We start from the raw sequence: 144,179 nt of genomic DNA, 5'->3' as shown, positions 1-144,179 counted from the left end.
CACCCATCCCTAAGCAATGACTTTGGAGCTTCAGAGTAGAGGATGCTTCCTACTGCGTGGGCTCTGCTGAGATAGTACTATAAGATAGGATCCAACCTAGGAAATGATCCACTTAGTTTATCTGAAAAGTTAACTCCCAGGACTCTAGGTCTTTGAGTCCAGCCAATAGTGTGAATGCTCCAGTGAAGCTCTGGGATTTTCCCTGTACTTGTGGAACTGATTAGACCACAGGGAGTCGCCAAGAAAAGCCTGCAGTGATACGTATGTCACCACAAGGCAAGGGATGGCTGGAGTCCTAGGTGCTGGATTTCATAAACTGCATTGGCCTTGGAGAGACGGACCCTTGGCATTGCTCTGGTCAGCTAGTGGTAGCAGGGGAAAGGGGTGCTGGGGTAGGGGTGTGAAGTCACTCAGTCTTGTTTGACTCTTTGCAACCCCCTGGACTGTAGCCTACCAGGCTCCTCTGTCCATGGGATTTTTCAGGCAAGAGTACTGGAGTGGGTTGCCATTTCCTTCTCCAGGGAATCTTCCTGACCCAGGGATCGAACCCAGGTCTCCCATATTGTAGGCAGATGCTTTATCATCTGAGCCACCAGGGGTGGGGGTGTATTTATATACAATTTAGGTTTTGTTTGTACAGTATACTGTGTCTTGTTATGACACATCCTTGTCCTGCTTTACTTTTTGAGTTTTTTTACACAACATGCAGAGGCACTGAAGTGGCCACGTCATTTTCACGTGTCAAGAATGTAGACGGTGTTTCAGAACCAAAGTTTAAGAAAAAGCAAATTAAAATTGTGAACTTTTTAAATAGGTGATATATTTGGATTCTCCCCAACTTTGAAACTGTTTAGCACAGTCCCATTGTGTTATGTAAGAAGATGCTTTATCCAACAAGACTGGCTGAGCATTGAAAAGCTTTATGTCCCAGCTGACTTAACCAGCCATATTCAGCCAGAAGGGCTGTGCTCTGGCTCTGGGTATTTGGAGCCCATAACTAACCTTGTGCAGCCACTAGATTTTGTCGTGTTTGTAGAGAGACCTAGAGGGCACCCTGAAATATATTGGTAGGGGTTTTGATGCTTTGTGGTAGAAGACACCCTCCAACCCCAACAGGATGTTTTCTTTGAGTGGGCATCCATTCCCACCCACTGCAAAATTCAGCAGAAACTAAAGTTGGGAGTATAACTGTTGGAACTGACACTGTTCTCTCTACCTATCAGGAAGTGGTTGGCAGTCAAGCCCTTAGGCAGCTTTGTGTAAAGATACACTGTAAACCCTTCATTGTTCTGTGGGGTCAGTGAGAACCTCTTGGTTAAGCCTATTGAAATTAAGCTGAATGATGCGATGGTCTGATTTAGGTATAGTTAAGTTATGGGGGGGCGGGGCGCTAGTCCAGCTGTCCTAATTATTAACTGGAAACTGGAAACTGTTCACATCCTCTCATCAGCATGTGAGGTCTAAGGTGGGAATTCAGGATGAAAAGTACAATTTTAAGCTTCACAGGAAAGCATCTGGATGTGTAAGGTGTTATTTCTGACCAGAGCCCTAATTCTGCAATATGACCAAAACCAAGGAACATAAATAACAATGAGGCTCTGGGGAATAATAGGCAGGCTTTAGACAATCTGTTCATTTCTGCATCAAAACTGGAGTGAATGTATGTATTCTACTTAAAAGTTAATAGAAGTGACTTCTACTTTCTGGGCTATCCCAGAATTGTCTTAAAATTTTTGTTTTCTTTTAATTTGAAACCCCATTTCAAATCATGCCAACCTTAGTTCAAAACCTCCAAAGAGAGCACTCTTAGAATTGATGATTTGCTAAAATGGCAAATCCTTTCATTGGTATTAAAAAGAAAATATCCAAAAAGAGGGAGGGAGCCCTTTTGCCTCGAGAGAAACAGCCTTGGCATTTTCCAGCTACATTATTAATATGGAAATAATGTTCCTATGATGACATATTTTCAAAGAAACACTTTCTTATTTACTGCATGTCAAATGTTGCTAAATGTTTTCTTTCGTTATGATGTCACTGCTGAAAGTTATTTGCACTATAATAAAGGAATTTCCCCCCTCCCAAAAAAAAGATGGGCCATGCAAACAGCTCTCATGGGAACCAGAAACTGGGAAACTGAGAGACTGAGCAATGTAGTCACAGAGCTGAAGGGAAAGGGAGGCTCTGATATCAAACCGATTTTTTAAATCACACTAAAGCTAATATTAAAAGGAGGTAAAGTCTGTGCTCTGTAAAACAGAGGACATGGGAACTGGCTGGTGGAGAGAAGTGGACAGAAAGACACAGAGATGCTCAGAGATACAGAAAAATAAAGTGGAAGGGGCTGAGTGATGGAGCGGGGGGAAGCAGAGATGCTAAGAGAGACCCAGCCTTGGGACTTCCTGGGTTTTCTGAATTTCCCAGGAAACTTTGGTGAGTCTTTATTCCATACAACTACAAGATCCTGTTTGAAAAGCTCTTTCTCATCAGTCTTTAAAAAGGAAATTTTGGGGGCTTCCCTGTTGGCTGAGTGACAAAGAATTTGCCTGCCCGGGCACTGACACAGGTTTGATCCCTGATCTGGGAGGATCCCACGCGCCACAGAGCAACTAAGCCCGTGGGCCACGAATACTGAGCCTGTGCCCTAAAGTCGGCAAGCTGCAACGACTGAGACTGGCATTCCCTAGAGCCCATGCTCCACAACAAGAGAAGCCGTCACAGTGAGAAGCCATGCGCTGCAACCAAGAAAAGCCTCCACTCACTGCAACTGGAGAAAGACCCGCGCAGCAACGAAGACCCAACACAGCCAGAAATACATTTTTTTTTTTAAAGGAAATTTGTGAGAGAATTGGTCCTTCCTCTTTTTGGTTTTAGGGGCTTCCCTGGTAGCTCAGCTGGTAAAGAATCTGCCTGCAGTGCAGGAGACCTGGGTTCAGTCCCTGGGTTGGGAAGATCCCCTGGAGAAGGGAATGGCTACCCACTCCAATATCCCAGCCTGGAGAAATCCATGGACTGTATAGTCCATGGGTCGCTTATCCCGTTCTTCCTCTTGTGACCTAACTAATTCAAAGTCTGGAACCAAGAGAAAAGTGAAATGGGAAGCAAGAAGTCAGGGTATTTCATAGACAGAAGACTCAGAGTTGAATGGTGGAACCTGACTACATTGTGCTGAGACTTGGGTTTTTATAACCACTCTGCTCCCCTCTGTGGATAAAGGCAGAATTGAGAGTATTTTTCATCCTATAAACTGTAAAAGCAGAGGCAAAATGCATTTTTTTTTCCTCCTTCCATTTCAGGACTATGAACCAAACACATCAATCCACTTCGTTACAAAATATCTTTTTTTTTTTTTTTTCTTTCTGATTCAACAACTTGCTCTACTACGTCTAAGGTATTCTAAACACCTGGACCCTTCTAAAACCCTGCCACCCTGCCAGGCAGGTGGTTCTAGTACGAAAAGCCACAGTGGGCAGTCACTTCGCTATACGTTGTATAAGAGACTACCACCTTTCTCCTTCATACTAATTTGCTTCAGACCAAAGCCATGTCAGTTACCAATGCCCGAGGGCCCCCTCCTCCTTTCTGAGCCCACAGTAATTGTCTGCCGGAACAGCCCAGCTGATAGAGGCACTGAGGATAGTTTCATGTTAGACTGTTTGGCCTTCAAACCTGTCAGGCAATCAGAGAAGGGTCTCCCAGGCTCCCCGCCGAGTTCTTTCACCTCCTATGAGCTGTTGTTCTACTTTGCTTGGCAGAGCAGGAGTTAGCAGAGAAGGACCGAGGTGCATTGCTTATTCTCCTGGACTCTAGACTCCAACTACTAGGCCTCCCATCTTGCCTGCACCGCTTAAAAACAGATAGCACTCTCTGAACCTCGGTCTCCTCATCCGCGAGATGTGGACGATGGGATTTGTTTCCACTGTGGGACTAAGGGAGTTAACATCTATGAAAAGTTCAGGATAGTCCCTGATACACGATGTACCACCATGTGTTTGCTAAATCATTAAACAGACACGCTCCAAGGAAAGGAGACGACTCCTCCCTGACACAACAGCCAGGCTAGGGAAAACAGAGCTTGGCTTGAGAAGAACTGAGTTGTGCTTCAGGTTATAAAGTGGTCTTTTTTTCCTCACAGGAAATTTCCATTTGCTAATTCATCTCTATTAGACCACTGAATATTTTTAAAGTAAGACATGAAATTAAAAGACGCTTACTCCTTGGAAGAAAAGTTATGACCAACCTAGATAGCATATTCAAAAGCGGAGACATTACTTTGCCGACTAAGGTCCGTCTGGTCAAGGCTATGGTTTTTCCTGTGGTCATGTATGGATGTGAGAGCTGGACTGTGAAGAAGGCTGAGCACCGAAGAATTGATGCTTTTGAACTGTGGTGTTGGAGAAGACTCTTCAGAGTCCCTTGGACTGCAAGGAGATCCAACCAGTCTATTCTGAAGGAGATCAGCCCTGGGATTTCTTTGGAAGGAATGATGCTAAAGCTGAAACTCCAGTACTTTGGCCACCTCATGTGAAGAGTTGACTCATTGGAAAAGACTCTGATGCTGGGAGGGATAGGGGGCAGGAGGAGAAGGGGACGACAGAGGACGAGATGGCTGGATGGCATCACTGACTCAATGGACGTGAGTCTGAGTGAACTCCGGGAGTTGGTGATGGACAGGGAGGCCTGGCGTGCTGCAATTCATGGGGTCGCAAAGAATTGGACATGACTGAATGACTGAACTGAACCGAACTGAACTGAAGACAGTGTTTCAAATTACAGGCAATATGTTTTTAGGGAAAAAAAGGAAGTTAAACACAGAAATGCACCATTTAAATAGAGGTTAATTAACCGGCAATTTAGAGCATGGAAATCAGCAACAGGGAAAAAGAATGGAGGACTTTGAGGTGGTTCTGCCAAAAGACCTAGGCTGCAAGCTTTTAACTGTTTGACCCTTGGCAAGACCCTCCCCCTTGCTTAACTTCAGTGTCTGCATAATGGGGATACTTATCCCCAGCTGACAGGGTAGTCGTGAGGATGAAGTAAGAAACACAGCACAATGCAGGATATAGTGTGTGGCACATAATGACTGAAGCAGTCCTTGAACTTGAAAATAGTTTCCACTGAGCTCAGACACACAGCCCTTCAATGTTGGGCTCAGGACTTAATGACCTCTCCTTTAGGCAAAATTCAAACCAGGACACCAGACCTACAAAGGAGGAAACTCACTGACAAGTGAGAAGGGACACAGGGCTGAAAGAGATGATAAATACATAAAGAAGGAGAAAATAGAACATTTTATAAAAATAAGACAAAATGCCGAAGTTTAGTAGCCTGAAGTCTTTTACTGTACATAAAAATAGCCCTCCAGACCTAAGTTGCTTCTGACGGATTCACTGTCTCATAGTCCCGTGTAATGATTAACATTGACATGTCTAAAGCCCCTTGGCAACACACAAAGATAAAGAATATCTCTGAAATATCCTGTTAGGACTGCATGTGCCTGAACCCCAAGGGAAAGGGACATGGAGGAGGGAATCACTGTATTGTCTCAGATAATGTGAAAATGAATCGCAAGAATAGGAAAGAGGCTGCCTGAGGTTCCAGCTCCTCATGAAAGGACCTTGAAAGAGTTGAAAAGCCTGGGAGGAAACCCTTTCACTAACAACATAAGGGAAGAATCATCCTGAGCTTGGTTAAGATATGCTCCCATCTCCTGTACAGGAAACAGTCAAAGAGGGAAAGGAGACCCTTGACAGAAAGGGCTGTCTGGGAAGGTGGGAATGGTCCCACCCCAGGGCAGGTCTCCAGTAGAGATGCACAGGACTGAAGGCAGGCCACCCCTGGTCACAGCTCTGTGCTTGGCTGCTGGGGCCAGGTGTCTGGGTTCCATCCCAGGTCACCCTCTTATTGCTTGCATGACCTCCTGCTTAATCTGACTTAAGCTGTTCTTTGTGAAATAAATATCTGACAGCATTGTTGCACTTGACAGACTGCCTGGTACACTGTGATAGTTTAGCCAGTGTTCAGTTCAGTTCAGTTCAGTCGCTCAGTCGTGTCCAATTCTTTGCGACCCCATGAATCGCAGCACGCCAGGCCTCCCTGTCCATCACCAACTCCCGGAGTTCACTCAGACTCACGTCCATCGAGTCAGTGATGCCGTCCAGCCATCTCATCCTCTGTTGTCCCCTTCTCCTCCTGCCCCCTATCCCTCCCAGCATCAGAGTCTTTTCCAATGAGTCAACTCTTCACATGAGGTGGCCAAAGTACTGGAGTTTCAGCTTTAGCATCATTCCTTCCAAAGAAATCCCAGGGCTGATCTCCTTCAGAATAGACTGGTTGGATCTCCTTGCAGTCCAAGGGACTCTGAAGAGTCTTCTCCAACACCACAGTTCAAAAGCATCAATTCTTCAGTGCTCAGCCTTCTTCACAGTCCAGCTCTCACATCCATACATGACCACTGGAAAACCCATAGCCTTGACTAGATGGACCTTTGTTGGCAAAGTAATGTCTCTGCTTTTGAATATGCTATCTAGGTTGGTCGTAACTTTGCTTCCAAGGAGTTAGCGTCTTTTAATTTCATGGCTGCAGTCACCATCTGCAGTGATTTGGGAGCCCCTAAAATAAAGTCTGACACTGTTTCCACTGTTTCCCCATCTATTTCCCATGAAGTGATGGGACCGGATGCCATGATCTTCATTTTCTGAATGTTGAGCTTTAAGCCAACTTTTTCACTCTCCTCTTTCACTTTCATCAAGAGGCTTTTTAGTTCCTCTTCACTTTCTGCCATAAGGGTGGTGTCATAGCCAGTGTTAGCTACTGTCAAATGTAACTTTGGTATATGTTTTACTTTTCTGTACTTCTAATAATGAATGATTGGGTTGCCTCAGCTCCTCTTATCAAAAACAATCTTGTGATGAACACCTTCAGAAGTCTGCTCAATATAAATTTATTGAGTGCCAAAGGTATGATAGGCAATGCTTTTCTTTCATCCTATGCAAACTCAACTCTGGGAAACTAACTCTTCTTACAGCCAGGAATGAGTCACTTACCTAAATTCACTGAACGCTGGTCACCTGCTCACAAGTTCACACGTTTGCTGCCAGCACCTGAGGGCTCTTGTGTTTTCTTTGTCAACATCCAGTGTCATCAGACTTTGAAAATTTTTGCTAATCTGATTGGCAAAATAGTATTTAAATTTTCAATTCTGAAGAGAGTGAGAGTGAGCACATACTTATTAGCTAATCCTATATCTTTTCTGAGAATTGTCTATAGGTACATTTTGACTATTTTTCTATTGGGCATCCTATCTTCTTGAGGTTGATTTGAAGTTGTTTCTTATATATTTTAGAGATGTAGCATTTATTAATGTTGGATATTGGAACTATCTTCCCTCAATTCATCACCTTTTTTTATTCTCTATGTTTAGATTTTCTTTATTGAACAGAAATCCTGTGGTACACTGAGCCTGCTTCCTGATTAGACTGATTAACCCTCCATATCTATTGGCCTATTGACATAAACACTATCTATTCCAGTCTCAACTGCTTTTCTACACACAGTGTCCAGCATCTGATAAAAATTATAGGATATACATCAAACAGAGAAAGACAAATACTGTATGATATCACTGATATATGAAGTCTAACAAGTACAACAAAGCATAAACAAAGCAGACTCATAGAGAACAAACTAGTGATTGGGGTGAGAGGGAACTAGGGGAAGAGGGGCTCGAGATACAGACTATTGAATATAAGGTGGGACCAGGGATGTATTGTTCAACACGGAGAATATATATTTGGTAATATTTTGTAATAACTGTAAATGGAATACAGTTATTCCATTTTATAATAACTGTAAATGGAAAGTAACTTTAAAAAGTTATATTAAAGAACTTTAAGTCATAGAACTAAAAAGAAAAAATTATAGGGCGTACAAAAATTAAGGGGAAAACAACAGTGTCAAGACACAAGCAATCAAAGAATCTGATGCAGATATTCAAGTTATCAGAAAGGGACTTTAAATAACTATGATTCATATGCTAAAGGATCTAATTGAAAAAAAGAGGACAAGAAGCATGAGAGAATTTCAGCAGAGATTCTGAATCTCTGAATCTCTGAATCAGAGACCATAATAATGAGTCCAAAAGTTACATGTCCTATTTTTATTCTCCTGGTTGTTTCACCAAATTATTAAGTCTTTTTTCCTCTTAGTAATATCAAATCAGACATTATTTATGATGTCAATGGTCACTACCCTGAAATATTCAGATTCAGATCAGGTATTTTAATATGTACTGAGCTTCAGTTTTATTGCAATTTTTCCGTAGCTCCTGTTTCCCTTTATTCATTAGCTCACAGTTTTGATATACTAGACTAGCTCTTTTAATATCCTAGCCACAATGTAGGGATTGTGTATGTGTTCCGTCACTCAGTCACGTCTGACTCTTTGTACCCTATGGACTGTAGCCAACCAGGCTCCTCTGTCCTGGGGATTCTCCTGGCAAGAATACTGGAATGGGTTACCGTTTCCTCTTCCAGGGGATTTTCCTGGCCCAGGAACCCTTATCTCTTGCATCTTCTTCTTTGCAGGTGAAGTCTTTACCCCTGAGCCTTTACCACTGGGAAAGGCCACGATATGGATTATTTGGGGTTAAAAAGAGTTTTTCTTTCTGAAAGAAATGGACAGTTTTGCACATCAACCAGTTTTGCCCCATCACATTCCATCATTGGAAATAAAGAAAACTGGACCTGTGGAGATAGGACATTGAGATGCCTTCCTCTGGGCTACTTATCCATCAAGCACTGAAGGCATTCTACCTTCAGCTTCTAAGTTTTTAATGGACTTTCAGAAGTGTTTGAGACCTGAAAAAAAAAATTGTCTCTCAAATACCAAAAGAAAATTGTGTGCTTGATATGCTATGAAGTAGGGTAATGGGGCTCCAGAGGAAAAGTACTTAGAACACACGCAAGTCCTAAGTCAGTCTTGAACCTCTTGGAAATGGACTACCACCTACTTTGGTTTTAGTTTACGGCATGTTGATTGAGACCACTGGCTGATAGGGCACCATGGAGAATAACAGAGAATTAGAATATTTAATTAGACTATCTATTCAGATTTTCAAACTGTGCCTCAGATGCATAAGAAAGGTTGAGAGAGGAGGGCTCTGGTTCACCCTGCTTTTGAACCTCCATCTCCTGCAACTCCCTGCCCTGACTGCTATCAGAGCAGCTCCACTTGGATCTGTCCAGTGTACCAGGATTTGTAAAGTTTTGTTTGGAAAATGAGTTCACAGCTTAGTGTTAGATCTATTCTGACTCCTCCATTTTACAAATGAGTGCCCCGAGGCTCAGAGAATTTAAGTAAGTTTTCCAAGGTCTCCCAATAGCTAAGAAAGGGAAATGTCCAACCTCAACTCAGGGCTTTTTCATTAAGCAGAGATTGAGGTGAGAAATGGAGTATTTCCTGCCATATCAGTAAACAAGGATGCCGTAGTCATCAGTGATTCCAGCCTCCAAATGTGAATTTCTGAGCACTGAGGGCACCTGGGATGGAGAACAGTACCTGCCGTCTGGCAGCCGCAAGGCTGCAGCCACTCCCTATGGTAAACACTGAGGAACTCAGAATGTGAAAAAAATGTGAGATACTGGCCCCAGGCAGCTGAGATGCATATGAAAGGAATGATTACAGTGAGCCCAGACTCTTGCATCTTCCCATACACAGAAACTCAGCAGCTGAAGCTCCAATACTCTGGCCACCTGATGCAAAGAACTGACTCATTGGAAAAGACCTGGATGCTGGCAAAGATTGAAGGCAGGAGGAGAAGGGGACAACAGAATATGAGATGGTTGGGCAGCATCGCCGACTCAATGGACATGAGTCTAAGCATTCTCTGGGAGCTGGTGATGGACAGGGAGTCCTGGAGCGCTGCAGTCCATGGGGATGCCCTTGCGTCAGACTTGACTGAGCCACTGAACTGGATTCATAGAAAAGTGCTAAATTCCTTAACTTGAGACATCTGGTTTTCTTTAACTGACAATAATCTTTTGATGTTCAGATTACTTGCCCTTTGTTGTAAGACTTCTATATAACCTAGCTCCTTTCCTTGGCTCCTTGGAGCAGTTCTCTAAAGGCTACTTGAGATGCTGTCTCCCAGGCTAAGTCCTGAAAATTTCCACTGAATAAAACTTAACTCTCAACTTTCAGATTGCAACTATTTTTTAAGTTGATAGAGGAATCCCAGATATAACAAGTTTATTTCACAGTTTGGTCCTGACCTTGTGCTGAGAAGGTGTTACTGCCATCCTGGGAAGCATGTGGGTTTTGCTAGGGCAGCTGTGATATGGCTCCATCACCATTTCCCGTGTGCGTCTTTCAGACCCAGGTCACATTCTGAGTCTTGCAGGAGATATTTTGAAGGGCTCAGAAAGCATCTGTGAAGCTAACCAGGGAAATAAAAATCATTTTATCTCATATTTACTAGTTTTGAAAGGCACCTCCAGTGAAACCAAACTTAAATAAATATGTATCCAATTAAAGGTTTATTTTAGACAGGACAAAAAAGAAAACTTCCAGAGATTTCTGTTAGGCAAAGTCCTGAGCAACATAGGGTCTATCTTATGGGTTATTCTCCGACTTTCATTAAGAAGTTCTTGATTCCCACTGGGAAAAAAAAGAATTTTTTTTAATCTCTAGAAACAAAGATTTGTTTTTTAAAAGCAAAGGTTTACAGCTAATAAGAAAATCAATAAGTAAAACTACAACAAAATCAGAGATGTATATGAAGGAGTAAAAGAGTGTGTCTTTGATGGCAAAGAGCCACTATTCACTAGTTTTGTTGTTTATTTGCAAAGTTGTGTCTAGCTCTTTGCAACTGTATAGACTGTAACCTGCCAGGCTCCTCTGTCCATGGGATTTTCCAGGCAAGAATACTGGAGTGGGCAGCCATTTCCATCTCCAGGGGAATCTTCCAGACCTAGGGATCAAACTCATGTCTCCTACATTGGTGAAGTGAAGTGAAGTGAAATAAAGTCACTCAGTCATGTCCGACTCTTTGTGACCCCACGGACTGTAGCCTACCAAGTTCCTCCCATGGGATTTTTCAGGCAAGAATACTGGAGTGGGTTGCCATTTCCTTCTCCAGAGGATTTTCCCCACCCGGGGACTGAACCTGGGTCTCCCGCATTGTAGGCAGACGCTTTACCATCTGAGCCACCAGGGAAGCCACCTGCATTGGTAGGTGGATTCTTTAGCAATGAGCCACCTGGGAAACCCAAAGTTTTGTTAGTCATCCAGAAAGATGAACTAACCCACATAGTAGCTGCTGAGCATATTGACTACTGAACACTTGAAATGGGGCTGGTTCAAACTGAGATGCTCCAGAGGTATGAAATATACACCAGAATCAAGGCCTAGCATAAAAAAATGCTAAAAGAATGTAAAATTTTGTAATGATGATTGATTGATTGGTGTTGAAATGATACACCCAGTGGTATATTGGGTTAAGTAAACTGTATCATTAAAATTAATTTCACTTATTCTTTGTGCTGTTTTTAACATAGCTTCTAGAAAAATGTCAACTACATATTTAAATAGAATGTTTGTGTTATATTTCTATTTGGACAGCACTGGGCTAGAAGTAACTAATTCATGTCCATGGCAACTGAGCTGAGACGTATGGGGTTCTTTCTAGGAATAGCTTCCTCCTTACCTGGTCTAGGTCTGAAACTAAAGGTCTCCATCAGAGAGCAGCTCCAGGCTCTGCACGCAGGCTCTCAAATACAGGGAGCTATAATTACAACTATTTCCATCAGAAACTTGACTTAACCGGGGGATATGTGGTTGAACAGGTATTCAGGGTTATGAGATAGCGGCCTAAAGGGCAAATTCCACTTAAGTTGCTTTTTAAGCACCACAACTGTGAAGTTTCAAAACAGAATAGCAAAAATCTCGCTACCATAAATTTCTCCATTTTAAATAGGTGGGACTAGATCTGTTAAGAGCAGAAACATTAAAATCTATGTTGCTCAGGACTTTGCCTCACAGAAATCTCTGAAAGTTCTCTTTTTTTGTCTTGTCTAAAACAAACCTTTAATCAGATAAATATTTATTTAAGTCTGGTTTCACTGGAGGTGCCTTTCAAAAGAAATGCCTGACAGTAAACAAAGCTGAAGTGTTTTGTTGGTTTCGGATATAATTCCTCTTTCTTATAAAAACAAAGTTTTGGTCTATGAGAAATGAAGAAAAGAATAATTATGAAGAGCCTGTTAGAGTTATGAAAATAAAGCAACTCAAACAAATAAAGCACTTGTTTTTTTTAAAGAGATAACATGATAAAAAATTCAAATTTGAAGTGGACCCATGAGAGACTGGGCTTCCCAGCAGGCACTGGTAGTAGACAACCTGCCTGCCAATGCAGGAGATGAGAGACGCAAGTTTGATCCCTGGGTCGGGAAGATCCCCAGGAGGAGGGCATGACAGCCCACTCCAGGATTCTTGCCTGGAGAATCCCATGGACAGAGGAGCCTGGCGGGCTACAGTCCTCAGGGTCACGAAGAGTTGGACACGACTGAAGCGACTGAGCAAAGCACACGTGGTACACTGAGTGATGTCCCTCAGGGATACAAACTTCCTCTTCCCTGGAAGCTGGAAACATGGCCGTCTATTGCAAAAGGGACTTTGCAGGTGTGAGTAAGGCTCCTGAGCTAGGGAGATTATTCTGGATTATTCACACAGCACTTAATGCAGTCACGTGTCCTTGCAAGAGAAAAACAGAGGGAGATTTGATCACAAAAGAGAAAGTAATGTGACCGCAGAAGCAGAGACCAGAGTGATGTCAGCAGGGGACAGATGACCTAGGGATTCAAGGGTAATGGCAGGCATAACTGGTCCCTTTTCTCCTGGTGAACAGCCAGGAAGTATCAGGAGGTAGAAAGCCTCTAGCTAAGAAATATGCCAGTAAGTGAAGCCTTACCAGTAGAGATACATTCCTTTCGGTTTGGAAATTTTATCTAAATATCTTCCATCCTCCAGGAAGCATTTTTAAACCATTATCAATTAATACTTCAGTTGTTTGTTGTTCAGTCGCTAAGTTGTGTCTGAGTCTTTGTGACTCCATAGACTGCATCATGCCAGGCTTCCCGTCCTTCACTATCTCCCAGAGTTCACTCAAATTCATGTCCATTGAGCTGGTAGTGGGGTAAGTTTTCTGGACTCGTTTCTTTCATTTTACATTTACTGCATGCCTTCTTGTGCCAGACAGCTCTGCTTAGTGTGCTACATGTGTGTGGATTAAGGGAGAGGGCCTCTCCCTGCTCTCTTGGAGCACAGTAGTGGTCAAGTGCTGTGAGGGAACATCACAGGGAGCAAACAAGAGTGGTTCATAGGATTCCCCGGAATGATCTGGGCAACAGAAGAAGGCTTTAGCGAGGAGGTGGCACTTAGGCAGGAAACTGAAGGATAAATAGGAGTTGGCCAGTTAGTGTGTATATAGGGAAGAACTGAAAAGGTGTATTCCAGGTCTATCTAGAGTCCTAAGGAATTAGCATGCTAGAGGAACTGAGAGAAGTTCAGTGCACAGAGGTTGAAAATGAGGATTGGGAATTTCCCTGGTGAAGTTCAGTGCACAGAGGTTGAAAATGAGGATTGGGAATTTCCCTGGTGAAGTTCAGTGCACAGAGGTTGAAAATGAGGATTGGGAATTTCCCTGGTAGTCCAGTGGCTGAGACTCTGAGCTCTGAATACAAGGGGCTCAGGTTTGATCCCTGGTCAGGGAACTAGATCCCATAGTGTTATAACAAAGGGTTCATAGGCATAACTAAAGATCCTGTATGCTGCAACTAAGACCTGGGAGCAGCTATATACATACATACATACATACATACATACATACATATATATATATATATATATATATATATATAATATACTTTTTTTTAAAGTGAGGCTAAAGGAGAGAGGACCACATGGGTAGTAATCTTGGAGGCCCTGGTAAATGAATTTGGACTCTACCCTAAAAACAAACAAGCTGTTAATGGGTCATAAGCATAGGAGTCATAGGCTCAAGTTTGCATTTCAAAAAGATCATCCATGTTTTGGTTTAGAGAGTGGGATTGGAAGTAAATATGAGTGAAAATGACAGAACATTCAGTAGGTGATTACTGGCCTTTGCCAACAAAGGTCCATCTAGTCAAGGCTATGGGTTTTCCAGTAGTCATGTATGGATGTGAGAGTCGACTGTGAAGAAGGCTGAGCGCCGAAGAATTGGTGCTTTTGAACTGTGGTGTTGGAGAAGACTCCTGAGAGTCCCTTGGACTGCAAGGAGATCCAACCAGTCCATTCTGAAGGAGATCAGTCCTGGGTGTTCACTGGAAGGACTGATGCTAAAGCTGAAACTCCAATACTTTGGCCACCTCATGCGAAGAGTTGACTCATTGGAAAAGACTCTGATGCTGGGAGGGATAGGGGGCAGGAGGAGAAGGGGACGACAGAGGATGAGATGGCTGAATGGCATCACTGACTCGATGGACCTGAGTTTGGGTGAACTCTGGGAGTTGGTGATGGACAGGGAGGCCTGGTGTGCTGCGATTCATGGGGTCACAAAGAGTCGCACATGACTGAGCGACTGAACTGAACTGAACTGAACTAGCCTTTAGGCAAGAAATGATAGTGGCTTGGATGAGGATGAAAATTTCCTAATTGCAGAGCCTACTTAATCTTTGCATTTACATTTATTTATAATTTACATTAAATATCAAGTCTTTATCAATGAAGTTAGCCAGATACTGAGTATCACTTTTATTCCTTTGGAAAGAAGTAGCGTAATATTTTTATATAAGTAAAGTTAATTTCAGTTTCAAGCTGCATTCTTATAGAATTTGTTAATTTTACTTCAGTGTCTTTAGGGGGTCTTGCCATTTCTTCTTTGGTATGGATCTGAACATGGAGGGGTGGTATGCTGAGATCTTGCACAAGATCTTGCACAGGTGAACAATCTTGTCCCCTTGACGGTGTTCCACTGACACATTCTTGGTCTCATCTGACCTATGGTCAGAGGTTCGCCCAGGCTTCTGCTGCACCCCCATATCCATATTACTTTACAATGTTGTGTTGGTTTCTGCTGTACAACATGAATCAGCCATAAGTATACATGTTTCCCTCCCTCTTGGGCCTCCCTCTCATCTTTGTACCATACTGATATCTCCTTATGCCCACTGATTCTTACACTGTGTCCAGACTGTTCTCCAAGGGAAAATGTTCTGCTTCTTCCCAATCTGGCTGCGGACCAAACTCAGAGGCCTCTTGGCCCTGCTATATCAACATGCCACTCTCTTCTGCTCGAGTCATGCTTAGTGTCCAGGACCACTAGTTTCTTGTTAGGTATTGGGGACAGATTCAAAAGATAACTAGAAGGAAAAATGTTTGTACTTTATGATTTATATATGTTGAGAAAGAAGCTTCAAGAATGACTCCTAGATTTTTTTTTTTTTGCATGAGAAACCAGATGGTGCCTTTCAATGAGGCAGGAACCTTGGAAGAGAAGCAGGTTCAGAACAGTGGACTGGAATCACACGGTCACTTTAGAATATGATATGTTTGAAATATGCAAGATAAGAAGTGATTGGTAGTGGGGAGTCTGGATATCGAGCTTGAAAAAAATTCTGGGGTTGAGAAAATACACAGTTGACTCAGTGGTAAAGAATCCACCTGCCAATGTAGGAGACCTGGGTTCGATCCCTGGGTCAGGAAGATGACCTGAAGAAGGGAATGGCAATTCACTCCAGTATTCTTGCCTGGAGAATCCCATGGACAGAGAAGCCTGGTGGGCTACAGTCTGTGGGGTCACAAAGAGTTGGATATGACTGAGTGACTGAGCCAACTGGTCACTTGCTGGCAGGGCCAGAAGAAAGCTCCAGCACTAAATCCATTCTTACCTTCTATCAGTTCAGTTCAGTTGCTCAGTCGTGTCCGACTCTTTGCAACCCCATGAATCGCAGCACGCCAGGCCTCCCTGTCCATCACCAACTCCCAGAGTTCACTCAGACTCACGTCCATCGAGTCAGTGATGCCATCCAGCCATCTCATCCTCTGTCGTTCCCTTCTCCTCCTGCCCCCAATCCCTCCCAGCATTAGAGTCTTTTCCAGTGATATCTAGCTTCAAATAAAACATACCCATCAGCACATCTTCTCTATGTGCAAATCACTTCATTGAACAGAAAACTCTGCTAAAGTGATGTCTCATTATCAGCTTGTATTTTGATATCCAACAGTCTGGTGCAATAACTTTCCACTATACGTTATTTCAAGAGACACCCGTCTCCTTGCAATACAGTGTGTTTTTATATCACAAACATACACACAGCTGAAAAGAGCAATGATAAAAAATAAAAACTTAGGGACTTCCCTGGCAGTTCAGAGGTTAAGACTCTGCACTTCTAATTCAGGAGGCACAGGTTTGATCCGTGGTCAGGGAACTAAGATCCCATATGCTGCACAACACAGCCAAAAATTAAAAAGCAAAACAACACCCCCCTAAAAAAAACCCAAAAACATAAACACAAAACAACTTAGCTATCTTTTATCAAATATCTTTATTGTCCATTATATTATTTTATACCATAGACATTTTGTTCCTAAAATCTCTTCTTTCACTTACTTTAGTTCATCATTTTATCCTCAACGGACGTAACTCATGTCTCTACCCTGGGAAGAAGATAGTGAGGAAAAGGCAAGCTGGTCACTGGGATGCTGTAAATGGCAATGACACGTCATTAGGAACACAGTCATGTAACAGACCAGGCCGAGAATACATCCTTAAGAACCCAGACAGAAGATCATCATCTTTCATCATCAAGTGAAATTACAAAGTGCCTCCGCAGGAACTGTTCACTGCTTTGTCTGCAAAAAGTGCTCCGAACAGTAAACCAAAGAGACAAAACATCCTTTAGCGGATTGTTAGAGCACTTAAGGAGGTGTAAATTGTAATTAGCCATATGCTAGACTTTCATAGCCCAATAAGAGAGACGCCTGATGGTGTAAGATCTCTGTGGCCCAGTTTTTCAGGTCAAAAGCAAAGTGGCTGTTGAGTAAGGAATAATCCACCTAGGAAAGTTACAGCACTATTCCATTCTCTGGCTTCAAACACAACAGATGAGAACTCCTTTTGCACGTGTTAGAGACTGCAATCACGTTGCTGAGTTATTATCTATGCCCAACGAGAGTGTCTGGCCTCAGAGACAGGGAGGGAGGGCCCTATTCAGTTAAAGCCCCAACCTTAAAATCATGGATCCAGGGACACATTTACTCTGTTTACAAAGGAATCAGAGTGCAAATGTGTTAACAAAGATAATATTGTTCTGTATTAACATTTCCAGGTAAGAAAAAAGTGGTTCTGAGATGGGACCTGTACCAGAGAACGGTTTCTGTGAATAAAAACAAACAAAAATCAAAACCAAAAAAATAACCCACTAACTTTGGAGAATGTTGTTTTATGTCCTGCTGTGCCAACTATGTGACTTTCAGTATGTCCCTGAACCATCTTAAACCTATTATCTAACCTCCCATAGCCTTAATTTAACATTTTTATAATGTGGGGAGTGGGCTCAGTGATTTCTAAAAAATGACATTCAAAATGTGTGTGAGAGTGTACCTTCTCCAGTACTCTCATTTTCCTGAGAAAAACCATTAATTTCACTGGGTTTGCACAAGGCCTTGTGACTAAAAAAAGGTAAAGGGAAAAGAATAAAATAATGCTATTTGCAACAACATGGATTGACTCAGGGATTATCATACTAAATAAAGTAAGTCAGACAGAAAAAGACAAATACCATGTGATATTGCTTATATGTGGAATCTAAATACGACATACTTGAACATATTTACAGAACAGAAACAGACTCACAGACATAGAAAACAAATGTATGGTAACCAAAGTAGAAAAGGTGCTGGGAAGAGATCAACTAGGAATTTGAGATTAATAGATACATACCACTAAATAGAAAACAGATAAACAACAAAGATTACTGTATAGCACAGGGAACTATGTTTACTATAATAACCTATAATGGAAAAGAATCTGAAAAAGAATATATATATATGAGTCATTTTGCGGTACACCTGAAACGAACATAAAGTTGTAAATAAATTATAATTCAATTTTAAAATTTCTTTATTAAAAAAAGAAACGTGAAGGGGGTTTCCTTAGTTGAAGAATGCACCTGCCAGTGCAGAAGGCACAGGTTTGATCCCTGATCCAGGAAGATGCCACAGGCTGCAGAGCAACTAAGCCCATTCACCACAACTACTGAGCCTGTGCGCTACAGCCGATGTGCCACAACCCCAAGCCTGTGTGCCTGGAGACTGCTCTGCAACCAGAGAAGCCAGTGCAATGAGAAACTCACGCACTGCAGCTAGAGTAGCCCCTTCTCTCCACAACTAGGTAAAGCTCGTGCAGCAACAAAGACCCAGCTCAGACAAACAATTTTTTTTTTAAGGTGAAGGAAGACTCCCAGGGCTAGTGAGAGGGGCGAATGAAACTGACAATACTCAAAATCTTGTGCCGGAGCAGATAATTAACAGGAGGATTTGATTTGCTCTGTTTGGCTGAGAATAATATACTCATCTCATTCAAATGAAAACTGATGAAGAGTTGTTTATATAATTTAAGATGCAATATGATCTTCTGGCTCAAATAGCTAGATGCCAGTAGTTTAAGGATTCACTTGGTTCTGAAAAATCATATGAATTTATGCACTAATGTAACTTTCTAAGTGACTTTCACTACTGCAGGGAGATAATAAGATTTGGCTAATTCTTCTGAAGGCAGATAAACATAGGGAGAAGAGCCTTTAGACTGAAGAAGACATAATGAATGCCATCATTCTTTATAGTCTATTTGGTTCACATTGTTATCTTTTGATTTGGAGTCCATCTCATGATCTGATAGTAAAGCAAGGATTCAATTTCCATAGACTACAATTCCTCCTCCTTGCTCTCACCCCACCCATCCCATCCAGTACCGCAGCCAAGAGTAACGTCTTCACTGGAAGGCAAGGGCCACCAGGGAGAGGGAGAGGCTTTGCTGGTTTAACACTGTATTCCTCACACCTTGAACAACATGCTCAATACAGAGTGGTGGTTCAGAACACATTTGTTGAACGAATTCTCACGCTTAACGATTTTCAGAATGGTTTCAGGATTGGTGACTTCTCTCTGAGACTGAGTAGATTCAGTGGATCAAACTTGATTTGCTGAAATCTACTTTGGCTTCCTACTTTTTGAAAACAATGTAAATTTCTGGTTTTAATTTAGAAAGCCCAGTTGGGGGTTCAGACTGTTAATCTGCAGGTTAATATCATGTTTTTGTGATATTCAATCAACTCTAGTGTTTCAGGCAATTTCAATAGCATCCAGATTTCAAGCCTGGGGAACTCTGGGGCAACTGGCAAATTTTTATCACTCCTCCTGAGTCATAGCCTCAACTGATCAATCCCCATGAGTATGGCAAATTCATCATTTCAGTCTGTACTGCCTTGTTGTAGAACTCTCCTATGTAAGTAGCACACCGACAATAACAGCAACAACAACCCTGACATTTTCATTAGAGTTGGGCACTCAGGAATGAATCTGTTGAATTAAATGAATGTCCTATTATCTAAGCTCAGTGCCTCTTGGGACAGCATGTAAAATTGGGACTCTTAGCAAGCAAAACACTCCACAATCTAAATTCAAACATAATTAATGGCTAATTTCCCTCATAGTTCATCTTTCTCTGCTGTAACCTCCTGAATTTTAGTCCTAACTCTATTCATATTCTTTTATTGCTAAGGTCTGAGACATGGAAATGGCCAACTCCTCCATATTAAATTTAGATCTATTTTAGTATACGCTTTCATCCACTTATGGATGGTTTTTGAATGATAGCTGTTGGTTTGGGAGGCCAGATGAGAGAGACATGTCCATCTCACTGTTAATTCCGTTTTCTTTTTGTTTTTCCTCCCTTTGTCTTCATGCTTCTTCCTCCCTCAACTGCCCTCAAAATCTGGACTCCTTGTGATCTGGTCACTCCCATCATATTCACTGTGTTTATACCAACTTAATGTTGACAGAGGTATTTGCCCTTTAGTTATCTTTATTAAGGAATGTTTCTGTGCAATACTAACAGTAATTATCCAGCATGAAGGTTTAAGTAAAAGGAAAAATGTTCCTCAGATTTTTAAAAAAGACTCATTCTGGGTACGTTTAGGCTGGTAAACATTAGGCTGGCAACACTGATTCCAAGGATTTGAAGCAACACTTAACACACTTGAAGTCTACTATCTTGCAAAGCAAATTTTAGTAGTCTTCTGGGACATCAAATTACCAAAGAAGCAAAAGGCATGACCCAGTGGATAAGTGTAACAAAAGAAAGAAGGTAATAATATCTGGATATATTTGCTTCAAGGCTTTCTGCAATTTACCAGATAAGTTACCTTTCTTCCTCACATTCCAACAACTGTATATTTGATAGACACAGTATTTTAAATATTATTTTAATTTTTTATTATTCAAAAAACCCCAGATGTTCATTACTTCTGAGTTATAAAAGGAAATACAGGTACTATATAAAATTATGGTAGAAAAGAACTTGAGAAAAAGAAAAATGAGTAAAGAATGGTCAGATGGGCAAAATATGCTCTTAAAATGGAACTCTTTGCTAAGAGCCACAGATGCAATACCTTGAGCCTCAGGAGAGCCTTAATTAGGCCAGCTCTTCTTTCAGCGCATGCTCAGAAGCTCTGGCACAGACTGTAAATTAGGGCAAGGAAATCCAGCAGGGGCCTTGGTGGGTTAATGCGGGGGAAGGGCAGGATCTTAAAGGGGCAATGGCCATTTAAACGAGCAATGCCTCTTGGCCCCACCATTTGTCTGTGGCCTTTAGACCTATTTAGGCCTCCGTCCTATTCCACCTTCTATTTTGCCTACCTCAGTTAATAATACTACCTCCATTTTCCCAGTTATTGACTTCAAAAACATAAGCATCCTTTCTGATTCCTCTCTTACAAGTCTGCAAAATGAATGACTACCAATTTTTGCAGATTTTACCTAAAATTTGACTTCACTTCTCAATCACTATTATCACTGGGTCCTGCCTGGGCCTTTACTACATGCATGCTAAACGGCTTCAGTCGTGTCCGACTCATTGTGACCCCACGGACTGTAGCCCACCAGGCTCCTCTGTCCATGGGATTCTCCAGGCAAGACTACTGGAGTGGATCTTACCAATCCAGGAATCGAACCCACGTCTCCTGTGTCTCCTGCATTGCAGGAGGATTCTTTACCGCTGAGCCACCAGGGAAGTCCCTGGGCCATTACTACAGCGTCTCCACTGGTGTTCTGTGCATTTTCCACTGCTGCCAAATCATCTTTTAAAAATCACACCACCCAACCTTAAAAAACACTTCAGTGGTGCCCATCACCTGTAGGAAAAAGTTAAAGCTCCTTAGTACTGTATACCTAGTCTCTATCAACCCACAGACCTCATTTCTGATGCTCCCTAGGTTATATCTTCTGTCCTCACAATAACCAATTGCTTTTAGCATATATGTTCCAATATAACGTGAATTAACACTGAATATATAGAAAAGTTTCTGACTCATTTAAAATATATACAATTTAATTAAGATAAAATAACCCAATTTTTACTTAACAATTTAATTTAGCTATGTATCATAAATATTGATTTATAATTTTCATTCTCACACATCATAATCTCAAAGGAAAATTTCAAAAGTTAAAAATATGACTCTTGTACCTATATAGAATGAACCCTTGTCAATGATTTTATTTTAATTGATGAAAGAACAGGTAGGATGGTAAAGCTGGTTCCAACAGCATTTGACAAACTGGTTATTTCTAGGGGAAAAAAAAAGATTGCTAGGTTAGATATAAAACAAGTTAATGTTTTACAGGGCAATGAAATAATAATCATTATCTTTCCTATTAGACATAATTATTTACATCTCTACCAAACAAAAATCTACAAATTTACATGTAACTGCACAGTATCTTGGAGAGGGAAATGGCAACCCACTCCAGTATTCTTGCCTAGTAAATCCCATGGACAGAGGAGCCTGGTGGGCTACAGTCCATGGGGTTACATAGAGTCAAATTCATAGCAAATAGCCAGGTTAAATACAGGTAAATTTTCCTACTGAATTAAATAATTAAATAATTCTGGGGGTGGGCTTGTTGAATACTGCTTCATTACTACATTGAAAGGACGTATAGTCCTCTTCTTGCTTTCTTATTATTTCTAAATATAGGATAATCTTCCTTAACAATAGAAGTTAACACGAACACTTCACATTAGTCTCCTTTATCAGTGTTCTGGCACCACAATAGTCACTTATTGAGTCACCTAACAAAGTTTTCCAAAACGTAACATTTTATGTCTCCCATGTTTTCTCAGATAAAGCATTCTTGGAATCTCGGGTAGTTTAAAAAGAGAATAGATATATTAAATAACTATCAACATGGTAGAACAGTATTTCAGTTCTGTAGATGTTATAATGTTGAGTAACTACTAAAATAATAACAATAACTGTGCAATCTGTAGCTCCCAAAAGTAGCAGAAAGAGAGAAGGATCATATAAAAATGTCTTTAAGACTCCAATAGATGGCCAGGAAGTAAAAAAGAAAGAAGATGGTAAATATAAAACAGGAAATAGTAGAAATGAGTCCAAATCTATCATTCACGATAAATATACATAGATTTAACTTACCTGTTAAAAGACCAAGATTACAAAATTGTATAAACAAACAAATTTAAAAAGCTTTCCTTTCATAAACATGTCTAGAACATAACAAAACTGAAAATATGAAATAAATAAAAGGATTACAAGGAAAATAACAACAACAAAAACCTGACACAGCAATATTAACACTAAACAAAACAAAACTTAAGACAAAAAGCTTTAAAAGTAAAAAGAGGTATTTTATCATGACTTAAGAGGAATGATTCCATTGGTACTTTTATAAACTTTCGCAAATAAAAAGACAACTTGATAAAAACTCAAAAATGATAATCTCTAGGTCACAAGAAAATTCAAACGATTTCCAAGATTTCAGATCTTCATACACAAAGCACTTAAATTAGTAATCAACAGTAAAAAGATGGTTAAAAAAGAGCAACAACCTTTAATTGGAAACTAAAGAAACATGAACGAACAAACAGCTCATCGGTTAGAGAGGACATTACAACGTCATGGAATATTTCAAACTATAGACAATGAAAGCACCGCACGACAAAGTTGTGGGATAGGGCAAAGCAGTACCGAGAGAGAAATGCTTAAGTCTTATATATAATTATTCCTATAAAAGGAAAATTGAAAGCAAAAACCTAAACTTTCAGGTCACATAGGTAGTAAAAGAATTATAGACTAGCAAAAATAAGTAACAAAATTAATTCATATAATCCATGAAACAGAAAACAAAGACATAAATTTTTTTAAAAATCACAAAAACTGGTTCTTCAGAAAATAATAAAGTAGACAAACTTCTAGCAAGACCCATAAGAAAAGGACAATAAAAATGAGTAATAAAAAAACGGGGCATAAATACAGCTAGAGCACAACTAAAAACCCTATGAAAACAAGATGAACAAGTTTATTCCAAAAACAATAGAAAAAGTGGATAAAACAGTAACACTTCTAGAAGAAACTAAAAGTGATTCAAAAGCAAAAGTCCAAAACATATGTGACAAAAATCTCTCTATCCACCTCTGTAAAAAAGAGGCTCCCCCTTCGAAACAAGCCAAGCCTAGATGGCTTGAAGTTTTACCAAACACTTGCAACTCATTTTACTAGGCTACAATAATCTTCCAGCCAAACCTAGACAAGAACAGTAACAAGAAAATTATAGGCCTATCTCACTCTCTTATGTGTAAAATTCTAGATAAAGCATTGGCTAGTCACCTTTTCTGTTCAACATCGTATTGGGTGGCATGGCCTGCAGAGTGGAATACTATGCAGTTGTTAAAACCAACCTAGGGAGGTGGAGAAATGAGGGGACCTAAACCAGGTGACCACTGTCTCTAGGTCCTGTTGCATTTTTCTCCATTGCCAGCCTTTCAAACTGCTGTTTATCCTTCAAACATTTTAGCAGCCATCACGTCCTGTCCCACAAATTAACCTTTCGTATTCTTCACCTCGTGTCTATTTACATAACCAAATGTATCTCAGGCTTTTGCAAGAATTTGATTACCTGTGGCCTGACCACATAGCTAGCAGGGAGCAGGAGGAAAGAAATGTTAAACAGCACTCTTCTCCGAAGGATCTAGAAACCATTTCCACTTCCTGTATTTAACCGATTTGTACAAAAGGACCAATTTTACCACCGGCCACCGGGTCTCCCAACCGTCATTGCGCCCCACAGCCCCCGAAGCGGGCGGCGGGCAGGCCGTGGCTTAGACGAGAAGGCTGCCCTTCACCTTATTTCTCCATCAGAGAGGATGCCTACACCGGAACCCACTTCCTCTTTCCTCTCGTTTCAAGCCGCTTTAAGCTGCGTTTTAACCCACCCTCTCAGAAGGAAATCTTTAACGGAAAGCCCAGAGGCCCGGGGAACCCGGCACCCCGCCCCAGACTCGCGAGCTCGCGCGGCCCCGGGCCCCGCCCGCGCCAACGCGCCGCCCGCGCGCCCCGCCCTGCCCGCGCTCTCACGCCGCTCCTCGCTCCCCGCTGGCTGGGCCCGGCGGGTGCCCAGCGCACCGGGCCGGCCGGGGAAGGCCACGCCGGGCCACGCCGGGGCGGGGGTAGCGGAGGGCGGGCCGGGGCCGGGGCCGCGGCCGGGCTCCAGCTGGGTGCTGGGCGGGGGCCGAACGCTCGGCCCGCCATGGAGGTGGAGGAGGCGTTCCAGGCGGTGGGCGAGATGGGCATCTACCAGATGTACCTGTGCTTCCTGCTGGCCGTGCTGCTGCAGGTGAGTCTCCCGCAGCTCCCACCGCTCCCTCTTCCTGGCCACCCAGCTTGGGGCGAGGCGTACCCCTCTCCCCCCGCCCCGCGATTCCCCAAAGCCCGGCCCGGATGCCAGGGCTCAAACCCCCAGGTGTGGCGAGCCTCCCCCGCCTCCACCTCCACCCCGCGCGAGGGCGGCTGTGGGCTAGGCGCCACGCTTTGGCCTGCGCCCGGGAAAGCCAAGGTCGCTGGCTGGCCTGTCAAGCTTTGTCCCCGCCCAAGCCTCGGATCCTCGCCCCATAGGCGCCCAGCTCCCCTCACCTGGAGCAGGGAAGGAATCTGTGGGGAATGAATACTTAATCTGGCGAGCTGGTTAGTAAGAGATGCAAAATCCCCTTGTTAGCTGGAATACACTGTGACTATGGAAAGGGAATTTCTAACCTGTGGCGCTGTCCCCTTGAAATTTTGAACAGAGAGGGCCCTGATCACCCGCTAACCAAAGGGCCCATCCTTTAGCTCTGGTGTCGACTTACTATCTTTTCCTAGATTTGAGGGGGCTTCCTGTTCCAGGGGCTTTCAGTGCTTCCGGTTTCTTTCTTTCTTTCTGGTTTAAGTTCTGCTGGGTCATTCTGCCCAGAGCCACTTTGGGCTTGACGCTATTTTAAGTCCATAGTACCATCTACAACGGGTGGTGTAAGAGGGAATCAGTTCTTCATGGTATAGAATTCTCCCAGACAGCCTGCACACCACATCCTAGAAATGAGTTCTGTATGCTCAAGGTCACTACAAATACACTTTGCCATGCAAAAGTTACTCTTTCTTTGCTTTTTAAAATGGCCCATTTGACATTAATTACTACTCTTATTCTAGTGGCATTTTATTCTTAGATCCTTTTTAGTATCTACTATGAGTTGGCCATTTTAGTTTTTCCTTCATTCACCATATAGTGAGTGCCTGCTGTATGCTTAGCAGGGGCTGCAATGTTTATAAATCGAAGTCTCTTTCCTGTGAAGTTTGCATTCTTGTGGCCTTGGGGTGAAGCAGTGTGTGCTAAGTTGCTTCAGTCGCGTCCCACTCTTTGCGGCCAGACACCTCTGTCCATGAGATTTTCTTGGCAAGAATACTGGAGTGGGTTCCCATGTCCTCATCCAGGGCATCTTCCCCACCCAGAGATTGAACCCTCTTCTTTCATGTCTCCCACAGAAAGCAGGAAGTTAAATAATTGCAATTAACCTGTGATGGTTGATTGAATAAGTTATTCTGAGCTAAGGACAGGGTGGTCATGGATATAAGTACCAATCCACCAGTTGCTTAAACTTTGTGTAAGTCAACTGCTCAACAGGACGATTGGGAGGGTTAGAGGTGAGGATTGACTAAGTGATTCTCTTTTCCACTAAAATGTTTGAAAGTTCAGTTGATTTCATCATCTGGCAGTAGAACCATCTGAACGATGCTCTCATAGATTAAGTCAGTTCTTTCTCCCGAAAAACAAGTTCTCAGTTCACAAATATGCAATTTTCTGAAGTTCCTTTAAGTGTGTTGTTTTAGCTTTAAATGCAGTTTACTGTGGAGAAAAAGTGTTTGTGCTCAATCATAAAAGAGCATTTAATGCCAACAACAGAATTGTAAGCATGATGCCTGATGGGTGCTTATTGGGTTGGCCAAAAAGCTTGTTCAGGTTTTTCATAACATCTTACAGGAAAACCCAGTATAATATTTTCTCTTTGAGAAAATTCCTATTCTAACCAAGAATTTCAGGAACATGACTCCCTCTCTGAGTAACCTTACGTCCCCATCCCTGCACTCTGCCTCCTGTGTCATTATCTTCTCACCTGACTAGCCAGGTATTCAGTGACCTTGAATAATTTTGTCTTGAGTGGAGCGTGGCACTAAAAAGGCCACTATTCCTGTGTTCAGCACCTGTTAAATTTCCACCACTTACCTTTTTTTTTTTGATTCCCCGGTGGCTCAGACGGTAAAGAGTCTGCCTGCAATGCAGGAGACCTGGATTCGATCCCTGGGTGGAGAAGATCCTCTGGAGAAGGAAATGGCAACCCACTCTAGTATTCTTGCCTGGAAAAACCCATGGACAGAGGAGCCTTGCAGGCCACAGTACATGGGGCTTGCAAGAGTCAGACACGACTGAGCAACTTCACTTTAACCTTTTTTTTAATGGTTGACGCAGGTGGTTAGAGTTTGGTACCAGAGTGATCTAAGCCCATGACCATTCATTGAATCCTACTTGTTGTGTGGTCAGCATTCATCATAGAAGAACTAGCTCTTAGAGCGTTAGGCATAAGTACCTGTTTATCATGTGAGTATGGGCTGGGAAGGTACCCTGTAGCTGTGCTGATCCCAAAAGAGATGCCCATCCAAGCAGAAGTGAATTATTCATAGCTGTTACCTCTTTGTGAGGACTTAACTACTCCATAGAGCTATATCATCCAAATGGTCCTAGGGTCACTCAGAGCTATCCTGGATATGAGAGTGGAGCTCCCCAGAGCCTATTCTACCAAGTCTACTTGGTAGACTTGATGATTTGGGCTAGGGGAGCTGGCCTGCAGAGTGTGAGAACTGGAGAGCCCCTTAACACAGTTGTAATGCGATGCTTTCATCATTCAGGTGGGGGTCGCTTTCTCTACCAAAGGAAAAAGCCATTTTTAGAGTTGATTGGCTTTAATGGAAGGAGCTTGATGGCTTGTCTGCTTTTAAAACTGAAGCCCTTGTCTTCCCAGTGCTCAGTGAGGGTACAGACCAATGGTTTAGCAGCCCTGCCCGAGACGGGGAGTCCTGCACATTAAGACTGCACATTGTGGACTGCCAGGGAGAGGGACTGTGGTGGAGGGTGGGGATAGGGGGACTGCCTCAGCAGGAGCCTTTTCTGTGTCTGTGGTTTGGTGATGACCAGCTTCATCCAAGAAACACCAAGCTAGAGGGACAAAGATGGAAACCTTACAGACCCTTTTGCATTTTCTTCTTTCTAGGATCATTAAAAAAAAACAACACAACTCCCTGTACTTTGAACACATCCAAGTTAAAACTGAGAGGACAAAACCAAATTATAAGCCACATCTAAAGGTCTTTAGGTTAACTGTTTTCTTAGATTGTAGATACCATCATGTAACTCCTCAAACATTTTCTCAATATCCAATTTCTTTTGGCTAGGAGACCTACCTTCACTTGCTTTGGAAACACAATCTTTGGAATCCCCATAATGGTCAACTATCTGATACATAGAGAATAAATGCAGGTTTTGTAGATTTCTTATCATCATGATGGGATCACATGCCCTGATAGTAAGGATGCTTGGTTTTAGTGTCTCCTGCATTGCAGATGGAATCTTTACCCTCTGAGCCATCGGGGAAGCCCACTTTTTCATAAGCAGGAATCTAGAGGACAAAAATTGCCTTCTGTGAAACTAGCCGTGTTGTAAACAAGCAATAAGATTTCTAAGTTTTTAGTTAGAAAAATTCTTACCCACCCCCGAAATATACATACCCTCCTTTGTGTGCGCTCAGTCGTGTCCAGCTCCTTGTGACCCCATAGACTGGAACCCGCCAGGCTCCTCTGTGCATGGGCTTTTCCCGGCAAGGATACTGGAGTGGGTTGCCATTTCCTTCTCCGGGGCGTCTTCCCAGCCCAGGCTCACATCTCTTAATCTCCTGTGCTGGCAGCTGGATTCTTTGCCACTGTGCCATTTAGGGAGCCTCACCCTCCTTTGGGGAGGAGGTAAATATCTGTAATATTGAAATATGAATAATTCTATTTATTACCATTTCTATTTTCTAGTCGTGATTCAAAATCGATGCTGTCATCACTGTTTTGTGTTTGTGTGTGCTTATTTGCCAGACCATTTGGAGGCAAGTTGGAATACACATCTTTGCTTCTTGATCCCTTTGGACATAAAGTGGAAAAGGACCCTACTACTTTGTTCTGAGTCAGAGATTTCAGCTCCCTCATTTTGCTCAGGATTATGAATCATAGGTTGTGGTATAATTTGCACAGAATTTAAAACACCCATTAATTAACAGAAACATGTAACCTGTAATAAGCCTTTATTTCACCTGCAGAATTGAGATGCTGCTGTGAACCTCAGCTTAAGATACAGTACTCTAGTGTTTTGGAGTGCATTATTTTTATATAAACTCAAAAACCTGAACAATACTTTTCAGCTCCTAGAACTGCCAGTATTTTCATATTGTTCATGCAATGAATATCTTTTCATGGTGCTTTAGAAAGTGGAATGACTGAACAGATATTTTGCAGAAGAGGAAACTATAATAGTCAACATATAAAAAGATGTTTACCTTCAGTGGTCATCTGGGACAGGCATATTAAAATAACTATGAAATATGATTTCACACTTATTAGGTTAGCAAACATTTAATAATCTAACAATACAAGTGTGATGAAAATGAGAAGTAGAAAGTATCCCACTTTGGGGATACTTTGGCACTGTCTTTGGACTTCCCTGGTGGCTCAGATGGTAAAGCTTCTGTCTACAATGCGGGAGACCTGGGTTCGATCCCTGGGTCGGGAAGATCCCCTGGAGAAGGAAATGGCAATCCACTCTAGTACTATTGCCTGGAAAATCCCATGGACAGAGGAGCCTGGTAGGCTACAGTCCATACGGTCGCAAAGAGTCGGACACGACTGAGCAACTTCACTTCACTTCAGTAAAATTACAACCAGCGTTGGACTCCTTGGTATATGTGTGATATCTCTTGAGCTTCTGCATAAGCAGATAAGTGTAGGATTTTTACTGCAGCATTGTTTGTCATGATAAAAACTAGTAACCACCTAAATGATTGGTAGCTCAGAGGGTAGAGCATCTGCCTGCAATGCAGGAGACCTGGGTTCAATCCCTCGGTCAGGAAGATCCCCTGGAGAAGGAAGTGGCAACCCACTCCAGTATTCTTGCCTGAAGAATCCCATGGACGGAAGAGCCTGGTAGGCTACAGTCCACGGGGTCCCAAAGAGTTGGACATGACTGAGCGACTTTACTTTCTTTCTTTTCTTTCTAAATGGTTCCCCAAAAGGAACTGGATAATTAAAATGTAATATAAATTTGATAGAATAAAACAGTTAACATGAACACAGTAGGTCTACACAGGACCACATGGATGAATCTTTTAAAGCACAATGTGAAATGAAAAAAAAAAACAGTGTGATATATACAACGTGAAACATAACTCTCATAACAAATTTTTTAAAATTAGGAAACAATACTGTATGTGCCTTATGAATGTATATGAACAGTGTAGAAGCATAAACATGAAGTAGATTGACACACAATTCCTTCCCTCTTGGGAAGGAAGGGAGGGGATGTGAGAAGGGATGGATACAAAGGAGATTTCCTCTGTATCTGTAATATTGTATTATTAGAATCTAAGACAATATGATAAATTGCCACTAGTTAATTGTGGTGGTGGGTTCATGAATCATTTTTATTTGTTCCACTTTTCTGTGTTAAAATTTTTTTTAATTAAAATGGTAAAAGAAGATGTGCATGCCTTGGAGAGGATGCTACAGTATGAGAATAACAATTCACTCTTTTATTGCTCTTCCTTTAACCCATTATGACTGTGAGTTGTGGTCATTTATTACTCAGGAGTGGGGCTTCCCCTGTGGCTCAGTGGTAAAAGAGTCTGCCTGCAGCGCAGGAGACCCGAGTTCGATCCCTGAGTCAGGAAGATCCTTTGAGGGAGGGCATGGCAACCCACTCCACTATTCTTACCTAGAGAATCCCATGGACAGAGGAGCCTGGTGGGCTACAGTCCATAGGGTCACAAAATAGTCTGATGTGACTAAAGCAACTGAGCAAAAAGCAAATACTCAGGAGGAAGAGTGGGTTTTGTTCGGGATGCTTTATTGAACTTTGTGTAGAACACCATCCCATCTCATGGCTCCCACCTGCTAGTATTTATCTTTATGTCCCTTCTCCCCAGGAGATTCATTGGAAGACTGCCTTTCCATGACGTGTCACTGAGGTGGATAGCTTATGGTTCTAACCTCTCAACCATAAGTGAGTGATACAGTCCACATCATAAACCTTAGGGAAGACCTTAATGGACTGCAATCACTAAGACCGTCCCTTAGGCCCCAGGGAATTCCCACCACCCTCTGGCGTTCAGCCATGATGAGAACCTGTGGCATTAGTTAGAGCTTTTGTCAGGACTCCCAAGACGTGGGACCATCTACCAGGGATCTCTGCTAGTCTGAGCCAGTTTTATGCCACACTTACCCTCAAATTTAGTTCTGTCTGCCTTGAGACAATGGCTGAGAGCTTGGGTGATAATCTGGGGAACTTTGCCTTCTGTTCTTCCATCAGTTTCGGGGAATGGGTGCCGGTAGGTCAAGGAGACCATAGTTACTCTTGTCTCCAGTACGATCTCAGGAAAAATGTTGTCTACAAACAGACACTGCCCCCTGGTGTAAAGCAGAGGAAGCTGCGGATTGTCAGACCCTCCTGTTTCCATTTGGGGAGGGTATGGAGATACAAGGAGGCCTCCAGAAGGTGCGAAAGTCGCTCAATCATGTCCGACTCTTGGCTACTTCATGGACTATAAAGCCCATGGAATTCTCCAGGCCAGAATACTGGAGTGGGCAGCCTTCCCTTCTCCAGGCTATCTTCCCAATCCAGGGATTGAACCCAGGTCTCCTGCATTGCAGGCAGATTCTTTACCAGCTGAGACACAAGTGAAGCCCAAGAATACTGGAGTGGGTAGCCTATCCCTTCTCCAGGGGAACTTCCCAAGGGAGCTCCTTAGAGCCTGGAGGGTCTCAAGAGCTAGGATGCGCCTTGGGAAGCAACTGACATCATTGTAGCACCCGGCCCCCAGCAGCATGCTGGCCAGGGCTACTTGCAGCTGATCGATACACGCCATGAGAGAAGGAAGGTGTTACACTCAAAGACAGCACAGAAAAGTCATTTAAAATACGAAGCTGGGCAGTGTGAATATGACAGTATAAACACTAGACTTGAAGGCTGTGACTCTGCTGAGAGGTGGCTGAGTCAACTCATGCCGCTGACCCCTCAGTTTTCTTTGTGCTCTTGGAAATGGCTGGATCATGAAAGTTCAGTTCATTTGTTTTGCAAGGTCAGAATCTCTTAAAGTTGCCCTGTGCCTATCAGTTAGTTGGCATTGTGTTAGTGTTGACTTTGGGATTGTCAGAATACTGACTTGATTCATCCCCACAGCTCGAGGCTGCCTTAGAAGAAGAAGCCATCAAATCCAAAGACACACACAGCTCAGAAATCTACTTTCTCATTTTCTTGACCAAACACTTAAACAGAAACTAACGTCTGCACTAATGGGAATTGTATGGTGCTCAACAATTAGTATATGGTGGCTGTAAAAAAAAAGAGAAAATATAGGGAAAAAATTACGAGAACTTCTGCCACCTGGAAGTAAAATATGCTCACCCTTTGGCATATAGATGAGCTTCCTGACTTTGTATTTTATAAATATGTACATTTGTCCTTTGTGCAAGAATTTTTATCTTGACCTGATTTTGTCTGTCAATAACACTGTGAATACCTTGCTGCACTCACAGATTAGCAACTCCGTATTTTTTAATGGCTGCAGCGCGGTGTCCCAATGTGTGGCCATATCATAATTTGCTTATTCCAGTTCTCTTTTGTTGCAAATGTAGATTGGCTGGTTCCTCTTTTTCAGTGTTCTGGAACTCATGACTTCTGGATCATCCTTTGACTCAGTCACTTTTTCCAGGCAGTTTTACCACTCTTTTTAAGCCCAAAATTCTGATGATTGGTTCCTCTCGTTTCCCCCAGGTCTTCTTTGTCTCAGCTTGATGGATGAAATAGAGGTTATGGATGTAAACTTCCTTTCCTTTAACTTCAGAATTAATTTTTTATTCTTGTCTATGTTTCTCCACAGTGTCCAAGAGGAAAACATACCTCTGCTTTCTTTTCAGGGATATCTTCTCACTTTTGTTCTTGATTCTGTATTATTCTACATCAGCTCTTTCTTTTTTTTTTTTAGCATAGAATTATGTAGACTTTATTTTTTAGAGAAGTATTAGGTTCACAGCAAAGTTGAGCAGAAGGTACAAAGGTTTCCCCTACATCTCCAGGCAAGAATACTGGAGTGGGTTGCCATAGCCATTGCCTTCTCTAGGGGCCTTCCCAACCTGGGGTTTGAACTCAGGTCTCTTGCACTGCGGGCAGATTCTTTACAGTCTGAGCCGCAAGGGAAGAGCTGAATATACAGCCTTCCCCATTGTCAACATCCCCCATCAGAGTGGCACACTTGTTACAACTGATGAGACTAGACTGACACATCACTGCCGTGTCTCCAGTTTACATTAGGGTCCCTCTTGGCGTTGGACATTCTATGAGCCTGGGCAAACTCACAATGACATGTATCTACTATTATAGTATCGTATTTAGTCTTTCTACTGCCATAAAAATCCTTTGTGCTCTGCCTGTTTCTCCTTCCTAAGCCCTGGCAACCACCACATCATTTATTTCCGATCTTGCAGCTTTCTGCATTCTCTGACATCACAAGTAATGGACTGTGTGGTAGATTTAGGTGGTGTATGGAAATATTATTAAATAGCAACGCATAAAATAAGAGGGTTACTCTCTTTTGAATCCTTGAATCCTTTTGTTTATTTAAGAAGAAAGTGCTAGCACTTCTCAAAACATTAGCAAATACCTCTTTTAACAAAGGGACTGAACCAGAATTAAGGAAGGTTCAGACTTTGTATAAAAACATTACCTGGTTAGGATTGAACAACATTATTCTGTTTTTATTGCATTTATTATTCATTTTCTTTTCGTTTTTTTTTTTTTTGCCATACCATGTGGCTTGCAGGGTCTCAGTCTCCCATCAGGTATTGAACCCAGGCCACAGCAGTGAAAGCCTAGGATCGTAGCCACCAGGCAACCTGGGAACTCCCCTATTACTCATTTTTTTTAAAAAAACTTTCAAAAATTATGAAACATTTCAAATGGAATACAGAGAATAGTATCACAAACACGTATACTTACTTCCAGGTTTAATAAATGCCTGTATTTTGCCATGTTTGTCTAAGGTTGTGTTGGTCATAGTTCAACCAGAGAAAGAGGAAACAGAACTCCTAGAGAGAGATATATGTTTGTATATATGTGTGTATCTGTGTTGTATATATGTATACGATTATATATGTATCAGTGAATAATTTGTTCTGAGGATTTGACCTTATACCATCGTGGGAGCTGATTTCGCAGTCTCTGTAAGGCTGTTGTCTCTGTGTTTGAAGCTGGAGCTTGAAGTCTGCAGGGAAGGCAGCCTGGAGCCCATCAGAATTGATTGGAATCAGTGTCATTCTCACTGCCTGCAACCTTGATGAGGCAAATGCTATCATGGAACTAAACACACGTCTGGCCCAGGAATCAGAGCAGCTGAAGGAGGGTCCAGGGGAGTATAGATCAGAAGCAGGTCCAAATGAGGCAAACAAAGATGTGACGGTGGCTGTGAGGCACAAAAGCACTGCCCCCAACCCTCTGAGCATGCTCCCTTGCTTTCATGCCTCCCTGCTAAAACTTGCCCCAAAATATCTCTTGTGTCTTACCTTAAATAAAAATATTCTAGCTAACACTTACATTGTAACAGGGTGTTTATAGTTACACCTAGATGGTTATATTTGTATTGATACACAATTTTATTTCTCTGTAAGTTCACTTAAGTTAAAAAAATTTGAGTCAACTTAAAAGCAGACCATTAAGTAAGTAATAAAAAGCAGAAATGGGCGTGTGGCACTCTTGCAGCTGGGGTTACCCAGGTAACTGAAGTTTGGCAAAAGCTGAGCCTGCCCCGTACTGCTTTTTCAAAGAACACTAAGAATGTGTTCTTTATCTTCCTGGCTCTGACTGGACTTCTTCTTTGGCTTAAGAACTCTTTCCCTGATTTTTAAAAAATAATTTCCTTTTCTATTTTGGCTGTGCTGGGTCTTCGTGGCTGCTCGGGCTCTTGTCTAGTTTCGGCACGTGGGCTCATGAGCTGTGGCTCCAAGGCTCTAATCACAGGCTTAGTAGTTGGGGCACTTGGTCGTAGCTGCTCTGAGGCATGTGGGATCTTCTGGGATCAAGGGTAGAACCTCTGTCTCCTGCATTGGCAGGTGGATTCTCTACCACTGAGCCACCAGGGAATCCCCCTTCCTTGATTTCTGTTTTGACTAAATCCCTCCCAGTCTTTCCCTGCCTAGCTCAGATGTCACATTTGCAACCTTTCTCTTTATTCCCTGAGTTAGAATTCACATCTGCTTTCTTTATGCCCTCATTAATTTAATTTCTACTCTGGCTAATAGAGCATTTGCTAAATGTGCCTTGTATTTATATTTTTGGGCATATTTGTTGTCCTCACCTGAATGTATGTGCTCAGAAGAAAACAACTGTTTCTTATTCATCATTGTGATCACCCGAGGCTCGTGATACACTGTGTTGTGAAGTGTTGGTGCTCACTAAATTTTTTAAAAAAAGTAAACTAAAGTAACAGAAGGGAGGTGGTCAGGTGGTGGCATTTCCATTTAATTTGGGAGATTGAGAGTGAAGCAGATGCATATCAAATATGTGTCCAAAATCTTAATTACTGGCTGGTCCCAGAATTACTGGGTTTTAACCCATTGTCATTTTCTGTGCCAGATTATGCAAGGAATTCATTAACAAAATGTATCTTAGACTGTTAGACACACAGTAGTGTGTTGGTTTTCTTAAAAAGAAATAGAAGTACAAGTCAGGGTTTCATCTCTTCAGAAGATGATCAATCATTAGCAAAGGAAAATGTAACTCTATCTATACTGTTAAATAATGATGCAAAATAATATTTTCCCAGTAAGTAATGGAGAAGGCAATGGCACCCCACTCCAGTACTCTCGCCTGGAAAATTCCATGGACAGAGGAGCCTGGTAGGCTGCAGTCCATGGGGTCGCTAAGAGTCGCATGCAACTGAGGGACTTCACTTTCACTTTTCACTTTCATGCATTGGAGAAGGAAATGGCAACCCACTCCAGTGTTCTTGCCTGGAGAATCCCAGGGACGGGGGAGCTTGGTGGGCTGCCATCTCTGGGGTCACACAGAGTTGGAGACGACTGAAGCAACTTAGCAGCAGCAGTAAGTATTAGAACCATTGAATGCTTTAGACATTAAAAAAGAAGGGGACATATGTATACCTGTGGCTAATTCATGTTGATTTTGGCAGAAAACAACACAATTCTGTAGAGCAATTATCCTTCAATTAAAAAATAAATTAATTAAAAAAGAGACATCAGCGTGGTCCAGAGTGATTTGTTAAAACTTCAGAAGAAGGACTGAGCTCAAGCTAAACTTTGAAGGTTGGGTTTAGAGAGAAGCAGGAAGGTCATTTCAGGTGGGGAGACATAGTTTTGGAGAAAGTATAGAAGAGGGCATACCCTAGACCCTTGCTACACAAGGTGTGGCCCAAGCCATCAACACTGACACCACCAGAGCTTGTTAGAAAAACAGAATATCAGGTCCCATCCCGGCCTACAGAACCAGTCTCTGCAAGGTAGAGTTTCGGAGGCTCTGATAGGTGCTATTTGGATGGAGCTATATGATTTACTCTATATTGTTGGCTAAAGAAATATCCCCTTTGACCTTCAGAATAGGCTAGCTAGATATGAACGAGTTAGATAAAGATGTACTGCCAATGTCCAGTCTTACTAGAAGGAAACATGAAGTTTAGAAAGGTTTTGATTTGCTGGAAATTTACTAGAGCTGCATTTCAGACTCAGGTGTACAGATTGCATATGCTTTTCACAGCACACCGTGAAAAGTCCTGTTTGAGGAGTTCAACAGGCTAGTTCAGAAAGCTCGAATGTGGATAAGGTAGCAGTTGTGTCAAGTGGTGGAGATCTGGATGCTAGGACATCTGTTATTTGCCCAGTAATATGATCTAACCAGAAGGGTTTCATGAGGACTGCATCAGGGGTACTGATCTGGTGGCGTTATGTAGATGAGAGTCGGGGAGGAAATGGGACTTAGAGACACCAGTTATTTAGAGCGGAATTAAAATTTTTAAACACAAAAAATAAGTGTCAGTGGGACTTCCCTAATGGTGTAGTGGTCAAGAATCTGCCTGCCAATGTAGGGGACACAGGTTCAACCCCTGGCCCAGGAGGACCCCATATTCCTCAGGGCAGCTAAACCAATCCACCACGACTACTGAGCCTGTGCTCTAGAGCCCATACTGTGCGACAAGAGAAGCCCCCGTAATGAGAAGCACACGTGCAGCAGTGGGGACCCAGTGCTGCCAAAAAATAAATATAAAATTAAAAAAAATAGTGTCAGGAAGTTCCCTGGTGGCCCGCTGCTTATGGCTCTGTGCTTCCAGGGCAGGGGGTACTGTTTCGATCCTTGGTTGGGGAACTAAGATCCCACAAAGCTGTGTGGTGGGACCAAAAACAATATTATCAGTAAGTCCCCCACAGATATTTATTGAACACCTACTTTGTGCCGGGCCATGGGCATTTAGTGCTGCCTTCGTGATGTGGTCATGCTCATATAATGCTTTTGGTTGAGCCAATTAGATAACTGAGTACTAAGTGCGTAAAATATTCACAGTGATGACCACCATGAAGTCGCCTTTGTTTCCCCTCTCCCAACTTTTTCTCTGAAAAAAGTTCTGGCCCCAAAGTTAGGTGGCTCTCAGTCTCATCCTGGTTTTGCCATTAGTGTGTTACATAATTGCCCTGTGGCTCATCTTTCCTACTTACAACATAAACATCACATTTACCATGACATCACAGCACAAGATATTGTGATGAGATAATTTATGGGAGACATTTTTCATTTCCTGAGCATGATAAAAGCTTATAATGCTGTTAGTATAAAATTACTTCTAAAACGTTCACTTTTTGAAACTTTCAAAATTTCAATCCCCCAGTGCATCTTAGTCACTTTTCTAATTATAATTATACCGAGAGGGAAACAACAGTCCCGCCATCTGTGGCACTTGTTTTCCTTCCCTGGAGGTAGCACTAGTGAGGATAATGATTTATTGGAGATGTTGTTAGTCCCACTCCAAAGGAGAGTGGATGGTGGTTTTTCATCATGGCTTTAAGGCCCATCTGCAGATGGGTGTGATTCTCTAGACGAGGCTATACGGTGAGTGTGCACGGTGTCACAGCAGAGGGAGGGTAGGAAAGTGTTTGTCCTCGGTGGAAGAAGCAGGATGAGAGCTCTGGGACACTGTCACAGCTGAAGAAGGCAAACTGGGGAAAACCACCCTGTGTTCTTGTGTAGGTGGCACATCCCTCTGACTAGCTAAGGGCTAAACCATCTTTGACTTCATAGGACCATGTGTCCCATGTCTGTGGCTCTGGTGTAAAGGACCTAACAGTAATCTGTATGCAGAGTTTAAGCATCTCCACTTTTACCTAATCCTGGTATCCCTATCACCTTTCATAGTTAGCTTGCATTGTGCAGTAGCATAGTTGCCAGGCTACCCGGTCTGTTTTATCTTTAGCAAAGCCAGGTGGCCATCTGTGTCAAAGACGGAAAGGCTGATACCGTGCTATACATAAGTATAGTGCAGTGAAGCAAATGGTATGGGTTCCAGGAAGGGTCTAGGTGGATCTTTAGGGGGTGAGCAGAAGCAGGAGGGGCTTCCGGAGGAACTGGAGGGAAGACAAGGTGGCGGGAGGTGGGGTGGCGGCGGTGGCACTGAGGGAAGAGCTGCAGGTTTCTGACCCCTCTGGTGACACAAAGCCGTGGCCCTGTGTGTTCCCTGAGGCGGGTGTATGTGTGCGCATGGGGGTAACGAGAACATTGCGGCATGGTAGGAGGAGGGCAGAGAAAGTGGGAAAGGAGGAAGTATTTAATCAACCTGCAGAATGGTAAGAATGATACGGATAATACCAATTAGCTAGGTTTTACTGCCCCCTGTGTTACTTTCCTGTGTTATGTATCAGCTCCACCTCTTTTGTTTTTTAACTCTTTTCTATACATTGTAGTTGCTTCCAGGAATGATAGTCTCCACAGTGAAATATGCCTCGGATTAGAGGATCCTTTGGAGGATTTCCTCCTTTACCTAGAACATTACTTATCCTAGAATGATCCAGATAAAAATAAGATGGGTTAATATATTTTCAACAAACACTTAGAATGGTGTCTTTTATATAGTTAGAGAAGTGCTTGCTGCTGTTATTAGTATTCCCATTCTGGTCATTCATTCATCCATTGACTTGTTGAACGTGTGATATCATCTATTTGGGCCCTTAGTTTCTTGCTTCGGGAACCTGAAGGTGAATCTGATGTAGATCCTGCCCTCAGAGAGTATATTTCAGTAGAAAAAACTAAAGCAAGTAAATACATAAATGTACAGTGCAGTGAAGAAAATGATATGGGTTCTAAGAAAGGTCTTGATCAAGTTTTCAGAGTGAGTGGAAGCAGGAGAGGGCTTCTGGGGGGTTGGAGGGAAGGTGGTGGTAGGTGGGGTGAAGGAGGGGTATCTGAGTTACATCTCAGAGGTGGGGAAAGAGTCAGACATTGACAGCAGGAGGAAGTGCTTTCCAGGAAAAGTCAGTGGTACAACCAAAGCAGAAAAGAGCACATTTAGAGAGAAAACACCATTAGTTAGCTTTGCTGGGTTGAAGGCTGTGCGTTTACCAGAACATGTGTTCTGCCTCATCTCCTGAGTTCCCTTTGCTGCATTTTTTTCATTTCTTTACCCATGAATTAAATTTCAGCAGGTTGTAATCAGGAAGGGCAGTTACTAAAACGGGTGCAAGTGGCTTTGTAATTATAGCTGCTGCTAAATGCTGTTCTTGAAATTATTAAGGTTTTCATTTTTGTAAGCTGATTGCCTCCTGTTCTGAAAACATCCTTAATAATATACAAATAGAGGCCAAGAAGCAATATAAATCTAGAAACTTGTTTTCTTTTGCATTTTACAGTAAATCACACACACAGACTGACCTGTGGCGACTTTGCATCTCCAGAGGCCCACAGTCATTGGACTCACAATAGGTTGGGACTGCTTACATCCTTGCAGCCTTGGCAGACAGGGGAAAAATCACATCTTGGGTTTTAGCTTTCTGTTATGACACACACAGTGTCATGACTTCTTTTCTCTTTCCTTGACAGTAATTCCATCATCTGCTTGTGATAAATTACTCTGCCTTTGGTGCTTCAGCTTATCCACTTAACAGCTGAATATGCCCCTCCAGAATGGTGTGGAAGGAGCTGGGAGTTCCCTGGCAGTGGAGATAAATCTGTGAGCAAGTCTCTCCACCTTTTTATGCCTTGGTCAACTCATCCATCCAGTTAGGTGTTACTAGGTACTATACAGAAATCATACACTTTGTGTTTTTTAAATGCTTAATTTGTTTAAAGGTATTTTAAGACTTTTAAGTTCTAAGTTAATAGCGATAATTTTTTAGCTTAAATTTTTTAAAGTTGTGTTAATTTCTTAGAATAAGATTGTTTCACAATGGAACAGACTTCCTGTATTTTCCTAATAAAATTTAAATGATACATTCATCACAAGAGTAATATAAAATGGATCTATAGTGTCAGGTAGAGAAGGAGAAATATAAGACAATCCTTATATGCAGAATCTGAAAAGAAATTATACAAATGAGCTTATTTACCAAACAGAAACAGACTCATAGAGAATGAACTTAACGGTTGCAGGGGGAAGGATTGGGGGGAAAGAATAGTTAGGGACTTTGGGATGGACATGTAGGTCCTACTGTATAGCACAGGAACTCTGCTTGATGTTATGTGGCCTCCTGGATACGGGGGAAGTTTGGGGGATAATGGATAGATGAATATGTATGACTGGGTCCCATCCCTGTCCACCTGAAACTATTACAACACTGTTAATCAGTTATACTCCAATATAAAATAAAAGGGTGTTATATGGAAAAAAAATTAAAATGGATCTATAGCATAAAAAGTTTGCACAGGGCTCAACAGCTTACAAACCCAATATGGCTTTGTGAATAGCCATAAAGCCCAAAACATTCAGTGAGAAATGTCATATATGCTCAATAAATAATCATTGATTGAATGAATGAGATATTTTTTCTTTAGAGGGAAGCTCCGTTCAGATTAAACAACAATTACAGCTAAAAGCCTGGGTGAGCACCTAGGATTTTGAGTTGTTTACATCTTGTAAGTTGTATAGGATACCTTAGTACCTACTCAAGTGCATATAAAGCTTCCTTGCTTTAACGGAGCATGCTTCCTTCCTCCCCCATGTGTGTGTATGTGTATGTACACACACACATAGACAACAGCTTATGGTGAACGGTGATCAGTGCTGCCGGATTCGTGGTCCCAAGGAGAAGATTTAACTCCAGGACCAGAGGCAGTCTCAATCACTCAGAGCTTTGTGTAGATTTTATTAAAGTAACAGGGATAGAGGCACTGGAAGTGGGCAGGAGAGTACCTGCCTCACTAGTTTAAGTGGAGCCTTCTATACTTTTCTGCTAGCTGCTGAGAATAGAAAAGAAAATACCTCAAGGCTGTGAAAATTTTGCCCAGACCTTCTCCCATAGCGTGGGATTCCCTGGTGCCTCAGAGGGTAAAGCGTCTGCCTACAATGTGGGAGACCCAGGTTCGATCCCTGGGTTGGGAAGATCTCCTGGAGAAGGAAATGGCAACCCATTCCAGTACTCTTGCCTGGAAAATCCCATGGATTGAGAAGCCTGGTAGGCGACAGTCCATAGGGTCGCAAAGAGTTGGACACGACTGACCTACTTCACTTCACTTCACTTCTCCCATAACGTACATCCAAAGCTCAAAAAAAGGCATGTACTTGAACAAGAGATACTGCTGCCCATGAGGCCTACTTGTCTAAGGCAAAAGAATGTTTACGTCCTCGTTAAAGGGGCCTTAGGCTTGGACTTCTTATCAACCTGCCTGACTTAACTCTCTCATATATATGAGACACACACACACACACAATCCACCTGGAGTCACTTGTTGTGTGATCTTGTTGATTTATATATATGTACACACACATACTGTTTTTGGAAACAGTAACTATGCCACAACATGTTTTCTTGTTTAGATCATGAATCCAAGACCAAGACACTCCTGTGCCTTGGAAACTGCTTATCTGAACTAATGTGTGGTGTTGAGGAGAAAATAACTAGAATGTTAGTCTAAGTCAGAGCAGGTAATACTCCCTGCGAGTCTGGAACCATTCTGTGCTGTGCCCTCAGATCTGATGTATCTCAAATGCAGGAAAAAACCTTTGAAGGAAGTACAGGGTGCTTTACAGATGCGATAGCTGGGTTCCGTTTGTGGTAGATCAGGAAGCTTCCTTCCATTTTCTCCTCTGTTTCTAAAGCGTCTCATTTCTGTAGTTCCTACAGACACAAAAGGGAGACTGCTCATTGAAGGTTTGTAAGCTTGCTAATTGCATTTCCAGCCTAGATGGCTCTGTGTGTTTCCTCTTTCAGCTCTACGTGGCCACGGAAGCCATCCTCATTGCGCTGGTCGGGGCCACACCGTCGTACCACTGGGACCTGGCCGAGCTCCTGCCCAACCAGAGCCACAGCAACCAGTCGGCTGGTGAAGACCAGGCCTTCGGGGCCTGGCTCCTGACGGCCAACGGCAGCGAGATGCACAAGCACGTGCACTTCAGTAGCAGCTTTACCTCCATCGCCTCCGAGGTAACTGCAGGAGGTGGGAGCGGGCCCTCGTGACCACTGCATGATCCACCCGGAGCCACTGTGTGGTCTGCTTGATTTAAATTTCAGCCCACCTTCAAATCACTTTCTAGTAAACTTGAGAGTTAAAGAACATCCTTTGAAAACACTTTCTTCTTCCTTCTTACTACAAATGGGAGAAGCGTGAGTCCTAACCAAACTAGTTGGGTTAAGTAAGACACGAACAGAAGGGGCCTCCCAGGTGGCACTTGCTAGTGGTAAAGAACCCACCTGCCAGTGCAGGAGACATAAGGGATGTGGGTCTGAGCCCCTGGAGGAGGGCACGGCAACCCCCCTGTATGCTTGCCTGGAGAATCCCCACGGACAGAGGAGCCTGGCAGGCTACAGTGCATAGGGTCACAAAGAGGCGGATCTGACCGAAGCAACTGAGCATGCACACGCGAACTCTAGAGGAACCCCAATTTGACTAGTGTGTCCTTTAAAGAAGAGTGAATTAAAACTTCCATGTCTTTTTCTTATATCCACAAAAGTCAACAGAATACAGAGAGAAGTGCAGTGACTCACCTTTAACATCCACAGTTCATGTTTAGGTGCAGTCCTGCGTGTGGACCAGCTGGGGGCTCCTCGCCTGTACAACGTCAGATACATACGGTACCACCCAGTGTGGGCAGGAAGCCTCATCTTCAAGGTGATTTTGGTAGCCAGAACCGTTCTGGTAAGCAGAGCGTCTTCTGGGCCAGCCTGAGGTAAATAAGCTGAGTCTACATAGGTGGGTGAGGGCTCCCCTGGTGGCGCTAAGTGGTAAAGAATCACCCAGCCGATGCAGGAGATGCCAGAGATATGGACAGAGGAGCCTGGTGAGCTACAGTCCATGAGGCGCAAAGCGTCGGACATGACTGTGTAACTGAGCCCACAGTCTGGTACAGAGAAACTCTGGAGTAAGAGGCGCAGGGCCCAGACACAGCTGGTTGTTAAAAAGTTGAAATCCTCAGTGTCCTTTGCCTGGTCCCCACCAGCTATCCATTTGCCTGCTGACACCCTGGCCTCATGGGGTTTTCATCACAACAGTCCAGCACCCCTTACCCAAAAACCTCCAGTGGTTCTCCCACCACACACAGTGAAACCCTATATGTTACATTCAGGCTCTGTACCCTCCCCAGCTTGGTGCTGGGTATGCTTTCCAGCTACATTGTGTATTTCCCTCCGCCTCCCCTGCTTGCCACACATGCCCCAAGCTCTCAGACTGCACCTCTTACCTCGGTGAGGACAGCCCCACCATTCACCTGCTCCTCTCCCCGGGGACATCTTGACTTACCTCTCCCTCTCCCGTGACCATCGCCTTCCCTGATAAGTCTTTTCTGACCAGCTGCCTAGAAGTAAATACGCTTTTGTTTCTGCCCCACTAACATTTTGTTTGCACTTACATGACACACTGTAGTTTATGGTTCATTTCTATGTTTTTAAATCCTTTGAGCTTAGAAACCTTATTTTGGTCATCTTTGTGTCTCCATGGCTTCCTCACCGCCACAATAACTACCATCACCACGTGTATCACCACTACTCATCTATAACAATAATGAGTAGCCTTGTGCAGTGACAACAATGAGCCAGGCATTGTAATGTTTTACAGACCTTGTTTCATTTAACTCTCAAAATAATTTATGAAGTAAGCATTATTTCTCTCATTTTATAGATGAAGAAATTGAGACATCTTGAGGTCAGCTAATAAGGGCAGAGCTAGGATTTCAACCCAAATTTGTCTTAACCCAGAAGCCTATGCTCTTAATATTGTACTTTTTAGGGGCCTATCCAATTTAAATCACTGCAGATGGTGACTGTAGCCATGAAATTAAAAGATGCTTGCTCCTTGGAAGAAAAGTTATCACCAACCTAGATAGCATATTCAAAAGCAGAGACATTACTTTACCAACAAAGGTCCGTCTAGTCAAGGCTATGGTTTTTCCAGTAGTCATGTATGGATGTGAGAGTTGGACTATAAAGAAAGCTGAGCACTGAATAATTGATGCTTTTGAATTGTGGTGTTGAAGAAGGCTCTTGAAAGTCCCTTGGACTGCAAGGAGATCCAACCAGTCCATCCTAAAGGAAATCAGTTCTGAATATTCATTGAAAGAACTGATACTGAAGCTGAAAATCCAATACTTTGGCCACCTGATGCTACGAACTGACTCATTTGAAAAGACCCTGATGTTGGGCAAGATTGAAGGTGGGAGGAAAAGGGGATGACAGAGGATGCGATGGTTGGATGGCATTACCTATTCAATGGACATGGGTTTGAGCAAGCTCCGGGAGTTGGTGATGGACAGGGAAGCCTGGCGTGCTGCAGTCCATGGGGTCACAAAGAGCCAGGCATGACTGAGTGACTAAACTGATTGATCCTATCTAAATTAGTCTCCACATCTTAACTTCTTTTTGATTGGTTAACAAAAGCGGAAGGACTTTAAAACTATTTTATTTGGAAATAATTTCAAACTGTCAGAAATTTCAGGAGTAGTATAAAGATTACCCGTATATCCTTTAGTTTCATCTGTTGTTAGTATTTTACCTCACTGGTGCTGTCTGTTTTTCTTAATTTTTAAAAGCCACTTGAAAGCTACACATATTGGTGTGTTTTTTTTACAACAAATGCTTCAGTATGTGGGCTTCCCAGGTGGCTCAGTGGTGAAGAATCTGCCAGCCAGTGCAGGAGACACAGGTTCAATCCCTGGAGAAGGAAGTAACAAGCCCCTCCAGTATTCTTGCCTGGAAAATCCCAGGGACAGAGGAGCCTGGGGAGCTGCAGTCCATGGGGTCCTAAAGGGGTCGGATATTGGATACAACTTAGCAACTAAACAGCGACCACTTCAGTGTGTATTTCCTAAAAATAAGCACGTTCTCTTCCAAAGCCATAGTGCACTTACCAACTTCAAGAAAGGCTGATGTTTTCTCACATCTGCTGCCCATACCCAGTTTTCCCACTTGACCCAGTAATATCCTTGATAGTGCTAACTTTCCCCTCTTCCACTGAATTCAGTTTAGGATCACATACTACATTTAGTTGTCATAGCTGTTTAGTATCTTCAGCCCTTCTTTCATTTTTATGATATCAATACTTTTGAAGAATACATGATACCTCCCTTTTAAATAGGGTGTTCTTCACTTTCAAACTTTCTGATGATTCCTCATTCAGGGTGCGCATCCACAGTTAGAAAAACACAGAAGTAATGTTGTGTCCACAGGGGATCACATATAGAGATACACAATATTCATCTGCCCTTTTGGGGTGATGTGAAGTTTGTCCATCTATGCCAGATATTACCTGATTTCTCCCCGGTACAGTTACTGGTTTTTTTTTTTGGTGTGTGTGTGTGTGTGTGTGTGTGTTTTCATTTCAAGAAGTAAGCAATCTATGCAGAGTTGAGTCACTAAGATTATGCTAATTTGCTATTCTGTATCGGAACCCCCTCCCTCCAGTTTAGCATCCATTGCTCTAGCTTCATAAGCCAAGCTAGAGTATGATGGTTACAAAATGATGAAGTCTTAACTCTGGTGCTTCTTCCATCTTTGCCAGTTGGTTTTTTTTTTAAATTGAGGTACAGTGGACATTTAACATCATATTAGTTTCAGGTGTACAACATAATGATTCACTATTTCTATCATTGTGAGAAGATCGCCATAAATCTTTTTGGATTCTCCTGTAAATAAGCCGTTTTCTTCTTCCTTGTCCATCTGTCTGCTTGTCTATCTCCATTTCTCTCTCTCTATCATTAGTATATACTAATGGCTTCCTGAAAGAAAGTGAAAGTGTTAGTCACTCAGTCGTGTCTATACTCTTTGCAACCCCATGGAGTCTTTTCAACTATTTATAATTTATTATAGCCTTCAGTCATTTTGGTGCTCAAATTATTCCCAGTTTACCAGTGGGAACCTCTTTGAGGTGGCTCTTTAGTAATTAAAATTTTTGAGATAATTGTAGACTTACATGCTGCTGCTAAGTTGCTTTAGTTGTGTCCAACTCTGTGCGACCCCATGGACATGAAGTTGCAGTAAATAATACGGAGAAATTCCATGAACGCTTTACCCAGTTTTTCCCAATGGTAGCATCTTTTAAAATCATAATATAATATCACAACCAGGATAATGATGTTGATATGGCTAAGACACAGAACAACAGACCCCACAAGGGTCTGTTGCCATATATATTTATATATAGACATACCGACTTTCCACCCTCCCGAAATGCTATCCAGTTTCCCTGGTAACCACTGATCTGTTCTCCTGTACTTTAGTGTCCTCATTTCAAGAATATTATAAAAATGCAATCATGCATGTAGCCTTTTAGGATTGGCTGTTTTTCACTCAGCTTACTTCTCTGAAGACTCATCTAGGTTTAGTTATATTACTTCGGTTATATGATAAGTCTTTTATGCAGATAGATTGGTTTCTCTCACTTTATTCTTTTTCAAAGGTTGCTTTAGCTATTTTAGTTCCTTTGGCTTTCCATGTAAATTGTAGGATAACTTTTTTTCTGTATCTGCAGAAAATCTTGCAATTTTGATAGGAGCTGCATTAAACCTGTATATCAGTTTGAGGATAAATGGCATCTTTACTCTGTTACATCTTCCAGTACATGAACACTGTATGTATTATTTAGGGATTCTTTGATTTCAGTGTTTCGTAAACTTTAGCTTATAAGTCCTGTACATGTTTTGTTAGATTTATCCTAAATGCTTCTTTTGTTGTTGTTGTTGTTGAGCGATTGTAAGTGGTATCGTATTTTAAATTTTGATGTTCGTATGTTCATTGCTGGTTTGTAGAAGTACGGTTGATTTTTGCATGTATAATCTATGTAGTTATGAACTTATTAATTCTAGGAATATTTTGAAGATTCTTTGGCGATTTCCAGATAATTTTATCAAAAATAAGGACAGTTTTATTTTTCCCTTTGCAGACCGCATGGCTTTTGTGCTTTGTTTTGTTGCTTTATTGCTCCGCCAGAACTTCTAGCACTCTTGTGTATATGGCATCCATACACTGTTCCCAGTCTTATGGGGAGGCTGCAGTCTTTTACAGTTAAGTTTAATGTTAGCTGTTGGTGTTTGTAGATATTTTTTATTATGTTGAGGAAACCCCTTCATTCCAGTATTATTTTTTTATCATGAGCATGTATTGAATTTTGTCAAATATACCACTTTGTAATTTTCTACATAAGTTGCGGTGATCACGTGGTTTTCCTTCTCCACCTTATAACGTGGTGGGTTGCACTGTTTGATTTTCAAATACTGAACCAGCCTTATATCTCTGCGTGGTAGATACTTCTTTTTATGTATTGCTGAATTTTAACTGCTAGTAATTTGTTAAGGATTTTTGCTTCTGTATTCATTAGAGATATTGGTCTCTAGCTTTTTCTTGTTTTGTACTGTCTTTGTCTGGTGATGGTACCAGGATGATACAAGCTTCATAAAATGAATTGAAATACATTCTCTCCTTTTTTGTTTTCTGGAAGTGAGTGTGTAGAATTCGTGTTAGTCCTTAAAGCATTTGGAAGAATTCTTCAGTGAAATTATCTGGGTCTTTAGTTTTCTCTTTTGGGAGTTTTAAAATTACGAATTCAGTTTCCTCAAAAGATACAAAACTAATTAAATGATCTACATCGTATTGTGAGTTGGGGCAGCCTGTTATTTTCAGAGAATTGATCCATTTCATCTAAGTTTTCAAATTTATGTGTATAGAGTTGTTCATTGTATTACTTTATTACCCTTTTGATGTCTGCAGAGTCTGAAATGATATCCTCTTTTGTTGTAGTATTGGTAACAAAATATCAGTATTGGTGATTTCTGTCCTTTCTTAATTACTTGTCATGATAGGATTTTGTCAATTTTATTGATCTTTTTAAAGAACTAACATTTTGTTTTATTGATATTTTTTTCTGTTTTCACTTTTATTAATTTATGTTATTTTGTTTGCTTTGAGTTTATTTCTCTTTTTTCTTTTTTCAGTTCTAGAGGTGGCAGTCTATTGATGAGAGCCTTTCTCTTTGCAAATATAGGCAGTTAGTAATGGAAATTTCCCTCTCAGGACTGCTTTAGCTATGCCCCACAAATTTTGATGTATTTTCATTTTCATTTAGATCAATGTTCTTTTTTTTCTCCTTGAGATTTCTCCTTGAGGTTTGACCCAATGATTATTTAGAAGTATGCTCCTTAGTTTCCTAAATGTTTGGAGATTTTTTTGTTAGCTTTCTTTTTTTGATTTCTAGTTTGATTCTTTTATAGTCAGAGGAAACTCTCTGGATAATTTCAAGTCTTTTAAATTTGTTGAGGTTTCTTTTATGGCCTGGGATTTGGTCTCTCTCGGGTGTATGTTCCATTGGCACATGAACCAAATGTATATTCTGCTGCTTTGGGATGGAGTACTTGATAAATATTATTGAGATCCTGTTGGTTGATGATATTGTTGAGTTCTTGTGTATCCCTGCTGATTTTCTTTCTTTTTTTTTTTTTTTAAATCTTTAATTCTTACATGTGTTCCCAAACATGGACCCCCCTCCCACCTCCCTCCCCATAACTGCTGATTTTCTGTTTTGTTTTTCTATAAACTGTCAAGAGAGGAGTGTTTATGTCTTCAATTATAATTATGGGTGTGCTGAGTTCTCCTTTTACTACTCTCAGTTTTTGCTTCATAATTTTATAGTTCTTTTGTTTGTTATATGTATGTGGATTTATGATTGCTATGTCTTCTTGAATCCTGACCTGAAAGATTGAACTTTTTATCATTTTATAATTTCCCTGATCATTTTCTTATTCTGAAATGTGGTTTATTTGATATTATTATAGCCACTCCTGCCTTCATTAATTAGTTTTGGTATGATGTATATTTTTTCCTCCTTTTACTTTCAATTTGCCTGTATCATGATATATAAAATTAGTTTCTTATAGATAGCATATAACTGGATCAAGTTTTAAAATCCAGACTGTCAATCTCTGTCTTTATTTGTATATTTAAACAATTTACATTTAATGCAATTCTTTGTATGTTAGGGCTTACCTCTTTCACTTTATTATTATTTTGTTCTCTGAGTTTTTGTTTATTTTTCTCTTTTATTTTCCTTGCCTTCTGGTAGATTGCTTGAACATTTTTTAGGATTCTGGTGGCTTATCTACAGTGTTTTTGACTGTATCTCTTTGGCTAGCTATTTTAGTGATTGCTGTTTGCATTACTGTGTGTGTGTGTGTGTGTGTGTGTGTGTATACACACACACACTAAAACTTACCACAGTCTACTAATGTCAGATCACCAGTATGAGTGACAAACGGAAACTTTACCTCACCTTATATCCCTTTGCCCTCACGTTTATAATTGTCTTAAATATTTTTCTATATACCTGTAGAACCATATTACAGTGTTATAATTTTTGCTTCAACCATTAAACGTAATTTAGGAAACGCATGATGAAAAGAAAAGTCTATTATATTTATCCCCATCTTTTGTTACATTTTTCTTTCTTCCTGATGTTTCAGAATCCTTTCTTTGGTGTTTTTTTTTTTTTTCCTTTCTAGAAAATTGCCATTAGCTGTTGTTTTAGGGTAGTTCTGATGGTGACAGATTTTTTTTTTCTTTATCCAATACTATCTCTTAAAACAATTTCTTTTTAATTGAAGGATAATTGCTTTACAATATTGTGTTGGTTTCTGCCACATAGCAGCATGAGTGAGCGATAGGTATACATATGTACCCTGCCTCTTGAACCTCCTTCCCACCTCCCACCCAATCCTACCCTTCTCTGTTGTCACAGACCCCTGGTTTGAGTTCCCTGAGTCATATAGCAAATTCCTACTGGCTGTTTTATGTATGTTAGTGTGTATGTTTCCATGCTACTCCTATCCAAGACTATCTGGATTTCTTCTTCATCTGTTATTTTCACTGGTTAGAAAACTCTTGGTTTAGAATCTTTTTCTTCTGCATTTAAAATTTCCTGTGCCACTTCCTTCTAGCCTTTATGGTTTGTGATGGAAAATATGGTATTATTTGAATAGTTTTTTTTCCCTCCTGTATTCAGTTCAGTTCAGTTGCTCAGTTGTGTCTGACTCTGCAACCCCGTGGACCATAGCACGCCAGGCCTCCCTGTCCATCACCAACTCCCAGAGTTTACAGAAACTCATGTCCATTGAGTCGGTGATGCCATCCAGCCTTCTCATCCCCTATCATCCCCTTCTCCTCCTGCCTTCAATCTTTCCCAGCATCAGGGTCTTTTCAAATGAGTCAACTCTTAGTATCAGGTGGCCGAATTATTGAAGTTTCAGCTTCAACATCAGTCCTTCCAATGAACACACAGGACTGATCTCCTTTAGGATGAACTGGTTGGATCTCTTTGCAGCCCAAGGGACTCTAAGAGTCTTCTCCGACACCACAGGTCAAAAGCATCAGTTCTTCGGCACTCAGCCTTCTTTATAGTCCAACTCTCACATCCATACATGATTATTGGAAAAACCATAGTCTTGACTAGGTGGACCTTTGTTGGCAAGTATCTCTTGATACTTTTAAGGTTGTTTATTTTGGGGGCTTTACCAACTGAGCCAGCAGGGAAGTCAATATTTAGAAGTTAGACTGTGATGTTTCCTGACGTTGATTTCTTCAGACTTACCTTACTTGGGATTTACTGAGCTTCTTGGATCTTTAGATTTTTATCTCTTGACAGCTTGGAACATTTTCTGCAGTTATTTATTCATGTACTTTTTCTTTCTTTCTTTCTTTCTTTTTTAATATTTCCTCCTTTCTCCTTTCCTTCTAGAACTCCAATGACAGAAATATTAATTCTTTTGTTTTAGCCTCAGAGACCCCTGAATTTTTGTTCGTTTTTTTTTATTCTGTTTTGTTTTGATTGAGTGTTTCCTATTGTTCCGTTTTCAAGTTTACTGATTCTTTCTTCTATCTCCTCTATTCCTCTAGTCTGCTGTTGAATCCATTCATTGTATCTTTTAGTTTAGTTTGGAGTTTTGGAGGCTTCATTACCATGACCAATTAAATCATTGGCTATTGGTGATTAATTTAAATTTCATCCCCTTTCCTCTCCCTGGAGTTTAGGGGGAGGGATGGAGGTTAAAACTAAAAGATCTAACCCTCTAATCACAGGGTTTGTTTTCTCAGCAACCAGCCTCCACCCTTGTGTGTGTATTAGTCACTCATGTGTGTATTAGTCACTCATATGTCCATGTACGGAGAAGGCGATGGCAACCCACTCCAGTACTCTTGCCTGGAAAATCCCATGGATGGGGAAGCCTGGTGGGCTGCCGTCCATGGGGTCGCTAAGAGTCGGACACGACTGAGCGACTTCACTTTCACCTTTCACTTTCATGCACTGGAGAAGGAAATGGCAACCCACTCCAGTCTTCTTGCCTGGAGAATCCCAGGGACGAGGGAGCCTGGTGGGCTGCCGTCTGTGGGTTCGCCCAGAGTTGGACACGACTGAAGTGACTTAGCAGCAGCAGCATGTCCATGTACGTGGACAGATCTTTGTGGGACGATGGACTGTAGCCTGCCAGATTCCTCTGTCCATGGGATCTCCAAGGCAAGAATACTGGAGTGCCATTTCCTCCTCCAGGATGGGACCCACAAGTCACCTTCCCTGAAGCATTTTTCAGGAATGAAGGACAAGAGACAATTACTCTATTACTCTTATACTAAGCTCAGGAATTCCAAGGGTTTGGGACCTGTGAACCAGGAACTGTGAATGAAGACCGAATATATGTGACAGATATACCTTGGTCATCTGAATGACCAAATATATATATTTTCCTATAAATCACAAAATCACTCTTTGTTTACTCCGTCTTTCTGGAGCTGAAAATCCTGTGTCCTTTTGATGTGCCCACTTTTTTTCTTTTATGAGCACTTTAAAAATTTTTGGCATAACAAGATAGTCTGGGTTTATCTTGCATCTTCCTACTCTAACGATGGGACTAGGCATTTCTCCAAAAATCTCTGGTTCTATTATTGCCCTCATAGGATTTTGAAATGGGTGAAAGCCATAAGTCTGCTCTCCAACCAATCCATTAACCACATTATAGTGAAAGTAGATCTCAGACCAGATTCACCACAAGTATAAATGAACTTATTAACTTATTAACTCAATTCTTATTCTCAGAGAAGTTCAAAATAATCTTTCTTTCAGGCTTTAAAAGTCTGAACTCTGGTTTTATAGGTATTCTGTACATTGCTTACATGGCAGGTCACTACAGGCAAACCCCAATTTTCCGTAGTCTGGGTACAGATACCCACCTTCCCACAGCTTCAAACATAGAGAACTTTCCAGAGTTCATACTGGCTCAGGACCAAGCAGGGGTTTTAACCTAGGGCATCACCTCTATAGAGTACAAAACATACTGGGTTATCTGAAAAATTCATGGAAGGTTAGTGAGTATTTTTAAAGTATGTTGAGCTAATCTGTTTATCTTGACTGTCTAATTTCACTAGGGATGGCCCATTTTTTATATTCATCGTTGCTATTCAACAGGCCACTATTTTAATCAAGAATAAGCAAAGCACCCTTTGTTGATAGAGACAATGATGGAGAATGGGCTTTCTGAAGAGAAGGCCAGCTGACCACCACTGGACAATGCAACCTTGATGAGAATGCTCGTGGTACCAGGGTGAAAGCTTGACCTAAGTAATACTGATGCATAATATCCCACTGAATGTGCTTAATACTTTAAAGTAAATTAGATAACACAGTAATGCCATGCTTCAGCATCATAGACACGCAACAAATTTCAGTGGAATTGAATTAAATTACTACTTAGGAAATCTGTAATTAGGAGTCCTTTTAGTTATCACTTGAGGGACACCATTCTTAGCAAATGTCGTTGAGCAACTACTGCATGCCTGATGCCAGAGGAGGCCTTGATACGAAGAAGGAGAGTACTGTTAGACCATATCCTCTAAGACAGCAGCAACGGGCACTTAGTCAACAGCTGGTCTCCTGTGCTGGCACCTTGGCTCTTGGGAAGCTCGCCTATAGCACAACTTGACTAGAGACTGAATAAGAAGGGAAGGGACCCCAGAGGGCTACGATTCCCAAGACAGAAAGTCGGTAGATGCAGGAGAAATGGAATTAAATATCTTCCCCTGAAGAATCCCAGGGATGGGGGAGCCTGGTGGGCTGCCGTCTATGGGGTCGCACAGAGTCGGACACAACTGAAGCGGCTTAGCAGCAGCAGCAAAGTGCTGAAGGTCTTTAGAGCAGCTTGGAGAAAGTGGAGATAAAGAGCTGACTGGGGTGGCCCTTTACCTTACCTTCCTGTGATAGCAGCTTCAGGTCCCTCCTCTTATCACTGCTTGTGTCTGTGAGTCATTATCTCTCCTGCCATCTGTCTTTGTCATACTGTAACTCTGTCTGCTTCCTGCTTTCCTTCCTTCCTGTCTCCTTTTCTCTCTCCTGTTTCCTGTATCCCTCTGTCTCTGTCATTTTGTCGTTCTGAGTCCCTGGGTACCCCCACCTTTCCCATCTCAGTTTCTGTCTCTCTGTATGTGTACCATTTCTTCGTCTCCGCCTTTGTCTGTGTCTCTGTCTCACTGGCTGTCTCTACTTGGCTTTCAGTCTCTTTCTCTGATGTCTCTGTGTCTTTCTGTGTGTATCTCCATGTGTCTTTCCCTTTTCACTCTTTCTTCCTGCCCTCTGTCCCTCTCGCTGGTTACTCACCGGTCCTCTTTCCCATTCCCACCTATGTAACTCCACTGAGATGTACATACTAGCATATACCATTATCCATCCTGCTTGTACATATATCATTGTAGATTTATAGATACACAGTACTTTCCCCCATGGTATAGAAGCATATATTTGTTCCCATGCTGTTGCCAAGCTAATAGAAGGTCAGAACGGTTCTCTACCTCAGAAATGTGTCTCAAGGCACAAACATCCCCTGGGCAGAAAATGACCTTTAGTCTCCACCTGGTGTTCCAGAACTATGGGGGGGGCGGGGGCGGGCGTTAGGCAGGAGGTCTAGCCAGCTGCATAGCTTGTTGGTACCAATATACCTCTCCATGTGATTCCCAGGGGATGTTCCATGGAGATGGTGGGGTCATGGTTTAGGATGAATTCTCTGAGAGCATCTCAGATGCTCAACCTATGCTCCCAGCCTATGTGAGTTTGTGATGCTTTCAAGGGTGGCTGTGGCCTGCCCGCCCTGGTGATGGAGCACGGGTGGCATCTCTGGCTGCACAGTGAGACAGAAGTCCACTGTCCCCACAGGCTCCTCAGCTGCAGCAAGACTGTTCATACTTTGCAGGGAGTCTGTGGGTGAGATGACGCGTCTTACAAGGTTTAGTAGGTAGAGGGGAGTCCAGAGGCAGACAACCCTGACTACCTTCCAGGGCCGTGTCGTGTGAGAGGCTCTCTCCCAGGAGCCTTCCCTGTGTGCTGCTTGTTTACTCCTGCCAGCAGCCCCACCCTGTGGATTCAACAGCTGACATGGAGACAATTTTTTAAATTAGCCCTGTTTAATAAGCCACTGATCTGGGGACTCAGTGAGCCAGCCCATATTCTTCCCATTGTACCAGTGATCTCCAGACTCCTTTTTTTTCCCCTTACAAAACAGAAGGCTTTCATTTTTGAGTGGCATCTCAGTTGACATTTCAATATTGAAAAGAGCTGGGTGCTGCGCTGTTGCATTAAAGAGGAGCAGAGTCCAGGGCCCAACGCTCTGCCGCCGCCAGCCAGCCCTGCCAGTGCCACAGGCAGCGGTGAGCAGGGCGAGAGCTTGGCTGTGTCTGGGAGGAGGGGTGGGAGTGTGGGTGTGTGGGGCGTTGAGAGAGCAGGGGGCCCTGGGTGACAGCAGATGGTCCACACGGGTGGGACTGAAAGCAAAGTAGATTCTCATCTCCCCCAGCTGCCAGTCGCCCACTTGAAATTGCCTCTGACAGAGTAAATTATAGGGGAGAGAGCAAACAATTGTCATGTTTGTATTGTGGCTGGCAAATTAAAAATATAAGAGTGCACAGGTTCAGAGTAGCAGGGCGACTTAGCGTCACAGTGGTGAATGGAGGTGTGTGGCCACTGATTTCTGTGGTCTTTCTCCAGTGGCATGTGACAGAGGCAGGGAGTCAGCCCACTTAGGAATCTGCCACGGTCTTGCTTTCCCTAAAGTGATGTGGCTATCAGGATATTTGTATCTAGTTCATGAGGAGCCTGGCGAGTGGTCCCACACAAACAAATCACACAAGTACTACAGAAGTAGTAATGATCCCACTCAGCTTTCATAATTGTCAAGCCCCAATAAACTTACAGGTGTCCTGATCTAACAAAAAAATCTCGAAGACTCAAATAAAATGAGCAACAACTCCCGTGCCACTCCGCCATTCACCTGCATGCTCAGAACTCAGCGCCTGCTGCCCTGGTGTTCACAGGGTCACCCCATCTCTTTGCATGTGTCCACATAGTACCAAGATGAGGCATGTCTGCTGTATATTTTTAGTGCAGAATCTCTTATTTTCCCTGAAGTCATTTGTTTTGAGGTCCAAAGAAAGTGCCCCCCATGCACCCTCATCTCCAGCACTCAGAGTGTGTGAGTTCCATGTGGGTTCACATGCTCCACTTCTGCCTTGGGCACCGGAGCCCTAGCCGGGTGGTGTTCCAAGTTTTGGAACAGGAACAGGTGGTATGGGTGGCGGCCAGTGTTCTTGCTTCCTCTACCAGCATGACGAGAGTTAGCGGAGCAACAGCAGCAGGGGCAGAATGATGAGATGATGATCAGGGGCAGCGGTGCCAGGAGGGACGGCGGTGGCGACCACTCTTCAGCGAGCATCCTGTAGAAACTGCTGTTCTCTGCACTCACTCCGAGGTTCATCCACAGTTAGAGTGGTGGAGTGCAACCCCAGCCAAGCACTCCACATAAAGGCTTAAAATCACTTTTTTTTCCTTGACTGCCGCTTGGCATGTGGGATCTTAGTTTCCCTCTTTAGCATTACTTTAGTTTCGATTACTACTCTAGTTTTTCAGTTATTCTTCCCGAACTCCAAAGTGATAATATTAAAAGCAGCACCCAAACTTTGCCAGTTAGTTGGTAAATATCCTTGGTATACAATCTGTGTTTGTAGACAATATATAGTACATATTGAAATTATTTGGTATAAAATGAGAGTTTAAAAAGCAAATAGAGGTACTTCTCTGGTGGCTAAGTCCAGTAGCTAAGACTCTGGGCTTCCAACGCGGTTTCCCGCGGTTCAATCCCTGGTCAGGAAACTAGACCCCACATGCCGCAACTAAAGATCCTGGATGCTGCAACAAAGATCAAACATCCCGTGTGCCTCAACTGATACCTATAGCTCAGCCAAATAAATAAGTAAATAAAAATGTAAAAAAGCAAGTATAAAGTCTTTTTGTCTCCTCATATAAAATACTTGAAAATAAATACCAAGGTAGAGTTTGCAGAACTCGAGTTTAGGGAGATTGTCTTAAAAACACGCACCTGAAGACTCCTGCCCTTATTACATTCAGGTCAGGCTTTGCAGAAGTTATTCATGCAGGATTTTGAGGAAGGGTGAATAAAAGGTTATGTAGATGTGATTAACTTGGTATTAATGCAAAAAAAAAAAAACCTCTAATCTAGGAGTCTTGACTACTTTAAAATGAGCTAATAGCCATCGGGGTGAATTTATGTAGCAAATTGCTGTCTGCTGTATTCAAATTATTCCCCGAGCTCTGACTCATTCAGAAAGTGCCAAATATCACGGAGACACACAATTATCATGCTTAATTAATGTTTGCCACCAAAAAGAGTAAGGTTGGAATCTTTAATATCATTGTAGATATTGAAGAACTGAAATTGACTGATTATTATCTGGAGATTAATATATTTTCCCCAAGCCATACCCTGGGGTCAAAAGACAGAGTGTTAAAACTATTGGAAAAATTCACTGCAATAATTGCTTTAGGGGCTAATTTTTTTTTTAATGTCTTGCTTCCTTACGCCTGTACTACTGATTGTTATCGGCTACACACTTCACCCATTAAGTGGTAATTCAGAGTGACAACTACATTGAAATGAAGCAAGTTAGTTAATCACCATGAAACTGTTCCTGAACTACCCTGTCCAAGCACTCCCTAATCACAGGAGGCCCCGGAGGACCTGACTTCCTACTGAAGGGAGATTTTCCTGTGTACACAGCCGTAAATATTATATTTTTGTGGGATATACAGGACAGCGGAGGGCTGAAGTTTGGTTGGAATTGTTACCAGAATGGTTCAGAATTTTTCTCAGCATGGTACCCAGCACACCAGTTGTGCTGAGCCCTGGGGGACGTGCTGTAATGATGCAGGGGAAGCCACTGTCTGATTCAGCCCCACAGCCTGGCAGTCCGGGTGGGTCTGTGGTGCTGGTAATCTGACTTCTTTGTTCTTCAGTTGCTAGGTTGTGTCCAACTCTTTGCGACCCCATGGACTGCACCACACCAGGCTTCCCTGTCCTTCACTATCTCCCAGAGTTTGCTCAAACTCATGTCCATTGAGTCAGCAAGGCTATCCAACCATCTCACCCTGTTGCCCCTTCTCCTCCTGCCATCAGTCTTTTCCAATGAGTCAGCTCTTCGCATCAGGTAGCCGAAGTATTGGAGCTTCAGCTTCAGCATCAGTCCTTCCAGTGAATATTCAGGGTTGATTCCCTTTAGAATGGACTGGTTTGATCTCCTTGCAGTCCAAGGGACTCTCAAGAGTCTTCTCCAGCACCACAGTTCGAAAGCATCAATTCCTCGGTGCTCTTCTTTATGGTCCAGCTCTCACATCCATACGTGACTACTGAAAAAAACGTAGCTTTGACTCTGGACCTTTGTCAGCAAAGTGATGTCTCTGCTTTTTAATATGATGTCTGACTTGGTTTCACCAAAGCAGGACTTCGGGTGCCAGGAGCTTGTGCCCAGGGGGTGATCAGTAACACATGCCCAGTCTTGTTTGGCCACTCAGTCAGCCCGTGGAAGCTGCTTTAGTCTTAGTTTTTCTTTATGGTCAGGCAGGCTGTGTCCCCAGGAAGCCATGGGTTCATTTTCCTTTCTGGGGAAGCTACATTGGACTAGTGATCTCCTCTGGGCTAGTGAGTGAGTGTGCCTTTTGAAAGGGACACAGCAGCCAGGTGGGGGGGCTTGAGTGCCTCTCTCTGTCCTGCTGAGGCCCCTGCCTGGCTTGTGGGCTCGTTGACGTTCTGTGTATTACATACGGCACAGTTCTAATGGCTTTGTGATTCATGTGCTTCTCTCAGAGGGGTATCTGTGGACCAGGGAAAGTGCGTTCAGGGCTGTACTGCTCAGTCGCTCGGGCATTGGGAAGTAGATGTTTCAGTGGCAGATTTTGCCTTGACAGCTTTTTCAGCCAGGTTTCCAGTACACTGCCATACTTACATTTCTCCTTAGCTTTCTTTCTCGTTGATGTAGGGCTAAGCTGAAACCAGAATGTTCCCTGTGTCAGATTGGTGCTAGGAGAAAAGAAAACCCCTCAAATCCCAAATCTCTCTCATACACCAAATCTTTCCTCCTACAAGAAAGCCATTCATTCAGTGGCTCCAAGGAAATGATGACAAGCTAGGTGGTTCCCCACCTGTCCAGCAACTTAGAACTTGATGCTTGAAGTCATGACTTTGAGACAGTGTATATGAAGATGCCTATAAGATTATAACATTTCATGAGATAGTGTATATGAACTCCTATTATATAGATAATTCATCAGATAGTTAATTTGTGCTGGTACTGTCAGTTAAGCACTTGGGATATAACTATGCACTTAGGAGACTCACAGCATCATAGGGGAGAGACAAGTAAACCAGTAACTCACCATACATCCATCACATGCTAAGTTGCTTCAGTCATGTCTTGACTCTTTGTGACCCTATGGAACAGAAGCAAAAATAGGAAGGAGATGGCAGAGGGCTAGAGTGGTCAGCCCTGCTCCTACAAGTCAGGCAGGACTTCCCAGGAGAGGAGGAAAGATGAATAGGAGCCCACCAGGGGACCAGGTGGGGTTGGGGGTGGGTATACGAGGCAGGGGCACAGCCCATTCTAAGGATAGTCAGTTTCTCTAAGGTGGCAGGCTTCTCGGCAACAGTGGAGTGAGTAATGTTTGTTTTCCCTTGGGGAGCTGGGCCCTCCCTGGGCACCTGCAAGGCTCGGTCCTACATTATTCATGTGTGGCTAATGCAGAGTCATTCATCCACCGATGGCCAAAACAAGGAGGACCGGAAGGTCACAGTCTCCTTGGGGAGGTATATGACCCACGCTCCAGAAAGCTTAGGAGAAAGGGCTTGTGTTTACCATGCACCGCCCCTTCGATTAGAGTGGTCTGTGGTTACAACACGTTTCTCAACCCTTGTTTCATGAAATGTTACCATACATTAGTGGGGAGAAAGGGGCAGCTCAGGTCACAGGAGGAAGGCGGACAAACTCGTGACATTGACAGCCAATGAGAAGTCTCAGAGCAAAGGCTGGTTGTGTGTCTAAAGATCCTTCTTGCTCTAAAGTCTTGCTAATATGTGTAACCAGTTTAAGAAACATCTCTTATAATCGCATTCTAGGCCAGTGAGGAAGGTTAAGGCAGCACAGCACTATTCCGAGGAGGGAAGACAAGAAGGCAACCTGGGGATGGTTGGTTTGTATCCCTGTGGCTATACCAGGATGTCAGACAGTGTGTAAAGGGTAAAAGTTCAGTTAAAAGTTAGAAATTTTATTAAGTATTTGTATTTAAAACATGCACTATAGAACGAGCTAAATCTACTCTTAAAAAAATAAATGAATAAACAAAACCAACTTGGAAGTTGATTTTAAAATGAATTATTCCTATCTCCTCACCCCCAGCCTTCTTATCATTTCCCAAGTAGCCAGGCCACAGAACCTCCACTCCAAATTTGACATGCCATCTTCCTTTTCTACCTTTTCCCTCTCCTTTCTGCCAACCCCTGGTGCTGTTACCCTAGGCCACAGTGACCTGCTTATTTCTAGTATTCCTTCTAATGATCAGTTCATTTTTCCCACAGTTTCCGGAATGAAACACATGCTAAAAAATAGCCTTCACCCAGCATGTTGTAATCTCTGTGCTTGTCATTTAACATGCTCAAATGCATCATTTTATCACTAGTTAGCTCCAGAATTCTAAAACTTGTAAGTAATTTGAGCATATAATGCTCAAGGAAGATTTTGAGGCAGAAATCTTGGCATTAGGACCATAATCCACTGCCCTCTCTAATAAGATTGTGTCTGAGCTGCAGTTGGGTCATCTATAAAATGGAAATAGCAAATACCTATTTTGAAAGGTGGTTATTTGAGATTAGAGGAGAATATTATATAAAAGTTGGACGGTTACTCATTATCTAGTTGTAAGCAGCATACCCCCATTTGATACATCTTTTTTAAACTGAGGTATAATTGACCTTCAACATTATAGTAGTTTCATGTATACAATGTAATGATTCAATATTTGTGCAATAATATTGTGAAAAGATAACCACAATAAGTCTAGCTTGCATCCCTCACCATATATAGTTATAAAAAAGTTTGTTTCTTGTGATGAGAATTTTTAAGATATATTCTCAGCAACTTTCAAATATGCTGTCTAGCATTAACTATAGACATCATGCTGTATATTACAGTCCCATGACTTACCTATTTTATAACTGGAAGGTTGAGCTTTTTGACTCCCTTCACCCATTTTGTACCTCCCTCTTCTGCTGTCTCTGCAACCACTAATTTGATCTCTGTATCTATGAGCTTTTTTTCTGTTTTAGAGTCTTCATATAAATGAGATCATACAGTATTTGTCTATCTGTCTTTCTCTGTCTAACTTTCTTCACTTAGCATAACACCTTCAGGTCCCATCCATGTTGTTGCAAATAGCAGAATTTCCTTCTTTCTCGTAACTAAATAATATTCACACACACACACATATATATATCTCAGATTTTCTTTATCTGTTCATTATTGATGAATATTAGGCTGTTTTCATACCTTAGCTATTATAAATAATGCTACAGTGAATATGGGGGTGCCGATGTCGTTTCTAGTTGGTGGTGGTTTAGTCACTAAGTCGTGTCTGACTCTTGTGACCCCACGGACCGTAGCCTGCCAGGCTCCTCTGTCCATGGGATTTCTAGTTAGTGTTTTCATTTTCTTCAGAAAAATACTTAGAAGTAGAATTACTGGGTCATATGGTAGTTCTGATTTTAGTTTTTTGAAGAACCACCGTACTGTTCTCCACAGTGACTGTAGCAGTTTACATTCCCACCAGCAGTGCATAAGCGTTCCCTTTGCTTCACATCCTCACCAACCCTTGTTTCTTGTCCCTTTGATAACAGCCATTCCAACAGGTATGAGATGATAGCTCATCGTAGCTTTGATTTGCATTTCTCTGATGATTAGTGATGCTGAGCACCTTTTAATATACCTATTGGCCATCTATCTATCTGTCTTTTTTGGAAATTTGGCAGATTGTCTGCCCAGTTTTTGACTGGATTGTTTGGGGGTCTTGCTATTAGGTTGTATGAGTTATTTATATAGTCTGGATATTAACCCTTTATCAGATATATGCTTTGCAAATAATTTCTCCTGTCCAGTATGTTGCTTTTCATTTTGTTGGATTGTTTCCTTTGCTATGCAGAAGCTTTTTGGTTTGATATATTCCAACTTGTTTATTTTTACTTTGGTTACTTTTGCTTTTGGTGTCAAATTCAAAAAATTATCACCAGGATCAATGTCCAGGAGCTTATTAATGCTGTTTTCTTCTAAGAGTTCTATGGTTTCAGGTCTTATGTTCAAGTCTTTAATCTGTTTTGAGTTTTTAAAAAAATCTTTGTATATGTTGTAAGATAGAGGTCCAGTTTCATTCTTTTGTATCTGGTTTTCTCAACATCATTTATGTAAGAGACTGTCCTTTCCCCATCAAACATTCTTGGTTCCTTTTTTGTAAATTACCTGACCATATATATGTGGATTTATTTCTAGGCTGTCATTCTGTTCCATTGATCTGTATGTCTGTGACATATCTTTGATATATATTTTATTACTCAGATATTAATTTTGTTTTTAGGATTATGTAAGCATGCAATCCATTTTAAAGCAATAATTTATTTTTTCAAATTATATTTCTGCCATGTCAAAAAAAACGATTGATGTGATTTGTGATGGTCCCTTAAGGCATAAGGTTTGATGATTTCAAGGGAATTTCTTAAAACATATTTTGTTAACCACCTTTAAAACTTATCTCTAGTTCCATTCAATTTGAGGTTGATCTCATTCATGCTAATGGTATCAGATAATACTTGTTCATGGATGAGTCAGCCTAAGCATTTCCAGCTTGAATCTGTTCTCTTCTCTGAGATCTCCACCTTGTCCAGACTAGCCTGGACCGCTGCAATGACCTTGACAGGTCTTTCCATACCCATGCTTACTATCACTTCCATTCTTTGAAATGCAGCTAAAGCAATTTAAAAAAAAAGCATTTTCTTGAAGTATAGTTGATTTACAAAGTTGTGTTAATTTCAGCTGTACAGCAGAGTGATTCAAAATGAAGGAGAGTGTACATATTCCCCTTTATATTCTTTTCCATTATGGTTTTTCACAGGAGATAGAATATAGTTCCCTGTGCTGTATACAGTGAAAGTGAAGTCGCTCAGTCATGTCCGACTCTTTGCGACCCCGTGGACTGTAGCCCACCAGGTTCCTCTGCCAATGGGATTCTCCAAGCAAGAATACTGGAGTGGGTTGCCATTTCCTTCTCCAGGGGAATCTTCCCGACCCAGGGATCGAACCCAGGTCTCCCGCATTGCAGGCAGACGCTTTACCCTCTGAGCCACCAGGGAAGCCTGTGGCTGCCGTATACAGTAGGGCCTTGCTATGTATCCATTTTGTATGTAAATAATAGTTCAGCTTTTCTTGACGTACACCAATACTTTACCCCTGTTTGAAAGGTGCCGTTCTCAGTCTCTAATCAGTAGGAATCCCGATGTTAAACACAAGACCTCCCAGATGCTTCCTTAATGCCCAGTCAGTGGTTACTGTCTCAACTCTTCACGTCTGTCTACCTGCCTTTTTACCCTCTTTGAGAGCTGGAAGGCCTTGCATGCCACCTGGCCCTGGACTCAAACCCATACTTACCGTATTTTTGTTCCTTTCAAGGCACCTGCTGTTGGTGCCTGTTCCCAGTTGTGCCCAATTTTCTCAGGTCTGCTTTCTTTAGATGAGTGAATGATTGTACCAGTGCTCTTAATGCCAGGCCCCTTAAATCCTTTTTCAAAATACAGTGTTATTAACTTAAGAACACAGTATTATTAACTTAAGAACGCAATATAGTGATTGTGGTAAGCATATGAACAGAAATACAGATGTTGGTTATAAATAAAAATAGGTCAAACTGATGAACTGAAAATATCTTAATTTTACATTCTTCCTTTTCTGTATGATAAAAGAAAAGTAGATTTCCTGCTTTTTCAATTTGCAAGTGATTTTTCAATTTGAAATGAATTAGTATAGAAAGGAATATTCTGTAGCTTTAGAATTTGGCTTGTCATTAAAAATGAGAGGAGAGTCATCACTTATAATCTCTAGCCAATTAAGGGTTTGAGTGACTTATAAATTTATGATTTTTAAAATTTAAAGCCTCATAAAGAACACATTTTTCAAGAATGTCACAGCCATCATATTTAGGATTTTTATAGCTTAATTTCTGATACCTTGGTTTGGGTTTTGCCTTGGTACTAAGTATTGACCAAAGGGCAAGAAAATAACCTAGTAATTTAGTCTAACTTGGTGGGTGACCTCTTTGGTCAGTGGTAAAGAATCCACCTGCCAGTGTAGGAAACACGGGTTCAGTCCCTGATCTGGGAGGATCCCGCGTGCCATAGAGCAGCTAAGCCCGTGTGCCGCAGCTGCTGGGCCCCTGCTCTAGAGCCTGGGAGCCGCCACTGCTGGGCCCACTGCTGCAGCTGCTGAAGCCTGAGCGTGCCAGAGCCTGTGCTGCGCAACAAGAGAAGCCAGCACAACGAGAAACCCGCGCATCACAACCAAAAAGTGCCCCCGCTCTCCACAGCTAGAGAAAGACTGCGCAGCAGCAGAGACCCAGCACGGCCAAAAATAAATAAACAAATAAATAAAACTGTAAAAGTAGGTCATCTCCTGATAAATTTTCTCAAATACTGTGGGGATCACTCTCCCAGTGTATTTTGTCTGCACTTTGACAAAATAAAACTCTTTAGATTATATAGTAGGTATGTGATAAGCATGTAAACTCTATTTGGAAAGTTTTTAATATTGAAAACAGGACAAAACATTCAAACCAAAATTGTGTAAGTTCAGAGGACAGGGAATGAGGAAAACTACACAAATTTTTAAGTCGTCCTAAGTGCTTGAGTTGGCATTCCTGAGTCAGCCACCCCTAGTTCACCTAGATTTGTCAGTGGGATCTCCCAGGTTCCAGTTGTCACGTTCTCTAATTTGCTTTTAAAAAATCTGGCAGTGCTTTTCAGTTTTTCTGTTGGTTCCTAACTGTTTCCCAGAGATGTAGGAAGATGCATTAGTCCAGCCAGCATTGACCTGAAGAAAAATTACTAGAAATTACTTTGACAATTAGAACTAGCAGCCTTAGAATTAGAATTTGAAATTTGCTGGTGAAACATCCCTTGGGCCATGTCTTCCTAAAACTGCCATCCAATCTGATAGCTGTCTAGTGGCTAGAAGGTTAGTATTACAGCCTTTTTGATGAGTTTGAGAAGTTCTGCAAATGTGGTTGGCAGCCATGTTGGCCTCTCCTTATTGATTAAACGCAAAACTGATCAACGGAAGTCTGAACCTCTTGGCCATATAAACAGACCAGCAGAATTGAAGTTCAGGATTATCAAAGCTAAACTTGCAGGCCAGATTTTAAAGGCATGAAAACACCAAAACAAACACCGAGCATATGAAAGATATAAAAGCACGTGTTTGAACTCCAGGGTGTTAACAAGACCTGACTGCACTTGTTTTTTATTGGCCATTGTAAGAGAAGAGATATTAGCCCTGTAACCAATGCAGCCCTTTCTTCTCTAATCAACCAACCTAATATTTAATATTTGATTCACTTTTCAACCTGAAAATTGTCCCCCTATGCATTCCTTGTAAGTTGAGAATTCTACCACAGAACTATCCATACATCCAAAATAAATTAACTTTTCACAAAACAGAATTTCTCCTTCAAATTCCAAAACTTGTAATCATTTTATGTGAAGCTTCAAAATGTATTTACTCGTTCCTTACAGATCCTTAAATCAGAGTTTCTTAACATCACTTAATTTTTTTTGATCAGTCAGGCCATGCTTCCTGAAGTATTTGGCTAATTGGAGGTCTTGAAGAGCCTGAAGAATGTTTGAAGTAGGGGCACTGGAGGAAGTGGGCGGAAGTCTGGGGAATGGTGCTCTGAGACTGGAATGCGCATAATCAGGATTTTAGAGGGGATGCTGTTGTTGAGGATGACACGGTCCAGATGAGGGGGTTAAGGTATTCTTAACCCGACTGCCTGGAACTTAAAAACGTGCAATGCTTGGGCTCCACCTCAGTGTTGTCGGGGGTTCAGCTTTTGACTTCACCATCACTAACATGCGACCCTCTTCATCATGGACTCAGGTAGAGTGCCAGCTTTCATTTCTTCTCCTTCTTTTTTGCATACACACATTACCTTTTCTATTTTTAATTTTTAATTGTAGTTGATTTACATTGTTGTGTTAGTTTCAGGAATACTGCACAGTGATTCCGTTTTATATATACACACATATATATGGGCTTTCTAGGTGGTGCTAGTGGTAAAGAACCCCCTGCCAGTGTAGGAGGCATGAGAGACATGGGTTTGATCTCTGGGTAGGGAAGATCTTTTTTAGATTATTTTCCCTTGTAGTTATAACAAAATATTGAGTAGCATTCCCTGTGTTATACAGTGGATCCTTGTTGGTTATCTGTTTTATATATAGTAGTGTATATATGTTAATCCCATCTTCCTAATTTATCCCTCCCCCTTCCCTGGCAGCTCAAACAGTAAAGAATCTGCCTGCAATGTGGAAGACCCGGGTTTTATCCCTGGGTCAGAAAGATCCCCTGGAAAAGGGCATGGCAACCTACTCCAGTATTTTTGCCTGGAAAATCCCATGGACAGAGGAGCCTGATGGGCTATAATCCATGGAATTGCAAAGAGTTGTATACGATTGAGCGACTAACGCTTTCTTCTTCCCCTTTGGTAACCATAAGTTTGTTTTCTATATATGTGGATCTATTTCTGTTTTGTAAATAAGTTCATTTGTATCTTTTTTTTTCAGATTCCACAAATAAGTGATATCATATGGCATTTGTCTTTCTCTGTTTGACTTACTTCACTTGGTATGATATCTCTGGGTCTATCCATGTTGATGCAAATGACATTATTTCATTCTTTTTTATGGTTGAGTAATATTCCATTGTATTTATATAACACATCTCCTTTATTCGTCTGTCAGTGGACATTTAGGTTGCTTCCATGTCTTGGCTGTTGTAAATAGTGCTGCAGTGAACACTGGGGTACACGTGTCTTTTCAAATTATGGTTTTCTCCAGATATATACCCACGGCTGGGATTGTGGGATAATATGGTAACTCTACTTTTGTTTTTAGAGATCTAGCTTTCAAATAGACATTCTAAGTAGACTAGTAGAAATAAAGAAGGGACAGAGGACAGATCAGCCATCTCTTGAGACCATTTCCTGGACACAGCTACATGATGCTTCCAATTATGTTCATTGTGCAGAACTTGATAGTGTGGCCATCCTAATTATCAGGAGATTGGGAAATTTAGCCTTTCTTCTGGGGAGCCACATGCCCAGCTAAGCATTCTCTTCCTATGAAAGAAAGGAAGAGTGGCTGTTTGAAAACAGGCTAGATTCTCTGCCCCAGAAAGCTATACAGTCTAATGATGTGGTCTTCAGACAAGCTGATAATTTTGGAATTTGGTTATCTGCTCACATCTCAGCTTCTCAGGTCCTTGGGTAAAAAGGAAAAGCAGCCTCCAGTTGAGAAGGACCTGGTTCAGTGAGTGAATTTCCTCTGTGGACAAACAGAGTTCAGTAAGAGCAAGAATGGAGAGTACAGAGGAGTTAAAGAAGTAGGGGATTTCCTGAAGGTGGGACATTCTTTCACCACCCATCATCCCCCTATGTCTTCCTTTTCTCAGCATAGATTTTGTTGTTATAGTAAACATTCCTTTGCAAATCCCCATAACTTCCTGGTGCCTCGTTCTCTGTGTAATACTTCTGGGAAACCCCTTGACTCCTCCGCGCCTTCTCTGCACACAATGAGTAAGAACAGAACTCAAATGTGCATTCACCGTGCCCTGTGACATTTCCTTTGAATGGGTCATGTCCCCTTCTGAGAAGGGCCTGTCTTCTTCCTCCTTAAACTTTAAGTTCCCCCTCCACTCACACTCCCTTCAACCGTCAGCCTCACTTGATATTTCAGTGAAAAAGAACTGAAGCAATCCAGCAAGGTCCCTTTACTGCCTGCTTCTGAATCCACGTTCTGTCTTCCTCCCTTTTGCATTGGAAGTTCCTCACATCTGTGAAAGGGTCCCTTCTCTACTTTGTGCATTCAAGACCCTTCCTTCTTGCTTTTCCAGGTTTGTTTCTCCTGAGGTGGCGCCAGTGGTAAAGACCCTGCTTGCCAGTGCAGGAGACATGAAGAGATGTGGGTTCCGTCCCTGGGTCTGGATGACCCCTGGAGGAGGGCATGGCAGCCCACTCCAGTATTCATGCCTGGAGAACCCCGCGGACAGAGGAGCCTAGGGGGCTGTAGTCCATGGGTCACAGAGAGTCAGACGTGACTGAGCATACCCTCTCTACTTTGTACCTTCAAGCCCCTTCCTTCTTGCTTTCCCGAGTACTTTTCTCCTACAAGGATATCTTCTCTACTGTCTCTCATTAATGCGCACACATGTCAAAAAATACACCAGTTATCTCTGACCCCCACCTCCCTGACCAAATCCTGTCCTGTTTCCTTACTCTTCTTCACAGCAAAACTCACGGAACCCATTCTGTGCACATCTGCTGCCTGCAGTCCCTTAAGCTGTCCAGTTCTTCAGCCCTCTCCAACCCAGCTGCCTTTAGCACTCTACTGAGATTGGTTTTTAAGTGTCCATTTTGTTTCCAAATATAACTGCACACCTCTGTCCTCATCTTAACTTGACCTCTAAAGCAACATTGGATATACTTGATTACCCCCTTCCTCCTTCAGTCACATCTCTTCTTGTAGTGATTGTGACACCACCCTGCCCTGTTTCTTGCTCTCTCTACCCCCCTACTGCTGCTGCTTCAGTCGTGTCCGACACTGTGCGACACCATAGATGGCAGCCCACCAGGCTCCCCCGGTGCCTGGAATTCTCCAGGCAAGAGTACTGGAGTGGGCTGCCACTGCCTTCTCCATTGACCCCCTACTAGTAGTGAGTTTTCTGTGGTAGTTCCCTTCTACTCAGCCACCAAATGTGGAAGTGTACTGGGCTCCTGTCCTGAGCCCCCTCCTTCATCTCTGTTCTCATAAGCTCTCATTTCCTCTCCTTTGAGCTCAAGACACATGCAAATGCTTGATGAGCATTTCAGTATGAATGTTTTTATAGGCATCTCAGTCTCCATCTCACCCTCAAAATGTGTCTAAACAGAACTCTTACTTTCCCACTGTGTACCTGATAACCCTTTGGCAGCTTCCTCTACCTCAAAATGTCACCACCACATATATACAATGGAATATTACTCAGCCATAAAAGAAATGAATTGGGTCGTTTAATAGTGATGTGGATGAACCTAGACTCTGTTATACAGAGTGAAGTCGGTCAGAGAAAAACAAATATTGTATATTAACATATATATACGGTACTGATGAACCTATTTGCAGGACAGGAAAAGAGATACAGACGTAGACAGCAAACTTGTGGACATAGTCGGGGAAGGAGAGGGTGGGACGAACCGAGAGGGTAGCATTGACGTGTATCCACTGCCGTGTGTGCACAGACAGCTAGTGGGAAGCTCTGTGTAAGACAGGGAGCTCAGCTCGGTGCTCTGTGACAACCGAGAGGGGTGGGATGGGAGTGGAGGGAGGCTCAAGAGAGGGGGATATATCTATACTTACAGCTGATTCACATTGTGGCACAGTAGAAACTAACCCAGCATTGTAAAGCAATTGTCCTCCAATTAAAAATATATACATCCTCAATATAAAAAAAAATAAAAATTTAAAAACTGTCACCACCATCTACTGAATGGCCAAAGTTAAAAACCTGGGTTGAATCCCTCACTCTCCATTTCTCTCCTCCCCGCTCCACATCTCATTCACCAACAAGTCCTGCTGCCTTCAAGATCCCTCCCACATTCATGTGAAATTCCATCACTCTTGCTTTCATCCAAGCCCACATCATCTCCTGGACTATTGTAGGAGATTCCCTGCTCCCACTTTCCCTGTTGTATTGCATTCTTTAAGTGTGAATGCTGAGCTTTAGAAATATTAAGTCCAGGAATGCACGGTCTTCCCTCTGCACTGGACTAAAATCCCAGCTCTTTCCTGTGACTCAAGGGCCTGCATGACCCGGTGCCTGCCCAGCTCTCTGGTCTCATTACATCCCATCCTGCAAAAGGCACTCTGACATGTCTTCAAGGACCTTATGGCCATTGCACTTATCCTCATGTTCCCCAAACAACGTTTCAGTGTTGATCACTTCCTCATCATCCAGGTCACAAGTGTCCCTCCCCAGAGAAGCCTTCCTGGGTACCTTATTTAAAGAGATTTTCTTCCAGCCTGTCCCTGTATGTTTACTTGTTTAATGTCTCACTCTACTAGAACTTACACTCCATGAGGGCAGGGACCAAGTCTAGCCTATTTGCATCTGTATTCCCAGTGTTTAGAATAGTTTTATTAACCTTTGGTAGAAACTAATCAAATACTTATTAAATACTGGGATGAAAAAACCTGGAGTATAGTTCAGTTTTTGGTCATAGAGCTTCCATCACTCTCTCATTTAAATTACGACTGCCACTGAGAGCAGTAGCTACCTGATTACTATTTTTAGGGGCAGTAGCACCCTAGACTATTAATTCTAATCCATGAAGGGCTAGGAAAATAGTTAATTAATCTTGTTAAGAACTGCATGTGAAGGACAGAAGAACTCAGAAGTAGTAAAGCACAGCATTAGTGAGGGGCTTCATCCTTGTTTATTTTCCAGTGCCTAAATGTTTGTGTGTGTTGTTGCCTAAAGATGTCTTGTCAAGACCTTTATCCATCTGATCTTGCAGGAAATACAAGAGAAGGAGAGAAGTTAGATGTGCTTTGGGCTATAACAACTGGTTGTCAAAGCATGGGACAGGAGTGGTTTGATGGATAGAGAAGGGGCAAGTAAGGGGTGTCTCCATGCGAGTTTTCAAGAAGGGGCTTTCTTAAATTTGTCTTTGCTGAGCCCAGGAAAGGGGTTGTGGAGGGGAGAGATGAGCAATCTCTTGGTTCTCTGAGGTCACATCTGAGACACCAGTTGGCTTTTATCTCTGTAAGCAAAGGTCACTGTAACACGTCACTGCTGCTGCTGCTGCTGCTGCTAAGTCGCTTCAGTCATGTCCGACTCTGTGCAACCCCATAGACGGCAGCCCACCAGGCTCCCCAGTCCCTGGGATTCTCCAGGCAAGAACACTGGAGTGGGGTGCCATTTCCTTCTCCAATGCATGAAAGTGAAAAGTGAAAGTGAAGTCACTCAGTCGTGTCTGACTCTTCATGACCCCATGGACTGCAGCCCACCAGGCCCCTCCGTCCATGGGATTTTCCAGGCAAGAGTACTGGAGTGGACATCACTAGCTAGGTCTAAAGATAATGGCATTTTAAGTAGAAGGTGATTACTTTCTCTTTGAGCTTATAAGTTTCCCTAATGGTAAAGAATCTGCCTGCAATGCAGGAGACCCAGATTCAATCCCTGGGTTGGGAAGATCCCTTGGAGAAGGAAATGGCAACCCACTCCAGTATTCTTTTCTGGGAAATCCCATGGACAGAGGAGCCTGGGGGGCTACAGTCTATAGGTCACAAAGAGTCAGACACGACTGAACAACTAACACACACAGTACTCCAGGGATTATTTTTTATTGTGGTAAAACATACATAGCATAAAGTGTGTCGTTTTAAAGTGTACAGTACAGGGACATTAAATACATTCACATCCTTGTGCAAACATCACCGCTCTCCACCTCAACAACTGTGTCATTATCCCGCACAGGTAGCTCCTCACTCTCCCAGCCCCTGGTAGCCAGGGTGCTGCTTTGCCTCTGGGGATTTGATTAGTCCAGGTGAAGGAAAAACACTCCTCCAGCGTGTCCTCTACTGGCAGCTACTTCCCTTCAGACACTTCTGCCAACAGATTCGTGTGGGTGGGAGTTAGGGGGCAGGGTGGGGCTTCCACCTCAGGCTGTTCTGCCGTACCAGCAGGGTGTACTACAGTTTGGTTCAGGTCTGATACCGTCTACCTGAGTTAACATCAGGTCCCACAGGTCAGGGTTCCATCCCACAGGACTGCCCCACTGCCCCCTTCAGACACCAGTCACAAGTTCAGCCTGTTTCCTGTGCTTTTGATAAGCTGATTGTAAATCAAAGGGTCCTCTGACCTCCTCCTTTGGTTGGATTAATTTGCTAGGGAATTTCCCAGAACTCAAACATTTTATTTACTAGATTACTGGTTTATTATAAAAAGCTGTAACTCTAGAACAGCCAGGTCGCAGAGGTGCACAGGACAAGGTGTAGATGGATGGAAGAGAACAGAGCTTCCACGCCCTCAGAGCTCAGCTGCCCTCCCAGTACCAGCACAAGTTCTGTGACCTGGAAGCTCTCCAAACCACATCTTTTTGGATTTTTTGGCAGCTTTATTATGAAGGCATGATTGATTAAGCCTTTGGCCATTGGCAGTTGATTCAACCTCCAATAGCTCTCCCCTGCCCAGAGGCCTGGAGGGAGGGGCTGGAAGTTCCAACCCTCTTTACATGGTTGGCTCCCCTGACAACCAGCCCCTATCTATGAGGCTTTCCAAAAGTCACCTCATTAACATAATAAGCTCAGTGTGATTGAGAGGGGCTTGTTATAAATAATAAAAGATACCTGTTTTAGCTGTATTGCTCTGAAGCTTTTTCAGGAACTGGAAAAATAAATCTTACAGGAAAAATATACCCCCTGAGGGGAAAGTTAGGGAGTTTGGAATGGACACACACACACTGCTATATTTAAAATGGGCAACCAACAGGAGGCTACTGTACAACATGTGGAACTCTGCTCAGTGTTACGTGACAGCCTGGATGGGAGGGGAGGATAGGTACGTGTACATGTGTGACTGAGTCCCTTCTCTGTTCACTTGAAATTCACACAGCATTGTTAATTGGCTCTATCCCAATATCATATAAAAAGTTTTTTTAAAAAAAGATACCCCTGTAATTCTTACATAGGAAATTACAAGGGCTTCAGGAGCTATGTTACAGGAACAATGGTTGAAAACCAAATATATATTTCTTATTATAAATTGCAGTGTCACACTCATAAATGTAATCACACAATATTTTTCCTTTTTGTCTGTTTCTCTTAGCATAGAGTCAGAGTTTGTCCATGTTGTAGCTTGCTAGAATTTCATTCCTTTTTAAGACTGTATAATATTCCATTGGATGTATATATCACATTTTGTTTATCTGTTCATCTGTGAATGGACATTAGGGTTCATTCCACCTTTTGGGTGTTGTAACTAATGCTGCTGTGAACCTTAGCACACAAATAGCTGTCTGAATCCCTGCTCTCAGTTCTTTTGTACATATACTCAGAAGTGGAATCACTGTATCATATGGTTTGTTTTTATTTAATTGCGAAGTCATGTCCAACTCTTTGCGACCCTGTGGACTCTGCCCGTCTCCTCTGCCCATGGGATTTCCCAGGTAAGAATACTAGAGTGTGTTACCAGTTCCCCTTCTGGGGAATCTTTCTGACCTAGGGATCAAACTCAAGTCTTCTGCATTGCAGGATTCTTTAGCACTGAGCCACCTGGGAAGCCCAATCATATTGTTATTGTATATATAATTTTTCAAGGAAAATACTCAAGGGATTTAAAGCCAATTAATTTATTGGAGAAAAGGACCCTTCATTTTTGGCCTCATATATGTCATATAGTATGTTAGGTGTCAGAGAAACAGACACTAATGGCATACAGCTCTTCCTGTCTAGAGATGCAGGGACTTGGAGTGAAGGACATAGTCAACAGACGGGTAAGTAATTAGCTATTACATACTGTACTGTGTTCAGTGCTGCCACAGGATGTTTACAGACTACTGTGGGAGCACATTGCAATAACAATTTCTGGGGTTTCTGAAGACAGACTCTCCCTGGGTGTTGTCCTGGATGGATGTTCTGTTGAGTTCTGGTTAACAGTGGTAATGCAGTGGAGAAATTCTAGTATACAAGCTTTTGTTGTACGTTTGCTTTTTTTAAATAGCTAGCTCCATCCAGCCATCTTTTCTGTGACTCAAATGTCTACTCTTTGTTTTTTTTCTTCCTCTAGTGGTTTTTAATTGCCAACAGATCTTACAAAGTGAGTGCAGCAAGCTCTTTTTTCTTCAGTGGAGTGTTTGTGGGAGTTATCACTTTCGGTCAACTCTCTGATCGCTTCGGAAGGAAGAAAGTCTATCTCACAGGTAATCTGTTAGTGTTCGTGAACTGAGTAAGAGAAGTTATTTTCCTAAGGTTCCCAGAGAAATAGTAAGGAGACCATTTTCTTAAGTTTCTCAGGGAATTGCTGTATGGACCCAGAACTGATTTTTATTTCACTGGTGAGAGGTCAAGTGCTTCTGGCCAAGCATTTTAAAGCATACCTGGGGAAAGCCAGGTATTTGCATTATAAGCATTTCCTAGTGGTGCCTTCTGCAATCTGTGGATTCTAATTCATGCCATGTTTCTAAGGAGAACAAAGATTGAGGCGGTTTGCTAGATCCATTTCCTTGTATCCTGTGTGTTGATTCATTTCCGATGAGCTCCACAGGACTCAGCATAGTTCACTGGTCAAGCTGAGTACAAACTAGGAATTTTCAATTTTCAGCGTTATTGGGAATAGTTGAAAACTGCGCATGAGGACAGAAATCAACTTGTAACAAAGAAAACCTCAGTTTTTCTTGATAATCTTTAAGAGAAACTGATTTAGAAACAAACAAACCATAGCTTAGAAAATTTAAGTTCACAAAGATTTATCTTTACAAATTAACGCATATATTACATTCATTAAGTGTGTTTTGCCTCTGGTTTATTGCATACTGTTCTTCTCTTTCTAGGTTTTGCTCTTGACATCTTGTTTGCTATTGCAAATGGCTTTTCCCCTTCATATGAGTTCTTTGCAATAACTCGCTTCCTGGTGGGCATGATGAATGGAGGGATGTCGCTAGTGGCCTTTGTCCTGCTGAACGAATGTGTGGGCACCGCCTACTGGGCACTCGCAGGTACTGCTTCAATCTAGGCCGACTTGGAGATGGGGAGTGGCTCCAGAGAACTATGCAGGAACCAGCTTAGCCCTCACGTCTAAAAATGCATCTAGACTTGAGGTGCTCTGTCCAAATACTAGATTTGCTTTCTTTTCTTTTTCTTTTTTTTTTTTTTACCATATGGGCTCTTAGTTCCCTGAGCAGGGATCCAACCTGCATTCCCTGCCTTGGAAGCACAGTCTTCATGAGACTGCCAGGGAAAGCCCTAGATTTCCTTTCCTGAGTTCTGTGTGGCCTTGAATGAGTCATTAGTCATTTTATTTTATTCGCCTATTGGTAGTCTCCCCTGGGGCCTACAGATGGTGACCTTGTCCCTATACTCAGATTGCCTGAAGGTATTTGTTAATTGCTTTTTTTACCATAAAGTGAAAAATAGTGCAGAGGAAATACTGGAAACTCCTTTCTCAGTGCCTTGGTATTGTATTTTTTTAAATCTTTGTCTCATAGGCCTTTTTACTGTTCTCTTCAAATCAGCAGGTAGTACTCTTCTAGTATTTCTTTAGTGATGTTTAAGTTTCCAGATGGAGGCCATGTTCTGTATTACTTTTAACCATCCCATTATGTTTTTGAGAAGTGTCAATGATTTTAAAAGCATCCCTGACTTCATGTCTTGGGAGGGCGATTGCACTAAGGTTCTACTTTGTGGACTATAGGTTTGCAGTGAAGAACTTAGTTTTGCTTTCCATTCATTTAAACGTTATTGAGCACTATAGATGTTCTTGTACTAATAGGGGAGCAAGTTGATTGTGCAACTGTAGAGATGCGTCTGCATGAGTATGTAGGTGATAGAGTGCCAGCTACCATTTGCTGAGCCTCTGTTATGTACCAGGAACCAAGCTCCACATCTGGCCAATGCCTCTAATATTCCCAGAACCTACAAGTTAAGAATTTCTACCTTCATTTTACAAATGAGGACACTTTACCACTGAAGATGTTGCAGGAAGGGGAGCCCTTCTGGAACCCAAGAATGGGCTCTTGTCTAACACTCAGAAATGAATTGTCGGAGGAGACACACGTGCTGACGAAGCAAGAGACTTTACTGGGAAGGGCGCCCGGGCGGAGAGCAGCAGTGTAAGGGAACCCGGAGAGCTGCGCTACCACGAGGCCCACAGTCTCGGTGTCGTGGTGATGGGATTAGTTTCCGGGTGGTCTTTGGCCAGTCGTTCTGACTCAGGGTGCTTCCTGGTGGCACATGTGTTGCTTAGCCAAGATGGATGCCAGTGAGAAGAATTCTGGGAGGTGGTCGGACACAAGGTGTCTCCTTTTGACCTTTCCCAAACTCTTTTGGTTGCTGGTGGCTTGTCAGTTCCATGTTCCTTACTAGGACCTCCTGTCATAAAATACTGCAAATGGTTACTGGTGCCTGGCCGGAGTGGGTGGTTTCAGTCAATGTGTTCCCCCAAACGAAAGGAGAGGTTGTGTGCCTGTTTTCACACAGCTCATGATGGACCAGGGCTTCCCTGGTGCCTCAGAGGTTAAAGCGTCTGCCTCTAATACAGGAGACCTGGGTTCGATCCCTGGGTCGGGAAGATCCCCTGGAGAAGGAAATGGCAACCCACTCCGGTATTCTTGCCTGGAGAATCCCATGGATGGAGGAGCCTGGTGGGCTACAGTCCATGGGGTCGCAAAGAGTCGGACACGACTGAGCGACTTAACTAACTAACTAACTAACGTGACGGTCAGGGCCTAGATGATGCCAGGCCCATGTCATCCCACTTTTCCCTGAGGACTGCCCTCTGTATCTTCCATTTATTGTTGTTCAGTCACTCAGTCATGTCCGACTCTTGTGATCTTATGGACCGCAGCACGCCAGGCTTCCCTGTCCTTCACCATCTCCCAGAGCTTGCTCAAACTCATGTCCCTTGAGTCTGTGATGCCATCCAAGCATCTCATCATGTCACCCACTTCTCCTCCTGCCTTCAGTCTTTCCCAGTGTCAGGATCTTTTCTAATGAGTTGGCTCTTCACATCAGGTGGCCAAAGTATTAGAGCTTCAGCTTCACCATCAGTCCTTCCAACTAATATTCAGGGTGGATTTCCTTCAGAACTGAGTGGTTGGATCTCCCTGCAGTCCAAGGGACTCTCAAGAGTCTTCTCCAACACTACAGTTCAAAAGCATCAGTTCTTCAGCGCTCAGCCTTCTTTATGATCCAGCTCTCACATCCGTACATGACTACTAGAAAAATCATAGCTTTGACTATATAGACCTTTGTCGGCAAAGTAATGTCTCTGCCTTTTAATATGCTGTCTGGCTTGTCATAGCCTTTCTTCCAAGAAGCAAGCGTCTTTTAATTCCATGGCTGCAGTCACCATCCTCAGTGATTTTGGAGCCCCCAAAATAAAAGCTGTCACTGTTTCCATTGTTTCCCCATTTATCTGCCATGAAGTGATGGGACTGGATCCCATGATCTTAGTTTTTTGAATGTTTAGTTTTAGGCCAGCTTTTCCACTCTCCTCTTTCACCTTCATCAAGCGGTGCTTTAGTTCTTCTTTGCTTTCTGCCATGAGGGTGTTGTCATGGGTCACCTCATATGAATACTAGTTGCTTGGCCCTTTTTTGTCACTGGTCTTGTCTTCGGAGTTAGTAAAGGCTGATGTATTGAATTGGAAGACAGAGGCAAAATAAGCTATGCTGTATTATGTCCACTGAACTGCTGTCTAAGCTGAAGGACACAGAGGGTTGAACAAGTTAGAACTAGACTGGGAGGAGGAGACACCAGCTCCATCCTTGCAGGACAGGCTTCTTGCCTGCTTCTTACACATCATGCTTCATAATTCACTTTGTCTATATTAGCTTTCAGAAAAGCCATTAGAGGTGGGCTTTTTTTTTTTTTTTCCCCTAGCCCAAGTCCTAAGTTAGGATCAGTGAGAAAACATCTTTGAGTCTTCAGTTTGCATTGAGACTGTTAAAGTCATTTTTGCAAGTAGTGGGTTCAGACTTGCTGGGATTTTGCCAGAAATGAGTGATGATGGTATTCATGACCACTCACATTATCCAGGGGAAGACACACAAGCACCCTCTCCTGGGGTTTTCGTTTCCCTGAGTCCAAAATCTTGCTCATACAAAGCATCATGAGTACATGTTTTTCATCTTCCTGGCACATTCGTCTATTAAAATATTCACATTTGACTCTAGTTGTTCCATGAAGAAGATGCTTTCTTACAAAACATGTATACTTCCCCCACCCTACCAAGTTCTCTAGGATAATTCCTGTCCCGTTGCCTACCTTCAGCAAAAAGAAAGACCTCTTGGTCTCTTGCTCCCTTTCCAGTTTCCTGAAGCCAGTGAAAAGATCTCTGTTAAAGCGCTTTCACGTTCTGTTCTTGTCCTTGAGGCTGAGTTAAAGTAAGACTATTAAAATTTCTATAGCAAAGGGAAAAAGGGGGAAAAAACTGCAACAGTGGTACCAGATGGTTGCCAAATTCAATGTGAAATTCAGAAGGAGCTTGAGAGAGTTCCTAGAAGGCCAGTGCACTTGACCTGCACCCAGGACAGAAATAAGTTTCTGCTGCTCCTAAAACTCTTTTGTGAGGAGTTTCCTCCTTCCCTCTCCCATGAGCAGTCTTCCCCTGAAGTTTTGTCCTTGACCTTTCTTTCCAGGCTGTTCTTTCCAGTACAATTAAAAAAATAAAACAAAAGCTTTTTATTTTGTTTTGAAGTATAGCTGATGAACAATGTTTGATAATTTCAAGAGAACAGCGAAGAGTCTCAGCCATACATATGCATGTATCTGTTCTCCCCCAAACTCCCCTCCCATCCAGGCTGCAGCATAACATTGAGCCGCTTTCCATATGCTATAGGGTACATCCTTGTTGGTTTTCTGTGTTAAATGTAGCAGTGTGTACTCGTCCATCCCAAACTCCCTAACTATCCCTTCCCCCACAGCAGTCACACATTTGTTCTGTAAGTCTGTGAATCTCTTTATGTTCTGTAAGTAAGTACATTTGTATCATTTCTTTTTAGATTCCACATGTAAGAGATGTCATATGATATTTCTCTTCTATCTGACTTCAGTCAGTGTGACACTCTCTAGGTCTGTCCATGTTGCCCTCCAGCACGATTTTATATACTCCTATAACATCCAGTACACTCAGAGCTGAAAGGAATTGAGGGGAAAAACCTTAATGATTCATTTAATTAATTGGAGGAATTAATTGGAGGGGATTAATTGGAGGAATCCCATGGACAGAGGAGCGTGGCAGGCTCTGCAGTCCATGGGTTGCAAAGAGTTGGACACTACTAAAGTGCCTTAGCATGGCACGGCACCCTGATTGTTTAGCGGTAAAAATAATTTGTTTTGAAAAATTATGCATGATTACAAATAATATTTGCAGTATGAATAAAATACTATATAAAGTACATATAACGAAGTATAAGTGCAAACTGAAAACATCCATTTCTAACCAGTTGCAGTGTAGTGCTTAACAAGAATAAGTAAAATTGATTGAAAATTTTTGAGAGTAGAAAAAGTAAAATACTAAAGCTATGAAAAATGTCACATTAATATATTTGTTTTTAATTTTCTTATATAAATACCTTATAACAAAAGTTATTGATGTTCATTGTAAAAAAAAAAATCAAGAAACATATAGAAGTGAAACATAAAGAACACATATAGTCCTGTTCATCCAAAGACCACAACTGTAAACAGATTGCTGTGTGTTCTTCCAGAGCTTCTCCTTTGCATATCTCTTCTGCAACATTCATTTATTAAACAGACCTTGCCATGTACCAGACACACTGCTTTTTAAAAAACTTTTCATGGGAATATCGATGATTTACAATGTTGTGTTAGTTTTAGGTGGATAGCAAAGTCAATCAGTTATATATATTCATATATCCACTCCTTTTTTAGGTTCTTTTCCCATGTAGGCCATTACAGAGTACTGAGTAAACTTCCCTGTGCTACTCAGTAGGTCCTTATCTGTTTTATATGTTGTAGTATGTATATGTCAATCCCAATCTCTTAAGTTGGCCTTTTCCATTTATTATTTTTTTATTGGAATATAATTGCTTTACGATGTTGTGTTAGTTTCTGTTATACAACCGAGTCGGCTGTATGTGTACGTGCATCCCCTCCCTCCCAGCGCCCCCCATCCCAGCCCTCTAGTCATCGCAGAGCACCCAGTTGAGTTCCCTGTGCTATGCAGCAGCCTCCCACTAGCTCTCTGTTTTACACGTGGTGGGTATATATGTTAATGCTATCCAGATGCTACTTTTATAGACAGACACTTAGGATATAAGAGTGAACACTCCAGGCCTCGGTGGGGGAAGGTCCTTGCTCTTACGGAACTTATATGTTAGTCAGGAGAGGCATAACCAATGTGAAGTAATTTCTGAAAACTTTAAGTGCAGTGAAGAAAATTAAACAGGATAATAGAGTAGGCAGTAAGTGCAGGAGACAGTTACATTAAATAGGAAAGTTAGAGAAAACTTTGATGTAGGTATTTAATCAAAGATGTGAAGGATGCGGAAGACCTAGGGGGTGTGGTTTTCTGAGCAAACATTCCAGTCGCATGGAGTGGCAGGAACAGGCCCCTGAGGGCAGGAATGAGCTGCTCTGAGCACCTGAAAAGATGCAGTGTGGAAAAGTCAGGAGGAGGCTGGGCTGAGATCAGGCTGGAGGGGCTGAGTGTTGTAGGGTGCGTGATGGGCCAAATTAGGGTTGTTTTTTGTTTTAACTAAAAATACAGTGAGTCGCCAGTGACTGAATTAAAGAGAGGAGCCATAGAACCTTGCATACAGAAAGATCACTCTGGTAGGTGTATGCAGGCTGGATCGTAGAGGAGCAAGAGTAGAAACTGAGGGGCCATTCAGGAGGCTGGTGTGGTTACCCCTGTAGAATCCGCAGATGTTTTGAAAGAGGAGGAAAGTGCGTGCGTGGTGACCTGCTAAAGAATCAGCAGAGAAGGCAAGAGAAAAAGGGATCAAGGGGGCTTCACGGCCTTCTGCTTGAAAGCTGCATGGACCGTTGGTGCTGCTTATAAAAATGAAGTCATCACTGTACATTATCTTCTCACCTGCTGAAATTTGACTTTTGCCAGTGCAAACTGACCAGGGGTTGCAGACTTGAAATTAATTAAAAATAAGCAGAAAAGAAATCAGAAAAATAGATGTAAATAACCAAAGACCATGGGTGCATGTGTGCGTGCTCAGTTATGTCTGACTCTTTGTGACCCCATGGACTCTGCCAGGCTTCTCTGTCCATGGGATTTCCCAGGCAAGAAAACAGGAGTGGGTTGCCATTTCCTCCTCCAGGAGATCTTCCCCACCCAGGGATGGAACCCAAGTCTCCTGAGTCTCTTGCAATTGGCAGGCAGATTCTTTACCAGTGTGCCACCTGGATAGGCCCATAAACAGCTACAAAACCACCTATGGCATTCCAGAGTTACAAAATGCAGAAGTGGTGATTTGAAATGTTCATTTTTTTTAAATTAAAAATTTTAACCAAATAGCCTAGAGCCTTACCACAGCTTTATCTCCTCACCTTATTCCTGTTGTCATTTCCGGGCATATGTGTGCAACTTCTGGCTGGGTATCACATGCAGATGTCTGTTGACCCCTCAAATTAAAGATATTGCTTTCTTTCACCTAAAATCTACATCCTTTTCTGGGACTTCTATCTATAGCCATGTCATCATGGTATTTAAGTCATGAAACTGGAACCTTTGAATCCTTTCCTCCTGTTTACCATATCCAGCTGATAGAGATATCTCTTTCTGTGATTGAGATTCAACTGTTATGAGCTTAGATACAAAGGGGAATCACTTAGTTAACACACGCAAACCAAGAAGAGCCAGGCCTTGGCAATGCTTAGAACAAGGAAGTTAGATGCGTCTCATTTCTGTTTCCCGTCGTCTCTGAGAAACTTCCCCTGCTCAGTCAGGGATGAGGCCCAGCAGGTCATTGGTTTCACTGCCAAGTTCAGTATTTGAAAATCCTGAAATACTGGTAGGAACTCTGATTGTCCCAGCTGGGGTCACCATGGGGGAACCATGATTGACATCTCCCCCTTGAACCACAGGGATGAAATATGGGAAGGTCATCTTTCCAAAAAAAAAAAAAAGGAAAGGATTCTTGGAGTTAGAAAGAAGTGCTAAGTAGGTAATATTTTATAACAGACACTCACCAGGGGAGGCTTCCAGATGGCATTTTTGGGGATGTTAACAGATATAAGGGGCTATACCCTTTTTACAGTAGGACCGTATAGCTAACATTTGTACATCATGCATTATTTCATTTGAAACTAATGACTATACTTTTTGAGGTTTGTATTATTATTTCTCTTTCATTTATGAGAAAACAGAGACTCAGATATTTAGGGATTTTCCCTAAGTCATATGTCAGTGTAGAAGAACTGGGGTCTGAACTTGGTCCTGCTGAAGTGGTCCCATCCTGTGGTCCTTTGTCTTTTTGCCCACGTTGTTGTCAGTGGATACCGAGTACTCGGAACTATTCTGAGCAGTGACAGAAAGCCTTGTTCTTGGAAACCAGGTGCTATTTGGTGCACTATAATGAATCTGTAATAGCTATTGATTATCTAAGTTTCTAGGGAAATCACAGGGAATGGAAATCCCATTCCCTTACTTAGCAGACCACATGCCCTGACTGGTTTTCTGTTCATGCTGAACTGACTGTCACATTAGCCTTCCCTTCTGCATCCCCTTTTTCCTCACTAGGGCAGACAGCAAACAAGTCATTGTGTTTTGTTATAGATTGATAATCTGTGGACAAGAATAAGAGAAATGTTTGTCTTGCAGGATTGTTGTAGAAAATTCCTGTAACAAAGTTGTGTTGCTGTGGGATGCCCACAGGAGCCCCCCTTTCCCTAGAATAGTGACAGGGGACAGGAACAGTACCAAGTGCAGGCTGTCCAGTCAGACCGGGGGACAGCACCTCCTGGCTGGGCCACATGCAGCCCCAGGTCTTAGACTGCAGCACCTAACTTTCTCTGAGCTATTTCCTCCATCTGTAGATAGCTAATAGTGGTACCGGCTTTATAGGACAATGTTGATAAAGTCTGCTGCTAAGCTGCTGCTGCTAAGTTGCTTCAGTCATGTCTGACTCTGTGTGACCCCATAGACGGCAGTCCACCAGGCTCCCCCGTCCCTGGGATTCTCCAGGCAAGAGCACTGGAGTGGGTTGCCATTTCCTTCTCCAATGCATGAAAGTGAAAAGTAAAAATGAAGTTGCTCAGTCGTGTCCGACTCTTCGCGACCCCATGGACTGCAGCCTACCAGGGTCCTCCGCAGTCTAATACTCAACAAATAGTAGCTATTATATAAATAAATAGTGATAGGTGTACTTTACTACTAATAGTAGCAGTTATAGAAAGCATGTCAGAGGTACAGAATTTGCAAGTATACTGGGCAGCACAGTGGGTTTGTACTCATTGGCTATTTATTTCAAAAATCATAAGATCCTTAACAACCCTATGGTTGATGTTTTTACTGTCAGTGTGCTGACAAAAATTCATGCTTTGTGGAACTTACATTCTACTTGGAAGAGAAAGACAAGGAACAAATGTAAAATGCCAGGTATCTGGTGGTGATAAACGGGGAGGGACAGTATGGAGAACGGGGGAATAGGCTGCGATTCAAGATAAGGATTTCAGGGACAGCCGCTGTGATGGAGATGCAGTCCCACCACTGCCATAGTCTCATGACCTGAAACCTCCCACCACGCGGCAAGTAATATTTCCAAGCCTCAGCCACAAGTTCAGGCAGATGCCATGCAACATCAATGCAGAAAGCACTTGGCCAGCTCTTGAAATTTATCTTGACCACGTGTGGTTTGTATTTTTCATCTGTCCTTCCTTCTTTCCCACTGATTTCCTGGCCTCTCTTCTGGTTTTATCATCTGATCTTCAAAGATATCTGTGTAGGTTTTTCTTTCTGCTGACATCTCAGAAAGAAAGGATTGGTTCCGTGACCTGGGTTGGAAATGGGGTTGCAGATGGTTCTTTCTCCAGTAACAAGTCTCTTTTCCTGAATTAGGGTCAATTGGTGGCCTCTTCTTCGCAGTCGGCATCGCCCAATATGCCCTGTTGGGATACTTCATCCGTTCCTGGAGGACCCTAGCCATACTGGTTAACCTGCAGGGAACAGTGGTCTTTCTCTTATCTTTGTAAGTAGTTTTTCCTCTTAGACTTTTAATTTAATAAGCAGAAGGAATGTCTTAAGAGGATGCGGGTCAATGAGCAGCGTTATTCCTTTTCAGGAGTTTGCCTGAACTGACTTTGGTGAAGAACTAAATTCCGCAAGCGCTCCAATGCTTGGCAGCTCCTGGGAAGAGAGATGCTTAATTAATTCAGAATGCAGGTATCCCTTGTTTAAAGTAACCTCTCAACCTCTGCATTTTAACCTTCAAATTCTCAAGGGAGGGTACTAGTTTCTTTTTTAACCTAATGTCTTAAGCTTAAAAATCTTCAGACTGGATCAGATCCCATGCTAGGGGTGTGACCGAAGTATGATATTATAGACCAGTCTATGCATATTGAATATATAGTGATACCTCCTCATTCCACAGAGGACTGTCATCTCAGGGCCTCTGCAGGTGGACATGGGAAGATGCTCAGATATGGGAGAAATCCTTAGAGTGCATGGATTCAAAGCAGTACAAGGGTGATGCCCTGGTTAAGGCAAGATAACATACCATGCTCCTCTTAAGGCTGTAAAATGAGCCACCAACTTAGGCCTGTTTCTCCAGAAGTTTTACTGTGCTTATGAAAGGTTTTCTCCCCTTAGATATCAGACCTTTAATCCAAAACATCAAAATCTTTGGGATAAATAAAATTTTCAGCCAGTGGTGCCAGCTTTCTTCTGCGCTGTAAAGTGAGATACCTGTAATAGAATTTTCATTGAGGTAGCAATTCGATTTAGTAATTCTTTATATAAGTTCTACTTATTGAGATTTGGTGGGGATTGAGCTGAAATCTGTTTTCATTCTCTCTTCGAAATTAAGAGAATTGTTAAGTGCAAAAATGAATATAGTAGAAATAGTTAACCTATATTTATTGATGTCTAAGTCATATCTGATTCTTTTGCGACCTCATGGACTGTAGCCCACCAGGCTTCTCTGTCCATGGGATTTCCCAGGCAAGAATGCCAGAGTGGGTTGCCGTTTCCTTCTCCAGGGAATCTTCCCTACCCAGGGATTGAACCCATGTCTCCTGCTTAGCAGACAGATTCTTTACTACTGAGCCTCCAGGGAAGGCCCCAAACTATATTAGAAAGGTAAAATTTATGAAATGCATTCAGTTATGTGAACTAGAGTGAGATAATTTTATTAGAAAGGAAAACTAGCCATATTTTATTAAGCTGTATATTGTAAATTTTGGGGAAAAAAACGGATTCCTTGAATTAATAAGCATTCTTATTCATATTAGTAAATAAATGAATTTTCTTTTTAAATATTTAATAAACTGCCTCCTTCTTAGAGCTTTCCAGGTGGCACAGTTGGTAAAGAATCTGCCTGCCAATGCAGGAGACGCAGAGACCACGGGGTCACAGAGAGTCAAACACGACTGCGTGATCGAGCACACGGGCATACTTCTTAATCCAGGCTGGTTCTCACCTCCTTCAGTAGTAGAGCGGCTTCACTGGTTGGCCCGAGGCATTCTTCTAGTTTTCAGAATGTTTGTTACCACTTAGTACTCGGTGGGGACTTTGACTTGATTGGAGATTAATTCGGGTCATGAAAAATGGGAAACGGAAGAAAGCACGTAAAATCACACTATATGTGTATTCCATCAAGCCTGGGAAGTAAGGCTTGCTGCAGTCAGCCTCCAGTTTCTCTCCTATCCCATCTTGTGTTCCCATCAGCATACTAAGCTGCTCACTGTTCCGCTTTACACCTTAGGCTGGTCTGCCCCGGTGCCTCCTACTCAGCGCTATGGCCAGCTCCTTCAGTGCCCTTCTCGCCATTTCTCTTATTTATTAGTAGCCTTCCCAGTTTGCTTAAAAGCCACCCTCTCCAAGCTTTTCATGGTCGGATACCCAATCATTCACTTTTTTGTCTAAATTCTGCAGTACTTACCTGGCGCCCTTCCAGTGGTCCCTTATTTCTGCCTCACACGGAGCCTAACCTCTCTAAAGCAAGCTCTGAACAGCCCCGGCTCTTGGCTCAGCTGCATTTCCCAGCACCAAAGCCCTGGGCCCTTCCATAGACCAGATGCCTCCTGTCCATTGGACAGATGTTAGCACAAAAACCTTTAGAATTAGCCTTCATTAACTGTCAGCAACATCAGAAACAGTCATGTCATTTTAGAGACATACCTTGTTTGTTTTACTAGAGATCTTGTTACTTAGCTCAAAAATTCCTCATTTTCACAATACTTGAATTAGAACAGTTTTATTTTAGAAATCAGTGCCCCCTTAATTTAAAAAGATTTTCCAGCTTGAAAGAAATTCACAGGACATTTTCAAGCAGAGGCCTCAGTGTTAAATTAGCAATATAGCTTCTAAAAGTGATCAGGACACTGTGTAGAGGGCAGCATATTCAAGGGCCTCCTTTTCCTTTTAGAAACATGCCCTACTGTTCTGTGGGAATAATCAGTTCGAGTTAGAACTCATAGTCCTAAATCTGTCCATTGGCAACTGGGTGGGGCTTCGTTGTTGAGAAGCTTATCGGCATCTCAAAATGTGGAGAAATATCAGGTCCTAAATTTAAATCATCCAGATAAATCCAAGTAGAAATAGTTTTATTAACAGAGTCAAATTTCTAAAACCTGAGTATCTCTCAAATACCATCTTTAAACATGATTTATAAAGTTTTAAAAGTGACTTTATTGCTTATAAACAATTCTGAAAACACAGAGAACCTTAATAGGAAGGGGGGAATCAATTAGTCAAAGACATAATGATAGTGACTGCTAATATGTTGACTGTGTCCTTGTTGGTTCTTTACCACTCCTCTAGTCCTCCTCAGGTTTAATTTTTACTATAATAGAGTTTCTGTTATTTCAGTTATATTTCTATCCCATGTATACTCTCCATATTCACCCCACCAGTCTTATGTTCTTTTTATTTGTATTTAGGCTTGATCAGATAGTTTTACATTGTACCTCATATATGGCCCTGTGGATAGGACTGGTTGATCAGATGATAATCATCGGCTGGCTTAACTTCCAACCAAATGGCATTTTACTTGGCTATTTACTTGTGTGTTAGTAACAATAATCAGATAGCAGTGAAAAGGTGGATAAAGGAATTTTTTCAGGAGGTTATAGAAGCCTTTGTTGATAACCAAATGTTGTGCCTGCATAGTCTCTCCCCTGAGCAGAACTCCTGGGAAAATGCCTGCCTTTTTTGGTTTTCATTGTCTTTCCTCTCAGCGCTTATTACATTGCTCATGCAAAATGAAAGTGCTCAAATGGTTAGTGACAAACTGGCTCTCCATGAAGTTACAAACTGTGGTGTTGGTTGCCCTTCACTCTCCGTACTGAAAGGCATGGAAAGTTCTAGAAGGCACTTTAAATATCCTTCAATTAAAAACAAGTACATCAAAGAAAAGTAAATGCATATAAGTTTCATTTTAGTCAAATAATATCAAATTAGATCAAAAGGTTTGATGCTGTGTTTTATAAACAGGGTGTCCATGTTACTGCCACAATTGGTTTTGAAAGGTTCCCTAAAAATATGCAGAACTGTGAAGAGGAGAAAAGATGCATAATACCTGTCTTGAAACTGATGAAAGAGAACTGCTGTGGCAATAGAAATGTTCGATACTTTATAGCTATAGTGAGAAACAGCTGTTGTTTTTCGGAACTGAAACTTAACCAGAAAATAAGCTTTGTTTCTTGAAGGACTTGGGAGATCAGGAAATATCCTCAGGACATATTAAAGTGAGTGTGTCAGCTGACTGGAAAATATTAAAGCTTTAAAAGCTCTAGAGCTGCTAAAATGTCATCACTTCTTTTTCATTTTTATATGTAGTCTTCAAATAATCTCTACCTCTTAAATAGCATCACTATGTTAAAAGCACTTTAAAAATTCTTTTCTGATGTATAATAGAGATTTTAATCTTTGTGAGGCTTTTTCAGATCTTTAAAAACTCTGTATTATGTTTATGAATATTATTCTGACAACACTTGACCATGATTTGGAGTCTCATCTCTGATGCATGTTTTATGAAGAATTACTCAGTATTGTATTGCTGTTTATATATTATGTATATAATTTATAATTATAAATTGCTATTAATATATTAAAATTTTCTGAAAAGTAAATGCGTCATGTTGATGTTTGGTAGTAGCCGACACAATACTGTAAAGCAATTTTCCTTCAATTAAAAATAAGTAAAAAAAGTAAATGCATAGTCCGCTTTTTTCGCTGCAGCTTTGGAAGCATGTTTTTGGTTTCCATTCATAAAAGAGGCCATTATTAATGTTGGCAGCTATTGACAGCTGCCCTCTGTAGCCCTCTCTCTTCCACATGTCATTGGGAGAGTCAAGCTCTAAACCTAACATGGAATCCACTTGTGGTCTGGGGACCGTGTCCTGCATGGGGGATCTGTCTCCTTCTGGTGCGTATGTACCTATATGAATATACAGCCTTTGATGACGTCTCTTTCAGATCCATTCCTGAATCACCTCGTTGGTTATACTCCCAGGGTCGGCTGCGTGAGGCTGAAGCCGCTCTGTGCCTCATCGCCAAGAGGAACCGGCAGCTCAGGTGCAGCTTCTCACTGGCACACCCAGCCGACGGGAGCTGCGAGGAGGCCGGCAGCTTCCTGGACCTGTTTCGTCACCGGGTGCTCCTGGGGCACACGCTGACCCTGATGTTCATCTGGTAATTCTCTCTAAGAGCTCTGCTGTTGATCTGCAACCCAGATTATTGATAATCTCTTCTTTCTTCAGGGTTACAGAAAATTTCACTCTTCCGTTCAGCATGAGATTGTTTTCAAAAAAACAACCCTCCCCTGCCTCCCTTAGGCATTGTACTCACCTGAGCTTTTTCAGCATCCTCCCTTTCAAGGAGGAAATAATGGTGCCTGCCAGGAGGTTTACTGAACTTACAGATGTCAGAAACACATTTTTGCTTATGAAGTATCTAATGTAAATTTTAAATCCCCCAGTTCAGTTCAGTTCAGTTCAGTCACTCAGTCATGTCTGACTCTCTGCGATCCTATGAACTGCAGCACGCCAGGCCTCCCTGTCCATCACCAACTCCTGGATTTCACCCAAACTCATGTCCATCGAGTCATTGACGCCATCCAGCCATCTCATCCTCTGTTGTCCCCTTCTCCTCCTACCCTCAATCTTTCCCAGCATCAGGGTCTTTTCAAATGAGTCAGCTCTTTGCATCAGGTGGCCAAAGTATTAGAGTTTCCACTTCAGCATCAGTCCTTCCAGTGAACACCCAGGACTGATCTCCTTTAGAATGGACTGGTTGGATCTCCTTGCAGTCCAAGGGACTCTCAAGAGTCTTCTCCAACACCACAGTTCAAAAGCATCAATTCTCAGTGCTCAGCTTTCTTTATAGTCCAACTCTGACATCCATACATGACTACTGGAAAAACCATAGCCTTGACTGCTGCTGCTGCTGCTAAGTCACTTCAGTCATGTCCAAATCTGTGTGACCCCATAGACGGCAGCCCACCAGGCTCCCCCATCCCTGGGATTCTCCAGGCAAGAACACTGGAGTGGATTGCCATTTCCTTCTCCAATGCATGAAAGTGAAAAGTGAAAGGGAAGTCGCTCAGTCGTGTCTGACTCTTCGTGACCCCATGGATGGCAGCCCACCAGGCTCCTCCGTTCATGGAATTTTCCAGGCAAGAGTACTGGAGTGGAGTGCCATTGCCTTCTCCCTAGCCTTGACTAGATGGACCTAAATCCCCCAACCCTCCTCCTTAAAAAAGAAGGAAAGCAGCAGACAGACCAGGGACAGAAGAGTTTCTGAGGACTTTGAAGCACCTCCCCTTGGTTTTGGCCTCAGGTAGGTAGCACATTCTAATTTAACATTCCCACTCACTGACTCAACAAGTGAGCTAACTGTTATCCCTCCTATGAATGAGATCCTAGGAGTGCCACATGACAGCCTCAAAGCAGCCTCAAAGCCCTGGTGCCAGTCAGTGAATGAATGGGTTAGCACTCTCCAAACCTGATTTTCTAGTTTGGCTGATTCAGACCTGCCCTCACAATGTTCTTAGCATTAATGTAGATTGCACTGAATGGTTCAAAATGGTTCCATTGAAAGAATAAAATTGTGGAAAAGGGAGAAATGGATAATCCATATGTAGAATTTGTAGAGTACCCATGTGTTTTAATAGTCATTCCATTAAAGTGCCATAAGTGTAATTGGTCCAGGATTGGACACGAACATCATATTTACTGGTGTAAAGGATGGTTGTGCTGTGGTTTGCATGTATTTGGCAAGAAGGCTACATAGAAACTTGTATTTTTCACATGGGAAGTCATTTTATATGAAGTTAATCATATATATATATAAAGCTGAAAAGAGCAGTAGATTGAGAATAAGAAGCTGCAAAGATAGTTTTCTATAGCATGATTCTCTTTTCCCACCCAATCAAACCCTGGCTATCACCTAAATGGTTAGGGGCCAGGTCACACCAGCTCACTGAGCCAGCTTGCTGCTGGAATATCATGGATACATAAGAAATGTTGAATGAAGGACACAAGCTTGCAGGCATGGGGATTAAGAGACTAAAGGAACCTATTTTTAAAATAATCAATTGATAAAATAAATAAAATTTTTATTGGTGTACAGTTGATCTACACTGTTGTGTTAGCTTCAAGTGTGCAGCAAAGTGAATCAGTCGTGCATATACATATATCCATTTTTTTTAGATTCTTTTCCCATACAGGCCATTATAGAGTTTTGAGCAGAGTTCCCTGTGCTATACAGTAGCACAAGAAAGGACTGTCAGTTATCTATTTTATATGTAGTAGGGTATGTATGGGGGCTTCCCAGTTGGTGGTAGTGGTATAGAACCTGCCTTCCAATGCAGGAGACATAACTTCGATCCCTGGGTTGGGAAGATCCCCTGAAGGAGGGCATGGCAGCCCACTCCAGTGTTCTTGCCTGGAAAATCCTGTGGACAGAGGAGCCTGGAGGGCTACAGTACACAGGGTCACAAAGAGTCAGACATGACTTAGCAAATGAGTTCAAGCACACACTGCAACCCCCCCAACCCAACACACACACACTGTGTATCTGCCAATCCCAGTCTCTCAATTTGTCTCTCCCCCTTACCCCTGATAACCGTAAGTTTGTTTTCACATCTGTAACTCTGTTTTGTAGATAAGTTTATTTATACCCTTTTTTTGATTCCACATATAAGCAACATCACATGATATTTATCTTTCTCTGTCTGACTCACTTCACTCAGTATGCCAATTTCTATGTCCTTCCATGGGAGCTACTAATTTGAGGTTCTATCAATTGTAAAGGAAATACTTACAAAGTATGTTCAGGTACTTTAAGGCTCCATAAAACTGCATTTGTGTGTCATGTAGAGAGTCAGTCAAACCCTCTGCCTTGGAGGAAGCATCTGCTTTCTTAGGGGTTACTTACTTACAATTTTAAGGTTTTTTTCCCCAGGAATATTAATTTTGGGGTTCTGGACTTCAGGGGATTAAAAAAAATAGACAAACAAATAATTAGACCCAGAGTCAGGGAGAATATTCCTGTTTATTTTGTGTCTTGCACAGCCAAAGGAGCTCTTCTCAAATAAACTTCTTCCCCCAGGGCTCAGAATGCTAAAATACACGATAACAGAGACAGTGTCATTCCACATAGTGCCATTCTTTTTGAAGATGCTATAAAATTCTAAAATCTTTTCTGTGGATCTGTCATTGAAGAAAGCCTTAACTGGGGAGTGAAATTATACCTCTGTGTTGAACATCTGTTCCTTTGGTTATTTCCCACAGTAGTGCGGGATAATAATTCCATGATGCCCTAAGTATACTGTTAAATATTATGCAAGCATTTAAAATTTTTGTTTGGGTCCCATAAACAGGATTGAAATGATTTTAATAGCTGTGATTATGCATCCAAACGACCACTCTACCATCAAGGAAATTTGTAGGCGGGGTCCCCATCTCGGGACCAGAGGCCTTGCACGTTCTCCCGATTTTCTCTTACCACCAGCTAAGCTCCTCTAGCGTCTTGAACCGGCTTTGTTTGTTTGTGCCCTTCTTACTACCTTCACAGCCTGAATTAAATATGTATGTGTATTTCTATGTCTGGAATACTTCACTAGGACTTCTATTTTAAATGCAGAATAAATACATACCAACACATACAATACATTAGGAATAGCATTAAGTAAGAGGAGGGTCTCGTCCCCACTGCAGATGGAAAGGATTTAAAAAATATTTTAGGAAGGGGATTCCCCTGGCAGTCCAGTGGTTAAAACCCTGTGCTTCTGATGCAGGGGACACAGGTTCAATCCCTGGTTGGGGAACTGAGATCCCACAGGCTGTGTGGAGTGAAGAAAAAAAAATTAGGAAAATATTTCAGTTTGCTTAGCTTGCTGCTCACAGCAAAGTACTAGCAGGCAGGGAAAACAGACAATTCACTGTTGCCTTGCATCCTTACCCGTGATGTCCCAGCTGTGACTCTGCTCATCATCCATAGTTTATGAATGACAGCTCCACCTAGGACGAAGTAATGGGAAGTAGCTGCTGCCGGAGCTCATTTGCCAGAGAGGGATGAGTCACTCAGCAGGCCATCTCCAGGGACCTCTCTTCCCTCGCCTTCCCTCTCCTTGGTTCCTGTGGCCCATTCTTAATAATAACCTAGGGCACTTGGCCCACTTTGCTTTTTTGGCAGAGATGGAAAGAAAGCTTTCCCTTTCCTGTTGATCTCTTCATAGTTGTAGCTTATTGGACTTTTTCTAAGGAAAAGGGATGCAAGTGGGAGTTTCCTCGTAATTAACACTTGTCAAAATGAACTGTATAAACATAAAAACTAATGAATTTCCAAAACCCAAGTGTTTTACTGTTGTATAGAAATTTTTAGTTTACAAAATGCATTCATATTTAACAAAGCCAAGTTTCAGGGTTTATTTATGTTCTGTTCTAGTTCATTTTATTTTTAATAATGCAGTTTCCTAGGCACAAAAGGTTTTGCTGTCTGTGGTTTCAATTACCTGAGGTCAACTGCAGTCTGAAAATATTAAATGAAAAATTCCAGAAAGTAACAACTCATAAGTTTTAAATTGCGTGACATTCTAAGTGTATGATGAAATCTCATACGCTCCCACTCCATCCCACCTAAGGCATGAATCGTCTCTTTGTCCAGCATATCCTGCTTGTTAGTCACTTAGTCACTGTCTTACTTATCAGATCGACTGTCCGTATCGCAGGGCTTGTGTTCACCCTTATTTTACTTAGTAATGACCCCAAAGCATAAGAGTAGTGATGCCAGCAATTCAGATGTTCTCTTACTGGGCCCAAGATAGAAGTTAAACCTTATCATAGGTATGGATGTCTAGGGCAAAAAATAGTATATAAAGGGTTTGATACTAACGATGATTTCAGGCATCCACTGGGAGTCTTGGAACGTATCCTCTGTGGATAAGCAGAGAGTGCTGTATTCCCTTCAGTCTGGAAGAAGTTCCTGTTACTCCCCAGTTTGGAGTTTCAAGATGGCCTTTTCTCCAGCATAGCTTCTGGACTGTAAGACATAGGCTCCACGCCTGGCACAATATCTGCCACGCAAGGGCTGCTGCCTCGATGTTTCTGCAATGCTGCGCAGAAATCAGTGACGGGCTTTGATAGTCCTAGAGGAGCCTGCCTCTGCCATGGCCTCGTCTTCTCTTCCCTGTTCTGGCTGTCTGCAGCATATGCACCTGCTGAATGCCAGGAGGGGTTGAGACTCTGGCCAGGTGTTACAGTCCCTGTCACTCTGGCCTGCAGGCCACCCACTGGCGACTCAGGCACTTATTAGCATGTGTTCTCAATACCGTCCCCTGTTGGCTTGCTCCCTAGGAGTTCTTTTCTAGAGTCATTTTCATAATATCACAATGACTGCTTAGGGCAAGTGTTTATAAATAGTTGAATTAAATAAATTTAAAATAGAGTCATTGTCTTCTAATAAATGCAGAAGTGTGTAATGAGGGCACTAACGACATCTCTCTCAGGACCTGGCGACTCGTTTGCTTTATAGAGCATCTAGATGTTGCTCACATCATTTCCAAGGCCCCTTTATTTTTTTCATTTTGTCCTAGTATAGAAATTCTATTAGGATAGAAAGCCTAGTGAGGGAGTCAAACTTACTCTCTGAGACAGAAGGCATTACTTGAAGCAGTATTGTAATCTTTTCTGACAAATTCTTATGGACTTTTTCATTGTCTTTCTTGTCTTTCACCCCCAATTGCAGGTTCGTGTGCAGCTTGGTGTATTACGGCCTCACTCTGAGTGCAGGTGATCTAGGTGGAAACATTTATGCCAACTTGGCCCTGTCTGGCCTCATAGAGATTCCATCTTACCCTGTCTGCATCTACTTGATTAACCAAAGATGGTGAGTATGAGTGGATATGAAATGTACTGTGTAGAGGACACATACACTAACATGCATAAACACCCAAATATTATTGTCTTTGTCCATATGCAGTATCTGCTAAGTATTCCATGGTGATCAGAATTCTTTTCAGACCAAACACAGTGAGAATTCACTTTTTAGTGCATTATTCCTTGGGTTTCAAGCTTATGAGTCATTCTGTAGATTTTTTTAAATTGAAATATAGTTGATTTACAGTGTTGTGTTAGTTTTTGGTATATAGCAAAGCCACTCAGTTATACATATATATATATATATTCTTTTTCATAACACTTTGCATTATAGTTTATTACAAGATATTGAATATAGTTCCATGTGCCATACAGTAGTGAAAGGTTGTTGCTGAGCCATGGACGACACCAGGATTCTTGGCCTCTGGAGGAGAGGAATTCAATCTGGGGCCAGTGACAAGGCTTGATCACTCAGAGCTTTTGTGTGATAAAGTTTTATTAAATTATAAAAGAGATAAGACAAAGCTTCTGACATAGACATCAGAAGGGGGCAGAAAGAGTGCCCCACCTGCTAGCCTATGGTAGGTATATGTTATATACCTATCAGCAGGCTGCTACGGAGAAGGCAATGGCACCCCACTCCAGTACTCTTGCCTGGAAAATCCCATGGACGGAGGAGCCTGGTAGGCTGTAGTCCATGGGGTCGCTAAGAGTCGGACACGACTGAGCGATTTCACTTTCACTTTTCACTTTCATGCAGTGGAGAAGGAAATGGCAACCCACTCCAGTGTTCTTGCCTGGAGAATCCCAGGGACAGAGGAGCCTGGTGGGCTGCCGTCTATGGGGTCGCACAGAGTTGGACACGACTGAAGTGACTTAGCAGCAGCAGCAGGCTGCTAATTAGAGAAAGGAAATGTCTCAAAACTCAGAGTGGCACCAGGTCCCTCACCCATAACATGCATTTTGAGGTAACATCGCCACAAGGTGAGTCAGTTCATTTCAGTCCCTCGGTTGTGTCTGACTCTTTACAACCCCGTGGACTGCAGTATGCCAGGCTTCCCTGTCCATCACCAGCTCCCAGAGCTTACTCACACTCATGTCCATCGAGTTGGTGATGCTATCCAACCATCTTATCCTCTGTTGTCCCCTTCTCCTGCCTTCAGTCTTGCCCAGCATCAGGGGCTTTTCCAATGAGTCATTTCTTTGCATCAGGTGGTCAGAGTATTGGAGTTTCCACTTCAGCATCAGTCCTTCCAATGAATATTCAGGACTGATTTCCTTTAGGATTGATTGGTTTGATCTCCTTACAGTCCAGGGGACTCTCAAGAGTCTTCTCCAACACCACAGTTCAAAAGCATCAATTCTTGGATACTCAGCTTTCTTTATAGTCCAACTCTCACATCCATACGTGACAATGGGAAAAACCGTATCTTTGACTAGATGGACCTTTGTTGGCAAAGTAATGTCTCTGCTTTTTAATATGCTGCCTAGGTTGGTCATAACTTTTCTTCCAAGGAGCAAGCAGCTTTTAATTTCATGGGTGCAGTCACCATGCAGTGGTTTTGGAGCCCCCAAAAATAAAGTCAGCCACTATTTCCATTGTTTCCCCATCTATTTGCCATGAAGTGATGGGACCAGATGCCATGCTCTTAGTTTTCTGAATGTTGAGTTTTAAGCTAGCATTTTCACTCTCCTCTTTCACTTTCATCAAGAGGCTCTTTAGTTCTTCTTCGCTTTCTGCCATAAAGTGGGGCCATCTGCATATCTGGGATTATTGATATTTCTCCCTGCAATCTTGATTCCAGCTTGTACTTCATCTAGCCTGGTGTTTAGCATGAGGTACTCTGCATATAAGTTAAATAAACAGAGTGACAATATACAGCCTTGACGTACTCCTTTCCCGGTCTGGAACCAGTCTGTTCCATGTCCAGTTCTAACTGTTGCTTCTCAACCTGCATACAGGTTTCTCAGAAGGCAGATCAGGTGGTCTGGTGTTCCCATATCTTTAAGAATTTTCCACAGTTTGTTGTGATCAACATAGTCAAAGGCTTTGTTGTAGTCAATAAAGCAAAAGTAGATGTTTTTCTGAAACACTGAAAGATGAACTCCTCAGGTTGGTAGGTGCCTAGTATGCTACTGGAGATCAGTGGAGAAATAACTCCAGAAAGAATAAAGAGACAGAGCCAAAACAAAAACAATACCCAGCTGTTGATGTGACTGGTGATAGAAGTAAAGTCCGATGCTGTAAAGAGCAGTATCGCATAGGAACCTGGAATGTTAGGTCCATAAATCAAGGCAAATTGGAAGTGAATCAAACAGGAGATGGCAAGAGTGGACATCAACATTTTAGGAACTGGTGTACTAAAATGGACTGTAATGGGGGAATTTAACTCAGATGACTGTTATATCTACTACTGTGAGCAAGAATCCCTTGGAAGAAATGGAATAGCCATCATATTCAACTAAAGAGTCCAAAATGCAGTACTTGGATGCAATCTCAAAAATGACAGAATGATTTCTGTTTGTTTCCAAGGCAAACCATTCAATATCACAGTACTCCAAGTCTATGCCCCAACCAGTAATGTTGAAGAAGCTGAAGTTGAATGGTTCTATGAAGACCTATAAGACCTTTTAGAACTAACACCCCCAAAAGATGCTCTTTTCATTATAGGGGACTGGAATGCAAAAATAGGAAGTCAAGAAACACCTGGAGTACAGAAAGAAGTCAAGAAACACTCCAGGCAAATTTGGCCTTGGAGTACAAAATGAAGCAGGTCAAAGGCTAACAGAGTTTTGCCAAGAGAACGCACTGGTCATAGCAAACACCCTCTTCCAACAACACAAGAGAAGACTCTACACATGGACATCACCAGATGATCGACACCAAAATCAGATTGAGTATATTCTTTGAAGCCAAAGATGGAGAAGCTCTATACAGTCAGCAAAAACAAGACTGGGTGCTAAGGATCATAAGGGTGGTAAGGATCATAAGGATGATGAACTCCTTATTGCAAAATTCAGACTTAAATTGAAGAGAGTAGGGAAAACCACTAGACCATTCAGGTATGACCTAAATCAAATCCCTTATGATTATACAGTGCAAGTGACAAGTAGATTCAAGGGATAAGATCTGATAGAGTGCCTAAAGAACTCTATGTCACGGAGGTTCGTGACATTGTAGAAGAGGCAGTGATCAAGACCATCCCCAAGAAAAAGAAATGCAAAAAGGCAAAATGGCTGTCAGAGGAGGCCTTACAAATAACTGAGTAAAGAAGAGAAGCTAAAGGCAAAAGAGAAAAGGAAAGATATACCCATTTGAACATAGAATTCCAAAAAATAGCAAGGAAAGATAAGAAAGCTTTCCTCAGTGATCAGTGCAAAGAAATAGAGGAAAACAATAGAATAGGAAAGACTAGAGATCTCCTCAAGAAATTAGAGATACCAAGGGAACATTTCATGCAAATATGGGCATTATGGGCACAAAAAAAGACAGGAATGGTATGGACCTAACAGAGGCAGAAGATATTAAGAAGAGGTGGCAACAATACCCAGAAGAACTATACAAAAAAGATGTTCATGACCCAGATAACCACGATGGCATGATCACTCACCTAGAGCCAGACATCCTGGAATGCGAAGTCAAGTGGGCCTTAGGAAGCATCACTATGAACAAAGCTAGTGGAGGTGATGGAATTCCAATTGAGCTATTTCAAATCCTAAAAGATGATGCTGTGAAAGTGCTGTACTCAATATGCCAGCAAATTTGGAAAACTCAACAGTGGCCACAGGACTGGAAAAGGTCAGTTTCATCCCAATTGCAAAGAAGGGCAATGCCAAAGAATGTTTAAACTACCGCACAATTGCACTCATCTCACACCCTAGCAAAGTAATGCTTAAAATTCTCCAAGCCAGGCTTCAACAGTATATGAACCATGAACTTCAAACTGGATTTAGAAAAGGCAGAGGAACCAGAGATCAAATTGCCAACATCCGCTGGATCATCGAAAAAGCAAGAGAGTTCCAGAAAAACATCTACTTCTGCTTATTGACTGCGTCAAGGTAAATCATCCCGTGCCACAAAATGATTGATATGAATCTTGAAGAAAGACAGGTTTCCACGCAAATATATAGTTTCATTAACATAGATTAAGAGAATAATTGTATGAGTAAAACATACTGGTTTGTTGAGCCCTTATGGGTTCTGTGTCTTAAACAGAATTGACTTGAAGAAAGACAGAGTCTAGGGTAAGTACATAGTTCATTAACATAGCTTAAGAAAAACATTTCCATAGAAAAATGCATAGGTTAGCTCAAGGTTTGGGAGAAGTTAAGTTCAGGTGGAAGCAGGTGTCATCATGGCAACACAGAGTTCTAAGAGAAGCCTCCTTTTAATTTTGTATAGAGAAGGGAGAAAACCTGAGACTCGGAGTTTGTTTCCTCCTGCCACTTGAGAGAGACGCGTCTGACACTTGCAGCCTTTTCCCTCCATTTGGAGACCCCTAGCCTTCGTGCCCGTTACCCTCTCTAGGGCCTTGCTGTTGATCTATTTTATATATAGCGGTTTGTGTCTGCCAGTCTCAGACTCCTCTAATTTATCTCTCCCCACCCTTCCCCTTTGGTGACCAGAAGCTTGTCCTCTATGTCTGTGTTTCGTGGATAAGTTCATGTGTGCCATATTTTAAATTCCACATGTAAGTAATAGCATACCTGTCTTTCTCTAAGTAACAGGCTTCACTTCGTATGATAATATCTAGGTTCATGTTTTATAAATAAGCTCATTTGTGTCATATTTTAGGTTGCACATATCTGTGATATCATGATATCTATCTTTCTCTTAAGTGGCTTTACTTCACTTAGTATGATAATCTCTAGGTTCATCCATGTTGCATTATTATGCTCTTTTTTTATGCCCGAGTAGCATCCCATTTTATTTATGTATCACATCTTTATCCGTTCATCTGTTGATGGACATTTAGGTTCCTTCCATGTCTTACCTACTATAAATGGTGCTTCTGTGAACATTGGAGTGCAGGGTATCTTTTCTGTTTTTCTCCAGATTTATGCCCAGGAATGGGATTGCTGGATCATATGGTATCTCTATTTTTACCTTTTTAAGGAACTTCTATATTGTTCTCCATAGCAGCTATACCAATTTACATTCCCACCAGTAGTGTGGAGAGTTCCCTTTTTTCCACATCCTCTCCAGCATTTATTGTTTGTTGAGTTTGAATGATGAACATTCTGGCTGGTGGGAGGTGATATCTTGTAGTTTTTATTTGCATTTCTCTAATAATTAACAATGTTGAGCATCTTTTCCTATGCTGATTGGCCATCCACACGTCTTCTTTGGAGAAATGTCTATTTAGGTCTTCATAGATTTTTTTTTTTCTTTTTTTTTTTAATTTTAAAATCTTTAATTCTTACATGTGTTCCCAAACATGAACCCCCCTAGATTTTTAATCCAATATTAAAAGACCTTACCACCTGACTGTTTTTGAGCAGGCTGTTTGTAATTTGTTCATCTCAACACATGGGAATATCAGCTCGACATACATAGAACTCCATGACCCAATCAGAATTTCATGACCCACTCACGGTCATTTAGAAGCTCTCACATAAGACAAAGAACTGGAGGAATGAGAAAGACTTTTCTTTCCTTTTAAGTCCCACTGGACTTTGTTGATGGGAAGAATAGATCCTGCTTTTGCCAGTCATAGTCAGTGAGCACAGTTTTGAAATATTTTTTAAAAGTTCTTTTATAGAGAACTCATTCCTTGGCTTTCTCAGATTCCTTCTATTACTAAACGCCTGACCAGGGCAGTTGGAAATTGTGAGCTAGAAATCAATTGGCTTATACCATTTCTCATTTTCTAGAAGTCATCATTTTTATTTAAAAAAAAAAACACATCATTCCTTTAGCATGTACTGGATGCTGTCCTTGTGGGTGTTAAGGTCAGCTTATTTTAAAGGGCAGTTTTAGATTCCATTCAGTTGAAGGGCTTTTCTCTGGGGACTGGTCCCAATTGCCTCTGCTGACCCCTCTCTTCACGACTGAGTGTACTCATGGTCCAAGGGCTGAGTCAGGAAACGTATTCAGAAATCTGTTCCGGACACCCCTCAGGTGTTCTTCCTGTTGTAGCTTCCGGTGCCCCACTCTGACAACCATGTAAAGTGTCATGAGGACATAGTTCATGGAGTGTCCTGTATGTCTTTGAATCCCTAATGCCTGCCTTGAAAGATGCCTATCATTTGAAAGACATTGGATGCTGACTGTTAAATTAAGCACAATAACCTGGAGACTAGCATCCTTCCCTGTCCCCTAGCCACCACCACTGGAGTCAGGATTAAAACCTGAAGCAGAGGGAAGGAGCACCACATTGGGGTCAGGCAGACCTGTCTTAGCCACGTGTTAATTTAATGACTTTGAGAAGTTATGTTCCTTGATGTATTTATCCTTAAACCAGGGATTATGAAAGTCCCCTGGAAAAATTATCATAAAAGTACCAAGTAACATTGAAGCTCCTCACAGAGGACCTCGCACATTGCCTAGTAAAGGAAGGCTTATGAATGTTCCTATCTTTCTTTCAAGTCTAGAGCTCTTATTTGAACATTATTTCTCCCAAGAAAGTGTGCAATGAATTTCACTTAATTCTGATACACTAACAAGAAATTTCCTTCTGTTTGTCTTTTTAAGAGAAAAAGAGGTGTATAAAATTTTAACTGCTTAAGATACAAATAACCAGAAAATGAATAAATGAGCTAAAATTCTCCCTGTTTCAGTTTTCTTTTCTAGAAGATGGAGAACCTTTAAGCACATGTCTTAAAGATTGATTATGCATTAAATAAGATGATAGAGATGAAAGCATTTCCGATAGTGCCTAGAACGTAGTAAGCACTCACAAAAGTAGATGGGATGATTCTCTGTTCTTGTCCCCCACACATCATTTAATCCTGCCATCCAGCTGGTTTTCCTTTGCTTTGTGATGGTTGCTTAAGTCACGTCTTAGTCAGTCACATTTGCTATCCACTCCTTAAGAATAGATGAACACGTAATAAAAGTGGGGACATTTAAAAAGGAAGGTTGGGGGATGGAGGAAATGAATGTGTAAGTTTCTCTCCAGAGACGTGAACTTCTTTGTTTTATTTAGGTTTGGTCGGAAGCGGACATTGGCAGCATTTCTGTGCCTCGGAGGACTGGCTTGTCTTATTGTCATCTTTCTTCCAGAAAAGAAAGGTATACCTTTCCAATTTCTACATGGGGGTTTTGAACAGCACTTTTATTACAATGAATCTCAATATAGTGGAGAGATTACCATATGCCATGCTTCATTTCTGTGATTGCATATTATTTAGCAATTGTGTGGGGTATAATGGGCCAGATTCTTTCCATTGCCTAAACTATTCTCTGGGTGAATAATGTGCTTAGAGGTGCACTATTAATTCTTTCAGGCGATTAAGCTACCATCTGGGGTGTCTGGACTGCAGTACTGGTGTTGTTAGAGTTGTTTATTTGATGATGATGAGGGCCATTTAGTTCTGCACAGAAGGAAACTGTCCAAGGCTGCAGATTGCCCTCCTCGGTCCAGCCAATCACGAGACTGGAGATGAGAGGCATTGGTCCTCCGCGGTGGTTTTGGCACCCCACAGCATCTCCATCAGTACTTCCAAGGCACCCTGATAATAGCAAGAGCAGAATAAGAATAATATTGGTGATGATTGACCTTCTCTCAGTCTTTTGTAAAGTGTGAATAAAACATCCTTAGGAAATGTTGCTAGTTTTATATTTGTCGCGTTGCTATGTAAACACAGCTTTAAAGAAAAGTCCCTTTGGCATTCATTTCTAACATAATTTCTGCCCTTCTGTAGAAATTCTATAGATAATGCTGTTTCTCAATTTCTTTTCTGCAGTAGCACACCTGAGGCATGCCCTCTATTGCATCAAGAACTGTGGTTTTAGCAGTGATTTTCAAAGATAAGAAGAAGGTCATAATGAACTCTCTGCTTCTGGGGCATAGGGTAAAATGAAAACCCTGTTTTAGAGGCTTTTGGATTTTGTTAGGGCTGCATCATGGAGCTTGTTCTTTAGGTGAGGATCATTGTGAAATGGTTTAACATAAATGTTTTTAAGGGGGTGCTAAGCTGGGCAGCTTATAGGGTCTTAGTTCTCCAACCAAGAATTGAACTCAGGCCCAGCAGGTTGGGCTGCCCCAGTGGTTCAGTGGTAAAGAATCTGCCTGTAATTCAGGAGCTACAGGAGACATGGGTTCGATCCCTGGGTTGGGAAGATCCCCTGAGAAAGGGCATGGCATCCCACTCCAGTATTCTTTCCTGGAGAATCCTATGGACAGAAGAGCCTGGAGGGCTACAGTCCATAGGGTTGCAAAGAGTCGGACATGACCGAAGCGACTTAGTATACAAGGGCCAACAGTGAAAGCTCTGAGTCCTAACCACTGGACTGCCAGAGAACTCTCTAAAATAAACTTTTTTGTGTGGTTGTTGCTTGAAAGTAATTCTATTTTTTTTTAACTTTTTATATTTTATTGGAGTATAAGTAACTAACAAAGTTGTGATAGTTTCAGGTGGACAACAAGGGGACTCAGCCCCACATATACATGTATCCATTCTCCCCAAACTCCCCTCCCATCCAGGCTCACCCTAACATAAAGTTTTGATAACTGCTAGAAATGCAGCTGGAGAATTCCTTTGCTGTCAGAGCATGTCATGTATTAAGTGCTGCTTTGGTGATGGCTTCTCTTCAAGGGTCACCGAAGACGCCAAGGCCACGTGCCCTAGTTCTGTAGCCCCGGTACACCTGCTGTGCTGTTGGCTGCTGCCTGAGGTTCTGTGCCTTAAGACCAGAGCACTGTTGGTTCTAGTTAGGATTTTACTCAGTATTTAGATCAGCCTTATAGTGATTTCCATGGAATCCTGGAAACTAGAGAATGTAATACGTTTGCCTACTTCTCTCACCTCTAAGAAAGTTGTCACCTGTGCTTCTGCTAGCGAAAGGTGAAACTTCTCTACTGTTGCCCTGCCTTGAGCTTGGAGAACTAAGTGCCCAGTTCTGTTTGTCTTTAATGAGGCACTGATGGGCTTCAAACCATTGCAGTGTTCAGTTGAAATTCAGGTGTTTTCTACCTGTAGTCGTCTCTTATAGAGAGAAACTTTTCCTTGTTACTCTAAATGCATCTGTAAGCTGTCACACCTTAGGCAAGCCTGGCCACTTCATGTCTTTCCTCTCTCCCACATATCTGAATTCCAGGTAACCCACACGGTGGGACTCTACACGCAGCCCTTTCTACACAGAGCCAAAGGGAATGCAGATTTGTGGTCTCTGGGCTAGACTGGTCATCACTGTCTGCTCACTTCCTATCTGTCCTAAGACAGCAGCTGAGCCCCTCATGGATCGTGCCCTTGGTGGACGCTGAGTAACAAACGTAACAGCAGAGTCTCACAGCCACAGATGCGCCCTGGGAATAGGATTCCTATGACATACTTAGAAAAGTGGATGTTGTCTATTTTTGAAGATTTCCAGAGAAAGACATTCCGTAATGTTCCTTAGCAAATTGTCTCTATTTTTAATAGCCATTACAGTGTTAGAATGAGCCTCTTCCGCTACAACTGAGCCCATTTCCTTTCATTTTATTCATTGCTAGAGATAGTGAACATATGGTCACCCCTTTTTTGCATAATCCTTTCTGTCTTTGCAGGGAGTCATCTAAGTTATTCCTGAGTCTTCTCTGCTGCTGCTGCTGCTGTTGCTAAGTCTCTTCAGTCATGTACTTTGAGCTAAAAATATTTGTTCCTTAAACTTTCTTTGAACCTTTCATATTTACTCTTTAAAATATTCTGATGGCTTTCTTTTAAAGCTCAGTTTTTTTTCAAAGGGCCGAGGTTCAGGCTACCTATTATGAAAGTTCCAGTAAATGCATGTGAAGAAAGAGACCTGGTCATTCAAAAACTTGCGTTAACATCTTGTGCATGAGCCTGGTAACCACTCACTTTCTTACTGCTTGTCTGCTCATTTGCCCTCACTTTTCCTTATTAAGCATACATTCACTCTTTCCTTGCTGCCAACTTAGGTGGCCCTCTACCTGCCAGCTCTTTTTTAGCATCTGCATATGATCGTGGTGCTCAGTGTCTGAGGCACAGACATAGGTGTGCCTCTAGGAGAGACAGCCAGGAAGCTAGAAAATAGATTGCTTGGCGTTCCTTAGCCTGTGTGTCTGTTCAGTACCTATTTGCACCCTGGTTGGCCTCTAAGTAGATGTTCCCCCCTGGGGGCAGTGTTACCAAGTAGCCACTAATTTATTCCACAGATTGGTCGTCATACATTTTACCTGATCGCTATCCTTGATTGAGGGCTCCCTGGTGGCTCAGACAGTAAAAAGTCTGCCTGCCAAGCAGAAGCCGAATTGAGAAGATGGATAGTAAAGCTTGGGAAGGCCAATATAGCTGGAATTTTCTGGGCAAAATCCTGGAGAGGAGTAAGATCTATTTAGGGAGAACCCCAGAGATCTGCAGAAGATCTCTGAGCCCTTGGCTGCTTTCGGATCTGGCATGCGTCTGAGGCAGCTCCTGGGGCTGGAACAGAAGGAACAAGTAGAACAAATCTTGGAACGTAGGGCCGTGCCTGGTTTGTGTTCTCTTTAGCCAGGTGTGGAGCGTTGGGCGGGACTTCCTGGGCCAAAGTAACCCAACGTGATAGGCTATTCTGCTATAGCAGAGCCTGCTCTAAAAGCACTTCAAACACTCAGAGGTGAGGTGATTCCAAGTCACTTAACTGCATTCGAGGAAGAAGAGCATCAATATGTGAAGGAATATGACCTAATCTAGCACTTGACAGTGTAACCAGTGGCATAACCTATGGCACCAGTCAGTGTTAGCAGGTGTGCAGATAAGCAGGAAAGTATCTCCCACTACAAGGGGAAATGTCAATAGAAACAGAACCACAAATGACACAGATAATAGAATGAGGAGGCAGGAACCTTGACACAGCCATTATAAGTCTATGCCATATGTTTACAAAGACAGGAGAAAGCATGATCATAATGGGCAGAGAAATAGAAGATAGAAAAAGAGGCACACGGTACATCTAGAGATGAAACATACATTATATGAAAATAAAAGCAGAGACTGAGATGAAAAACAGAGGAAAAGATGAATGAGGAGGGGACTTCCCTGGTGGTCCAGCAGTCAGGAGTCCGCCTGCCAGTGCGGGGGACACAGGTTCAATCCCTGGTCTGGGAAGTTCCCATGTGCTGCAGAACAACTAAGCCTGTGCACCACAACCGCTGAGCCCATGAGCTGCAGCTACGGAGCCCACACGCCTAGAGCCCGTGCTCTGCAGCAAGAGAAGCCACCACAATGAGCAGCCTGCTCACCACAGCTAGCGAGAGCCCCAGTATAGCAATGGACAGTGCAGCCAGAACAATTAAATTCTTTAAAAAATCAGTGAGGAAGACGTAGCAAAACACACTCCAGAATGAAACAAACAAAAGTTACAGGACAACACCAAACCCAACATGTATGCAGTTGGAACCTAAGAAGGAGAAAGTTTAAAAAAAAAAAAAAAAAGATACTTGCAAAAATTATGGTCGACTACTTTCCAGATTTGATGAGAACTATAATGCTTAATGAAAAAGTAGTCAGTTCATCAGAAAGATATTACAGTTCTGATTGTGTGTGCATCTGATAACAGAATCAAAGTTCAGGAAGCAAAATGGATAGAACTGAGAGGAGAAATAGACAGATCCACCATTATAATTGGATATTTATAATGACTCAATGACTGATAAAAAAAAGTAGACAAGAGAATTAGGATATGGAGACTTAAACAGCTAACATGAACTAATTGACATTTATCAAACACACATCCCTAAAACAGCAGAATATACATTCCGTCTGGCAAGTGCACCCAGAACAAGTACCAAGAGAGACTATGTTCTGGGCCATGAAACAAGTTTCAATAAATCTAAAAGGATTGAACTCTTACAAAAATGAGTTCTTTGACCAAAGGGGAATTAAACTAGAAGTCAGTAGTAGAAAGATATCAGGAAATCCTCAAATCCTGGATTTTAAAAACCATTCTTCGAAAAAAAAAATGGGTCAAAGAAGAAATCACAAAGGAAATTAGAAAGTATTTTAAAATAAACAAAGTACAATGTATCAAGTTTGTGGGATGCAGTAAAGCAGTGTTTGGAGGGAAATTAGTGTAGTTAAAAAATGTATCAGAGTGGACTTCCTCATGGTCCAGTGGTTAAGAATCTGCCTGCCAATGTGGAAGTCATGGGATCAATCCCTGGTTCGAGAGGATCCCACATGCCGCAGGGTACTAAGCCCGTGTGCCACAACTAACTAGCCTGGCGTGCCTAGAGCCCATGCTCCAACCAAGAGTTATCCCGGCTCACTGTAACTAGGGAAAGCACACATGCAGCAACGAAGACCCAGCACAGCCAAAAATAATACATTTTTTAAAAGGAAGTTTTCAAATCAGTTATCTAAGCATCTCCCTTAAGAAAATAGAAGGCAAATTAAAAAAAAAAAGACAAACAGAAAGCAAAAGAAAAGAAATAATAAAGTAAAAATCAATAAAAATATAAACGAGAATAATAGAGAAAAACCAATGAAACCAAAAGCTGGTTTTTTGAGATCAATAAAATCAATAAACCTCTAGCTAAACATCTCTTTCTTCTTCATTGACTATGCCAAAGCCTTTGACTGTGTGGATCACAATAAACTGGAAAATTCTGAAAGAGATGGGAATACCAGACCACCTGACCTGCCTCTTGAGAAACCTGTATGCAGGTCAGGAAGCAACAGTTCGAACTGGACATGGAACAACAGACTGGTTCCAAATAGGAAAAGGAGTACGTCAAGGCTGTATATTGTCACCCTGCTTATTTAACTTCTATGCAGAGTACATCATGAGAAATGCTGGAATGGAAGAAACACAAGCTGGAATCAAAATTGCTGGGAGAAATATCAATAACCTCAGATATGCAGATGACACCACCCTTATGGCAGAAAGTGAAGAACTAAAAAGCCTCTTGATGAAAGTGAAAGAGGAGAGTGGAAAAAGTTGGCTTAAAGCTCAACATTCAGAAAACGAAGATCATGGCATCTGGTCCCATCACTTCATGGCAAATAGATGGGGAAACAGTGGAAACAGTGGCTGATTTTATTTTTTGGGGCTCCAAAATCACTGCAGATGGTGACTGCAGCCATGAAATTAAAAGATGCTTACTCCTTGGTAGGAAAGTTATGACCAACCTAGATAGCATATTCAAAAGCAGAGACATTACTTTGCCAACAAAGGTCCATCTAGTCAAGGCTATGGTTTTTCCAGTGGTCATGTATGGATGTGAGAGTTGGACTATAAAGAAAGCTGAGTGCTGTAGAATTGCTGCTTTTGAACTGTGGTGTTGGAGAAGACTCATGAGAGTCCCTTGGACTGCAAGGAGATCCAACCAGTCCATCCTAAAGGAGATCAGTCCTGGGTGTTCATTGGAAGGACTGATGTTGAAGCTGAAAACTCCAGTACTTTGGCCACCTGATGCGAAGAGTTGACTCATTAAAGACCCTGTTGCTGGGAAAGATTGAGGGAAGGAAGAGAAGGGGATGACAGAGGATGAGATGGCTGGATGGCATCACTGACACAATGGACATGGGTTTGGGCAGACTTCAGGAGTTGATGATGGACAAGGAGGCCTGGCGTGCTGTGATTCATGGGGTTGCAAAGAGTCAGACACGAGTGAGTGACTGAACTGAACTGAAACTAATAAAGGAAAAAGAAAGAGGACACAAATTACCAATATCCAGAATGAAAGAGGGACATCACTATAGAAACTGTAGGCTTTTATAAGGAGATATTTTTGGCATAAATTGGCATAAACATTTTTATGGCAATAAGTTTGACTTAGGCAAAATGGATAAATCCCTTGAAAGATACAAACTACCAAATTGTACAGAAACAAAGGTAAGCTGAATAGCCATTTTATCCAGTAAAGATATCTAATTGGTAGTTTAAAACATTTCCACAAAGAGAATTCCAGGCCCAGATGGCTGGAATTATGAAATACATAATTATAAACACTGATAAATTATGAAACACATAAGGAAGAAATAATATAATTCTACACATTCTTTCAGAAAATAAAAAAAAGAATACTCTTCCAACCCAGTGTGTGAGGCCAGCAGTTACCCTAATACTAAAACCAAACAAAGACTTAAGAAAACTACAGGTCAGTATCTCATTAATATAGATAGAAGAATCATTACCTAAATATTAGCAAATTCAATTCAGCAGTAAATAAAAAGGGTAATGCATTATGATCAAGCAGGACTTTTCCCACAAATTCAACATTGGCTTAACATTCAAAAGCGAATCAGTGTTATTCACCATGTTAAAAGACCAATAGGAAAAACAAACCATATGATCCTTTCAATACAAGTAGGAAAAGCACTTGTGAGACTTCAACACCCATTCTTTACAATATGGAAATAAAAACAAAAATAAACAAATGGGACCTACTTAAACATAAAAGCTTTTGCACAACAAAGGAAACCATAAAACAAGATGAAAAGACAGCTCTCAGAATGGGAAAAAATAATTGCAAATGAAGCAACTGACAAAGGATTAATCTCCAAAATTTACAAGCAGCTCAAGCAGCTTAATATCAGAAAAACAAACAACCCCATCAAAAAATGGGCAGAAGACTTAAACGACATTTCTTCAAAGAAGTCATACAGATGGCTCACAAGTACATGAAAAAAAATGCTCAACATCACTTATTATTAGAGAAATGCAACTCAGAACTACAATGAGGTACCACCTCACACTGGTCAAAATGGCCAACATCAAGAAAATCTATAAACAATAAATAGTGGAGAGGATGTGGACAAATAGAAACCCTCTTGAACAGTTGTAGGAATGTTAATTGATATACCCAGTATGGAGATTTCTTTAAAAAAACTAGGAATAAAACTACCATATGACCCAGCAATCCCACTGCTGGACATATACCCTGAGAAAACCACAATTCTAAATGACACATGTACCCCAGTGTTCACTACAGCACTATTTACAATAGCCAGGACATGAAAGCAACTTAGATGTCCATCAACAAATGAATGGATAAAGAAGTTGTGGTACGTATACACAATGGAATATTACCTAGCCATAAGATGGGACAAATTTGAGTCAGCTCTAGTGAGGTGGCTGTACCTAGATCCTGTCATACAGAATAAAGTAAGTCGAAAAGAGAAAAAAACATCATATATTAATGCTTATATATGGAATCTGGAAGAAATGGTGCTGATGAACGTATTTGAAGGCAGCAATAGAGACACAAACAGAGAACAGACTTGTGGACACAGCGGGGAAAGACGGAGGCACAAGCTGAGAGAGCAGCACGGAAATGCACGCATTACCACGTGTGAAACAGATGCTGCGCTCTGCTCAGTCGCTCAGTCGCGTCCGACTCTTGGCCACCCCATGGACTGAGCCTGCCAGGCTCCACTGTCCTTGGGGATTCTCCAGGCAAGAATACTGGAGTGGAAATTTGCCGTATGAGGCAGGGAGCTCAACATGGTGCTCTGTGATGAAGGGTGGGGTGGGGTGGGATGGGGGGTGGGAGAGAGGTTCAGGAGGGAAGGGACGTATGTGTACTATGGCTGATTTATGTTGCCATAAGATAGAAACCAACACAGCATTGTAAAGCAATTATCCTCCAATTAAAGATTTTAAAAAATGAATAAAAAGACAATAGTATGGTGCAAACGCAAGGGGAAGAAAACTCACAGCAAATAAGAAGTCTACTTAGCCTGATAAAAGAAAACCTATAGCTAACATCACATTTAATGGTGAAAAGCTAAATTGTTGTTCCCTAAGATCAGGGAACAAGGCAAGGATTGCCACTTCTTTGGAGCATTTTACTGAAATTACAGAAATTGCTAGCGAATACAGTGAGGCAATTAAAAAGAAATTAGGGGGATCCAAATTGGAAAACAAAGAAGTAAAATTGTTTTTATTTGTAAGACTACATGATTGTATCCATAGAAAATACTAAAAAAAAAAAACTATTAGAATAAATAAATGAATTTAGCAGTCTTTGGTGCAGTTTTATTTCTGTATATTAGCAATAAACACGGAGAAGGCACTGGCAACCCACTCCAGTACTCTAGCCTGGAGAATCCCAGGGTCGAGGGAGCCTGGTGGGCTGCCGTCTATGGGGTCGTGTAGAGTCGGACATGACTGATGCGACTTAGCAGCAGCAGCAGCAATAAACAAAAAATTGAAACAAAACAATGCTATTTTGAAAAAAAAAAAAATTAAATATCTAGGAATAGAATTTTAAAAATATGTATAAAACCTATATAAAACTATAAAATATAAAACATTGAGAGAAATTGAAGAAGGCTAAATAAGTGAATTGGTGGTAATGGTGATAATAAAATAAACGAAGAGTTTACCATACCCAAGGATCAGGAAATACTATGTAAGATGTCAAGTTCTCCCCACATCAATTTATCTTCAGCACAATCCCAGTAAAATATTTATCAGGCTTCTTTTTGTTGATACATATTGACAAGTTAATACTAAAATTTTTATGGAAATGCAAATTATATCCAAAATATTTTTTTTTCAAGAAAAATTAAGTTGGAGGATTTTATCCTACCTGATTTTGAAACTTATTACAAATTTGTATTGATCAAGACAACATGGGGGATTCCCTGGTGGTCCAGTGGTTAAGATTTAGCGCTTTCTCTTCAGTAGCCAGGGTTCAACCCCTGGTTGGGGAGCTAAGATCCTACAAACCACGGAGTGTGGCCTAAAAACAAGAAAAAGAAAAAAAAGCAACAACAGTCAGTATGGTATTGGCATAAGAGTGAATGTTTAGGACTTTCTATATACCCAGTGGAAGCAGAAACATAGATCCATGAAAGCACTTTGGTAAAAATGTTCATAGTGTATAATAGTTCCCAAATGCGCCCCAGCTGAGGAATGGATAAACAAATTGTGTTATATCCATACAGTGAATTACTCACCACCAACAAAGGAAGAAACTACAACCTTCTGATACATGCAGGGTTGTGGGTGAATTTCAGAAGCATTAGAGCTCTCTGTTAGATTTTTAACATATTCACAATATTGCTTTTTGGCATGTTCACAAATAGTAGAAATTTACTATAATCACCCAATGAATGAAGTGGATGATAAAGTTGAACTTTTACTCTTTGGGTCAGCGCAATGTGACTATAATATACTGAGATATGTATTCTGGTGACCCCAACGGACTCTGAGAAAACTTCAGATAACTAGTTCTGAAAATGACATCCTAGTAGCTACGTCATTGGAATTAACTTGAAGCCTTTTAAGTTCATTACTTTGAAGGATATAAGTGTTTTGAAAATTCTCTGTTTTTTCCCTCACAAAGATAATTGAGCGTAATTTTTCCTTTTAAAACACTCTTTTTTCTCAACAGTCACTTTGAACATTTATAAATAGCCAATAATATATGACTTCATTTTCGGATAAAGAACCAAGGTCAGAAATCCAGGGAACCAGCCCAGTGGCTGCAAAGCCTACCTCATCATTGACTCATGATGACCAACAGCCCAGCAGCTCCACAGGGAAAAGGCTAAGAAATCATTTTGTAGTAATCAGAGCTGTCTCAAATTGACATGGGCTACTTTGGGGAAAGTGAGCTTCCCCATGTTCAAGTGGCCACTGCAGACTCCATTGGCAGGAACATAGAGGGGAAGTTTCAAGCAGCAGACGAGGTGTCAGGCTGATGGGAGCACCCTGTGGGTATGTGGCTGGACCCGGGCTCCCCAGATGGACCATGGCTGAAAGTGTCCTGAACCTTGCCAGGGAGACGTCTTTCAGCTTGGGATCTTGTGGGTGTTTAGATGTCGCCCTCTGCGACATATTATTTGAATTTAATTTTCAGGATGACAATCCCCTAACCTGTTTTAAAGATGTTCTGAAAGATGCCATCCTGCGTGGGTTGAAAACAGTCCCAAAGATCATTTGCAATCAAGCAAATGTGCACATTTCTGGTTGCTTCAGTGCCACTCAAGACACTTCCTGACTTTCCCGGTTTCCTGAAAAATCACTGATGAATTTAATTTGCCCTCATTATTGGTTTACTTGAATTTTTTAGATATCAAAATCCAGTCCTATACCTTGAACGTGATTCTTTTTCCAGAAGCAAGCACCTCATGGCTTGAAATAATATATTCAGTACTTAAAATCGCTGACATAGTCTTCCAAATAGCCTGGCAGAAGAGAAGCAGGCCCCAGATGGTCGAGTTTGGCAGTGCTGGGCCACTGCATTCAGGACATCATCTTTAGAACGCCATCTTTAAAGCAGATGAAGATTTATTTCATAGTCAAGCTGGGAATGTGAAACTTGTATTTTGGAATGGGGTGTATTATGTGCCTCCCTCTTCAGATGTTGAGAGAGCATGAACACAGATGCTCTTCACTTAAATTAATCCCTGTCATAGTGTTTACACTTATCCATTCATTAAATATTTAGTGAGCACCTCTGTGCATCAGACTATGGGAGGTGCCATGAGGGAAACACAAACAAAGCCTTAGCCTCAGAGAAGTCAAAATATATTTGGGGCAGACAAAATGGAAAAGTAAGCAACTACAAGAAGAGTGTCTGAAACATGCCAGTTGTGTGGATTGGGGAATAGGGGCCATGAAAGTCAAGGGCAGGAGAGGATATTGCATTTGAGTTATTTAAGGGAAGAGTGGTTTTGATGAACCACGTATGCAGTCCCAAGGAAGGGACAGGCATGTTCTATTACACAGAAATGTCAAGGAGAATGAGAAGCAATTACTTCAGTGATCAGGACATTGCTGTTGACCTTCAAGAATAGGAGTTTCAGGAGAGGGTGGTATTGGAAGCCACATTGTAGTGAGTCACAAGGCAGGTGCATTTGAGGAAAGGGAGGGTCACTCATTGGAGATGTTTGATTGTGAAATGAGGAAAAGTGCAATGGAGCCGATGAGAATTTTTGGTATTTTTGTAGAAGGAAAAATGTGTTCTTTTGAAGGTGGAGGTTAGTGGGTTGCTGAAGGGAAGAGGTTAAATATTTTTGAGGAGTAATTACATTGTAAGATCCCAGAGAAGATAGTATTAATAGAAAGAAAGAACCACTGGACAATTGATAGCATTTTAGATAGGGAAATGAACTGGCATAAACTGTGTTTTTGCACTGTGTGTTTAAAAAAAAAGGTTACATTAGGAAACTCAAATATCATTATTGATTAGTAATCCAAGTAAGAAGTTGGGGAGGAGGAAGGATGAAAAGTAGTTCCATATTTAGAATCTTGTTCTTTAAGGAACATTAATGTATATCTTCTGGTAATAGTTTAGTGGGATTATTCCTCATCTTTGCAGTGGAACGCCAAGGAATACAAACTGAAGATTGGAGTTTGGGGGAATTTACTCCTCTCATGTATCAGGGCTTCTCATGCTGATCTGCCTTTTACATCATTGATTGTTGAATGAGGTTGGGAAGAAAGGAGAGGAGGTAATACCCGTAGACAGGTAGAACTTACGACTTCTGTGACACTTACTTGACTCCAGTACAGACGTTTTCAGGGAGCTCTGTCGTTGAGGAGTGAGTGCAGGTTGGTTTTTTTTTTTTTTTTCCTAATTGACATATAGTTGATTTACAATGTTGTGTTCATTACTGCTGTATAGCAAAGTGACTCAGTTATACATATGTGTTCTTTTTCACATTCTTTTCCATTATGGTTTATCACAGGATATTGAATATAGTTCCCTGTGCTGTAGAGTAGGACCTTGTTGTTTATCCATCCTCTATATAATTGTCTGCATCTGCTAATCCCTAACCCAGCTGAGACGGAGCACACACACAGTCCCAAACGCCCAAGTCTCCCCTCCCCCACCCCCATCCTTGGAAACCACAAGTCTGTTCTCTGTGTGTGAGTCTGGTTCTGTTTTGTAGGTATGTTCATTTGTGTCGTATTTTAGGTTCCACATATAAGTGGCATCATATGGTATTTGTCTTTGTCTGACTTAGTATGATCGTCTCCAGGTCTACCGATATTGCTGCAAATGGCATTTTTTATGACAAAGTAATATCCCATCGTATATGTAAATACACACACACACACACACATATATATCTTCTTTATCCATTCATCTGTCAATGGACATTTAGGTTGTGCAGGTTTAATCACCCATCATGATAGCCACTGTGAAAGATTTCCTGGGGCTGGCCAAAATGCTGAGAAATATTTTTTTTGTGCCGTTTGTGATGACTAAACCTTTTGCATGTGTGTCCAATTATACGACCGCTTTGCTACTTGACATCACCATGAATGTCTCTTACTCCTTCAGAATTAAGTGTGTCGTTCAGGGATTTTTCTCCACCGAAGACCTCACAGGTATGGCGCTTGTCTTCCTCAGACACAGGTGTGTTTGCAGTGGTGAACAGCCATTCCTTGTCCCTGCTGGGAAAGCTGACCATCAGTGCTGCCTTCAACATTGTGTATATCTACACCTCGGAGCTATACCCCACAGTCATCAGGTATGCCTTCCACTCACCCTTCTCCTTCCTATTTCCTGCATTTTGTTGTAGATTTTTGCATTGACAGAGTCGTGGTCCTCACTTCTAGAGCACAGCTGGTGGGGGTCAGCAGCAACACAGTAAGCAATCATGAACCCAGGGCCTGTGGAGGCTCAGTCTTGCCCTATTAGCTGAGGAAAATATTGCTTTATCTTTGGCTGAATTCTCTGTCCATCTTGTGAGAGAATTACTCTACACTAAGCGTATCCCATCACCCAGATAGCAGTGTGTTGTATTCATTTCAGTCACTTGAGTGACTCAGCACGCCTCCCTCCTGTGTCAGGCACACAGTGGATCAGAGAACAAGGTCCCTGTTATCATAGAATCTGTATTTTAGCACAAAATATACGTATTTCAAAAGAGATAATCCTTTATAGTTATAAGTGAATATTATATTTATATGTTAAAAGTAATTTTTAATGAGAAGGATATGCTTATATCAAAAATAACATATTCAAAAACAAACCAAGAAAAGCCTCAACATATTTCTTTCCAAGTTTCTCCTCATAAAATAAGTTTGAAAACAAGAAACCAAATCTAATTTGAAGGGCAGAGATGCAGCTTAGTCTTTGCAGAACTGGCTCTGTGTGCTGGGTCTTGGTTCCCCATTTAGCATTTTCCCAGTCTTTTTTGAGGATCATTCCAAATGGATCCTTCTGTTTCCTTCATCCATGCAAGAAGCCTAACGGTTCTGTCTTCCTTTTTCCCAGTAAGAGATCAGATCATCCGCACTTGGCTTGTCATTCCCTGGTTATTCCCAGAAACTGCTTTCTCTGGCTATTGCCTATAAAACTAGGATGGCCATTTGGTTCCAAACTGGGACACTTTTTAGAGTGAAAGTGGACTTGTTAACAATTCAGCTGGGATAGCAGGGTGCTATATGATCACACTACTTATAATCATTATCATTTTCATTTCCTCCCCCCTCCTTAATACCCACACTCCCAAAAAGATAATGTTCTTGGTTTCCTGAGAAAATATGTTCAGCCAGTTCCTATTTATATGCCTGATCCTTCTGTAGCTAATTAGTTGAGTTTAAAAGAATGGACAGACTTTTCAGACCATAAAGCCTTGGCTTTTCTTTGATTATTTGAACTAATAGGAGACCTAAAACATGAGAACATTTAACAAGAAATATTCACATGCTCATTTTTTCACCAGCCTCTACAGCTGCACTGTCCAATCTTGCATGTGGCTATGTAAGTTTAATTAAAAGTGCAGTTCCTCATTCTTACTCACGTTGAGCACTGAGTAGCTGCGTGTGTCTGGGGGCTTCCATGTTGGACAGGGAACTTACAGAACATTTTTAGCATTATAGAAAGTTCTAATGGGCAGTATTGCTTATAGTATCCTGTACTTCCACTTTCGGATTTGTTATTCTAAGCCCGCTATCCCTTAGAGCCTTAAAATTGTCTCCCTAGAACTTACTGTTTTGTTTTGTTTTTCTTTTTCTTATACCTTACAGGAATGTTGGGCTTGGAACTTGCTCCATGTTCTCCCGAGTTGGTGGGATCATTGCTCCCTTCATCCCCTCACTGGTTGGTTTGTACCTCCTAGTTTTGTTTTTCTTGATTGTCTGCTTTGTAAATGTTTGTGCTCTTGAGTAGAAAGAGGCAGCAAACAGCTGCCATGGAAGACCAGCCTGATGCAAATGTGAACCTTGTGCCTTTTAGATTAAGGATCTGTCAGTGCAGATGGACCGTTCCCTGGGATTGACTGTGTTCATTGCAGTCAACTAATGCCAACCTGAACCTTCCTGTCCCTATTTGTAAGTTAGCAGATTAGTGAGCATTTCTGAAGTTTCTGTTGTGTGCTGGGCTCTGTGCTAAGCCTCTTACATTTATCTCATTCAGTCTTCACTATAACAGTATGTGCTAGGCATTGGTACCCTGTATTAAATAACGAGGAGAACAAAGCACACCACTTGGAAAAGAAAGTTACAAGGGAAATGTGTGAAAGGGAGATATGAATATTGTAAATTCCATCCCATCTTCAAATGTCCATGTTCTGCGAAAGATCCCATGGAGCCCCCCTGGGCACGTCTCTGTTGGTCTTCTCTAGGACTTTCCCAGCCAAGACTTGTTGAAACATGACTAGGTTTGATGTGAGGCTGTGAGCCTGTTCTATAGACAACTGCTCATCACTCAGGCTACGACTCACCACGCCCTAGTATAGGATATTTCTGAAGTGCCATTGTAGCCTTTTCTTTTCTTGAGGAAGCAGGATACACTTCCTTTTTCTGAGTATCTCTGTTACTGAGTCCAAGCTCTCTCTGCTTGCTGAGTGACAGGCCAGTTAACCACTGCTGTCTCAATAGAACCATCTCGTCAGAGTCTGAATGCTAGGTCCTCTCATAGAACACAGAGTCAGAGGAGATGAAGAAATGAAATAAAAAAGGCCATTAATCTTGCAGATATCTCCCGGAATGGCCAGCCTGGAGAGGGGATGTGATGATCTCTTCTTTCTTGCCGCAGTTCACAGGTGGCCAGGGTCACATTATCTTTCTGTGAGTTGAACGATGGCACTTTAACCTTCAAGCAAGGTTCTTTGTGTGCTGCGTGCATGCTAAGTTGCTTCAGTCGTGTCTGACTCTTTGCGACCCTATGGACCGTAGCCCGCCAGGCTTCTCTGTCCTTGGATTTCTCCAGGCAAGAACACTGGAGTGAGTAGCCATTCCCTTCTCCAGGGGATCTTCCCGACTCAAGGATCGAACCTGTGTCTCTTACGTCTCCTGCATTGGCAGGCAGGTTCCTTAACGCTAGCGCCACCTGAGAAGCCCAAGGTTCTCTGAGGCAGACCATTATGTATGATTATAATGACAAAAGCAATGAAAAGCCAGTCAAAGAAACAGATCCAGCATGAAGTAAGAATTGACTCTTCCCTGAGCCATCTCTCCATGTTTCACACTCAATTTTAGATCACAGGACCCTTCTTATAGGTCTTACTAGTTCCAGTCTGCAAAATGTGTCCAACATTAGGTGTTTATCATTAAAGATGCCTGGTTTTGGATGGCTGACCTAGAACGTTATAAAACCCAACACGGTGTTTCCCCCTGAGTCCGGCTAAGTTGAGAAGAGGCGAGTGTTCCCCTTGGTTCAATCACACACCTGCAGTGTGGTCACGTGTTTGCATGCACAGGGCCAGAGTCCTCCTCTGCTCCTCCCCATGCCTCCCTCTCCTCCCCCGTCATGTCATCACCTTTGAAAAATCAGGAAAAGATGACCAAAGCAGACATTCTAACTAGCCACAGAATTTAGAAGCCCAAACCAGGGATGACAAAACTAGGTGGTTCCCATGCAGGAATTTAGGAATGATAATCAGTTCAGGAATCTCCTGGAGCCCAGTCCTGCAAGGACCGTAATGTTATCTTTGAAATGATATGTTTGTATTTAAATTTTCCTGAGAATGTCTTTTGGATCAGCCTGCTAGCATAGCAAAACCATATGGGTAGGTTTCTCTAGGCTTTTCTCTTCCTTTTCAGGGTGTTCAGTTCAGTTCAGACACTCAGTCGTGTCCGACTCATTGCGATGCCATGGACTGTAGCATGCCGGGCTTCCCTGTCCAGCACCAACTCCCGGAGTTTACTCAAACTCATGTCCATTGAACAGCAAGGAGATCCAACCAGTCCATCCTAAAGGAAATCAGTCCTGAATATTTAAGGGTGTTTACATCTTTAACCCCCAAGCCTCTCAGTTCTGGTGCTTAGGGAATCAGCACACGTGTATGAGACTATTTGGCCAGTTCCAGGGTTGGGAACTTTAAAAGTTCATTTGCAGTGTTGCCTGCATGTGGAGATCACCGTGTCACAGGCCACTCGCCTGAAGTGCAAGCCGAGTGTCTGGCTCACCATGCACCCTGGCCATGTGTCTTCGCTGCCCCTACCCCACAGCCCCCACCCCGAGCATAAAACAGTCTGCTGCTTCCGCTCCACAGCCAGAAGTCCTTTTTATCTGCTCAGTTGCATCTCTGTGCCTGAGGACTGGCTCTAGTTTCCCCCAGTAATTCTCTATGGGAAGAGAAGGAAGGCTGTGTGGTGTATTCTAGTAGGAAAGCAGGACCTGGACAGTAAACGTGCCAGGTCCTTAGTCATGAGACTGCTGATGTCATCTGCTAGGAGACTAACACTGAGTTTTTGTTTGTTTTCATTCCCCTCCCTGTCCCCACAGAAGTATGTGCAGTGGTCTTTACCCTTCATTGTCTTCGGAGCCACAGGGCTGACCTCAGGCCTCCTGAGTTTATTATTGCCAGAAACCCTTAACAGCCCATTGTTGGAGACATTTTCTGACCTTCAAGTATACTCATATCGGAGGCTAGGGGAGGAAGCATTATCTTTACAGACCTTGGATCCCCCTCAGGTATGACACAGTTGTTCTTAATCATCCTGGTTTACTACATGATGACAGTTTGGAGGTAATAAAAAGAAAGAATGTCTGGTTAGAGTAATGTGTGTGTGCTCAGTCACGTGGACTTTGCAGCCCCACAGGCTGTAGCCTGCCAGGCTCCTCTGTTTCTCAGGCAAGAATACTGGGATTTCTCAGGCAAGAATACTGGAGTGGGTTGCCATTTCCTTCTCCAGGGTACTTTCCCAACCCTGGGATCCAACCTGCATCTCCTACATTGGCAGGCGAATTCTTTACCACTGGGCCACCTGGAAAGCCACCTGGTTAGAGTAATAGAACTGAGCAAAAATGCTGGAAAACAAAGGTGGGATCTAATTGCAGCTAATTTTCAGGGAAAGAAAGATGATTCATTAGCTTTCTTAGAACACTTTAGGGACTAATTCTTAGTGGAATAAATATCATCAGAGTACCTTTGTCAGTTGAATGCTAGACAGTAATTTAATTTTAGAAATGTCATGACACCATTTCCCTGCCCTTTTCTTCTTTCCTGCTTTAGTCTGTGGACAAGGAGAGCCCTTTAGGGAGCGAGAGTGACGAAGAGGAAGAGTTTTACGATGCGGATGAGGAGACTCAGATGATCAAATGAGAGCCCCAGGTTCCTCCTCAGAAGCAGAGGATCATCTTCTGTGCCTCTGTCGAGGGCAGGTGCTCCTGGGAAATTGCAGAGAGCTGTGGAAAGAAAGGCTTGAACAAACAAGGTACTCAGTGTGGCCTGATGTTTTATAGGCACCAAGAAAGTTGGAGAAGAGATTTCCGTGTACAGGACATCACTGCTTTGAGTGAAGAGCTATTACTTTGCCTACAATTGAGATATAGTGCAGAATCATGACCTTTGGCCAGATTGCTCAATTCTGCATGCCAGAGTGGTAAACTCAGTTGTTTCTAGACATTTGATTATGTTGCCTTTCAACTTCATTGTGACCTAAAGGCAAATATGTAAAATTTCTTCTCACCATTAAGATGGAATCTGTGTACCAGATTTGACATCTGCCTGTCTGTATTGCTCCTCACCAGGAATCTTTGGAGGCAAGTTGATGTTAGCATTGCATTCATTTTTGTGCCAGAAGAAAAGCATTGTGAGATTGTTTGTGTGACCTGAGGCCCTCCAGCTTTACCCCAGGAGATGATATCTGGGCCCTCAGCTTGGTCCCTGGTTCAGTGATTGGTTCCAGCTCCTCGTGTTAGTCTGACAGATGACCCACTAGAAAAATCCAGCTGCACCAAAGTGATGTTCAGAGTCCAAGATGTGGCTGCACCCCCACCCCCCACCCCCAGCAGCTCCCTTTGATACGTAAATTTCCATCTCAGATTCTAGTACCAGCAAAACTTCCAAACATGCCCAGTAAATGATGACATTTTATAGAGGGGAAGGGAAGTTAAAAAGTGACATGTTGAGCCCTTTTGTTGAGCCCTTGGATGTTTAAAGGGGAGAAAAAAGATGCCATTTTTAATAAGGAGGAAAAGAATGTCATCTTTCACAGTTTTCCGTTTGTTTTGTCTTCAGTTTTGTGCAAGGAGGAACTTGGGCAACCTTTAAGGACTTGAACTCATTTAATCCTAGGTCAGCCCCAGCCTGTTTAATTTAGCTAGAATGGAAGGCACAGGAATTTCCTAGGAAATGTTGGTTTTCATTAAGTACCACTGGCTTTCAAATAAAATCAGTCATACTGTTTACTCAAATCGTGCCGGAAGTGTTTCCTGTGAAACTCGAGTGTTATCTCAAAAAGAAGTGTTATCTTGGAGTCAATAAGCTTGGACAGCATTGCTTTAGGTCAGTTTCCCAACTGGGACCGCTTCTGTGTTTTCAGAATTTCCATTTCTGCTAATCTCTTGGAGAAAAAGAAATTTGATTAGAAATAGAAGTCATCACTGTGTCTGTTTCTGGAAATCTTGGAGGACTCACCTTGAATTGGCTCCAGCCCCCTCCTGTCTTCTTCCATTTTCCTCTTGGTTTGTACTATACTAGCCTGTACCTTTGTATTTGTTAAAGTGTTTTATATCCTTCATGCCCTTATGTGTTGGGCTCTTTATAAATAGGAAGCATCTCTACTACTGTTTATTTCTCTCCGCTGTGCCCAGAACACACTATGTATTGCTGTTTCTAGCCATCAAGGAAGTTGTAGAACTCCTGCCAGTATCGTTTTTGGCCATCACAGGCAAATCTGACCCAAACCCCCAAACTGTGGAATCTTGGCATCTTTCTCTGGGCGATGGAGACCCTGCCCACCATCAGGAGAAGAAGAAAGGGAGAACTTACAAGGACACTTAGAAGCTCTTTGTTGTGATGTTAAAGGGAAAACAACAGGCTAACATATGGTGATTCTTGTCTGGTTGTCAGCCTCTTTGCATTATAAGAGTAATAACCCCATTATCAAAAAATGTGGAAACTAGAAGCTAAAAAAATGTATTACTCATAGACTCAACACCCAGAGACAGCCAGTGTTGTGGCTTTGTTCTCTTTGAAGACCGACTGGTAGCCCATCTTTTTTGTTGGCACTGGGGTTCCCTCTGCCTCTGACTAGATGAATGAGCATTCCATTAGTTCTGTCCCTGAGTGTTCTCTTTTTCCAACTCTAGGGTAGAAGAAGGGAGGGAAGGAAACACAGTTTGAACATATGTCGCTAAGGCTGGACTTCCAGCTGCTTGTGTCAGATGTGCCACTATGTTTCTTTCGTGTTTCTTTCTTGATGGTCTTTTGGCAAAGTTTAATAATTTGCCTTTTATAAAAACAGATTTTGTTTCTTTTTGCTGTTAACTGTTGAAAAATAGTGATTGTGGAGATTGTGCACATGAGTACATTTGTGTTGATTAAATTATTGGAAAACTCCTAATTATAGATAACATATGTTGTTTGTTCAGATGATTTGTAAAAGGTTTCCTTTTAAATGTCTATATTGTATTCAAAATTAAATTTCTTTTCTCCGGAAAAGCAACAAGAAAAATGTAAGACACATGAGAAATCCCAGGGCTTCCAGCATCTAAGATCTTATCAACAGCTTGTCCAGAACTTAAGCACCACACAGATGTCTTGAAAGAAACTGTGCTGTAGTTTTCTGATCAGTAAGTTAGAAACCACTGCCCGTTGAAAATGCCGTATTTGTCATTTGGCTGATTTCAGGTGACAACAGACATTCTTTAGTATCTAAAAATAAAGAAAAAAACACAAATACAATAAGTAAGAAGCAAATAAATGTTCCTGGGACACTGCCCAAGTAAATTTGATCTGGACAAGTATTTTTATAGAGGTCAAATTGATAAAGATACTTCTAATAGATTTATATTCTTAACAAAAACATTGCAGTAATTCTCTCTACTAAACCAGAATTAAAATGCAGCTTTCTAATAGAACTGAGTCCTCCATTACAATTTTTTATTAGATCATTAGTTCTTAAATTGGACATCTATAAATGATTTTTTTCAGTAAGTAAAATGTAGCTTTTTTGGCTTCTTGTGAATTTGATAGAGAATTGTAAAACATAGGCTTTTTCTTTTGTTCTTACAGAATATGTCAGGGTGTATACCGTAGCATCTTTGACAAATGGAACAAATATAGAATATGCTAGTAACTGGGTGGTTTGTGGGACAGGGGCTATAGCAAGTTTAAGGAGTTGGTGGAAACAGAAGATAACTATAAAAATATATCTAGAAGGAGAAAAATGCAAAGATAGGGCATGGTTAGAAAATTTATCTGCATAGTATATTAGAGGGAAAGACCTTATGGTTATCTCAATAGATGTTCTTAGTTGCTCAGTTGGGTCCGACTCTTTGCAACTCCATGGACTTAGCCCACCAGATTCCTCTGTCCATGGGGATTCTCCAGGCAAGAATACTGGAGGGGGTTGCCATGCCCTCCTCCAGGGAATCTTCCCATCCCAGGGATGGAACCCAGGTCTCCCACATTGCAGGCAGATTCTTTACCATCTGAGCCACCAGGGAAGCCCATCTCAAGATACATGAGGATTCTTTGACAAAATTCAACACCTATTTAAAATAACAGCTACTAGCAGACAAGGAATAAAAGGAAACTTCCTTCTCAGGATGAGGGGTATCGTAGTACATAATGTTAGTTGGGACATAAGATCTTGTCACCTTCCCAGAACTGTGGCCTTCAGACTTTATTGATAATGACCACAATAACAAATGGATTCTTTCTCTTCCCTCTTCTTCCACCTCTTTCTAATCTCTGTGTCTGTTTCAATTTCTCTTTCTTCTTGCCTTACAAATGCCTACTAGATGAAAATATTTAAAATACATTAAAATATGTATATAAAACTTTCATGAAACATGTTTATTCTTAAGATAGCTTATATTCTGTCCCATTTTGTCTTTTAAAATGCCATTTGTGATCCACTAAACCAATTTCATGACCTGCTATAACATAAAAATCCATGGTTCTTCTCTGTCTTCTTGTACTGCAAAGGCTTTAAAGCTAAGATGTACATTTCCCAAACACCCTTTGCAGCTAGGCTTCTAGGTGCAATTAAGTTTCCGTCACTCAGATTCGGATGGAATTGGGAATGTGGGAGTGAGGTGGAGGCCGCACTTGTGGTGGATCATTTTTCCCTACTGGGGTCTACAAAGATGGAGGCATTTGGTTTTGCTGAGGCAGTTTCAGCAGAAATGTTGACAGTCAGGGGCAACATGTATTAAAACCTTAATAAGGTTTTTTCTTTTTTTTTTACACAGAACCTGGAAAAATAACTCTAGTTAAAGAAAAGTAAAACTTCAAAAATACTCAACAATCCCAAAAATATAAGGTGAGCAAGAGACTTGACTTCCCAGATACTAAAACTTTTTGAAGCTATGGTATGAGTGTAGTAATAGGTAAGCAGATCAGTAAAACATAATAGAAATCTCAGAACAAGACAAAGGATATATAACAGTTGGGCATTTTTTGAAGATGGTATGACAACTCAGTGGGGAAAAAAACTGAATTATTCAATTATTGTTGTGGCAACTATTGGGTTTCCATATCAAAAATAAAAGAATTACACCCTTTCTACATACCATAACAAAAATTCCAAATGAATTGAAGAACTTAATGGAAAAAGGTAAAACCTTTTTAAAAAATTATAAAATGATATAAGAGAATGTTCTTATGACCTTGAGGGATAGATGGATTTTTCAGACAAAAAGTAAAAATCACAAATCATTTTTAAGAAGATCGGTTGATATGTTTCACTACATCTAAATGTAAAACTTCTTTCTATATGACTAGATACACCACAAAATTAAAAGCAAAGCAATAGATTGCTAATGCTAAGTCACTTCAGTTGTGTCCGACTCTGTGCGACCCCATGGGGAAAAGAATATTGGCAACTTCTGTAAAAGACAAATATCAGTATCCAGAAAATAGAAAGAATTAGTGCCGATCAGAAAGAAATATAAAGAGGAAGCTTATAAAATATATTTTTAGGTAATTTACAGCCTCACTAGAGGATCAGAGAAATAACAAATTGAAACAATGTTAAGTTATTCAAAATCCATTAGATTAGAAGAAAAGAAGAGTTCTAAAACAACATTTTGAAGATACAAAGAAGAAGGAATTTCTCTACATTCTGATAGAAGTATAAATTTACTTGTCTTGTAAATCTAATTAGATTGTCAATAGCCAGTGAGGTTGAAAAACGTAAACATTCTGTGACACTTCTGTATCTATTAATATGTCATGGAAGAGTTTTCAGATATTTTGAAGAAAACCGTTTCACGCTGTGCCACACATAGTACACAAACCTACATATACATGTCCATATGTACATATATGTCACCAGTCATTTTTTATAAAATAATACCATTACTAAATGCATTGCACTGTTATTTTCTATGCTATTATATTTTACTTTAAAATGAAAAGAATATTGGTGAAGACACACAAAAGTGATTAAAGCATGCAGTTGCAAGAAGTGAAATATAATACCTTTCATATTTACCTTAGTACTTGCCTAGTGTGCTTGTCTGCAAGTAGATATGTACAGAGATGTCCGTTATAGTTGTAATGAAACAATGAAATTAAATACCTTCAGTAGGGAAATGTACAGATACCATTTTATATTCAGGAAATGGAATTAAACCTGGGACTTCTATGCACTGAGGTGGATGGATGTTCAGTGTTGAATCAAATGTTAGCTAATCTTTTCTAGATCAAAGTTATTTCATGGTTAAATTCTTTAGTGAGTGACAGGAGTATTTGCCAGTTAAAGAGATCCAAATGCTTTTTAGGCCATACTTTACAGTCAAGACTGTTGATATTCTGTTGCAGAAATATAAGTCTCACCATTATTCCTACCCAAACGAAGAGTTATCCCCCTTCCCTCTATGTCTGAATTTTTCCTGGAAAAGAGCTTTGCATCTGTGAAAACATTTAGACTGCTTCTCAACCAAGACCCTAGAGCTCTGTAATATAAATCTTAGAAGAGATTAGTTATTTATTGAAAAACATCAGGGGCAGATGTAGCCAAATGAGTATTAAATAACCGGTCTAGACCTTGCAGAACAACTGATTTTGAATAGACTAGATTCTGATGGAATTGCTTTGCTTCAAAATGTAACTGGGTGAAATGATTGTGTAAGATAGGTAAAGATGCACACTCAACTTGGAGGTGAATTTAACAATAAATGAGTGATTTGCCAGTATGTGGGCAGAGCTTCCAGAAACCACAGAATAGAAGGCAGTATGCGGAAGGAAGCCCATTGATACAGTCTGCACAGGTCCGCCTCCTAGGCCCAGCACAGGTTGAGGGCTGGATCCACAGAGGTTAAGTGTTCAGCACTGGGAAGCATTTGAGAGCTGGTAAATATCTGTCCCATCAGATTAGGGTTTTTGAATTGTAGAAGCTGCGATATGCTTGCTGGTGACGATACAATGGATTCATTTGCTTCCTAGAGCCACTTTAATTACTATAGTTACCTTTCCCCATGGATAGGATGCCTGCTTCCTATTTGCTGTAGCAGGTGGCATGCATCCATTTAGTCGTGTTGCAGGATCCAGTTATATGTGTGTGAATGTAACAGAAGAGGGACTGTAACAGCACGATTCACTTTCAAATAAAATCCTTCCCGTGGTCTGTATCATCATTAAGTTTTCCTTTGTACTTTTCTCTGAATATGTACTATAATCAAGGGAGAAGACAACGAGTGTTTTGCTTCTACAGGTAGAATAGCAGCAGAATACACTGGTGGTTAGAAAATGTCAATCAAATTAACTTTTCCATAAAGATTCCCAAGACTCCTTTTTAAAAAATATATATATATTTATTTATTTGTCTGTGCTGGGTCTTTGTCACTGTGTGGACTTTTCTCTGGTTGTGGTGAGCAGGTGCTACATTCTAGTTGCAATGCCCAAGCCTCTCATTATAGTGGCTTCTCTTGTTGGGGAGTGGAGGGTCTAGGGCACACAGGCTCAGTAATTATGGCTCCCCAGGGCTTCCCTAGTAGCTCAGATGGTAAAGCATCTGACTGCAGTGCAGGAGACCTGGGTTCGATCCCTGGGTCGGGAAGATCCCCTGGAGAAGGAAATGGCAATCCACTCTAGTATCCTTGCCTGGACAATCCCATGGACAGAAGAGCCTGGCAGGCTGTGCAGTCCATGGGGTCACAGAGTCGGACACGACTGAGCGGGTAACACACACAGCTCTAGAGCACGGCGCAGGAGTTGTGGCCCGTGGGCTGGCTGCTCCACGGCATGCGGAATCTGCCCAAATCAGGGATGGAACTGGCATCTCCTGCATCGGCCAGCAGACTCTTTACACTGAGCCAGCAGGGAAGCCCCCAAGACCCTTTTTAGTTCACATCGGTAATTGGATGCTGTATTAGTTTCCTATTGCTGCTATAACAAAATATCACCAACTTTAGACAACACAGGTTTATTCTATTACATATTTCAAAGTCAGACGACAGAGTGCATTTTAAGGGGTTAAAATGAAGATGTCACCAGGGCTGTTTTCCCCCCTGAGTTTTCAGGGGGAAATCCGTTCCTTTGTCTCCTGCAACTTCTAGACAGCGCAGCGTCCCTCAGGCCTGGCCACAGCACCCCAGTCTCTGCTCCTGTTGTCTAACATGGCCTTCCACTCGCCCTGATCTTCTGCCTCCTTACTAGTACATCTGTGGCTCCATCAGGCCCTCCCAGATAATTCCAACTCCTCTCTCCGTTTCAAGATCCTTATCTGCAAAGTCCCTTTTGCTGTTAAAGGTAACATTCACAGGTTCTGGTGATTAGCATGTGAATATCTTTGGGGGCCAGCAGTCAGCTTATTATAGGTGTCTTAAGTGTGTGTTACTGAAGTTTTCTAAGTGGACAGGACCTGCTGGCATCATCAATGTATACTTGTAAGTTTTATGGGAAAACCTGATCATCATCAAGATAAGCTGTACTCAGACCGTGGGTAACAGCCACAAATCTACTTTTCTTAGTGAGTTTAAGTTGGCTAAACTTGAAGTCTCCCAGTTATTGTTTGAAAGAATAAAGTGCTTAGAAAAGAATTTAAACCTACTAAGACTTTGTCTCTGAGTTTTATTTGTTGCCGTGTCTTAACTTCCAGTAGTTTTCTTATCAAAAGCAATTGTTCTCTCTACCTTTGTTGTATATTCTTAAGCATCTTGTACTTTTCCATAATTCTAGTATTTATTGTGTAATCTAATAAATGATGATGTCTTCCCTATTAAGCCATGAGCTGTATGAAAACAGGGTACATGTCTATCTTTTTTCCCACTAAATGCCCACCCATAGCACTGGACCCAGTGTGTTATTAGGCATTCAGGCACTTTTTTTTAATATTGGAGTATAGCCAATTATAGCCCAGGTGGCAATAGTAAAGAACCTGCCTGCCAGCACAGGAGATATAAGAGATGTGGGTTTGATCCCTGAGTTGGGAAGATCTCCTGGAGGAGGGCATGGCAACCCTCTCCAGTATTCTTGCCTGGAGAATTCCATGGACAGAGGAGCCTGGTGGGTTATGGTCCATAGGGTCACAAAGAGCTGGATATGGCTGAAGCGACTTAGCACACATAGCTGATTAACGACGTTGTGATAGTTTCAGGTGAACAGCGAGGGACTCAGCCATATATATACATGTATCCATTCTCCCCCAAACTCCCCTCCCAACCGCTCTGCCACATAACATTGAACAGAGTTCATGTGCTATACAGTAAGTCCTTGTTGGTTATCCATTTTGATAATAACAATTTGTACATGTCCATCCCAAACATTCAGGTATTTTTGAAGATTCCTCACTACTCTTTTCTATGAGCTCTGTCACTACATTGAACTCAAAAGCAACCAAAGAGGCTGTATCTTACTCAACTTAGTACTTCTAACAACTAGCACAGTACTGGGGACACGGTAGGCATTCGTTAAATTTTTAAATGAGTGAATACCTAGACACAAGGGATTCAAGATTGGCTTAACTGACCTATCAGCTAGTGTCCTTAAACAGGATATTCTTCCCCAAGATCAGTTTGAAAAGAAGGTCTGTGGAGTGTTTAGCTCTGAAAAAGCTACTTATAGGTTCCTTAAAAAAAAACAAAACAAAAAACAACCTTCATTCCACATTAACCTTCCTATTACCTAAATCACCATTGTGAGCAAAGTTAAAGTTGGGATTAGAGTGTGTTCAAGAGAGAAATGATCCCTTTTAACAAGGTCTAAAATGTCTACCCTGAAAATAGAAGTAAGCGAAGAAGGATTAATTATTAAATAATGATCTTATCCGTGTATTTATTTATTGGAATATAATTGCTTTACCATATTGTATTAGTTTCTGCTTTACAACAACATGAATCCTGTACAAGTATACATAACCCTCTCCCTCTTGAGCCTCTCTACCACCCCCGTCCATGTATTTATATACCTATTACTAAAACACCATTCATCCTACTGAGTTGTAGAATAAATCAATTTAGTGATTCTTTTCTTCTCACTGAGGCCTCTCCCAGAGGATATTCTTTGGGGAAGTTTTTGGTATAACCATCAATGTTATAATAATCAGCTCTCCTAATATAATTCATCTAATGGAAACAACGTGTAAAAGTTTCAGAAATGCTGTCAATTCGATTCCAGGCATTTGAGGGCTCAGCCCATTAACAAAAAAGTTGTTAGGAATTGGATCAATGTCTTGATTTTCCTGTTTGCTAGTTGATTCAGAAGCTGGCTGTCAGGTGTTGACTATGTTGCCCTTAATTTATCAGAGGAATGCAAAAATACCTGAAAACATCTCAGAGTAAAGCCTAAGGGGAAACCTGGATAGTTAGGCTAGTTGTATTTACTTGTCCATTCTGCCATGTGCAGAAACTATTTATTATTGGTAAGCAGGTTCCAAACTATTTTGAATTCAAGGCCAGAAAATGGAATCAGATGCTTTTGGGCTATAGAATTCTATAATGATTGATTTGCCAGTATCAAAGCAGAGTCAGAACATAGCAGATGTGTTTCCAACAGTAAAAGAATTTATTATCTTCCCAATCCAGTCCATCAGGAGAGAGATGAGGCTTGATAAGGATTTAACTGATTAAGAATGACTAGGTAAAAAGTTGGAGACCTGGACAACAGCGGAGAATGTGGGGAAAAAAAATAGAACAAAGAGTGTTGTTTTGTCTTGTGGAACAAAATGTCCAAGTTAAGCAGAGGTATAGAATCATTAACAAGTTTTGTTGACAAAGGTGTCATAAAATGACATCCAGTGAAAAGAGTGACCATCTAGGCTTTAAATGTTTATGTTCAAACCACCCAAGATAGCTTCAAGATTATCCTAGGAAGATGTGCACAAAATATCAAAAGATTTCCTTAACTAGTTTCTTATATTCAAGAGGGGAAGTTACAGGGGAAAATAATTTATTCCTAAAATATTTAGAGTGCCTACTGTGTGCTGTGTCCTGTTCTTCGTGCTGGGTTAAGAGAGAACATGTATTGAGAATTATTCTAAACAGTTTCTATTTCTTGTTATATACAATCTTCAGAAGAAAACTATGAAATGTATACAATGGATCCCATTTTATAGGTGAGAAAACTGAGGCCCTAGTTAAGGACCCCAGGTCAGACAACTAATTGTTGGCAAAACCTGGATTATCTGGCTTCAGAAGTCACTTCTTAAGTGACTAAGCTATACTGCTACAATTCTAAAGTGACGAAAGTGAAAGTGACGTAGCTCAGTCGTGTCCAACTCTTTGCGACCCCATGGACTGTAGCCCACCAGGCTCCTCTGTCCATGGGATTTTCCAGGCAAGAGTATTAGAGTGGGTTGCCATTTCCTTCTCCCAGGGCCCTTCCGGGGTTCTTAAATTTTAGCAGGCCTTGTGTTTTCCAGGTGCTGTTTGATGATGATGGTGATGGTGTTTATAACTACCACACACTGATCACCATGCATCCTGGCGTCATGTCACCGTGTCTATGCAGTCTATGATTATGTCCTAAGAGTCTCACAACAACCCTATTAGGTAGGTGTACAACAACAAAGTTTAGGGGCATTATGTAACTCAGTTTCACAGCTGGTAAGAGGCACTGTTAGGTCTAGATCACATTTCGCCAAGGCCCAGATGTTTTGATTAGGCTCTTTGAGGAGGCAGAATATTTAAAGGATTCTAATTAGTTAATGATTCTCCCTGTATTTTAGAACCATTAAGGTTTTTTTTTTTCCTTTCCAGAATTAAATCAATAAAGGAATAGAATTGTCAGTCAAAAATAGGGATTGAGAAGCTTATTAAGATTCATATGGCTCATTAATGGATCAAATCCAGTTATGCTCTTGTAGAGAAGATGGAAAAATTCTCCATTTCTGAATAGTTTTGGGGGATACTTTCATTGTTCACTTTAGGGCAACTATTAAGCTACCTTTCCACCAAATATATTCAAGAAAAATTCACTGAGTACCTACTGTGTACCAAGCATTTTCATAAGCTTGGAGTTGTCAAAGATCATTGAGGTGGATTTCTTAAGCTGTGAGCCTTCCCAGAGTCTTTGGTCTAACTGGGGGGATTAAAGTCCAACAAGTTGAAAAGGACTTAGTGAAACTGAGAGACCTTCTGGGATCCAAGTTTGGGAAACTGGCTGGTAACTGAAATGGATTTCTTTTTCAATGAAGAAGTTCTTGAGAGGTGAGGTCTCAGGCTGAGACTTTTGATAGTGGTTTCATTTGATAGTCATTAATTATGCCAACAACTAACAGGCTAACTAAAGCCTTTTATCTGAGGAGAGTAAGCTTGCTGCTATCAGCAAAGGGACACCTAAACATTTCCTCTTGTAAATACTCTTTCCCTTTATCAGATTAGCCACATTTCAAAGTCCTGTGCAAAGACCAGGACTGCCATCATTTTTTTTTTCATTTTTCAATTTTCTTCAATTTTCTCATTAAAATTCTTTATTTGATAACTTAATAACTTTTAACTTTGGAGTAGTTCAACATGCTCCCAAAAGATATTTTAAAGACCCTCTGAAATCTTCACAGTATTGTAAGAATACAGTTTTAGAATCAGATTTTTTAATTTTATTTTCCTCTTCTTTAACATGTAATAGTAAGACATCATATGTCCCTGTGCTGATTACTGAGTAATGTGTATATAAAACAGCTGCCAAATAGGAGAGCTTCAGTAAATTCTACTACCTAGAAACTGCCAAAGATTTTTAAACAAGGATTTAATACACACCTTTTAAAACGCTTTATTTTGTTTTCTTGGCCACGCTGCAAGGCTTGTGGGATCTTAGTTCCTGACCAGAGATCGAACCTGCACCCTCTGGAGGAGAAGCACAAGGTCCTAACCAACTTCTGGACTGCCCCCAAATTCCCAAAAAAATGTTTTAAAGAAAGTTAACTCTCATGGTGCCATATGTTTTGTTTTTTTTTTCCAAAATGAAATTTACATTGAATGTTTCAAGAAAACATGTTTTCAATCTGAGCCAGTTCATTTGCCACCTAATCATGTAAATGAGGAAATAAGGCTTTTGTAAGACCACTTCCTTTTTCTCTATCTTCCTTGAAGATCTGGAAGCTCCCTTCCCCTTTTCCCCTCCCACTTTCCTGAGGAATCCGGGTTTGGGGAGGAGGCAGTAGCCTCCCGGCAGGAGGAGAGGAAGGACTATAAAATCCATTTCTTCTAACCTTGGACCCCAGATCTTCTCTCTTTCCCTTTTGGAAACAGCTTGGAAGGGTAAGTGTGGGAGAAGAGTCCTTGGGAAAGTAAAGGAATTGGGAAGTGTGTGTTTCCCACCTAGAGCTCCACAAGGGAGCTGGCGAGAGGAATGCTGCTTGCACCGTTCTCTGGGTCATAGAATGATTCTTGAGGATTCTTTCTGTCTATAGGTGCACTCATAAGGAGTGATCTGGTCAGAGTGTCACCTGTGATTAAATCACTGAAACTCAAGGGAGCCTTAGGTGAACAAACAGGAAGCAAACTCAGTTACAATATGTGGACCACACTTAAGGCTGATGAACAGGTCTTACTGTTTAGAGAACAAGCAAATATTTCTAGTCATTTGTATCTAGTTGTTCACATGAGTTCTATTCCTTGCCCTTTTCACTTTGTATACTCTCCCTGAGCAATCTCTACTTTAAATACTGAATTTTATTTATATCTTTTCTCTGATTATAAAAATTTCAGTATGTTAATTATAAAAAAAAATGAGAAAAAAATCTAATATGGAAAGTAAAAATTTAATGCACTCCCACCACCCAGAGAAGACCACTTTTATTTCACAGGTAATGCTTTGTGACCTACTTTTTTCTGTCAATAATGTCACAAGCATTTTCTTGTTCTTAAATATTCTTTACTGTATAATTTTTAAAGGCCACAACGTCTTCCATCATATAACTGTATTATAACTTATTAGCCTGTGTCCAATTTGTATTTAGTTTGCATCCTTTGTTTCCTGTTAAAAATGAGGCATATGGAGAGTTGGCATAGCTTCTTTCATATAAATTTTAAGATGCAGAGTCATCGAGTTAGTGGGCATGATTTTTAAAATTTTGATAAAAATTTTCCTGTCAGTTTACATTGCCATTGTTAATATATCAGGGCCATATTCCCCACCGGCTTCTAAGCATTATTACCTTTCTCTAATTTTTGCCAAACTATCAAGTTAGGGGAGGGACCAGTTGAAAGAATATCTCATTGTTAGAATCTAATTTGCCTGTTTCTGTAACTAGAGATGTAATAACAGTTTGGGAACTTTTTGTTTATTAATTGTCTATATTTCTTCTTCTATGGATTGTCTTCTCAGATTCTCTGCTTATTCCTGCATTGTGAAATTATGTTTTCTGATTTTGAAGTTTTGAATTTTTATTTGATGTTTTCAGGACCTTCAGCATATGTTCTTCATATACACAAGTTTAGGTAAATGTTGACCTCCTGCCTCCTTTTTCCTCTGGTTCCTTTTGTGATTTGTTTCTGTATGTAACTCTTTCATTTACTTGGAATTTATTTTGCTGTATGAGGAATATGGGCTTCACCGGTGGCTCAGTGGTATAGAGTCTGCCTGCAACTCAGGAATGCAGATTTGATCCCTAAGTGAGGAAGATCTTCTGGAGAAGGAAATGGCAACCCACGCCAGCATTCTTGCCTGGGATGCCCCATGGGGAGGAGTCTGGAGGTCTATGGTCTGTGGGGTTGCAAAGAGTCAGGTAGACTTGGTGACTAAGCAACAGTGAAGGGATACAGGGAACTGGCTTTATTATTATTATTTCTTTCCTAAATAGCTGAGCATTTTTCTTTCATCTCAGTGATTCGTATTATCCTCACAGATTAAAAGTGTCACCTTTAAAAAGAAAACAGCCTGTAAGGATCCAGAACTCATACATGGTCAGGATTGTTAAAGTGGAAGAAGGGAGATGGGTGGGAGGGAACGGGGCTTGAGAAAGGTAGTCAGTGAGAAGACTTCCATTTTATGAGAATTATTGTATCAATTACACTTTAAAAAGAAAAAAAAGATCAGTAGCAAAAGTGACAAATGTTTTCATTTGTAAAGTCTGGATATTTGGACCTAGAAGTATTTTCTATGTTTTTCTGGCACTCTGAAAAAATTTATGGGAACTGTATATTTCCTGGAGTCACCAGTAAATGGAGACTGGCATCTTCTTAACAATTTTATTATTTCTTCTATAGTGGTTGCCCTTAAAATGTTCTTACTTCTTTTGAGTTGATTTTCCTTGTTAATTTTCTTCTAGGACTTCATCTACTCTATTTCAGGTGTTGAATTAATTAGCATATGGTTTAGAAGAATAATCTCTTTATACCTGTGACTGTATCTTTCTGATTTCAATTTTTCATACTGTAATTGTCTTTTTATTTGATGAGATTAACTGAAGTATCTTTGTGTTTCTGTTAAGTTATTTTTAAAAAAATTCCAAGTAGTTGGAATTATTTTGTATATAATCATTATTTTTTGTTGTTGTTTTGCACTGGTCAAAAGATGTAGTCAGTACAGTTTCTTTTTAGAATATTGAAAATTCTCTTTGTCATGATTTTTCCATATTTTTTGTGAGCATTTGATAAGACTGTTCATGTTTCTACTTTAATTTTTACCTACTTGATCTGCCAAGGACTGAAAGAGGTGTGTTAAAGCTTCCTATCACAGTTGTGTTTATGCCAAATTCTTTTTGTACTTCTAGTAGTTTATGCTTTATGTGATTATTCTTAATATTAGTAATGGTTCATGAAGATTCTTGCTTGACTACTACATATTCACAGTGCCTATTGAAAACAGAAAACTGAAATAATTGTGTTCCATATGAGAGTCTATAGGGAGTTTAACCCACTGATATTTATTGTCATAATTGCTACTTTGGACTTCTGTCATCTTTTCTGGCTTGTATGGTTTCTTGCTATATTATTCATTTTCTGTCTTTCTCTATGTGTTGTATTTTTCATTGTGATAAAATATACGTAACATAAAATTTACCTTTTTAATCACTTCTAAGGGTACAGTTCTGTGGCATTAAGTACACTCACATTGTCATACAACCATCGCCTCCACCCATCTTGAGAAATGTTTCGTCTTCTAAAACTGAAATTCCATTTAATAAACACTAAACCTCCATTCTCTCTCTTCCCAGCGCCTGGGAACCGCTTTTCTGTGTCCCGACTCTGTGAATCTGACTGCTGTAGGTACTGCGTACTAGTGGACTTGTACAATAATTGTCCTTTCGTGACTAGCTTACTTCACTCAAAATCTCTTCAAGCTTCACACACGTTGTTGCATGTTGTCAGAATTTCCTTCCTTTCTAAGGTTGTGTGCCATTCCATTGTTTATGTAGACTCTATTTTGTTTATCCATTCATCTGTTGATGGACATTTGGATTGTTTCTATCTTTTGGCTGTTGTGAATAATACTGCTGTGAACATGGGCATGCAATACCTGTCCAAGTCCCTGCTCGGATTCTTTTGAGTACAGTACCCACAAGTGAAATCACTGGATCAGGTAGTTACTATAAGTTTAATTTGGGAGGAAATTAAATTTAAATTAAAATTTAGAAGTTAATTTAAAATTAAATTTGTGATACCATTTCTCATAGTCAATGCACAATTTTACATGTCCAGCAGCAATGTACAAGTGTTCCAATTTCTCTACATCCTCACCAACTTTTGTTATTTTCTGATTTTTTACAATATAGTTGTCCTAAACGGTGTGAAATGGTACTTTATCATAGTTTTGACTTGTATTTTCCTAATGATTAATGATGCTGAACATGTTTTCATGTGCTTATTGGCTATTTGTAGATCTTCTTTAGAGAAATGACAATTCAAGTCCTTTGCCCATTTTAAATTGAGTTTTTTTGTTGTTTCTGAGTTGCAGAAGTTCTTTATACCTACCTACTATAACATATATCCCATCCTTACTATCATTAAAAGCAATTGGCTCCTGGTGCCTTCCAATTTGTATCCCTCTGCAGGTTGTGACAAATGGATAATATCACCCCTTAGTTCCAATGTGAATTGGAAAACAAACATATTTTTCTTTTTCATTGGGCAGTTCAGTTGGCTTGAGGCTGAGAGTAGGGGAAGATTTTTGATACATGGGCTTATTTTGCATTTCACTGTACGTCTATGGTATGCAGTGCCTCCTAACTTAATATCTCTATTTTGTTGCCATCTTTCTGACCTCAGAGGGATTTATTTATAGATGCAAATGTTCTCATTTTATTCCCCAGTTTAAAAACTCTCAAGGGTTCCCCAGTACCTACAGGACAAAGTTCAGACGTCTCCTCATATTAGGCCCAGCCTTTCTCTGGACACTGACGTCCTCTAGGGTTTCCGATCAGACCACTCTTCTTTCACCTTACTCTAGCAAGAAGAAATTCATTCCAGTTGCTTAAATACCTTAAGCCTACTTTCTGCTAAGTGTTATGCTAGACTCTGCAAAAACAAAGTCTTTCTAATAAATTCTAATTTTAAGGATCTTATAAGACTGGGTGAGGAGACAGAAGATTGTATCAGTTTTATTATCAATCCAGTTTTGAGAATTCCTTTTGTGTAGGTTTGCAGGAAGCATGTAGAGAATGCTTTAGGGAAGTTGTTATGACTCCATGTTTTTTTATTAAGATGTAATTCACATACCATAAAATCCACTCTTTTAGAATGTATGATTCGCTTTTTAAAGTATATTCACAAGGTAATGTAACTATTGCCACTATCAAATTCCAGAAATTTTTTTCATCACTCCGAAAGAAACCTCATACCCATTGGCAGTTGTTCCTCATTCCTACTTGTCCTCAGCCACTGGCAATTACTAATCTCTTTTCCATCTTCATGGACTTACTTATTACATATTCAATAACGACTTCATATAATTTGTGGCTCTTTGCATCCAATTTATTTCATTTAGCATGTTTTCAACCTTTATTCATGTTGTAGCACATATGTATCAGTATTTCATTCCATTTTTATTACCAAATAATATTCCATGGTATACATACACTACATTTTATTTATTCAAGGACAGTTAGGTTGTTTCTACTTTGGAGCTATTAATAATACTGTTATGAACATTCAGGTACAGATTTTTGTTATGGACATTTGTTTTCATTTGTCTTGGGTATGTACCTAAGAGCGCTGGGTCATAAGATAACTCTCTAATTAACTTTTCAAGGCCCTGAAAAATTGTTTCCCAATGTGGCTGCTCCATGTTAAATTCCTACCAGCAGTTTTGAAGATTCTGACTTCCCACATCCTCCCAACATTTGTTATTGTCTGTCGTTTGATTATAGCCCATTCTACTGAAAGTGAAGTGGCATCTCTTTGTGGTTTTTTTCGTTTTGTCTTTTCTTTTAATTATGAAAATATGATAACACATTTATAAGGGACTTGGAAAATATAGAACAAAATTGCATATAGTTCCACTATATATTACAGTTGTCTGTTTTAAGTAGATGAATTGTTGTGGTTTTAATTTGCATTTTCTTAATGACTAATGGTACTGAATATCATTTTGTGTGTTTATTGACATTTCTATGTCTGTTGAAATGATTCAGATCCTTTGCCCAGTTCTTAATTAAGAACTGTCTTTTTATTGTTGAGTTTTAAGACTTTTTGTAGATTCTGGATAACAAACTATCAGAAATATAAATTTGCAAATATATTCTCCCATTCTGTGAGTTATCTTTTTACTTTTAAAGATAGTGATCTATAAAGCATGATAGTTTTTAATTTTCATGAAGTCTAATTTACATTTCTTTAATTGCTTGTGCTTTAGGTATCATGCCCAAGAAATAATTGCTATTTCAAAGTAGATCAGAAAACATAAGTCCTACTTTGTTCTTATTTTTCAAGATTCCTTTGGCTATTCTTTGCCCCTTATATATGCATATATATATTTCAGAATCAGCTTGTCAGTTTCTGCCCCAAAAGGTAGCTGGAATTTTTGTAGGGACTGTACTGAATTTGTAGACCAGTTTGGGGAGTATTTCCATCTTAAGAATAGTAAGTGTTCCATTTAATGAACATGAAATGTTTTTCTGCCTTCTTAAGTATTATTTAAATTCTGTCAGTGTTTTTCTTTTAAATTTTAAGTGTACAAGTCTTAGGCTTTTTTGTTAAATTTGGTCATATTTTATTCTTTTTTATGCTATTATAAGTTGAATTATTTTCTTAATTTTATTTTCACATTGTTCATTTCCAAGTGTGTGTTAATAAAACTGACTTAGCTGTTTAGTATACTGATTTTGATCTTACATCCATCAGCTTTGCTGAACTTGTTTATTAGCACCAACAGATTTGTGTGTGTGTGGATTCCTTATGATTTTTTTATATGTCATCTTCAAATAGAGATTATTTTGCTTAAACTCCCTCATAGAGTCTTTTTCACCTTTCAAGTCTCAGTCTAAATATTCCTTCTTCATTGAATTTTTCCTTAACCTGCCAGGCAATATTGATGTTATTTACTTTAGCGCAGTTAATGGTCCTGCTCATACTTATCGCTGTTGTACATACTATTGTCCTGTATTACAATTAAGTGTCTGTGTTTCCCTCATCATTAAGACAGGCCCTTTTGTTCCCTTCCATGAGTTTGAAACTCTTCAGTGTGGTGTCATGTTCAATGTAGAGAAAAGTGTCCTCAGTGCCCTACAGTTTAATTTAAATGCACACAGCTACCCTCAAAGATTGTACTTAAGCCTTTAAAGTAGACAATACAAAGTTCACTTATTAAGAGATGAAAACCAGCTTATCAGTAGACCTCCAAATGGCAGACATATTCATCAATTATGTGTTCTTCTATACACTTTACATAGCAGTGTTGGCTTTTGTTCAGTTCAGGGTTGCAAACTATATGAAGAATAATTACTCTGCCCTCAGCTTGTGGAGAAAAGCTATTATAATTCCCTCATAATTACAGCCATGGATTGTTCTATCTTTAACTGAGTCATCTCAAATAAACTGAAATATTTTTAACAGATATTTTGGTTTAGGAAGCTTCTAGAAATAGTTCATCAAAAGTAGTTATACTGCACTGGGCACCCAAGCTGAGGTTAAAACAAGTGCAGACATAGTTGGTGTCTATGATATTACTTTCATTTTCTTTTTGATAAGTCCTATGTGTGATTAATTTGCTGCCTAGTATCATTCAGCATTGCTTTTTATTTGAGATCATTGTAGTCTCATTTAATGATTGAGCTATAGTTGGATTTAGCTGGGAAGCTGACGATTTATGTAATCTTACCCTTAATTGGATATTGAAAAGGAAATCAGAATCTAAGCAGTTTTTGGCACCAAGAGCCCAGAAGCCCTTGTATCTCTCCAGTGTTGATGACTGGCTACTTGATGTTGTAATAAGGCAAGAATTTATACTGAGAAACAAGGTCATTATTTGAAATAAACCCGCACGAGCTGAGGATAAAGGCTTACGCTTTACTTGGTTGATAGTGTTCTGGCTGCTTATGACTGATGGGGGTTGTCATGGTGATGAGAGAGCATGAACTGGGTGGTGGCTGGGATAGACACTGCAGTGTGGGAGAAGGGGGCTTAACCTACATATCCTTTGTTAATAGGTCTTTGTTATAGCCTTCTTTGAAGAGGGCTTGTAATATCATGTTGCTTCTCCTGATGCTGGAGTGTGAAATGAGGACAGTAAAAGAATCCTGTGGTTCTGCAAATCAGACTTGTCTCTGTGTTCACTCCATTATCCCATGACCCCCAGGAGGCTTACATCCTGAGGCAGAGACTTGGTAGTAAGAAGAATGTCACTGTTTATATGATAGAGCAAAATGTAAAAGAGTTATTTCAGGAGGTGCCAGTCATTTGGCACTTTGTTCTACCATTTTTTTAAATAAAATGTTTAATAATAAAGACTCCTTGATGTTGAGGTATCAAACTTTATTCATTCTTTTCTATTCTTGTTGCTGTTTTCTCTGACTGGGTTGACCTTGATCACTTTTATTGAAGAAACATATGCCCAAAAGGCCAATTTTTATTTTCTCAACACTGATTGTAGATTATAAACTGCCATAAACATATGGTAAAAAGCTGTGTTTTCCTTGTCATTTTGTTTCCTTAATCATGTTTCAAGAACAAATATTGTGGTTTCTGACTAGTGAAGCAGAGAAGTGGGGTCTGAGTGTTCATTTTGGTGACAAAACCTCTGGCAGGCACTCTGAGAGGTTTTACCTTTCTCAAAGAGTGAGCTTTCTGTGGTCTTAGGATTGAAAAGTCCTAAGGATAGAGAAAAGATAAAGCTGTCCCCAGCTTCTTAGAGGTGGAGAGAGTGGCAGAAACATGACCCAGAAAAGTAAGAAACTCACCCTTCAGAAGACACTGGCTGAAAGGTTGTTGCCCTTCCTGGGGCAAACAGTTGACTGACATCATGGAGGGAACAAAGGGTGGTGCCTCTAAGCAGCCTGGATAGCCCTGGGGAACTCACTGAGCTCTTCAGCAGAGATACACTGCTGTGCTGTGGCTGCTGGAACGAAATACTGCAGACTGGGTGGCTTAACAATAAAATTTATCTTCTCATGGTCCTAGAGGTTAGAAGGCCAAGATCGAGGCGTCAGCAGGTTTGATTTCTCTTGAGGGCTGTCCTTGATTTGCAGGTGGCCGCTTTCTCACTCTGTCCTCACATGGCCTTTCCTTTGGTCACGTGCATCCTTGGTGTTTCTCCCTCTTTTCGTAAGGCCACTAGTCAGATTGGATTAAGACCCACTCATATGGCTTCATTTTAATTTCATTACCTCTTTAAAGGCCCTCATTCAAAATATAGTCACATTCTGAGATACTAGTGATTAGGAATTCAGCATAGGAGTTTTGGGGGGATGTAATGAAGTCCATCGGAAAAGGCAATTGCACCCTACTCCAGTACTCTTGCCTGGAAAATCCCATGGATGGAGGAGCCTGGTAGGCTGCAGTCCATGGGGTCACTAAGAGTCGACACGACTGAGCGACTTCACTTTCAATTTTCACTTTCATGCATTGGAAAAGGAAATGGCAACCCACTCCAGTGTTCTTGCCTGGAGAATCCCAGGGATGGAGGAGCCTGGTGGGCTGCCGTCTATGGGGTCACACAGAGTTGGACATGACTGAAGCGACTTAGCAGCAGCAGCAGCAGCAATGAAGTCCATAGTAAGAGGAGACAGTAAACTCCATCATTTGAGGGGGGCGGTGAAGAAGGGGAAAGCCTACCAAAAAAAAAAAAAAGAAAAAGACTTGTAATTGTCTTGGCAACTAAAGAACATCTAAGTATAGTCAAAAGAGCTGAGACCTCTGGGGGTAGTTGGGAACTTTATCCCCACTTATCTTTCTCCCGCAGCAGCAGAAGGAGACAGCAACAGTGGTCCTGGTAGGAAAAATGCTAATACTCCTGGAGAAACCAGGGCTAGCAACTTATCCAATCAGCCAGAGATCGTTAGAGCACTCAAGAGACGGCTGAGAGGTAAAAGAGAGTCTCAGACATCAGAGAGCACAAAATCCCATTAAGGTAGAAGTAAGGCCATGTGGAAAGTTCCTAAATTCAGAGAAATGATCCAAGCACTTTACCAAAGTTTTTGTTTTGTTTGTGAGATCTCTGTGTGTCCAACCCTGGGCAAGGAACTGGGAATTCACTGAGAGCCAAGCAGAGCTGGTTCCTGACTGCTTGTGGCTCCCACTCTAGGGCGGGTAACAGACGTGCTCTGTCCACATATGTACGTGCTCTGCGTACACATTCCATCTCAAACTCTGATAAGAGCTCTGAAAGCAAAGGACAGTGGGATAGGGTTGAACGTGACAGAGGGAACGCATTCTGATCCAACTGGAAGGAGTCCTGAGGAACTGACGTGTAAGTTGAGCTCTTAAAGATAAGGAATAGTTAGCCAGGCAGAGGATCAGAGGAGCATTCTTCCAACAGGGAACACTGAAGAAAGCTTGGGAAAAAAAAAAAAGATAATGTAAAAGTTTTACTCTGATTATATAAACAATGACAATTTTTCATTATTCATTCATTTATCATTTTTGGTTGCACTGGTACAGGTGCACACAAGCTGTACAGGGGCTTTCTCTAGTTGCAGAGAATGGAGGCACACCTTCCTTGTGGTGTGCAGGCGTCTCATTGCGGTGGCTTCTCTAGGCACACGTGGGCTTCACTTGTCATGGCTTGCGGGTTCTGGAGTGCGGTCTCAGTAGCTGTGGCATAGGGGCTTAGTTGCTTCCCAGATGAGGGATCCAACCCATGTCCCCTGATTAGCAGGCAGATTTCTAGCCACTATACCACCGGGGAAATCCCATGAAAATGTTTTTTACATTTAGAAAATTTTTGTTACATTTAGAAAAAATTTTTTTAACCCAGGGATCTATAAAAACTTACCTGAAATTTCACTTCCTTGAGATAATTCCTATGAGAATATATGCTGTTTTATATGGTGAAGAGCAGCTATAAGCTTCTTTTCCTTTTTTTAGCTTCTTCCTATCTTCCCTCTGCTTCCTCTCTCTGTCTCCCACTTATGAACCATTTGTACCCCATTTCTTAGCTAATGTGTGTATATTTCTGTATTTTTTTCATGTTAACATATATGCACCTTTCCCAGGTGTTACTGTATGTTATATACGTGCAGTGTGTGCTCATTCATGGTGTACTCTTTGTGACCCCATGGACTGTAGCCCACCAGGCTCCTTTGTCCATGGGATTCTCCCGGCAAGAGTACTGGAGTGGGCTGCCATGCCCTTCTCCAGGGGATCTTCCCAATCCAGGGATCAAACCTGGGTCCCCTGCATTGCAGGCAGATTCTTTACCGACTGAGCTATGAGGAAGTCCTAGTACTTACTTTATCTCCTAGTTATTAAAAATCATCTCAGGTCTCCAACATAGTTTGGAATATGCCCTCTCCCAGGAAGTAAGCCAGAAGTGTAGAGAGACAATCCACTTAGACCGTCTCTGGTACATTTGAATTTGTTAGGAGTATCCTTTCTCTACCTGGCCTTGCCCACCCCCCCCCGTCTGACTGCATCAGGGCTGGGTTTGCTTACCGTACCTGTACATTCAGTAAATAAGGAATGTAGACAGAAAGACACTCAGTCTCCCACCTTCCTCTTCCCTGACCCTTGTCCTGTCTCCCCATATCCTACAACAGAGTCAGGAATCAGATGGAATCAGGGTCAACGCTTCCTGAATTTTGTGGACCTGAGAGCAGAAGTCAAATATATCCTCAGCGCTCTCCAAGGCATGAGTGACTTCATCAGGTGCCTTTTCCCCCAGGAAAACCAAAGACACAGAGACGAGAGCAGCCTTGTGAGGGAGAGAGGCAGCAAACACAACTGAAGGACAGTTAGTTTTAAGCTGGACCCTTTAGATGGCCCAGTGGAGGATGGGCAGCAATTTTCACTCTCTGAAACAAATTTTCTTCAAATATATACCTATTTCAATGTCTTCCCTGGTGGCTCAGATGGTAAAGCATCTGCCTACAATGTGGGAGACCTGGGTTCAATCCCTGGGTGGGGAAGATCCCCTGGAGAAGGAAATGGCACCCCACTCCAGTACTCTTGCCTGGAAAATCCCATGGACAGAGGAGCCTGGTAGGCTACAGTCCATGGGGTTGCAGAGAGTCGGACACGACTGAGCGACTTCACTTTCACTTTCAAACATTATATAACTTCTCTTGCATCATCAACAGTAGGGTCAGAACCTGGGAGTGTACCCTCCTGTCTACTCT

At 41.4% G+C, this 144,179-nt stretch overlaps 1 protein-coding gene across 1 annotated transcript; it reads left to right on the top strand.

Annotated features, from left to right (window-relative positions):
- Positions 1-24,861: 24,861 nt before the first annotated feature.
- On the top strand, positions 24,862-120,178 carry SLC22A15 (solute carrier family 22 member 15). The gene is made up of 12 exons (XM_052637769.1): positions 24,862-24,948; positions 42,360-42,572; positions 74,130-74,262; positions 74,893-75,057; positions 84,096-84,225; positions 88,674-88,889; positions 94,446-94,586; positions 101,725-101,810; positions 115,033-115,153; positions 116,658-116,730; positions 119,359-119,547; positions 120,089-120,178. Exons 1-12 carry the CDS (start codon positions 24,862-24,864, stop codon positions 120,176-120,178), a joined length of 1,644 nt encoding a protein of 547 aa, XP_052493729.1.
- Positions 120,179-144,179: the final 24,001 nt, after the last annotated feature.

The sequence above is a fragment of the Budorcas taxicolor genome, chromosome 3, assembly GCF_023091745.1.
Source record: "Budorcas taxicolor isolate Tak-1 chromosome 3, Takin1.1, whole genome shotgun sequence".
Classification (NCBI taxonomy): Eukaryota; Metazoa; Chordata; class Mammalia; order Artiodactyla; family Bovidae; genus Budorcas; species Budorcas taxicolor.
Note: the sequence above shows the minus strand (reverse complement) of the source record. Positions and strands in the feature narration are given on the sequence as shown.

What these genes read in the sequence shown, in the direction of transcription:
- SLC22A15 (XM_052637769.1), top strand. Translation starts at nt 24,862, where the DNA reads ATGGAGGTGGAGGAGGCGTTCCAGGCGGTGGGCGAGATGGGCATCTAC. An exon ending in GAAGAAAGTCTATCTCACAG is followed by an intron (nt 74,263 to 74,892) that starts GTAATCTGTTAG and finishes TTCTCTTTCTAG; the next exon opens with GTTTTGCTCTTGACATCTTG. An exon ending in CGCCTACTGGGCACTCGCAG is followed by an intron (nt 75,058 to 84,095) that starts GTACTGCTTCAA and finishes TTCCTGAATTAG; the next exon opens with GGTCAATTGGTGGCCTCTTC.